The following is a 133307-nucleotide window of genomic DNA, read 5'->3' on the forward strand; positions in this document are numbered from 1 at the left end:
ATCAGTCTGAGAGGAGAGGCCATGTCCTGGTCACGCGCCTGGCACACTTCACTGCACATGTCCCTTCACACTTCCTGTAACTGCGAAAATAATGGTCATGTGATAGAACAGAAAGTGTTAGTCAAACATCAAAGCCATCACTCAAATTCACATTTTTAAGTGACACAAGGTGTAATGGAGTAACTCTCTCATCAAGTCTTAAAACAATAAAACTGAAAAATAGAATAAAAAATAAAGAAAGAATAAAACAAAAATATCCCTCCAGATCTTTACACCCAACACCAACAAATTCATCCTTGAATGGCCTACTGCAAATTAATGGGCAAAATAAAGTAAAAATAAAATAAACCCTCTCAATATAGCAAATAATTGCAAAACTAAAAAGGGTTAGTATAGTAGTTAAAAAAAATCACCATGTCTTTTTAAATTCTTAAACTAATTTGCAGAACAACAGATTTTGTCTTGTTTTAAGCTTGTTTGTTTTGCAAGGAACTGAACTCTGTTTGCAAGTGCATAGCTCCACTCTCCTCAAGCCACTTCATGACAACAGTCTCCTACTTTCCTAAAAACTTGAGATTTATCCATATCCATGTTATTTGTTTTAGACTTCTCATGGGCCAAGATAACCAAATTCCTCTTTCTTTTATGTAACGAAAGTGAAAGAATTTTACTAAAATTATTGTGATAGCGTCAGTATGTGAAACGAGGAACCTGGTGACGGCAGAGTTGAAAAATGGGGCGGGTCTGAATGACGCAGAGAGAAACATTTCTCTACCAAACTGAAACTGTGAGAAGAACAATGTATTAGTCTCCCACTGACTGTACACATATAGATGTATTTTTGAGTCGTTATCTCACAAGTCGCTGTGATTTTGATGACAGAGATTTGAAGTTTCATTTTGCTCTGCACTGCCTACTAGGAAACCTGACACTGGTTCTCTGCTGAGTGCTGCCACAAACAGAGCACAAAGGGAAAGAGAAGCTTCTAAAGGTTATCGCTGCTCATACTATTTTATTTTCTAAAAGAGAGGATTCAAGACTTCAACAACAAAGTCAAGCAGGTGAGACTCGAACTGGTGCCGGTTGTCTTAAATTGGGGTCTAGGTTGGTGCATAGTCAGCTAAACTGGCAAAATCATAAATTACAGTAGTCTGTGTTTAAGAAGTAAGAAAGGCTATTATTTAAAAATGTTGAGTGACTTAAAAGTCACCCACTCAGATTGGAGGGGGGCGTGTCTGGTAGCCATGTGAAGACGTGTTGTACAGGGCTCCTCAATGGACTAACTTTTTTCATAATTCCATTGCTCCAAAACTAACGAACTTTTAACAACAGCACGATAACACGCCCGTGTGCTGCTCTGAGGCACTTTTTACATCTTCAAGGCTACGGTGTACGAAATATGAGCAAAACTAGATCGGGGAAAGAGCAGGCCGCAAAAGCCTCGGACCTGTCATGGTTGTTAAAGAGTGGACTCAGGCGCGGAGCTCAGAAATAATGACAGTGCATTTATTTACAGTGCAGCAAGGTGACAACAGTTCAAATGTGCAACAATGGTGATAGTGCGTCCCTCCTTCCGTGTAAGCCTGTGCGTGGTAGTGAGTGCCCGTCTCTCCTCCAAGTGCTTCCTTAGTGTCCGTAAATCCTCCGTCAATCTCTGGGTGAACACACACACACGCACACAGATATACACACACACTGGCAGGTCGACCGGTCAGGGCGCCGTCAGATCCTGACAGGACCATGCTGAGGACAGACCGGAGGCACCACCCCATGACATGAGTGAGATTATGAGAGCTATTGCTAGCTCTGAAAAGAGGATATTGGACCGTATCGATTCAAGCACGAAAGATTTAAATGATAAAATAGACACAATCAAAGAAGATCTGGAGAAGCAAGAGACCCGTTTGGAAAGTGTTGAGTTTGCTTTGAATACTTCTTCAGACCGGACAGTGGAGTTGGAAAACGAGGTTAGCAAGCTGAAATCGGACGTTGCTAAGTTGACCAGCAAGTTGGACAACATCGAGGGGCGACAACGCCGGTGCAATGCACGTATTGTAGGGGTGAAGGAGGGCTTTGAAAACACCGGGAAACCTACGGCAGTTATTGCTACAATGCTGATAATAGTTTAATAGTAATATAGATAATATAAGATAATAGTTTAGATAATAGAATTCTTCCCAAGGTTTTAGATTGCCAATACAACTCTATTGTTATCTCAGACCATAGTCGAGTACAATTAGATGTAAATTTTTATGAACGCTCAAGTCAAAAACTGGCCTGCTTGATCCTTTACTCCTAACTAAAGACTCATTTAAAAAAAATGGTCTCTGAGCAAGTACAGAGACAAATCAAACCCAAGGGATGAAAATGACTGTTGTATGGGAGGCATCAAAGGCCTATCTTAGAGGCCAGATAATTTCATATGTATCATTTCAAAAAAGAAATACTTACAACAAATGAACAACCTAGCCAACAGTATAAAAGAGTGCTTAAAAACTGCTTATATGCAGAAAATCCAACACCAGACCTCTATAAGAGAAAATTATTACTAAATTCAGAATACAAAATTCGGTCCATTCAGCAAACAGAACGTTAATTTTTCAAATCAAGGTGTTACGTTTCGGTGTTGTCAGTGTTTTGTTTTTCCGTGACTGTCATGTATTTCCTGTTTTACTTTGAAAGTCTGTGTTATCTTAGTGTGTTCAGTTTACATTTCCTTGTCTCGTCAGGTCTAATTTGCCCCATCTGTGTTCCCTCCTGTGGTCCATTCCCTGATTGCTCCTTCTATGTATTTAAGCCTTGTGTTTCAGTGTGTCATGGTCGCGATCTTCCCCGTGTTGTAAATAGTTTGGTGTTTTGTTGTAAATAAATAGTTTGTTGTAAATAGCTGTAAATGGGTTTTGTCACTACTTTCGTTTTGAGACACTTTCGTTTTGGGATTTTGGTGGAGAGCCTTAGTGTTTTTCCTCGTGGTTTTATTTTCCTTATCTTTGTTTTTCTACGTTGCACCCCGGTTGCCTAGTCCAGGGTGTAACAAAGGCAAAAGTTCTATGAACATGGAGAAAGAGCCGGAAAACTTTTGGCACATCAAACTAAGCAATCCATATCAGCTAACATGATTTCTGAAATCTGTAAAACCTCTGGAGAAAAGACGTCCGATCCGAAAACCATTAATAACCAGTTTAAAATGTTCTGTTCCAGTCTTTATACTTCAGATCCGGTTGATGAAAAAAAGATTGCTGAAACGCTTGATAGATTACCGATTCCACAAATATCTGTAAATGACAGAACAGAAATTGATAGAGAGATAACCATTAGTGAAATTGTCAAAGTGTCATGATGAAATGGAATTAAAGGACTCAGGTGCGAGACTCCTTGCAGAGTGACAGTGAATTTATTCACAGTGAAAAGGTGAGTCAATAGTTCGAGTCTGTAATTCAGAAAGAGCAGTGCAGTTATACGATGACTTCTCCCCGCAGTGACAGTGCTGTAATAATCCAAAACCGCTCCTTGTGCCGGCTCCTCCTCCGATCTCTGAATCCTGAGGGCAGATGAGAAAAGCACACGCACTGTAATACAACCGTCTCTCTTTCACAAGCTGAGTATACTAGCCACGATTACGCTACCCGGTTTAGTTCAACGTTCCAGCGTTGGTTGTGACTCGACTGCACCGTTAAATAGGGCTGCTTCAGATCAGTTGTAGCCGGCGAAGTAATTACAGTGGGGCAAAAAAGTATTTAGTCAGCCACCGATTGTGCAAGTTCCCCCACCTAAAATGATGACAGAGGTCAGTAATTCGCACCAGAGGTACACTTCAACTGTGAGAGACAGAATGTGAAAAAAAAATCCATGAATTCACATGGTAGGATTTGTAAAGAATTTATTGGTAAATCAGGGTGGAAAATAAGTATTTGGTCAATAACAAAAATACAACTCAATACTTTGTAACATAACCTTTGTTGGCAATAACAGAGGTCAAACGTTTACTATAGGTCTTTACCAGGTTTGCACACACAGTAGCTGGTATTTTGGCCCATTCCTCCATGCAGATCTTCTCGAGAGCAGTGATGTTTTGGGGCTGTCGCCGAGCAACACGGACTTTCAACTCCCGCCACAGATTTTCTATGGGGTTGAGGTCTGGAGACTGGCTAGGCCACTCCAGGACTTTCAAATGCTTCTTACGGAGCCACTCCTTTGTTGCCCGGGCGGTGTGTTTTGGATCATTGTCATGTTGGAAGACCCAGCCTCGTTTCATCTTCAAAGTTCTCACTGATGGAAGGAGGTTTTGGCTCAAAATCTCACGATACATGGCCCCATTCATTCTGTCCTTAACACGGATCAGTCGTCCTGTCCCCTTGGCAGAAAAACAGCCCCATAGCATGATGTTTCCACCCCCATGCTTCACAGTAGGTATGGTGTTCTTGGGATGCAACTCAGTATTCTTCTTCCTCCAAACACGACGAGTTGAGTTTATACCAAAAAGTTCTACTTTGGTTTCATCTGACCACATGACATTCTCCCAATCCTCTGCTGTATCATCCATGTGCTCTCTGGCAAACTTCAGACGGGCCTGGACATGCACTGGCTTCAGCAGCGGAACACGTCTGGCACTGCGGGATTTGATTCCCTGCCGTTGTAGTGTGTTACTGATGGTGACCTTTGTTACTTTGGTCCCAGCTCTCTGCAGGTCATTCACCAGGTCCCCCCGTGTGGTTCTGGGATCTTTGCTCACCGTTCTCATGATCATTTTGACCCCACGGGATGAGATCTTGCGTGGAGCCCCAGATCGAGGGAGATTATCAGTGGTCTTGTATGTCTTCCATTTTCTGATGATTGCTCCCACAGTTGATTTTTTTCACACCAAGCTGCTTGCCTATTGTAGATTCACTCTTCCCAGTCTGGTGCAGGTCTACAATACTTTTCCTGGTGTCCTTCGAAAGCTCTTTGGTCTTGGCCATGGCGGAGTTTGGAGTCTGACTGTTTGAGGCTGTGGACAGGTGTCTTTTATACAGATGATGAGTTCAAACAGGTGCCATTCATACAGGTAACGAGTGGGGGACAGAAAAGCGTCTTACAGAAGACGTTACAGGTCTGTGAGAGCCAGAGATTTTCCATGTTTGAGGTGACCAAATACTTATTTTCCACCCTGATTTACGAATAAATTCTTTACAAATCCTACCATGTGGATTCATGGATTTTTTTTTTCACATTCTGTCTCTCACAGTTGAAGTGTACCTCTGGTGCAAATTACTGACCTCTGTCATCATTTTAAGTGGGGGAACTTGCACAATCGGTGGCTGACTAAATACTTTTTTGCCCCACTGTACATACAGGTGCGACGCTTCCAGCTCCGGACCCACCCCTCGGGTCAGCTGCCGTGCCGTGCCACGGCTTCCAGAGGTACATGTCTCCGCAGCAAAACACATGCACAAGATGGAGAGGAGACACGACACAGTACACACAAACACCCCCAAAAAGTGGCAAGGTAATCGGTGAGGACCACCTAACCGTGACACAAAGTAATTAAATCAATGCAAAGTAACAAGGCACCAGGACCTGATGGTTTCCCTATTGAACTATATAAAATATTTATAGACAAACTAGCACCAATACTCAAAGATGTATACCAGGAAATATTCTTTCAAGAGAAATTACCAGATACTATGAAACAAGCCATAATTTCTGTGCTGTACAAAAAGGGTAAGGATCCCTCACAATGCAGCTCCTACAGACCGGTGAGCCTCTTAAATTGTGATTACAATATTCTCACAAAAATCTTAGCTAATAGAATCGATCTTACACTGCCAAAAATTATTAATCCTGATCAAACCGGCTTTATACCAGGGCGACAGTCATTTTATAATATGCACCGCCTATTTAATATTTTATATGCATAAGAACCAAAAGAAAAGTCAGAAATAATAATTTCTCTTGATGCAGAAAAGGCCTTCGACCGTATAGAATGGCCATATGTTCATGGGGTCCTAAATAAATTTGAATTTGGCCCATTGTTTCGAAAATGGATTAAAATACTGTATTCCTCTCCAGTTGCAGCAGTGAGGACAAATAATGTAACCTCTGACATTTTTCAGCTTGGTAGAGGCTGCAGGCAAGGCTGTAGTTTATCTCCCTATCTTTTCAAGTTAGTAATTGAACCTTTAGCTATCGCTCTTAGGGAGGACGGTCAGGTTGCTGGAATCTCTAGGGACGGGACAGTGCACAAAGTATCATTGTGTGCAGATGACCTATTGCTGTATATATCTAATCCAACGGGATCAATCCCTAAACTGCTCAAGGTATTAGACCACTTCGGACGCATATCTGGATGCAAATTGAACTATTCAAAAAGCCTACTGTTCCCTATTAATAACATAGAGCAAGATTTCTCTGCCTTCCCTTTTAAATTAGAAAAAGAAACGTTTAAATATTTGGGAATAAATATAACCCGTACAATGAACGAGTTGCGGATTCATAATTTTGACACTTTGTTAGAACAAACATCACAAGATTTTAAAAAATGGGCAACACTTCCGATCTCATTAGCAGGCAGAATAAATATAGTTAAAATGACGGTCTTACCAAAATTTCTCTATGTTTTCCAAATGGTTCCTGTTTTTATAACCAAATCAAGTTTCAAAGATTTAAACAGATTAATAGCAACATTTATTTGGAAAAATTCAAATCCCAGAATAGAAAAAACATATTTGGAAGTACCAAAAGAGGCTGGTGGGCTAGGGTTGCCAAATTTTATCTTTTACTACTGGGCGGCTAATATCACCAAATTATTGCACTGGAAATATGTTTATGAGAACAGCGAGGGTGAGGCTTGGGTAAAAATGGAACTGATGTCAAATCCACTTCCCCTCCTAACCTCATCCCTAGCTCTAAATCAAAAACAGAAAATAACAAATCCAGTTGTAAGAACATCTATTAAAATATGGCTTCAATTCAGAAGGCACTTCTGTTTGCAACAGGTTAGTAATTTTTTTCCTGTTGCTTTTAACCCTTTTTTTTTTTTTTTTTTGCCATCCATTTCAGATAAAGCATTCCAAATTTGGCATAATAATGGTTTGAAGTTTTTTTACAATTTATTTTCAGGAGAAACTTTTAACACCTTTGACGCTCTGCTGAGAGATTACAATATACCAACCTCACATATGTTTAGATATCTGCAAATACGAAGTTTTGCAAAAACATTGTTTCCTTCTTTCCCCTACCTACCTCCCAAAAATCAAGTGGATACCATTTTGGAAATGGATCCTTTTGGCAAAAGGAGAATCTCCGTCATATACAAACTGATACAGAGGTTAAGGCCTATTACTTGGGAAAAAACTAAAAATAATTGGGAAAAAGACATTGGGGTGGATTGATCTGATGATGAGTGGAGATCTTGTTTGAATCGTATACATACTTCCTCCCTTTGCATGCGCCATGGTTTAATTCAGTTTAAAATTCTTCATCGTCTTCATTATACAAGAGAGAGGCTTTCAAAATTTTTCCCAGAAGCCGATCCTGCCTGTCCCAGGTGTGGATATAATCCAGCAAATGAGGGTCACATGATGTGGTCTTGTCCGAACCTGGATAATTACTGGGGAAATATATTTAAAGTATTATCTCACATCAGTGCACAGAATTTAGTGCTTGATTTCCGCTTTGGCATTTTTGGAGTTATGCCATTTCAATACAAAATTAGTAAATCTCAGGAAAATGCCATAGCGTTTGCTACGTTGCTTGCCCGTAGACTTATTCTATTCCACTGGAAGTCTGATAAGGCTCCTTCATACATACAATGGTTAAAGGAGGTGCTTTTCTTTTTACCACTGGAAAAACTTAGATACAGAGTTCTCTCATCACAACAAAAATTCTCTGCGACTTGGAACCCATTTATTGACTATATAGAAACGTGTTTTCCAGACGTGTGACATACGTTTTTTGTTTGTTTTTGTTTTGTTTCTGTTTACATGAGCCTCGGGTGGGGAGGGAGGGGGGGATGTTTCTCTTTTTTTTTTTTTTTTTTTTTTGTATAATGGCAACGTTTTCATTATGTATTGTGACCATGATTTGTGAAAAAAAATTAAAATATTAGTTAAAAAAAAAAGTCATTCACTCAGTCAAACATTTTATTTTTACAAATTGCAACAAACGTTGCACAGTTTTGTCAATATATTTTAAGTTGCTAAAAGAACACTGGACTGATTCTACTCTAGGTACAATAACACAGTCATAAAATATTTATAGTATTTATTCTCTAAGACCAACTTCAAATCTGCCATGGTTCTGGGACTCACCAAATCACATCTGTACCATTGGCTTTTTGAACTTGGGAGGCTTAGTCCACTTATTGATCTCAAGGCCACATTGATTTATGTTGTATTTCTTTTATACATTTCTCCTTGTAGATTGGAGAGGAAACAAACAAAGATGAAGCTGTTGTGGGTTGTGATTCTGTTAGTCGGCACAGTGTTTGGCGCCGCCGATGATGAAAGGAACACTGGGACTGTGATTGGGATTGATCTGGGGACCACATACTCTTGGTAAGTCACTTCAGACTCTTTAAATAATGACACGATACCACTGTTGGAAAAAAAAAAGTGAGATTCAGACTGAATTCAAGCTGTTATCTTGCAGTGTTGGAGTGTTCAAAAATGGGCGTGTGGAGATTATTGCCAATGACCAGGGAAACCGAATCACCCCCTCCTACGTGGCCTTCACCAGTGAAGGTGAGCGTCTGATTGGTGATGCTGCCAAGAATCAGCTGACCTCTAACCCTGAGAACACCATTTTTGATGCCAAGAGGCTGATTGGTCGGACATGGGATGACTGGTCTGTGCAGCAGGACATCAAGTACCTGCCCTTCAAGGTGAGCTTCTAAACTGAAAATAAAACTTGTTGGTTCTTTGGGTCATGTTTGAGCTAAATTCTTGTTAAATTAATATTGATGTATATTACTGTGAAGGTTATTGAGAAGAAGAGCAAGCCCCATATCCAGGTTGACATTGGTGGTGGCCAGGTTAAGACCTTTGCTCCTGAGGAGGTCTGTGCGATGGTGCTGACTAAGATGAAGGAGACAGCTGAGGCTTACCTGGGAAAGAAGGTACAAAAATGCTAATCTTAATTAATTGGTGTATCGTCAAATCTAACTTTATCCTTTTTCCTCAGGTCACACATGCTGTGATCACTGTCCCAACCTACTTCAATGATGCCCAGCGCCTGGCCACTAAGGATGCTGGTACCATTGCTGGTCTGAATGTTAAGCAAATCATCAATGAGGCGTAAGCATCCAATCAAAATGAATTTGATCATCTGCTATTTGAAACTGTAAAAAATGTCCCTGCCCTCCCTTCTAACAATAAGTTCTCACTGTATTCTTTAGAACTGCTGCTGGTATTGCTTATGGCCTGGACAAGAAGGATGGAGTGAAGAACATTCTTGTCTTCGATCTGGGCGGTGGCAGCTTTGATGTTTCTATTCTGACCATTGACAATGGTGTATTCGAAGTGGTGGCCACCAATGGTGACACTCATCTGGGGGGTGAGGACTTTGACCAGCGTGTCATGGAGCACTTCATGGAGCTGTACAAGAAGAAAACTGGCAAAGATGTGCGCAAAGACAACCGTGCTGTGCAGAAGCTGCGTCGCGAGGTCGAGAAGGCCAAGAGGGAGCTATCTGTCTGGCACCAAACCCACATTGAGATCGAGTCATTCTTTAAGGGGGAAGACTTCACTGAGACCCTGACTCGTGCCAAGTTTGAAGAGCTGAACATGGTAAGATATTAATCTGGTTTTGAAAATAATGCATATCAAATCCTAATGAAGAAGCGGTAAGACAACTTGTGTGTTCTTTAAAACCCAGGACCTGTTCCGGTCCACCCTGAAGCCTGTACAGAAAGTGCTGGAAGATGCTGAATTGAAGAAGTCTGACATTGATGAGATTGTCCTGGTTGGAGGCTCCACTCGTATCCCCAAAATCCAGCAGTTGGTGAAGGAGTTCTTCAATGGCAAAGAGCCATGTAGAGGCATTAACCATGATGAGGCTGTTGCATATGGAGCTGCTGTGCAGGCTGGTGTGCTTTCTGGAGAGGTGGACACTGGTGAGTCATGACTCTTAGAAAAATTTTATTTAATAGGCTTGAGCTTTCAAATGTGATCCTGTTTACTAAACCTTTTCCTTCACTTGCAGGTGATGTGGTTCTTATGGATGTATGCCCCATGACCCTTGGTGTTGAGACTGTTGGAGGAGTAATGACCAAGCTGATCCCCAGGAACACAGTGGTGCCCACCAAAAAAGCCCAGATGTTTACTACAACCTCTGATAACCAGCCTATTGTCACCATCAAAGTTTATGAAGGTAAGAGTTTGGATATTGTTTTTTCAAGTTCCAATATAGTGCTTTATAAAAAGAATCCAATGACAAGAAACACGTGACAGTTAAATTATATGTTCCACAAGTCTAATTGTCACCTTTTTTTTTTTTTTTTAGGTGAGCATCCTTTGACCAAAGACAACCATTTCCTGGCTACCTTTGACCTGACTGGCATCCCCCCTGCTCCTCGTGGTGTACCGCAGATTGAAGTCACCTTTGAGATTAACTTCAGTGGCATTCTGCGTGTCACTGCTGAGGACAAGGCCACAGGCAAAAAGAACAAGATCACAACTAACCAGAACTGGCTAATGCCTGAGGACATCAAACGCATGGTGAACGACGCCAAGCACTTTGCTGAGGAAGACAAGAAGGTGAAAGACAGGATCAATGCTCACAATGAGCTGGAGGGCTACGCATATTCCCTGAAGAACCAGATTGAATCCATTGAGAAGGCAGTGGAGGAGAAGATTGAATGGTTGGACTCCCACCAAGATGCTGACCTGGACGACTTCCAGGCCAAGAAGAAGGAACTTGAGGAGGTGGTTCAGTCCACTATCAGTACGACCTGTGGTAGTGCAGGTGTTCCACCAGCAGTTAGCAGTAAGCAAAATGAGAAGGATGAGTTGTAGGCAGGTCTGAAGTCTTATCACTCCTTGGCCCTCTGGCATGTTGGTGTACATATTGGACTGATGGGACTCAAATTGTGAGAGGAGTGGTGGCAAAGGGGCTGACCATAATAAATTGAGTATGGGCTGACCATACTGAGAGACTTTAAAATACGTTTCAGTGTGTGGCTGTACTCAGGTGGTAGAGCAGCTCATCTACCAACCAGAAGGTTGGTGGTTCGCAGTCTGCTCCAGTCTGCATGCCAAATATTCTTGGGCAAGATACTAACCCCATATTGGTGATGATGCATCTATGTGTAAATGCTAGATAGTAAGAACTTAGCTACAGCTTAGAAAAAAAAGTGCTTGGGTAAAAGTACAAGTTGTGTAAAGCGCTTTGAGTGCTCACATAGAGTAGAAAAGCGCTATATAAGAACCAGTCCATTTACCAATACAAATAACAGGCCCTCTGACCACCACTAGTAGGCAACGGGTGAAGTGTCTTGGCCAAGGACACAACGACCAAGACTGTCCAAGCCGGGGCTTGAACCGGCAACCTTCCGATTAAAAGGCAAACTGCCTACTCTTGAGCCACAAGTAGGGATGGGTATTGATAAGATTTTCAACATTCCAATTCTATTTTCGATTCTGTTTAACGATTCGATTCTTTATCGATTCTTTTTAAAAAAGGAGAACACTAAGGTCGATTAGCTTAGAACTTGGTTTTATATCTTCTCTTTGAACAAGATAGAAATTTAGGAGTAACATGGCCTTACAAACCCAGCAGTGAGATCTTAAGAGATCCAGCCTACGGCTCTTCAATGGGATGTCACAGGGTCCCCAGGAAAAAAAATTGTAAATGTAAAATAATAAAATAAATATTTTTCTGTAGCAATAACAAAGTATAACATAAATTATTCTGTAGCAATTACACAAGAATATCCAGTAATGTCCCTGCCTACAATTAAACACATTCACTTACCAACAATCGGGGGCATCTGCTGTGGCAAACGGGTGCAAGCCTTTGACCACAAACTTAGTCACTGCTCGGTGACATTCGTCTATCCTGGCCTGAAAGGAGACGCTACCGGTAGACTGCAGCGAGAACTGCTGCACCTGAGCCAGACTCTGTCTCTCTCATCATGGTCACTAAATGCACAGTAATGGCAGGTCTTGTAATAAGGCAGATCGCGCTAACATAATATGCTCTGTTAGTTGATTATTTACCTGCCGCATTAACGGGAGAGGACGTGCAAACGTTACCGCTGCTGCTGGGTTGAGAGTCCGGAGCGGAATTAAAAACATGACATTCATTTAAGGTCATCGCGTGTTTTGTGAACAAATGCTTTTGCATATTCATAGTGTTTCCTCCCTTAAATGAAATATCTACTTTGCAAGTATTGCAAGTTCATTGCAAGTTTCCCTGTTGTCATCTGTTCTCATAAAGTATAATCAACCTTTTGAGTGTTTGAGCCGCTTACGCGCCGTGTTTCCTGCCAGGTAAATGACGCTCCGCAACGTGGTGACGTCATTTGGGGCGACTGGAATCAATAAGGGAATCGTTTGCAAAAATGGCAAACAATTCCAAGGAACTGAAACAGTGGGAGCCGGTTCTCAACAAGAACCGGTTGTCATCAGAGCTGAACTGGTGATGGAGAAACAGGTTTACCTTTTAGGTGACATGAATGAGTTGAAGGGAAGTTATGAACTGTTTCTGAGAGACAAATAACACCAGGATCCTTTTTTTTATGTAGCTGACGGCTGGTAACTGTGCAGGGGCGGATCTAGCAAAGTTTTGCCAGGGGGCCATGTGGGGCATTAACAGCGAAAGGGGGGCACAAAGAAATACTTTCTTATTCTCATTTAAAATGTCTGGCTGTTAAATAATTATCTGAAGCTTACAACCAAAGTTTTTATCTGATGTAAAATGTATAAAAATCATGCATATACCAACAAGACTGTACATCACTGTCACAACAGCGTTTGTTTTAATCAGAATCGTGTTTATTGGCCAAGTATATGTGCAGACACATACAGGGAATTTGGTTCCGGTAGATGGTGGCTCTCAATCTCTCTCACACACACACACACACACACACACACACACACACACACACACACACACACACACACACACACACACACGTGTCTATATATACACATTACACATACATACACAAAGCTGTGTAAACCAACTATAAATAACGAATCTAAACTTATATACATAAATACAGAAATGAATGAGGTGGAATGAATACTACAAAATGTACATAAGGTGCAGTTGCAGTCTGGCAGTGGGAGCAGTGTGACAGGTCAACTGTTAAGGAGGGAGATGGCGAGGGGAAAGAAACTGTTCCTGTGTCGGGTGGTCCTGGTCTGCAGGCTTCTGTACCGTCTGCCAGAGGGCAGCAGATCAAAAAGTCTGTGTGCAGGGTGTGAGGGGTCTGTGATGATTTTCCCTGCCCGTTTCCTGGTTCTTGAGAGGTACAGATCCTGGATGGAGGGCAGGGGAGCGCTGATGATCCTTTCTGCTGCCCGTACAGTCCGCTGCAGTCTGCTCCTGTCCTGTTTAGTGGCTGCTCCATACCAAACTGTGATGGAGGAGCACAGGACAGACTCAATGACCACAGTGTAGAACTGGATCAGCAGCTCCTGTGGAAGACTGTACTTCCCCAGTTGTCTCAGGAAGTACATCCTCTGCTGGGTCTCCCTGAGGATGGAGTTGATGTTGGTCTCCCACTTCAGGTCCTGGAAGATGGTGGTACCCAGGAACTTGAAGATCTTCACAGTCGACACAGGGCTGTCTGATATGGTGAGGGGGAGCAGAGTTGAGGGATGTCTCCTGAAGTCCACTGTCATCTCTACAGTCTTAAGAGTGTTCAGCTCCAGATTGTGCTGACTGCACCAGAGTACCAGCCGCTCAACTTCCTGCCGGTATGCAGACTCATCACCATAACAGTTTGTCTTTAGGAACTTTCCTGTTTGTTCAGCTCATGTTTGAGTTCTTCACACAACAAACTGTGTGTGTTTGTATTTCCGGTCTCTCCATTGAAGTCAGTGTGTAAAGTTGTCCTGCCTAACATCAGCTGTGTGCAGCTGAAATCTGCTGCTCTATAGTTCTGTTAGTGTGATCAGAGTCTGGGAAAAAGTTGATTCTGATCACCGGGACATAGTGAAGTACAATACAATACAATAGAGTTTTATTTATTTTGCTCATTTAAAAACCCAAGTGCTTCACGATAATACAGAGGAACAACATAAAACAATTAACTAAGTATAGATGGGGCACCAGCACAGACAGAAGGCAGGCACTAACAGACCGAAGAGTAAAGAGTAAAATCGGTATCGAACTGCAATTCAGGATGAAGGTCAGCTTGTAATACAAATATTTACTATTCCGAGTGACTTCTTCAGTCTCAGCTGACTGCAGGTTTCCTAACCTTATCAACAGAACATTTGCATAATGACTGAAACCAACATCACTGAAGGAACAATGGGCTGGGAGTTCAGTTCGTTGATCATAATATGCAAATTCAAATGACCATTGATCAACAACCACTGATCAAAGCCCACTGACCAATGTCCATGAGTCCCATTCACAGAGAGTTGGGGAATGGCTGCAATCACAGCATGTAAGATGGTGACAGATGTACCCTTAGGCCCCTCCTCGATGAGAGATGGTCTTTCCCCTTTCATGTAAATGGCCTCCTTGACTCCTTGACTGTAAAGTCTCTGTCTGACACTGGCTTCCGACCCTCCTCGATGAAACTCACCTGGAAAGGCTTTCAAATATCTCTGAATATATTTGAATACAGAAAATATTTGATATATACTTTCGATGTACTTATGCGTTAGATGTTGTAGTTTGTCACTTGTAAATACAGTCTGTGAGCAGCTATGAGGTGAAATATCTCTGTAGAAAGACTACACGTTTTCACATTTATGTTGGTTTTTCATATATTCACAGAACATTAATATATTTTGTTTGACAGTTTATTGTCATTACCAGTGTTTTGGTAAGTGGAAAATATCCCAGATACATAAATGACTTTGTGGATGTGGTGAACATAGGAAGTTGAACAGGATCTAGACTGTAAACAGAGAAACTCCCTGGCTTTCAATATTTGCATCGGTCATATTCCAAAGAAAGCAAACAGTGAGTGTGAGAGCTGAGCAGGGATCAGTGTGTTCACACTGGCAGCTACAACAAGGTTTCATTTCAACAGTGAACTTTACTATGACCAGTCTGACCAGTTTGAAGGCAAATATACACAGTGATGGACTGCAGGAAGCTGCAGTTAGATAAACAGTAAAGAGCAAGCACAAAGACAGTAAAATGATCAGATCCATTAAAAAATGATGGACTAATTTGATTTGTCTTTATTAAAGTTTTTTCTTGTTTATCTTTTGATAAAATTGCTGTCATTGGAGGAAGTCTGATTATGAATTAATAAATTAATCAATTGGTTGATGTTTGTTACATCTGAACACAGAAACACACACAGAGAAATCAAATGCAAATTCTATGCAATAAAATAGGGAAAAAAGGCGAGAATTTTTCCAGTGTAGAGTTAAATGAACTTCACTGCCCTGCCTCAGTCCCGCCTCCTTCCAGGAAGCAGTTCATCTGCTCCAGGTGTTGAGGGGCACTTGTTGTTAGTGTGTGTGTGTGTGTGTGTGTGTGTGTGTGTGTGTGTGTGTGTGTGTGTGTGTGTGTGTGTGTGTGTGTGTGTGTGTGTGTGTGAAGAAACTGTAAATTTGGTTTGTTTCCTCCTTTAATCAGAATCAGAATCGTGTTTATTGGCCAAGTATATGTGCAGACACATACAGGGAATTTGGTTCCGGTAGATGGTGGCTCTCAAGCACAGCAATGTAAATCTCTCTCACACACACACACACACACACACACACACACACACACACACACACACACACACACACACACACAAAGCTGTGTAAACCAACTATAAATAACGAATCTAAACTTATATACATAAATACAGAAATGAATGAGGTGGAGTGAATACTACAGAATGTACATAAGGTGCAGCTGCAGTCTGGCAGTGGGAGCAGTGTGACAGGTCAACTGTTAAGAAGGGAGATGGCGAGGGGAAAGAAACTGTTCCTGTGTCGGGTGGTCCTGGTCTGCAGGCTTCTGTACCGTCTGCCAGAGGGCAGCAGATCAAAAAGTCTGTGTGCAGGGTGTGAGGGGTCTGTGATGATTTTCCCTGCCCGTTTCCTGGTTCTTGAGAGGTACAGATCCTGGATGGAGGGCAGGGGGGCGCCGATGATCCTTTCTGCTGCCCGTACAGTCCGCTGCAGTCTGCTCCTGTCCTGTTTAGTGGCTGCTCCATACCAGACTGTGATGGAGGAGCACAGGACAGACTCAATGACCGCAGTGTAGAACTGGATCAGCAGCTCCTGTGGAAGACTGTACTTCCCCAGTTGTCTCAGGAAGTACATCCTCTGCTGGGTCTCCCTGAGGATGGAGTTGATGTTGGTCTCCCACTTCAGGTCCTGGGAGATGGTTGTACCCAGGAACTTGAAGGTCTTCACAGTTGACACAGGGCTGTCTGATATGGTGAGGGGGAGCAGAGTTGAGGGATGTCTCCTGAAGTCCACTGTCATCTCTACAGTCTTAAGAGTGTTCAGCTCCAGATTGTGCTGACTGCACCAGAGTACCAGCCGCTCAACTTCCAAACTCAAATTCAAAGGCTTTATGGCTTTTCCTATACCTGGGGGGCCGGTCTCTAGTCAAAATGCCTGGGCCCATTTTTTGTCCCAGTCCAGCCCTGAGCACGACACGCAGTGAATTAATCTGAGAAGGTGCATCAAAAAATAAATGGCTGGGCCAGCGGTGCACATCGCAAATAGAGACTTTCAGGTGTTTGGACCAATGTTTTATTTTCTTATCAAACCAGAAATCTTTAATGAACTGCTGGATTTGTCTCGCATTAACTGGGTGCGTTAATGCCAGTTAATGCAACATCGAAGCAGCTGGAATCCACAGCTGTGCGTGTTCATGGAGCTGCATGTTCACCTGCTGGACATCACTACCTGACAAGTTTAACTGTCTTCAGAACATTGCAGAGGCCTTATTAGCAGTATTTGGCTCTACATGTCTGTGTGAGCAGATTTTCCCTCACATGAGTCCTCAGGCAGCCTCTGAATGCTGGACAATGGGAGACCTTTGTCTCTGAGTGGGAGACCAGAGATCACATTAACATGTGTGTCTCTGTATTAACAAACATGCCATATTGGCCCAGTTTATTTTTCTTATCATTGTTGTGAGGAGACCATAAAAAGCATTTGTATTTTCCGTTGTACAGTTATGGAGTTCTTGTTATGGTAAATGGCCTGTATTTATATAGCACTTTACTAGTCCCTAAGGACCCCAAAGCGCTTTACCTATCCAGTCATCCACCCATTCACACACTGGTGATGGCAGCTACATTGTAGCCACAGCCACCCTGGTCAGAGGGCCCACTAGGTTTATATCTGGGACTCTCCACCATTTGACCTTAGAACTGAAGAAGCTTCTCGGATGAGAGGTGAAACGTCTTCAAGTAACTTAAAGAAGTCCAGACGCTTTTCTTTTCAAGCTCCTTTGACTTTGAGTGAAAATGTAAAATTTTTGCACTCTCTGGTCAACTGACTCAGTGAATCAAATGACTCAAAAAACCAGATTCACTTTGGTGAGTGACTCATTCAGTTCAGTTCAGTTCATTTTTATTTCAAACATTTCAAACATGTGCCTTCACAATCATTACAAAATATCATTCCAGTATTTGTTTGAAAAGGAGTAGGCTGAAGTATTTACTTATTTGTCCCTACCCCTTCAAGTTTTACCTCTCATTCATTAAAATTTTTTTTTTGTCTTAAATTAAACAAACAACATATGAAACATATGAAGTAAAACAAAACATAACATACATAAATCAAAAACAAGAAATTAGCAAGCCCCACCACAGTATAGTTTCTTTCATATGAAAAATACAGAATGTGTATATTTGCAGATACACAAGTTATGGAAAACAAACAAACCAAAACAAAACAAAAAAAGAACCACAACACCATTACCAGCTACATTACCGTCCTGGGTTAACCCCGTTTTCTTCATTCTTATACTTATTTAAAATTAGGTTTTTATATTTTACTTTAAACTGTTTTATGTTTTGACTGTCTTTTATTTCTTCTGTTAGACTGTTCCATAATTTAACTCCTGCAATTGACATAGTTCTTAAAGTTGTTCTAGCACTTTGTATTTTTAAATTCCATTTCCCTCTTAAGTTATACCCACCTTCTCTTTCTATGAACAATTTACAGATTTCTTTGGGAAGCAATTTATTTCTGACTTTATACATTATTTGCGCTGTTTTAAGCTTCACCAAGTCTTGGAATTTAATAGCTTGCATTTTGACAAAGAGTGCATTTGTATGGTCCCTGTACCCTACATTATTTATTAATCTAATGGCCCTTTTCTGTATTATAGTTATTGTTTGTGTGTTACTTTTGTATGTGTTTCCCCAGACCTCTACACAGTAGCTCATATATGGCAGTAGTAAAGCACAGTATAAAATGTGCAGTGCTTTCTGATCCAACATATGCTTTGCTTTTCCCAGGACGGCAATGCCCCGTGCCAATTTCCCCCGAACATAAGTAATGTGTGGCTTCCAACAGAGCTCGTGGTCAATGATCACCCCAAGAAATTTTATTAAGTGTGCCTATGCGAAGGCACACTTATTACTATTGCTCGGATTTATTATTGTGTGGATGCTTTAAGCATCCACACTATTGAGTTCCTGTTTCTCTTTATTCTTTATTATTATTATTGTGTGGATGCTTTAAGCATCCACACTATTGAGTTCCTGTTTCTCTTTATTCTTTATTATTATTATTATTATTATTATTATTATTCTAGTTGCTTCCGTACACTTTTTGGCACTTAACTACTTCCACAATTTTCAGCCGATTTTCACCGTTCAAATTTTAAACTATTCTGCTATTTTTGCTCTTTCTTGCTACGATTTTTGCTATTTTTAACTATTATACTTTTTAAAATATTCCACTTTTTTCCTTTAATTTGTCCCATTGAAATGAATGGGAAACTTCTGCAATTCTGCTAAAATTTGCTTGTTTTTGAAACTTAACTACTTCCTCATATTTTCACCTAGAACAACCATTCAAACTTTAAAATGTTCATAAATTATTGGGCTACTCAGGTATGATTCAGCTTTTTGAAATCTTTTACTGTTTTACTTTTATGCCTCTTAAAGTTTTGAGTTGCAAAATTGTGATTTTTCACAAAATACATGCGTTGTTATGGTTGCTATGCTCTTGGCTTCCAGTGTGCCACTGAAGGTTTTGCAATTTTCACTTCATGTCCGAACAACTTCTTGCTACTTGCTCAATTTTCACTCAACTTCCACAAATTATACATCAAAACGTAGGTATTTTTGCTGGCTTTCAGAAAATGTCACTATCATTGTTGTGGGATTTATAGAATTTTTGCAAATCTCCTCAGACCAACACAAGGTCTCAAAACTTTCCATATAAAGTCAATGGAGAGCTTGTTCAAAATCATCGCTGGATTTCTGTAATGAGAGGCATATTCGAATCGTCATATCTCCTTAACGAAGCGACTTTAAGACATGAGGCTTGTCCCCGAATATCTTCAGACACCCCTGACGCTCACAATTCAAGAATTTCTTTCTCACCTATTACCGTTCTGAAATGAGTTGGACTTGTTTGAGGGTAGGAAATTCGTCCTTCGCTCAGATTTCTTCAGATTTAAAACTCTGGAAATGAACCACTTTTTTCTCTCGTCATAACTTTTTTTTGGATTTCCACAGAGACCTGAAAATTTCCATGACTGTTCACCAAAGCCTGCTGTCTCTTACGGTGAAAGAATGATATCGATACTCCAAATAGATTTCGAGTTACAAAGCGTTGTTTGAGGGCAAGTCAAGGCAGTTTTTGCTTCGCTCTACTCAGTTATGGTGCATTAGAAGTCAAATATCTTTAATAATTCATATTTTAATGATAAATTGTAAACACTGGAAGATTCCCCCATCTCTTCTGAACAAAACGGTGTAAGAATGACCGCTCTAGCCCCTACGGTTTGGAAATTATGGTCATTTGTTTGAGGGGAGTCCTCACTATGAGAAATAGGCTGCAATAATCCTGTGCCTCTCTCTGCTGCGTGTGTAAAAAGATGCACCTGTTTTGGCGGGAAAAAGTACACAGGCTCTCTGATTGGTGGATTCAAATTCAGCAGCTCCCAGGCTGACCTAGAAACTTACTTCTCTCTCCCTGTGCATTTTTATGCTGATTTTTTCATTTAACAAGTATATTTGAGGGACCCTCAGCATGTTCAGCATTTTTTCAGCTGTCCATTTTGCTTTTCCAATTTTTCTGTTTAACTTATTACTATTGTGCTAAATCATACTGCTATTTTATAAGATTTGTGCCTAATATAGTATTTCTGCTAAATTACAGTATTTCTGCTTTTTATACTATTTGTGCTAAAACATAGTATTTCTACTAAATGTAGTATTTATGCTTAATCATACTATTTCTGCTTTTTATGGGATTTGTGCCTAATATAGTATTTCTGCTTTTTATAGGATTTTTGCTCAAACATAATATTTCTACTAAATGTAGTGTTTATGCTTAATCATCCTATTTCTGCTTTTTATAGGATTTGTGCTTAATATAGTATTTCTGCTAAATTATAGTATTTCTGCTTTTTATAGTATTTGTGCTAAAACATAGTATTTCTACTAAATGTAGTATTTATGCTTAATCATAGTATTTCTATATATTTCTGCCAGGTCCCCAGGCAGCCAATCCTCTGTGAGGACTTAGACATTCAAATTTTCAAATCAGGGCCTGCACGGTTTCCCAGCCAATCATATATGTGTCCTGAGGCATTCAAATTTGCATATTGGGGCCTTCATGGCTTCTAAGCCAGCCAATCATATCTGAGGGCTGAGGAATTCAAATCCACAAATCAGGGCCTGCACGGCTTCCCAGGCAGCCAATCATATATGTGGCCTCAGGCATTCAAATTTGCATATTGGGGAATTTGTGGCTTCTAAGTCAACAAGTCATCCATGTCGTATATCTCTAAAAATTCACATTTTAATGATAAATTGTTAACACTGGAAGATTCCCCCATCTCTTCTGAACAAAACGGTTTAAGAATGACCGTTCTAGCCCCTACGGTTAGGAAATTATGGTCATTTGTTTGTGGGGAGTCCTCACTATGAGAAATAGGCTGCAATAATCCTGTGCCTCTCTGTGCTGCGTGTGTAAAAAGATGCACCTGTTTTGGCGGGAAAACGTAAACAGCCACTCTGATTGGTGGATTTAAATTCGGCAGCTCTCTCCCTCTGTGTCTGTGTGTGTGTGTGTGTGTGTGTGTGTGTGTGTGTGTGTGTTTAGTGGGAGAGAGAGGACCCTGCCCTTATTTGGCAGCATGTCATTGTAGGATTTAAATTGAATATAGTTAGACTGGTTGACTGGATTAGAGCCTGTGTTTGTGTGTCCCTCTGTGCATTTCTGTTTCAATATGCCTCCATATTTGTAATTTTGTAAGTTATTACTATTCTGCTAAATCATAGTATTTCTGGTACTTTTCGGTACTTGTGCTAAATACAGTATTTCTGCTAAATCATACTATTTCTGCTTTTCATAAGATTTGTGCCTAATATAGTATTTCTGCTAAATTATAGTATTTGTTCTTTTTATAGGATTTGTGCCTAACATAGTATTTCTGCTAAATTATAGTATTTCTGCTTTTTATACTATTTGTGCCTAATATAGTATTTCTGCTTTTTATAGGATTTGTGCCTAATATAGTATTTCTGCTTTTTGTACGATTTGTGCCTAATATAGTATTTCTGCTTTTTATAGGATTTGTACCTAATATAGTATTTCTGCTTTTTATACTATTTGTGCCTAATATAGTATTTCTGCTAAATTATAGTATTTCTGCTTTTTATAGTATTTGTGCGAAAACATAGTATTTCTACTAAATGTAGTATTTATGCTTAATCATAGTATTTCTATATATATATCTGCCAGGTCCCCAGGCAGCCAATCCTCTCTGAGGACTGAGACATTCAAATTTTCAAATCAGGGCCTGCACGGCTTCCCAGCCAATCATATATGTGTCCTGAGGCATTCAAATTTGCATATTGGGGCCTTCATGGCTTCTAAGCCAGCCAATCATATCTGAGGGCTGAGGAATTCAAATCCACAAATCAGGGCCTGCATGGCTTCCCAGCCAGCCAATCATATATGTGGCCTCAGCCATTCAAATTTGCATATTGGGGAATTCGTGGCTTCTAAGTCAATAAGTCATCCATGTCATATATCTCTAAAAATTCATATTTGAATGATAAATTGTCAACACTTGAAGATTCCCCAATCACTTCTGAACAAAACGGTGTAAGAATGACCGCTCTAGCCCCTACAGTTAGGAAATTATGGTCATTTGTTTGAGGGGAGTCCTCACTATGAGAAATAGACTGCAATAATCCTGTGCCTCTCTGTGCTGCGTGTGTAAAAAGATGCACCTGTTTTGGCGGGAAAACGTAAACAGCCACTCTGATTGGTGGATTTAAATTCGGCAGCTCTCTCCCTCTGTGTGTGTGTGTGTGTGTGTGTGTGTGTGTGTGTGTGTGTGTGTGTGTGTGTGTGTGTTTAGTGGGAGAGAGAGGACCCTGCCCTTATTTGGCAGCATGTCATTGTAGGATTTAAATTTAATATAGTTAGACTGGTTGACTGAATTGGATCTTGTGTGTGTGTCTCTCTGTGCATGTGTGTTTCCTCATGTGTACATATTTGTAATTGTGTGGCTGTCATAAATTTTTTTTCAGATTTTTGTCATTTAACAAGTATATTTGAGGGACCCTCAGCATGTTCAGCATTTTTTCAGCTGTCCATTTTGCTTTTCCAATTTTTCTGTTTAACTTATTACTATTGTGCTAAATCATACTATTTCTGCTATTTTATAAGATTTGTGCTTAATATACTATTTCTGCTTTTATAGGATTTGTGCTTAATATAGTATTTCTGCTTTTTATAAGATTTGTGCTTAATATAGTATTTCTGCTAAATGTAGTATTTCTGATTAATTATAGTTTTTCTACTAAATCATAGTACAGTATTTCTGCTTTTTATGGGATTTGTGCTAAAACAAAGTATTTCTACTAAATGTAGTATTTATGCTTAATCATACCATTTCTGCTTTTTATAGGATTTGTGCTTAATATAGTATTTCTGCTAAATTATAGTATTTCTGCCAAATTATAATATTTGTGCTAAAACATAGTCTTAATTTAAAATTACAATATTCATAGTTCATCACAGTGTCTCTGGTAAATCACAATATTTCTGCTCTGTTGTACTATTTTTCTAAATCATAGTGTTTCTGTAATGTTTAAGTATTTTTGGCTAAATATATTCTTTCTGTTATCTTATACTATTTCTCCTAAATTCTTGTATTTTTGAGAAGTTATCATGTTTCTGGTAAGTTACAATATTTCTGCTAAATTCTGCTATGCTATTGTATCTCTGCCAAGTATTATGTTTCCTCTAAGATATTGCAGTTCTGCTAAGTTATTCCATTTTAGCAAACTTCTTTTGCTTCTGCAAAGTTTTTACAATTTCTGCAACTTTTCAGCTTTTTCAGCTACTTTTTGCATACAGCTTCAGCTTTAAAGCATCCACACTGCATTTTCGCAGGAAATGCAAATTTTTCTAGTTATTATTATTATTCTAGTTGCTTCCGTACACTTTTTGGCACTTAACTACTTCCACAATTTTCAGCCGATTTTCACCGTTCAAATTTTAAACTATTCTGCTATTTCTGCTAATTTACGCTATGATTTTTGCTATTTTTAACTATTATACTTTTTAAAATATTCCACTTTTTTCCTTTAATTTGTCCCATTGAAATGAATGGGAAACTTCAGCAATTCTGCTAAAATTTGCTTGTTTTTGAAACTTAACTACTTCCTCATATTTTCACCTAGAACAACCATTCAAACTTTAAAATGTTCACAAATTATTGGGCTATTCAGGTATGATTCAGCTTTTTCAAATCTTTTACTGTTTTACTTTTATGCCTCTTAAAGTTTTGAGTTGCAAAATTGTGATTTTTCACAAAATACATGTGTTGTTATGGTTGCTATGCTCTTGGCTTCCAGTGTTCCACTGAAGGTTTTGCAATTTTCACTTCATGTCCGAACAACTTCCTGCTACTTGCTCAATTTTCACTCAACTTCCACAAATTATACATCAAAACGTAGGTATTTTTGCTGGCTTTCAGAAAATGTCACCATCATTGTTGTGGGATTTATAGAATTTTTGCAAATCTCCTCAGACTAACACAAGGTCAGAAAACTCTCCATATAAAGTGAATGGAGAGCTTGTTCAAAATCACCGCTGGATTTCTGTAATGAGAGGCATATTCGAATCGTCATATCTCCTTAACGAAGCAAAGTTAAGACATGAGGCTTGTCCCCGAATATCTTCAGACACCCCTGACGCTCACAATTCAAGAATTTCTTTCTCACCTATTACCGTTCTGAAATGAGTTGGACTTGTTTGAGGGTAGGAAATTCGTCCTTCGCTCAGATTTCTTCAGATTTCAAACTGTGGAAATGAACCACTTTTTTCTCTCGTCATAACTTTTTGTTGGATTTCCACAGAGACCTGAAAATTTCCATGACTGTTCACCAAAGCCTGCTGTCTCTTACGGTGAAAGAATGATATCGATACTCCAAATAGATTTCAAGTTACAAAGCGTTGTTTGAGGGCAAGTCAAGGCAGTTTTTGCTTCGCTCTACTCAGTTATGGTGCATTAGAAGTCAAATATCTTTAATAATTCATATTTTAATGATAAATTGTAAACACTGGAAGATTCCCCCATCTCTTCTGAACAAAACGGTGTAAGAATGACCGCTCTAGCCCCTACGGTTTGGAAATTATGGTCATTTGTTTGAGGGGAGTCCTCACTATGAGAAATAGGCTGCAATAATCCTGTGCCTCTCTGTGCTGCGTGTGTAAAAAGAGGCACATGTTTTGGCGGGAAAAAGTACACAGGCTCTCTGATTGGTGGATTCAAATTCAGCAGCTCCCAGGCTGACCTAGAAACGTACTTCTCTCTCCCTGTGCATTTTTTTGCTGATTTTTTTCATTTAACAAGTATATTTGAGGGACCCTCAGCATGTTCAGCATTTTTTCAGCTGTCCATTTTGCTTTTCCAATTTTTCTGTTTAACTTATTACTATTGTGCTAAATAATACTATTTCTGCTATTTTATAAGATTTGTGCCTAATATAGTATTTCTGCTAAATTACAATATTTCTGCTTTTTATACTATTTGTGCTCAAACATAGTATTTCTGCTAAATGTAATGTTTATGCTTAATCATCCTATTTCTGCTTTTTATGGGATTTGTGCTTAATATAGTATTTCTGCTAAATTATAGTATTTCTGCTTTTTATAGTATTTGTGCTAAAACATAGTATTTCTACTAAATGTAGTATTTATGCTTAATCATACTATTTCTGCTTTTTATGGGATTTGTGCCTAATATAGTATTTCTGCTTTTTATAGGATTTTTGCTCAAACATAGTATTTCTACTAAATGTAGTGTTTATGCTTAATCATCCTATTTCTGCTTTTTATAGGATTTGTGCTTAATATAGTATTTCTGCTAAATTATAGTATTTCTGCTTTTTATAGTATTTGTGCTAAAACATAGTATTTCTACTAAATGTAGTATTTATGCTTAATCATAGTATTTCTATATATTTCTGCCAGGTCCCCAGGCAGCCAATCCTCTGTGAGGACTGAGAAATTCAAATTTTCAAATCAGGGCCTGCACGGCTTCCCAGCCAATCATATATGTGTCCTGAGGCATTCAAATTTGCATATTGGGGCCTTCATGGCTTCTAAGCCAGCCAATCATATCTGAGGGCTGAGGAATTCAAATCCACAAATCAGGGCCTGCACAGCTTCCCAGCCAGCCAATCATGTATGTGGGCTCCAGGTATTCAAATTTGCATATTGGGGAATTCGTGGCTTCTAAGTCAACAAGTCATCCATGTCATATATCTCTAAAAATTCATATTTTAATGATAAATTGTCAATACTTGAAGATTCCCCCATCTCTTCTGAACAAAACGGTGTAAGAATGACCGCTCTAGCCCCTATGGTTAGGAAATTATGGTCATTTGTTTGAGGGGAATCCTCACTATGTGAAATAAACTGAAAGAAGCAGGTCTATGTCTCTGTGCTGCGTGTGTAAAACAGATGCACCTGTTTTGGCGGGAAAACGTAAACAGCCTCTCTGATTGGTGGATTCAAATTCAGCAGCTCCCAGGCTGACCTAGAAACTTAGTCCTCTCTCCCTGTGTGTGTGTGTGTGTGTGTGTGTGTGTGTGTGTGTGTGTGTGTGTGTGTGTGTGTGTGTGTGTGTGTTTAGTGGGAGAGAGAGGACCCTGCCCTTATTTGACAGCATGTCATTGTAGGATTTAAATTGAACATAGTTAGACTGGTTGACTGGATTAGAGCCTGTGTTTGTGTGTCCCTCTGTGCATTTGTGTTTCAATAAGTTATTACTATTCTGCTAAATCATAGTATTTCTGGTACTTTTCGGTACTTGTGCTAAATGCAGTATTTCTGCTAAATCATAGTATTTCTGGTACTTTTCGGTACTTGTGCTAAATACAGTATTTCTGCTTTTCATAGGATTTATGCCTAATATAGTATTTCTGCTAAATTATAGTATTTCTGCTTTTTATAGGATTTGTGCCTAACATAGTATTTCTGCTAAATTATAGTATTTCTGCTTTTTATACTATTTGTTCTAAATTATAGTATTTCTGCTTTTTATAGGATTTGTGCTTAATATAGTATTTCTGCTAAATTATAGTTTTTCTTCTTTTTATAGTATTTGTGCTAAAACATAGTATTTCTACTAAATGTAGTATTTATGCTTAATAATAGTATTTCTATATATTTCTGCCAGGTCCCCAGGCAGCCAATCCTCTGTGAGGACTGAGACATTCAAATTTTCAAATCAGGGCCTGCACAGTTTCCCAGCCAATCAAATAAGTGTCCTGAGGCATTCAAATTTGCATATTGGGGCCTTCGTGGCTTCTAAGCCAGCCAATCATATCTGAGGGCTGAGGAATTCAAATCCACAAATCAGGGCCTGCACGGCTTCCCAGCCAGCCAATCACATATGTGGTCTCAGGCATTCAAATTTGCATATTGGGGAATTCGTGGCTTCTAAGTCAACAAGTCATCCATGTCATATATCTCTAAAAATTCATATTTTAATATTAAATTGTCAACGCTTGAAGATTCCCCCATCTCTTCTGAACAAAACGGTGTAAGAATGACCGTTCTAGCCCCTACGGTTAGGAAATTACGGTCATTTGTTTGAGGGGAGTTGTCACTATGAGAAATAGACTGCAAAAATCCTGTGTCTCTCTGTGCTGCTGCGTGTGTAAACAGATGCACCTGTTTTGGTGGGGAAAAGTGCACAGCCTCTCTGATTGGTGGATTCAAATTCACCAGCTCCCAGGCTGACCTAGAAACTTACTTCTCTCTCCCTGTGTGTGTGTGTGTGTGTGTGTGTGTGTGTGTGTGTGTGTGTGTGTGTGTGTGTGTGTGTGTGTGTTTGTGTGTGTGTGTGACAGAGAGAGAGAGAGAGAGAAAGCCTTTTAATGGGATGATCCCATTGTAAGATTCAAATTCAATATATTTAGACTGGTTGACTGAATTGGATCTTGTGTGTGTGTCTCTCTGTGCATGTGTGTTTCCTCATGTGTACATATTTGTAATTGTGTGGCAGTCATAAATTTTTTTGCTGATTTTTGTCATTTAACAAGTATATTTGAGGGAACCTCAGCATGTTCAGCATTTTTTCAGCTGTCCATTTTGCTTTTCCAATTTTTCTGTTTAACTTATTACTATTGTGCTAAATCACACTATTTCTGCTATTTTATAAGATTTGTGCTTAATATACTATTTCTGCTTTTATAGGATTTGTGCTTAATATAGTATTTCTGCTTTTTATAAGATTTGTGCTTAATATAGTATTTCTGCTAAATGTAGTATTTATGCTTAATCATACTATTTCTGCTTTTCATAGGATTTGTGCTTAATATAGTATTTCTGCTAAATTTAGTATTTCTGATTAATTATAGTCTTTCTACTAAATCATAGTACAGTATTTCTGCTTTTTATGGGATTTGTGCTAAAACAAAGTATTTCTACTAAATGTAGTATTTATGCTTAATCATACTATTTCTGCTTTTCATAGGATTTGTGCTTAATATAGTATTTCTGCTAAATTTAGTATTTCTGATTAATTATAGTCTTTCTACTAAATCATAGTACAGTATTTCTGCTTTTTATGGGATTTGTGCTAAAACAAAGTATTTCTACTAAATGTAGTATTTATGCTTAATCATACGATTTCTGCTTTTTATAGGATTTGTGCTTAATATACTATTTCTGCTAAATTATAGTATTTCTGCCAAATTATAATATTTGTGCTAAAACATAGTCTTAATTTAAAATTACAATATTCATAGTTCATCACAGTGTCTCTGGTAAATCACAATATTTCTGCTCTGTTGTACTATTTTTCTAAATCATAGTGTTTCTGTAATGTTTAAGTATTTTTGGCTAAATATATTCTTTCTGTTATCTTATACTATTTCTCCTAAATTCTTGTATTTTTGAGAAGTTATCATGTTTCTGGTAAGTTACAATATTTCTGCTAAATTCTGCTATGCTATTGTATTTCTGCCAAGTATTATGTTTCCTCTAAGATATTGCAGTTCTGCTAAGTTATTACATTTTAGCAAACTTCTTTTGCTTCTGCAAAGTTTTTACAATTTCTGCAACTTTTCAGCTTTTTCAGCTACTTTTTGCATACAGCTTCAGCTTTAAGCATCCACACTGCATTTTCGCAGGAAATGCAAATTTTTCTAGTTATTATTAAGTGTGCCTATGCGAAGGCACACTTATTACTATTGCTCGGATTTATTATTATTATTATTATTCTTTTTCCGCCTGAAATTTTGGACCGTAACTCATCCCACAGTTTTGACACAAGCTTCATATATGTTATATCATTTTGTGCGGCTGGATCAGGAATGAGTTGCTATGCCTTTTGGTGTTTATTACTTCTATAGTTTTTTAAATATGAATATTTTAATGCAAGTTTTTGCCCATTGGAATGAATGGGAACGAACGAAAGTGAAACTTAACTTACTTTGTGGTGTGTTTGCTCACTCACTTAATTTGTGGTGTGTTGGCTCACTCTAGTGGTATGTCCCCGTATTTGGATTACCATAATGACGACAATATCAACGGCGCGCACAGCGTCGGTGCTTTCAGGAACCATTGGAATTCTTAAGGTTGCACGAAGCATTGAATAGTTACGGTAACGGCAAGGGTGTATGCTTGGTGGAAAACTGCATATCCCACAATTCAAAGCACGCCTCTACCAGTCAAACAATGGCGGCTGCCACTTGGTTTAATATATTCCTCTTATTTGTGTTTCTAGGTCACAAAGTAAACTTTTAAGATATTTTCAGGTGAGAATGTGGGTGTGTAAACGTCAAATATCTGCTCGTTTTGTCAAAACATCCCATATTGGCAACAGATTTTTCACGATGTTGCGCCGCTTCACTCAAAAGCACCCAGGCTTGGCTTTCAGTGAGGCGTCTCTAACTCCTTTCATCCCCGATAGCTCCGCAAACAGTCTTTGTCTTAGCTGGACTTATTTTTCGTTTATATGGGCCGATGATGCTGGTCGATGAGGAAAAACTAACTGAGTTGTTTGGTAGTGGCTAACGCGGAGCTAGCTAGCCACCGGTATGTGTCTCTTTCCCCTCATATGTGGGGAAAGAAACATGTGAGGCGGCCGCCGATCGACCGGTTTTCAGGTGAGAATGTAGGTGTGTAAACGTCAAATATCTGCTCGTTTTGTCAAAACATCCCATATTAGCAACAGATTTCTCACGATGTTGCTGCTAGCCGGCTAGCTAGTTCGGCTAGCCGGCTAGCTAGCTCGGCTAGCTAGCGCCGCTTCGCTCAAAAGCACCCAGGCTTGGCTTTCAGTGAGGCGTCTCTAACTCCTTTCACCCCCGATCGCTCCGCAAACAGTCTTTGTCTTAGCTGGACTTATTTTTCGTTTATATGGGCCGATGATGCTGGTCGATGTGGAAAAAATAACTGAGTTGTTCATATACCGGTGGCTAGCTAGCTCCGCGTTAGCCACCGGTATATGTCTCTTCCCCTCGTATGCGGGGAAAGAAACACCGATCGACCGGTGGTGGCTAACGCGGAGCTCAATCGTGGATAAGGGAAACCCAATGCAGGAGAAGCAGGCGGCTGGTGAACTGAATTTCAGGTAAGACGTTATTAACTGCACTCTATTTGGGTCAGATATAAACCGAGTTTAGGTGTAGTTTATTTTCGTTGTGCTGACAGTTACAATAACTGTACTGTGTGCTAGCACGACGGAGTTTCTATACAGCTGTGCGCGCTAAGTTACTGATGTTGAACTTTATGACAGCCTCCCCTATTTTCAGGCGAGAATGTAGGGGTGTAAACTTCAAATATCTGCTCGTTTTATCAAGAAGTCCCATATTTTATCAAGAAGTCCCATATCTCTCACGATGTTACTGCTAGCGCCGCATGGCAGCTAGCTGGCTAGGGCGGGTTGGCTGACACCTAGGCCGGGCTGACTGATACCCAGGCCGGCTCACGCTCACGTTTCACCGCCGCATGGCAGCTAGCCGGCTAGCTGGCTAGCGCGGCTTGGCTGCCACCCAGGTCGGGCTGGCTGACACCCAGGCTGGGCTGGCTGACACCCAGGCCCGCTCACGCTGTCGTGTTATTTTTCATTTATATGGGCTGGTGATTCAGTATGAGTGTCTGGTGAACTGAATGTCAGGTAAGACGTTATGTATATGTAAGGTAGTGACTGGAATAAGTCACAAGGTGTCGCTGTTGAGCTGCATATATGTTGTAAATTTTAGCAATTTTGACCATTTGTCCTCTGCAGGACACCGTAGTTCAGATTTCTCGTTCGCGTGGGCGCCATCTTGGTTCAGTGTTTACTGTGATGTGCAAAGGTAAGCACTGTCAGTGGCGAACTGCATTGGTTTTGTTTAAAAATAAGTGTTCCACTGTGTAAAATAGCGGTTTGTCATTTAAGCCGAGCAAATATTTTGTTTATTGAGAGGTTCATGTATTGTCTGATGAGAGTATGAGACAAAGATATACTTTTCTTTCTTACTCTCATATAAAATATTTAGCTTTTATTAAATAGTTATCTGAATCTTACAACCAAAGTTTGTATAATAATACACAAGATTGGCTGTAGACCATTGTTAATCATTCAGAACACTGTGTAAAAATAACAAAAAGTGAATGAAAAGTGCATAAATATTTATTTTACGTGTTTGATGTGTGTGGCAGGGCGTGGTCTGCAGTGCCGCTGCAGGGGAGGTGGACCCACCTCAGCGGCATCTGCAATCACGCCTCTCAGGTGTAAAGTCTGTGCTCTCTCTGCTTTTTTTTTTTTTTTTTTTTTTTTTTGTGTATGTGTCGGGCTATGAGATGAAAAGCTACAGCCGGCTGTGTGGGTACAGCAACTATGTGTGAAAAGTGGTCCATAACGTAATGCTTCAAAGTGTGTTCATGCAAACATTGTCAGGTCTGCTTATGAACCTCTGCGCACAGCGTCTACAAATTGGGGCTGTACGAAGTCACCTCATCTTTACACAAAACTGTAAGCTGTCATCTGTGAGGCGCGAGCGGTGTTTGGTTTTACCATAGTCATGGTGGAGAATGGCTGCTCCGGTGAGTTTTGCTCTCTGTAGCCGTTTGAATGGCAAACTATACTGATTAGCGGCGGCATAGGCACACTTAAAATTTCTTCAGAAATTTTCGCTTTCTAGTTATTATTATTATTCTTTTTCCGCCTGAAATTTTGGACCTTAACTCGCCCCACAGTTTTGAGACAAGGTTCACATATGATATATCATTGTGTGCGGCTGGAGCTGGAATGAGTTGCTATGACTTTTGGTGTTTATTACTTCTATAGTTTTTTAAATATGAATATTTTAATGCAAGTTTTTTCCCATTGAAATGAATGGAGAACTAGAAAAAATTGCATTTCCTGCGAAAATGCTGTGTGGATGCCTTACGCTGAAGATTTCTGCTGAAAAAAGCAGAAAAAGTTGAAAAAACAAAAAACATTGCCCTGAGCGAGATTCGAACCTGGCCTTTCTGATCTATAGGCGGCGTCTCACCTTACTGGACCAAACTGATTCTTACAAAGAAGAGGTGGAGAGACTGACAATTCTGGTGAAATTAGCAGAAGCTGCTTAGTATTGTGCTAATAAGAGGTGAAAAGGCTAAACATTTAGCAGAAAAGAGGTGAATCAGAAGAAGTTCTGCTGAAAAGAGGTAAAGAAGCAAAAAGATGAGTTGAAAAGAGGTGTAGAAGTGCTTGCTGAAGATGGCTGTATGTGTAATGACACACTGGAGAGTGTCAAGAAAGCAGAGCGCATGCAAGCAGGGAACATGTGTAGCAACTGTCACAGGTAGGATTCGAAACTCTGCCCCCAGGTCTCACGGCAGCTGCCCTACCCTCTGAGCCAAATGAGTTCTGGTCTCAAGCAAATATATGATGAGAGAGAAAATGTGCACTGTGGAGCAGAAGCTCAAATTAGCAGAAAAGAGGTGAAGAGGAAGAACTTTGTTGTGAAATGAGGTAAAGAAACTGAAATTTGTGCTTAAAACAAGTGAAAAAGCTGAACTCTGAAATCCTGCTAAAACAGTAGTAGAGGCTGATATTTTTCAGCTACTCACTGAGCCAAACTGGTTCTCACGTAACTGAAAAAAGGTGGAAAAGCTTAAAATTCTAATGAAAACAGCAGAAGAGGCTAAGTGCACTGTGGAGCAGGAGCTCTAATTAGCAGAAAAGAGGTGAAGAGGAATAATTTCTGCTGAAAAGAGGTAAAGAAGCAAAAAGCCGAGTTGAAAAGAAGTGTAGAAGCAGAAGTGCTTGCTGAAGATGGCTGTATGTGTAATGACACACTGGAGAGTGTCAAGAAAGCAGAGCGCATGCAAGCAGTGAACATGTGTAGCAGCTGTCACAGGTAGGATTCGAACCTCTGCCACCGGGTCTCACGACAGATGCCCTACCCTCTGAGCCAAATGAGTTCTGGTCACAAGCAAAGATATGATGAGAGGGAAAATGTGCACTGTGGAGCAGCAGCTCAAATTAGCAGAAAAGAGGTGAAGAGGAAGAACTTTGTTGTGAAATGAGGTAAAGAAACTGAAATTTGTGCTTAAAACAAGTGAAAAAGCTGAACTCTGAAATCCTGCTAAAACAGCAGAAGAGGCTGATATTTTTCAGCTACTCATTGAGCCAAACTGGTTCTCACGTAACTGAAAAAAGGTGGAAAAGCTTAAAATTCTAATGAAAACAGCAGAAGAGGCTGAGTGCACTGTGGAACAGAAGCTCAAATTAGCAGAAAAGAGGTGAAAACAGCAGAAGAGGGTGAGATTTGTGCTGATAAGAGGTGAAACTGCGGAACCAATCAGAGGTACTGCTTCTGTCTGCTTCATCAGGCTGTGTACTTGTATGTATTTCTGCCATAGACTGTTAACCAGAATCTGAGGTCCATATTAGAAAAGCTGCTAAAATCATTAAACTTTGCAGAATTGTAATAAATTATCAATATGAATTACCGGTCTGTGATAGTGTATAAATTTGTAGTTAAAAAAAAAACATGTGGGCCAAGGTGGAATCGAACCCACGACCTCTGGTCTGAAGAGCGGTGTCATTACCAATCGCGCCACCTCTAAGGGGGCGGGCGCTTTGAAAAAAAGGGTGATGAGGAGTCAGAATTAGATCGCGGTGAGACGCGAAAAACGCCGTTTTTTGGAGTTACAAAACGTCGTGTAACTCAAAAACTAGGTGGGATAGAAGCATAATTCTTGCACTGGGTGAATCAGCGGACTTTGGTGTACTTTGACTGCGATTTACATAGCTCTTTGTATCTCCGTCGCGGAGATATGACGAGAGAAGAAACGGCTTCATTTTCGGAATTTGAAAAATGAGAGGAGGACAGATTTCCACCCCTCAAACAAGTCTAACTCATCTCAGAACGGTAATAGGTGAGAAAATAATTCTTGAATTGTGAGTGTCAGGAGTGTCTGAAGATATACAGGGACAAGCCTCATGTCTTAACTTTGCTTCGTTAAGGAGATATGACGATTTGAAAATGCCTTCAGTTTCAGTATTTCAGCTCTGAGTTTCACAACCTCCCCATAGACTTTGAATGGGGAGTTTTTAGACCATGTGTCACTTCGAGGCAAATTGTGAAAAAAACGTAACTCTCACAATAATTATAGTGACACTGTCTTAAAGCCAGCAAAAATACCTACGTTTTGATGTATAATTTGTGGAAGTTGAGTGGAAATTGAGCGAGTAGCAAGGAGTTGTTCAGACATGAAGAGAAAATTCAGAACGGACGAGTGTGCAGTGGGAGTTAATTGCATAGCAACCATAGCAACACATGTATTTTCTGAAAAATCACAAAGTTGTAACTGAAAACTTAAAGAGTCATTACATGAAAACGGTAACAGATATGAAAAAGCTGAATCACACAGGAATAGCCCAATCATCTGAGAACGTTTTAAAGTTTGAATGGAGTTTCTAGGTGAAAGTATGAGGAAGTAGTTAAGTTTCAAAGACAAGCAAGTTTTAGCAGAATTGTAGAAGTTTCCCATTCATTTCAATGGGACAAATTAAAGGAAAAAAGTGTAATATTTTAAAAAGTATAATAGTAATAAGTACCAAAAGATATAGCAGTCGAAAGCAGAAATAGCAGAACAGTTTAGAGTTTGAATGGTAAAAATCGGCTGAAAACTGAGGGAGTAGTTAAGCGGCAAAGAAACGGAGCAACTAGAATAATAAAGGATAAAGAATAAAGAGAAACAGGATCTCAATAGTGTGGATGCCTACGGCATCCACCCAACAAGAAAACTTCATTTGTGGTGTGCTGGCTCACTCTAGTGGTATGTCGGGAGTAATGCGAGGCGGCCGCTGTGTCCCTGTGGACGCTTTTATTTTGTATAACTACCGGAAGTAGTTCCTGTGTACTGACGCTAGCTGGGTAGCTAGCGCCGCGTCGCTTAAAAAGCAGCCGGGCTTGTCTTAAACTTAAGAGGCTGACACTCGCTAAACCACCCGATCGCTCGCCAAGCGACTGTTTCACACTGGACTTATTTTTCGTTTATATGGGCCGATGATGCTGGTCGATGAGGAAAAACTAACTGAGTTGTTTGGTGGTGGCTAACGCGGAGCTAGCTAGCCACCGGTATGTGTCTCTTTCCCCTCATATGTGGGGAAAGAAACATGTGAGGCGGCCGCCGATCGACCGGTTTTCAGGTGAGAATGTAGGTGTGTAAACGTCAAATATCTGCTCGTTTTGTCAAAACATCCCATATTAGCAACAGATTTCTCACGATGTTGCTGCTAGCCGGCTAGCTAGTTTGGCCGGCCGGCTAGCTAGCTCGGCTAGCTAGCGCCGCTTCGCTCAAAAGCACCCAGGCTTGGCTTTCAGTGAGGCGTCTCTAACTCCTTTCACCCCCGATCGCTCCGCAAACAGTCTTTGTCTTAGCTGGACTTATTTTTCGTTTATATGGGCCGATGATGCTGGTCGATGTGGAAAAAATAACTGAGTTGTTCATATACCGGTGGCTAGCTAGCTCCGCGTTAGCCACCGGTATATGTCTCTTCCCCTCGTATGCGGGGAAAGAAACACCGATCGACCGGTGGTGGCTAACGCGGAGCTCAATCGTGGATAAGGGAAACCCAATGCAGGAGATGCAGGCGGCTGGTGAACTGAATTTCAGGTAAGACGTTATTAACTGCACTCTATTTGGGTCAGATATAAACCGAGTTTAGGTGTAGTTTATTTTCGTTGTGCTGACAGTTACAATAACTGTACTGCGTGCTAGCTAGCACGACGGAGTTTCTATACAGCTGTGCGCGCTAAGTTACTGATTTTGAACTTTATGACAGCCTCCCCTATTTTCAGGCGAGAATGTAGGGGTGTAAACTTCAAATATCTGCTCGTTTTATCAAGAAGTCCCATATTTTATCAAGAAGTCCCATATCTCTCACGATGTTACTGCTAGCGCCGCATGGCAGCTAGCTGGCTAGGGCGGCTTGGCTGACACCTAGGCCGGGCTGACTGATACCCAGGCCGGCTCACGCTCACGTTTCACCGCCGCATGGCAGCTAGCCGGCTAGCTGGCTAGCGCGGCTTGGCTGCCACCCAGGCTGGGCTGGCTGACACCCAGGCCCGCTCACGCTGTCGTGTTATTTTTCATTTATATGGGCTGGTGATTCAGTATGAGTGTCCGGTGAACTGAATGTCAGGTAAGACGTTATGTATATGTAAGGTAGTGACTGGAATAAGTCACAAGGTGTCGCTGTTGAGCTGCATATATGTTGTAAATTTTAGCAATTTTGACCATTTGTCCTCTGCAGGACACCGTAGTTCAGATTTCTCGTTCGCGTGGGCGCCATCTTGGTTCAGTGTTTACTGTGATGTGCAAAGGTAAGCACTGTCAGTGGCGAACTGCATTGGTTTTGTTTAAAAATAAGTGTTCCACTGTGTAAAATAGCGGTTTGTCATTTAAGCTGAGCATATATTTTGTTTATTGAGAGGTTCATGTATTGTCTGATGAGAGTATGAGACAAAGATATACTTTTCTTTCTTACTCTCATATAAAATATTTAGCTTTTATTAAATAGTTATCTGAATCTTACAACCAAAGTTTGTATAATAATACACAAGATTGGCTGTAGACCATTGTTAATCATTCAGAACACTGTGTAAAAATAACAAAAAACAAAAAGTGAATGAAAAGTGCATAAATATTTATTTTACGTGTTTGATGTGTGTGGCAGGGCGTGGTCTGCAGGGGAGGTGGACCCACCTCAGCGGCATCTGCAATCACGCCTCTCAGGTGTAAAGTCTGTGCTCTCTCTGCTTTTTTTTTTTTTTTTTTTTTTTTTGTGTATGTGTCGGGCTATGAGATGAAAAGCTACAGCCGGCTGTGTAGGTACAGCAACTATGTGTGAAAAGTGGTCCATAACGTAATGCTTCAAAGTGTGTTCATGCAAACATTGTTGGGTCTGCTTATGAACCTCTGCGCACAGCGTCTACAAATTGGGGCTGTACGAAGTCACCTCATCTTTACACAAAACTGTAAGCTGTCATCTGTGAGGCGCGAGCGGTGTTTGGTTTTACCATAGTTCATGGTGGAGAATGGCTGCTCTGCTGAGTTTTGCTCTCTGTAGCTGTTTGAATGGCAAACTATACTGATTAGCGGCGGCATAGGCACACTTAAAATTTCTTCAGAAATTTTCGCTTTCTAGTTTCATTTACTCTTTCTAAATATACATTGTCAACACATATTTCTACTTCGATGTTTTTCTTTTGGTTTCCAAACAACATAAATTTGGTTTTATCTAGATTCAATGATAATTTATTTATATCAAACCACTTCTTTAATATCGTTAATTCCTGTGTGATCATCTCCAAAACCTGTGGCAACTCCACACCTGAACACAGTATATTTGTGTCATCTGCAAATATTACAAACTTTAAAATCTCCGATACTCTGCAGATATCATTTAAGTACATAATAAACATTTTTGGACCCAGTACTGAACCTTGAGGTACTCCACAAGCTATATCCATCAAATTAGATTTATATTCATTTATTTGTACATATTGTTGCCTATTCCCTACATAGCTTTTTAACCATTCCAAAACCACTCCCCTAAACCCGTACTTTTCCAGTTTTTTTTAATAGAATTTCATGATTCACAGTATCAAACGCCTTCTTTAGATCTAAGAAAACTCCGAGCGCATACCTCTTATTATCCATACATTCCGTTATCTTTTCCATTAAATCTATCAGTGCCAAAGCTGTTGATCTGTTGTTTCTGAACCCATACTGACTATCTGTCATTAATTCATATTTTTCCACAAAACTGTCAAATCTTTTTATGAAGAGTTTTTCCAGTATCTTAGAGAACTGGGAGAGTATTGACACTGGTCTATAGTTTGTAAAATGATGTCTTTCACCAGTTTTGTAAATGGGAATAACTTTAGCAACTTTCATTTTTTGTGGAAAAACTCCTTTTTGAAACGACAAGTTGAATATATATTTTAATGGTTTTACGATACCATCAATAACTGTCTTTACCGTTACCATATCAATATCATTCCAGTCTGTACTGGTTTTGTTCTTAAGTCCTCTAACTATGTCATAAATCTCTTTCTCTTCCACTGCTCTTAAAAACATTGAGCTACTATTCCTTTCAATATTTTCACCAGTGTCCCTTTCTATTCCATCAACCTTTATTTCTTCTGCCAGTTTTGGCCCTATGTTTACGAAGAATTCATTAAAGCCATTTACTATCTCCTCCATGTTATTAATACTTCTTGTCCCTTCTATAAAGTACCCAGGGTAATCATTATTCCTTGTTTCATTTTTGATTATTCTGTTTAATACATTCCATATATCTCTTGTGTTATCTTTATTGTGTTCTAACCTTTTAATGTAATACTCTCTTTTACAGGATCTCATTATATTAGTTAATTTATTTTTGTAAGTTTTATACTTCATTTCAGTTTCTATTGTTCTCTCTTTTATGAATTCTCGATATAGGGTATTCTTTTTTTTGCTGGCATTTTGTAGTCCTTTTGTCATCCATGGTCTTCCTGCATAGTTGTGTTTCCTATTGATTTCAATTACTGGGCAGTTTTTATCAAGTAATGTGTTAAATGTTCTTAAAAATCCTTCGTAAGCTTTATTAACTTCTGTTTGTTCATATACAATATTCCAATCTTGCTTTAAAAGTTCATTTCTAAGACAATTTAAGGTCTTCTCTGTTCTTATTCTTTTGTAAATAATCTTATGTCCATCGTTGTTCACTTTATAATGGCAATTATACGATGCAAAGATCACTTATATCATAGATTAACAGCCCACTTTTTATCTTTCCTTCTATTATATTTGTAAATATATTATCTAATAGAGTTGCACAATGAGATGTTATTCTGGTCGGTCTTGTTATCAGTGGAAATAAACCGATGCTGTACATGGAATCAATAAATTCTTCTGTACTCTTATTATGATTTGGATTCAATAAGTCAATATTAAAGTCCCCACAAATAAACATTCTTTTCTGATTTATATTTGTAAATAAGTCCTCCATATTATCCTTAAATATCTCAATCTTAGATCCTGGTGTTCTATATATACAACTGACTCATTAACACTCGATTCAGTAAAAAGAATCAAATTTACCATCACTACCCAACATCAGAGGAGCTACAGGGAGTGCAGCCTGATGTGCTTCACAGAGTCGTGGCTAACTGCGCTAACTCCGGACTCACACGTAAACATGGATGGTGTCACTACCCGATCCGTACCGGAAACCCGATCGGTACCCCGCATGCGCGAAAGGTTTCTACTTCCAGTCGTAGCGTTTTACGATAGTTATGGGTCAGAGTATCTGTTAAGATGTTAAGAATAACAAGTATATCTTAAAATGTTTGCAATAATGAAGCATTTCAGTACAATGTAGACAAAAACGAAAAATAAAAAGATAGTGACGGATCAGGACTCCCGATCCTTACTGCGCATGTGTAAAGTCTGACCGTACAAATCGAGTCTACCCGATCCGTAACGCGCATGTGCAGATGTTTTCTTCTTCTTCTGTTCGTTTAATGGCAGTGTACTCCCCAGTGTACGAGGATACCGCCACCTGCTGACCGAGCGAATAAACCCTATTATAAACTGAATTAGCGTCATTACAAACGTGTGTTAATTTTGATTTAATGATAGTCGAGTGTGTTTATGCTTGTCTGTGAGGAGAGGATTGTTGGAATAGTGATGATGATGTGCGCTATCACTGTCAATTGTCAGTAAACACTTCATCTGGCTGATGAATCTACACGTGAGATATTACAAAGTCTGCATTATTAACTCTGTCATTAGGTGCCATTCTCCTTATTTTACGGCGCTGTTGCTCAATCGGGGGACACTCTCTGTTGAGGAGAAAAGCATGAATTTCTTTGTATACGGATTATCCATTGTTTAAATGTCCCGGGCAGTCGAAAAGGAGGCAGAGCTGTTGAGAAATGCTAGGAGCTAACTGTATCATTCAAATATATTGAATGTCGCAATGTTGGCAAAGAGAGGAAGTGACGTAAGATTCGCGCATGCGGGGTACCGATCGGGTTTCCGGTACGGATCGGGTAGTGACAGATGGTTTTCATCTGATCCAGGCCGACAGAACAGCGGAGAGTGGTAAGAAGAGAGGAGGGGGTCTGGCTGTGTTTGTGAACGATAGATGGTTTAACTCTGGGCATTTATCTATCAAAGAGACGCTATGCTGTAAGGACATTGAGCTGCTAGCAGTTAGCATGAGACCGTACTATCTACCACGAGAGTTTACACATGTGATTATGATAGCTGTGTATGTCCCGCCCTCTGCTAGTGCTGCAGCAGCCTGTGAGGTCCTGCACACTGTAACCAGCAGACTCCAAACACAGCACCCTCAGGCCCTTTTCCTGATCTCTGGGGACTTTAATCACATCTCCCTGTCCTCCACTCTCCCCACCTTCACCCAGTATGTCAGCTGCTACACCAGAGACAATAAAACATACAGCTCATCACCTCTCCCTCCCCTGGGGGGCTCAGATCACAATCTGGTTCATCTCCAGCATGTGTATAAACCTCTAGTACACAGAGAACCAGTTGTGAAACACACAGTAAGGAAATGTTCAGCACAGACTGAAGAGGCCCAGAGGGACTGTTTCCATTCTACTGTGTGGGACAGCCTCTGCAGCCCCCTGGAGGATGACCTCAACAGCATCACAGACTGCATTACAGATTACATGAACTTCTGTGTGGACAACACCGTACCCATCAAAAAGGTACGGTGTTTTTCTAACAACAAGACATGGATAAATCCTGAAATTAAGGCTCTTCTCAAGGAGAAGAAGAGTCTTTAGATCTGCAGACAAACAGGAGCTGAGAGTTGTTCAGAAGAAGCTGAATTAGAAGATAAGGCAAGGAAAGGGAAACTACAGGAGGAAGATGGAAGAGCAGCTGCAACAGGACAACATCAGAGGGGTTTGGAACAGCCTGAAGACAATCTCAGGACAAAAACCGACCCCCCAGGCTGCAGGAGACCTGGGGTGGGTGAATGACCTAAATAAATATTTGAATAGGTTTGATCAAACACCCACCCCTCCCACAGCATCGTCCCCCCTGCTGCAATCTCCTTCATCTTCAGGGACTGCCTGTCCTTCATCTCAGGACTTCACACCTCTCAGCTTCACACCTCCCAGCTCCCAGTCGTTACACCCACCCCCACACACCCCATGAGCTTCGCAAGATCAAGGTGTGGAAGGCTGCAGGTCCAGATGGCGTCAGCTCCAGGCTCCTGAGATGCTGCGCAGATGAACTGTGTGGCATCCTAGGATATCTGTTCAACCTGAGCCTGTCACTGGGGAAAGTACCACAGCTGTGGAAGACCTCCTGTGTGGTACCGGTACCAAAGACCTCCCATCCCAAGGACCTCAGCAGCTACAGGCTGGTAGCCCTGACATCGCATCTGATGAAGACCCTCGAGAGGTTGGTTCTAAACCATCTGCGCCCCCTGGTGAGGTCTTCATTGGATCCGCTGCAGTTTGCTTACCAGCCTGGCACTGGGGTGGAGGACGCCATAATCTACCTCCTGCACCGAGCTCTGACTCACCTGGAGAAGCCTGGAAGCACTGTGAGGATCATGTTCTTTGATTTCTCCAGTGCTTTCAACACCATCCAGCCACGACTTCTGAGAGACAAGCTGGAGCTATCAGGAGTGGACCACCACATGTCCCAGTGGATACTGGACTACCTCACAGAACGCCCACAGTATGTGAGGACACAGAGCTGTGTCTCTGATACGCTGGTCTGCAGTACGGGGGCCCCACAGGGAACTGTGCTGGCACCGTTCCTCTTCACCCTCTACTCTGAGACCTCTCCATCAACTCCCCACGCTGCCACCTACAGAAGTTCTCTGACGACTCTGCCATAGTCGCCTCATCACAGGTGAGGACGACTCAGAGTACAGACAGTGGACTCTGGACTTTGTAGACTGGTGTCAGCAGAACCACCTGCTGATCAACACCGGGAAAACCAAGGAGTTGGTGGTGGACTTCCGGAGACGCAGACCCACCACACTGACACCGGTGAACATCCAGGGAGTGGACATTGAGATAGTGGACTCTTATAGGTACCTGGGTGTTCACCTGAATAATAAACTGGACTGCAGCCACAACACCGATGCTCTTTACAGGAAGGGTCAGAGCAGACGCTACCTGCTGAGGCGGCTGAGGTCATTTGGAGTCCAGGGAGCGCTTTTAAAGACCTTCTATGACTCTGTGGTGGCATCTGTCATTCTTTACAGTGTTGTATGTTGGCGCAGCAGTTTATTGGCAGCTGAGAGGAAGAGGCTGGATAAACTCATTAGGAAGGCCAGCTCTGTTCTGGGATGCACCCTGGACCCAGTGCAGGTGGTGGAGACTAGGGATGGGTATCGTTTAGGTTTGATCCGATACCGGTGCCAAATCGGTACTTTTGAAACGGTGCCGGTGCTTAAACGGTGCTCAAACCGGTGCTTAAAGAATGGAGAACACAAAATTGGTCCAAAAACCTCCCATGTTCAGCTGTTTTTTTGTAAAAAGATAACCGTGTTAGCCTTTTCTGCAGCTATGGGGCATATATGGTATCACTCTTGGCTGGAAGCAGTGCTTAAACAATGGAAAAAACACAAACTTTGTCCAAAAACCTCTCATGTTTAGCTGTTTCCCTCTTTTTCTTTGGTCATTTTAGCCTTTTTGGCCAGGGTGAAGGGAGCATCTGCCATCAAACAAGAAGACAGCCGCATGTAGCTATGATGATGTTTGCTAGTTCACCTTACATGCATTAATGTAATAACGTGGTTAGCCTACTCAACGTAAATTACACACGAACAACATTAAGCTACTCACGCAGAGAAGAACGGCTGCTGCTGCATCATCATCCTCATCATTTCTGCTACACTGGCAGGGCTAGGGGCCAGGACTCTCCTCTTCGGGTTCTTGGGGGATGTTGCTAACTCTGGGTCTGATAACAGGCAACCCACCCGCAGTAGATGTGCTTGGTGTGAGGTCTCGCAGCAAGCTATCAAATACGGCGCATTTCTCGGCTTTTAAAAAAACAAAACGCTATGCGTCGCCAGGTGTTTCATCGGATTCGAGGTGTTACCTCCTTTGACAGTATCACAGTATCAGCTTAAAGCACTTGTTGCAGGCTGCTGAGTTTGCATCTTTTGCTGTGAAGTACAGCCAGACTTTGACCGCTTCGCCTTGGACTTTTTTAATCTGTAGCTCTGCTCTAAAAGAACGTACGTACCTAGCCCCGCCTACTATCCTTGGAAACGTAAAATGATTGGCTAGAAGTGTATCACAGCTCAGGAAAATAAAGCACCGAAATGTGCGCTGCTTTTCAGTCTGGTTACTACCGTTTATGTCAGAACCGGTGCCATCATGGCACCGGACACCGGTACCCATCCCTTGTGGAGACAGAAGGACTCTGGCCAAAATAACATCTCTGATGGACAGAGTCTCCCAGCCCATGCATGTACATGTTGCTGAACTGCAGAGGTCCTTCAGTGACAGAGTGCTGCATCCTCGATGCATGAAGGAGCGTTTCTACAGGTCCTTCCTCCCTGCAGCTGTCAGACTGTGCAATCAGAACTGCTCCCAACAAACACAGATGTTTACATCTGCGCTATAACTGCAATAATTTAATCAACCGATCCACACTACAACCTGGTTTGCCTCTTATCTGTAGTTATTTTTATTTAATTTAATAACTGTACAGTATTTTTCGCAGAGAGCTGGGGAAGCCTCCCTCGAAACATCAGAGCAAGGATTAAAAACTGAGTTAAAGATTTTAAACAGAACTCGAGGATTGTGACTATTAGTTGCAGTTTGGCAGCCTGCCATAAACCAAAGACTTTTTCTCATGGGATGTACCACTTTCAGATGGGTGATATAAAACAGTCCAACTGATAATAGGTTTAATTTCATAAATCCATAACTTTTCAATATCTTTGATGTCGCCTGGTCAACTGTAAGTATGTAACCTTCTGGTTTCTGCTTTTTGTTGTGTATCTCTTTGGGCTGTGGCTGTACTTCAGTCTACAGTTTATCTCAAACATGCTTTTCCATAATAAATACCAACAGGACAGTGTGCAATCAACTTTTACTTTGACTCCTCAATGCACATGGCACAAGGACCACCATACCATAAACACTCTCTCTGTAAACAGCAAACAAGGTTACTGTAAAAATAATTTAAATGTTGGGCATAAAATTACAAAGTGAGGCAAGTAACCATAACGTTATTACATATATATTGAACATAATTGTGTATAAAATCACCAAAATAATATTGCATCATACGTTTATATTATGAACTACGCAATTTAAGCGTGGCCAAAAAAATAAATACCCCTGCCATAAACAGGTCATCAGTTATTAGAGAACAACTGTCAGGCTTCATCAGTATTTTAACATTGATTTAACATTTATTTAACACTTAGATTTCAGTCTTGAACCTTAATGAAGATTTGGATGAAAAATCAACATGAATTCAATTTCAGCTTTTCCCAAAAGTCTCTGGGATTTTTAAAGTTATCTCAGGGTTCAGTAGATTGTAGTTTAGAGACAGAGCAGGACTGGAGCTGATTCAGCCTCTCAGAGACTGATTATGGTCCATCTAAGCTCACAGCAGAAGGATGAGGCCATCACGGCTGCTCCACCCTTCACAGGAGGAACCCCGACTCCTCCTGGACTAAAGGTTTGAGCAGATCACCTCTGCAGTTCTTCATCCGTCCACCAGGTGTCCTCAGTGCACCTGCATTCGCAGATCACCTGACCATCTGAGTCACCTGACCACCTGCTCCGTTTGTTTTGTTTTTATTTAATCTTTCTTTTCCATCCATGTGATCTTCATCGGGCTCTGATCAAAATGAGTTTATTATAATGTCATTATTAATTTCTGTTTTCTATGTGTCTGTGTGTGTTTGTGGGCCTGGTGCCTCTGTCTGCCTGGACACCGATGACATCATGTGGTCCCTGTTCTGTGATTGGCTGATGTTTGTGTACGAGCTCGTAGACATTCAGAGAGAGTCACAGAGCTCCTGCTGATGATGATAAAGATGAAGGTGTGGGTGCTGCTCCTCGTCCTCTCTTCCGTCCTCTGTGTCTCTGCTGATGGTGAGTCTCTAAATCACTCATTAACTCTGTTTTAATGAACTTATTAAAAATACTAGTGAGTAAATGAACTCTGTCAGAAGTCCGAAACAGAAAAGACGAGCACGCGCACACATTTATCACGTGATCGTTAAACTTCACCAGCTGATTACTGGGACACAGTTTGTCTAAATATGAGCTTGTTCACAACACAAACACTGAATAACAGACACTGAATAAGCTCTCTGTTCTCCTCAGGTCTCTACGAGATGAACTCCATCAGCGGCTGTTCAGACACTGTTGGAGAGGATGTGCTGATACTGGATGATGAGGTGGTCTGGTACGCAGACTTCAACAAACAGAAAGGTGTTGATTCTCTGCCAGCCTTTGCAGATCATCCACACTGGCAGGAAGGAATGTATGAAGAAGCTGTGGCTAATCAACAGATCTGCAGACAAAACCTGAAGGTGGCTCGTTCAGCTATGAAGGACTTCCCCAAAGAACTCGGTAAACACAACTCATCAACCACACAGTCCACATGTTAAGAACAGAAGTACATTTCCAGCTTGGGAGTAAATCCTGTAAATATTTCACTCTTGTTGTTGGTTTTTATCACTTTAACAGAGCTTTATGGCAGATAAATCGCGGAGATCCAGTTGTCACAGGCTACAGGTTAGATCAGCTTTGCTGTCATTATCCTGACACTCAGGTGTACAGTATGTAGTTGGCTCACTCTAGTTTTAAATAACATATGATGCAAGCAACAGAATAATGGTGTTATCCTGAGGTTAATCCAAGCTCACAAAGTGTCTGTATTCACCAGATTACAGATATAAACTAGAACAAAAACACACAAAGATAATCCAAATTTGGTGAGTTAGTGTTATCTTAAAAAAAACAGCAACGTGTGTGAAATGATTGTTGAGAAATCTCCAAGTATTGTGAAGAAACAGAAAATATTTTCTAAGTTAATCTTTCTGAGTTAACTTCAGTAATTAGTTCCTGCAAACTATTAATGCGTTTTTTTGAGAAAGACATGAACAAACCTGAGTGGCCTTGCAAGTCGGTTCCTATCAATCACGTATGTTATGACAGCCCCGTCTAGATCGTGGGACTTGTTAACCAGGGATGAAGCCCAGACTGCAGGTTTCAGGGGAAGATTTTACTTGCTAGAGCAACCAGTTAGATCTATTTGGACTTAAATAGATTTATACTCAAATTCACACCTTTATTGTTTCACAAAAAGTTAGAAAGGGAAGTTTAGACACAGTTTAGACTTTAACAGCACATTAAAAAAATAATAATCGATTCTAATTACTTAATTAACCCACTCTGAACTAATGGTGATGTTGTTCCTAGCTTTGGAGGAGAGAGGTTGGTGGTGAGAGAGGCCCTTCCAGTAGTGTAGGTATGTTCCACCTCAGTGCTCTGTGTTATTGAAAATAATAAGGAAGCTACGATTCACAGGGAGAACCTTAAAAGGCTTAAGAATCTGCAGTCCGCCTGGTAAATGATGGACGCCCAAATCCTTCTCAGAATCATAATCCAACACAGCGATGATGATGAGCAGAAATAGACGACATCATTCTGCTAAGATGTTGATCAGACTCATGTCTTTGATTAAGAACAAAGATGATCTACTTACTAGCAGCTCTCTTTAGCACTCTTATGTTTATGACAAAAGAATTTCTCTCTGCCTCGGTAAAGTTCTTCTTCTCTTGTCCTATCTTATCTTAGTTTATATTATCTTATCTTATGCTATGGAAATATAATGCTTCCTATGAAATGAAATAGGGAACCTACAGTATGTATTTCCACTTTATCACATGACATGAAACCAACAAAAAAAATCTGTTCTTGCACATTTGTGTTTTTTCCATTTTCACTAGAAACTGGAGTTCAGCAGCAGAAGCTTCTGTTTCTTTCAGTTTTTTGTTTTCTCGTGTTATTGAGTGCAGCCTGTCGCGCGGTGTTGTGAGTAAACTGTATGTGTTTGTGCACAGATGCTCCTGACAGTGTGGAAATCTACACTATAGTAAATGTGGAGATTGGAGTCCAGAACACTCTGATCTGTCATGTGACTGGTTTCTATCCTGCTCCCGTTAACGTCACCTGGAGCAAGAACACGAAGAAAGTGGTTGAAGGAACCAGCATCACTGTTCCCTTATCCAACAAGGATGGTTCCTTCAGCCAGACGTCCAAACTGGACTTTGTTCCAAAGGGAGGAGATTTGTACGCCTGCACAGTGGAACATGTGGCCCTGACCCAACCAATTACCAAAATCTATGGTGAGTATATCAGGTTCAGTTTATTATAAAATGTACCAACAACAGTAATCACAAGGTGAGTTATATTCTAAGGCAAAGGCTCCATGTGTGCAAAGCAATGGAAGTGTGTTCAATGATCTCTAATAATATGATCTGAAATAAAAAAACAAGCAGAAAGTGTTGGTCCCAGCACAAAGACTGACTGTTTACAGATGTGAAGGTCCACGTCTCTCTCTGTCTCTGCAGAGGTGGAGGACGTTGAATCCATTCTGGGACCTGCAATATTTTGTGGAGTGGGTCTGACTGTCGGTGTCCTCGGCGTGGCAGCAGGAATCTATCTCTTCATCCGAGGAAGAAAGTGATGCCGATCGGTTGATGCTAATGTTTTAATAAATTCTGAGGTAGACACCATCCTCTGATGAACTGATTTTTATATGATTCATTACAAATGAAACATCTGGAGGAAAACTGTGGCAGCTGGTCCGAATGATCTCAGACCCTCCTCATCCTCACTGGGACTGATTATTGATGTGAAACGGAGAGTTTCACGTCATTGAAGATTTACTGAGGAAACGTTGATTTCAGTGTGTTTCTGAATGTTTCTGTTGTGGAACGGTCTCATGCTGTATTTGGTGAGCTGATTTTTCTTGTGTGCAGAATGAAGATGAAGCTCGTGACTTTTTGAATTAAAATAACTGAATGTTTCTTTTTGATATTAAATTCATTCTTTTTATGGAGCAGCAAAACTGAAAAACAAATAAAAATCTGGTTAAAAGAAAGGCTAAAAAAACTCAGGCCTTATCAGACTTCTATTTCCATTAATTGTTTCAAAGGTCTTGCACGGGAACTTGAACAAATTAAACCTGATTACATTTTAAGAAAAGACTCAAACAGGTCACTGACTGAGTTGAACCACATGGTGAGGGCGTTCTGAGGCAAACTTCCACAGAAAGGATGAATTCAACACAAGTTAACCTTAAATCCCACTTTGATTAACAAACAGCGTGACAATAAACAGTGGGGACATTTTTCTTTAATTTTGTATTATAAATTCCGTCTTTGTCTCTTCTTAGCATGTTGTGATGTACTCAGCGTTAGCATTAATGCTGAGATGTATTTTAGAAAAAATGCAGAACAAAAGCAAATTAAGATCAACAACAAAAAGGAACAAAGTCGGCGATGTTAGCTTACAGACTAAAAGCTGAGTAGCTACCAGTGTGGGTGTTAATAACTCAAACATTTATTTTAATATATTGATAACATGTGATTGCACAGGCGTTAGTGTAAGATGTTCTCAGCTTCCACAACCACCAGTCAGGCTGCAAAGACTCCCTGATTTGGTCGGTCAGATACTGAACAGTCCTATTGTTGACTTCACTTAGGGCTCAGAATGAAGCCTCCAGACTCCAAACTACTGGCTTCTTTCAGTCACCTTCAGGCCACGACACACTTAATATTGTTTTTTTTAAATCCATCAAAGTCTTGTGTCACTTCCTTCTAAAAGAAACTGCTTGCTGATCATCTTCTCTGCTCTTACTCCTCCGTCCTCTCTTTCTTACATCTTTGTCACATTATTACTAGTTTCTCTCCCTGGAAATAAAGTAAGTGTACCTTTAGCCAACAGGACGAACTGAAACTGCATAAACACTGTGTGTGTATTTATTGATCTGTTAAAAAGTTTCATCTGAAACTACATGCCATAAAAATGTTTACGCTCTCTACACTTGTTTGGAGCAAGTTAGATGCTGAGTATTGTCTCCACAACTTTAATATGTGCACCATGAACACATGACTAAGATGAGAAGTGAAAGAATGTGCTGAGGGTGTAAACTGTGAGCTGCGGGATGTTTGGGCGCTCTCTGACTGACGCACACAAAAGGAAAGAAAAAAGGTTTTATTTTTTAAATTTTTAAATTTTTTTTATCTAGACTTCATAATATGTTTGAAGTCAGTCATTCCATTATTTATAAGTTAAATAAATGATCAGATTTTGGTCTTTTTTGGTATTTCAGAGGAAGTCTGTTCGAGTTAGAGCATTTCCAGCTGAATAAATTAAAGCTCATTTCCTGGTTTCCTGTCACAGATTTCTTCCTGGCAACAGATGATGCTGCAGATCATGTGACGTGCCCTCTGGTTTTTAGCACTGTGTTCAGTCAGACTGTCAGAGTTTGTCAGGAGAACTCAACATGGATTCATATTTTCTCTGCGTCAGCCTCTTCATCATCATCCTCTGCAGAGCAGGTATTACACATACACTCATCAACATTCAATCAATACACTCACATGTATGTTCAAAGAGTCTAAATGCATCAGAGATGTTTTATTGATTAAATGAACGTGACATATGAGCTGGGATGAGCTTTTTGTCCTTAACCTGTGATGATCCTCCTCTTCCTCTCAGAGCTGGTTCCATTTCTTCAGTGATTGTTTAGATCACTTGTTTTCATCAGCTGACAGAGTCAAATAAGATCAAACACAAACATCATTTGGCTACTTTGTTTACCTTTTTCACTTCTTCACATTAACCTCCTGGGACCTGTTCTATCAAAATTTTAAATGAATATCCTCATAGTTGGCTCTGATTTTCCATAAAAACAAAAATAAAGTAAAATCAAAATCTGGTAATTCTTTGTTTTTACAGTCATCGGGCCCCAATCAGCCCAAATATAAATTAAAAATGCATGTTGTGGAAGAGTTCGGGTCTGAGGAGGTTAATAATGAATACACCAATCATCAGTCACTGAAAGTAACTGTTGGCCTCAGTGTTCGCACAGTTTACTGGACATAAACTTTATCATTTGTTATGATATAATATTTGTTTTGCACAGTTTTTCAATATATCACTTATAATTTCTATTTTGTTTTTAGTGGATGACGTCAATTATGAAATGTATGAAGTGATATGTGTAATATTGTGATGCACTGATTTGCAACCTTTTACACTGGATGTTCTTCCTGACAGAGAGCTGTGTGTCCTCCTGGTCTCAAACCAGACACAGCCTGTACAAATGTGCAAACCTCAGCAATATTATATCATATCATGTGTTTATACAGCACAGCTGTACTAAATCATTAGCAGTCCCCATAGGGGGTCATGTGATTGTTGGAGTTTGCTGTCTAACGTTTAACATTGTTTAACATTGAGTGTTTACAATGTAAAGCACCTTAGCAGACTGCTGTTGTGAGATGGCACTATATAAATAAAAGTGACATATTGTATTTCAAGTGATGTGACAGTGATGATGTTGCTGTTGTGGTGCTCCAACAGTAGCTGTGTGTAACTCCTGACAGTAGAGATGTATGTGTGGGGGGACCAGCTCAGCCTGAGTGACTCTCTGATCTTTGTGTTTCAGATGGATACGAGTATTACACTTCATCCCGCTGCCTGTTTAACTCCACTGAGCTGCGGGACATAGAGTACATCAGATCTTACTATTACAACAGGATAGAGTATGTCAGGTTTGACAGCAGTGTGGGGAAGTTTGTTGGATACACCGAGTACGGTGTCAGGGAGGCAGAGTACTTTAACAAGGATCCTGGACAGCTCGCCTCAATGAGAGCTCAGAAGGAGACGTACTGCACACCAAACATTGACCTCTGGTACCGAAGTGTTCTGACAAAATCAGGTGAGTCAGTGTTTCTGTGGCATCATCGGATCATCATATAAACATCATCACACTGATGCATATTCAACACAACTCCTGCCTGGACCTTCTGCACAGTTTACAGTAACACTGCTGAAGGTTTAATGTGGCACGTTCAATAAAGCTACACCATCTCTGCAGACACCGGAGTGTCTGTGGTTTGCGGCGTCCTGCTTTAGTTTGTTGCAAAATTTACCAAAGTCATTTTCATTTTCCAGCGAAACCATTCGTCAGACTTCACTGGACAAAGCCTCCCATTGATCATCATCCTGCCATATTGGCTTGCAGCGTCTACGACTTCTACCCCAAATATATCAAAGTGAGCTGGTTGAGAAACGGACAGGAAGTAACCTCTAACACCACAACAACTGATGAGCTTCCAGATGCTGATTGGTTCTACCAGACCCACTCCTACTTGGAGTACACACCCAGGTGAGTCTAGTTTGGGCCTGCTAACAGGACTTGCTGATTCTAATTTATTCTTGTAAGTTTTTAATGTTTTCTGTCACCTGCTTATTTTTTCCCTGATGCTGTGGAGCTTCTTCAGTCTCATGTCTACTTTCTCCAGGATAGTTCCAGCGTCAGCACAGATCACCTTCCATATTCATTTTTTCAATAAAACAGCTCTGGTCTGATCCTTGGGCGCCCTCGACTTATTTAGCTCAGTCTGGTCTGTGTCTCCAGCTCACTGACTTTCGTTTGAATAACATGAAAATGATCCACAGATGCAGATGTTCACAGCTCAGCCTGTGAAACCTCTTCCCTCTTTTCCTTCCTCATTCCTGCTACAACTAAATTCACCCAAAGTTCCCATTTCTTCTGAGCCAAGTGGTTTCAGCAGGAACTGTCTGAATTCAGCAGAGCAAAAAATAGGAAGTCCCCCAGATTGTTTTTAACAAAGCAATAAACATGTGATGACAATTTCTTTGTTTTCACTTAGTGAATATGAACATTTCCCTACATTACCGTTGCATGTGTTGATGTGTCATGTAATAAATTTCAGAGAATTCCTCAAACTGAGCCTGTGATGGACTTGAGCTAAAACATCATGAAGCTCCTGTTCTAAAGGACCAGTGCTAAAGACTAAGCCTTTACACCTGGATGACGGAGATAGTCGCGTGCTTGGAACACATTTCTACAAGATGTGAAATGATCAAATGAACAAATCTTATGATTCCATCAAAAGCATTGAGTCTCCAGGTTCAAAATAATTGTGCAGCCATGCCAACTAAACCTTCCTTTTGTTACTTCGGAGTGCTACAGCAGGAAATAGAATTAGGCTGGATAACGAAAAGTCACGAATTGTAGTTCAGTGTGAGAGTCAGTGATGTTGGTTTGTGTTGTAGGTCTGGAGAGAAGATCTCCTGTATGGTGGAGCACGCCAGCCTGGAGAGACCTCTGGTTACTGACTGGGGTAAATACCTGTCTGTATCTACACACCTGTACACACCTGTGTGTCTGTCCACCTGTGTGACTCTCACCTGTGTGTCCTCAGTCCCGTCCATGTCCGAATCCAAGAAATTGATGATCGTTGGAGCCTTTGGGCTGATCCTGGGTCTGCTCTTTTTCCTGGCTGGAGTCATCTACACAAGGATGTGCAGCAGAGGTCAGAGCAGCACTCACACCAAACTGAAGCCAGTTCGTACCACAACATATGAGTTTGAAACCAGTGTGGATTCTAGGCCTTCTATACAGTTTCATGTACATGTCACATACATTTTTTCTTCACAGCACTTTAAAGGACACGTGTAAGTTGGATGTTCATCAGCAGGATGATTTAAATCACAAACAAAGCATGAAAATTAGAATTATTAAGGGTCAGAGTTCAGAATCTCTCCTCTCTCTCTGATGTCCTTTGAGATTGTAGTAATAGTGGGGCCCCACAGGGCCCTGTAAGAGGACCTTTGTTTTTAAATCTGATATGTGAGAAATTTCCACATGAATCAGGCTAAAGGTCAGTTAAATATTAAAGATACTTACATTTATGTCTTATTCTGCCAGGAGACACTGATTAATAACTCAATATAACCACAGATAAATCTGTGGTTCTCTCCGCTGTGTCACACCACAAACACGTCAGCAAAGAATTTCCAAGTTTGCAATGTTTGAAATCTCACAAACCCGTGGAAAATATTGCCTGCAGAAAAGGAAAGAGGATCCATGACTTCCAGAAGCTGATGGCCCTTCTAAAGGGTTTGTTCAGAGTCAGGATAACTTGAGCTAAGGGATGGTTGGATTGCTTGGATCAGTTAGATCGTTGAGTTTCTTTCTCTTTTTTTTTTTTTTTTTTTTTTTTCTAAATGACATCAGAAACAGCAGTATGCGACATTACGTGATGGCAGAGCTTCAGTTCATCCTTTGTCATTTTTTTTTTTTTTTTTTTTAATAAATAGGACAGGGGGAATGAATGAGAGAGAGAGGGGGAGAGAAAGAAAGAAAACCAAAGGGGAGAAGAGACGGTGAGAAGGGGGGGGAAGAGAGACAAAAAAAAAAAAAAAAAAAAAAAAAAAAAAAAACTCCTGGGTCACCTGTATGGAGAAAAAACAAACAAACAAACAAACAAACAAACAAACAAACAAACAAACAGAGGAGACAGCAAACAACAAAGAGCAACATAATAATAGAGAAAACAAAGCACCATCACAATAAACTAGCTAGTCATAGATATCAGTATTTACTCAGTAATAAACGATATTGTGCAGCACGCAAGATAGACAGCGCACAGTGTGCTTTGAGGCAGCAGCCAAGAAAGCTTTAGTCCGCGTCTGTGAATACCCATGTGTGCATACCTGTGTGGATCAGCATGCTTGCATTCCAAAGGTTTCTCCATGTAATGATCTGCTAGGGAGTGTGGGGGGGCCTCAGCCCCGTCCTCCAGGGTGTGAAGCGGGTATGGAGGAGATCAAAACTCCAGACATCCAGAGGCCCCCAGAACACAAGAGACCATGGAAAACCAACAGAGGGGCAGCCGCGCCACTGTTCCAGTAAGAGCTGAGGAGAGTCCCAGATGAGGGCTCGCCCAGCAGCCGCGGAGCAGAAGCCAGGGGGGGTTGCAGTGACGCGCCCGTGAGCTCCGCCGGCCCCCAGCTGCGCCTGAGTGACCGAGCCCTAGGCCGAGAGGCCGGGGGCACCCCACCTCCAAAGGGGCCCGAGCGAGCCCCAGGCCCCAGGCCCCGACAAGCGGCCGCCAAGGAGTGAGCCGGTGTGTACCCGGACGCCCACCCCCAGACACAAAGAACCACCAACACACCGACACCTGAGGGAGTCCGCCACCGGCAGGGGAAGTGGTGGTGGGTGGAGATAGGCCTCCAAACCTTGGAGGGCCTGAGGTGTCCCCAGAGAGGTGGCGTCTGATACCCAACCTGACATATAGACACAGACATACAGGCACACACAGACACAAACATCCATTCCCACCCTCATGCTCTCATATGCACTCACTCCACACTCAACCAACGTGGAGACAGACATAAAGAGACGCTGTACACACAATCACACTCCCCAAGCGTACTCTACAAACCGGGTCTAGGTACCCTTGCCCCTGGAGGGGGGAATTGCACCCAGACCCAGGTGGTGTTACCCTTTTCCCTGCGGTGGGGAGTTTCTTTCTCTAATGACAGTTTCTACCTCTCGGTCATGAAAGAAGTATGGCGTCTCCCCACCAGGCTAGCAGGGTGCAAATCCAAGTTTGTAAATGTGGTAACTCGAGAAGGAGGCGAAATACGAGTTTATAGTAAAAACCTCGGCCCAGTTTGAATCCAAGCGTTTCCCTGATCACTTAGGATCTTCAAATTTGTACCATAGGTGCATATACCAGGAAGGTGAGGAGTAGCTGTGGTGCCTGCCAGTATTACTTTACCAAAGCCAAAGTCTGAGCAGCATGAAACATTAGAACTGTGGCGTGTATCAGTTCAGCCTGAGTCGTCACTCTTTGACCTTTGACCCTTGCTCTCACTGTTACAGATGGATATACACCTTTGGCTCACAAGTTCAGTGAGAAGCAGCCAGAGGACTGGAACAAAGATGCTGCAGCTCTGAGCTTGTGGAGACCTCAGAAGGAGATGTTCTTCAAACCCGACTCTGAGCTCTGCTTCACAAATGTTCTGCCTAAGTCAGGTGACTCACTGTTTCTGTGACATCATCAGATCATCACATGACAGCTCAGGTCCTCACTGATTAATCAGCTCCTGAATGAACACCTGCACACTGTGACGGTTTCATCTTTGTGTTGCAGTAAAGCAGAGCCTGCTGGTTAGCTTTGCCACATGGGAAAATATTAGAGAAGTCATTACGTCATTTAGCACCAGACGGGGAGCAACAGCTGACAGCAGCTAGCAGCAGCTTTGGGTACAGCCAACAGTGTGGGTTGAGGGTGCCAGGCGTCTCTGGATTTGGTGCATTTCTTACTGTATTATGATTGCTGTTGAGACCCGTGCTATCAGCTATACTTGTTACTGTAGTTATTTGTTTACCAGAACATTTTAAAGTGCTTAATAATCATGTTTTGTTCTTTTTCTCTGGTGTTAACGCTAGGCCCTGGCTGTGTGTGATATACCAACTGCCTGGTTTCCACATCCTTCATATAAACGCTCTTAGCTCGCTGCCTAAGATGGATATACTTAGAGTCTGGGCCTGTTCAAGTAGTGCTGACATAACTGTCGTATCTGAAAGTCAGTTATCTAATTTTATAGTGATTAAAGACGTGGCAGTTGGTGGATTTAACGTTCATCACTCTGCTGTCCGAGAAAAGGCGGTGGTGTGGGGGTTAATGTAAAAGTCTGTGTTCAGGTCTTGTAGTGTAGTTGGGCTTCTTCTTGTTGCTACCACACCATCCAGCTCTCCTGGATTTCAGTGATATAATTATTGTCTCTGCTCATTCTCTCCATCTGTTGGAGTCTGTTTATCACACAGCGCAGATCTAGCACACCACTGTACTTTATACTCTCTGGTTGACTGGTCCTCATGGGCCTTATGCAGGATTCAGTTCATACAGAACTGCATAGAGCGTAATGCACGACTTGCAGGTCTCTTAGTTAACTTTACTTACAGACTTTAAAAGACGTATAAATGACTCATCAGTGGAAACATTAGACCATTTTAGTTATAAGACTATTTTTTTATTGTAGTCACTTTAATATGTTTGTCTGAAGCAGGTCTCTTTATAAATGAGACATCATGTATCAGTGGGACAACCTGTGTAAATAAAGCTTAAATAAGATAAATTATAATTCCAGATTAAGAGTGAAACATTGAAAAGCTGTGTGAGGGAGCCACACAGCGAGGGAGGGATGCAGGAAACTGTGATGGTTTAAATTGTCATTATTATGTTTCAGTGATGCCGCTGATTGGTGTTCATGCCATGACGCCCCCTGGTGGTCATCATCCTGCCACGCTGCTCTACAAAGTCTACGACTTCTACCCCAAAAAGGTCGCTTCTGCTAAAGCGATAAAAGCAGCTGATTTGCTTGAGAAGACTTTACCAGATGAGCTGGAGCCCAGGTGAGTCCACAGCTCTGAGTGCAGGAACAAAGGATGAGGAGCAGATAGTTTATAAAGACACACTCAGGCTGCAGGGTGGCTTTATTTAAACCAGAAGATGAAACTGCCAGAAACATTGAGGGCTGGATCTCTGTGTGTAACCACACGTGTACCTGCATGGTGAGCTCCTGTATGAATGAAACACCAGTTTACATCAGGCTCAGTGTCAGGATTGTGATGTGGATGAGTCATTCTGGGCTTTTAATTGCAACAGTTTGTTTTTAATACAACTGCTTCTACATATTAGCTTTGGGCACATTCACAGTTTATAAAAGTGCACTGAGATTTTTATAAACTGTGATAACTGTGAAAGAGAGCAGACAGGACTAAGAGACGGAAACAGGACCACACCTATTTATCTACAAATTAATGACACAAGATGAGAGCTGGGGCCCCTCAGCCCCCCCAAACCATATATGATTTGAATCTGATGCTACAAACACAGCAGATAAAGCCAGCACCTGCTCCTGCTGGCGCACACCAGCGTTGGTTAAAGCAGTACAGGTTTGTACAGCTCCTGGTTCAAAGCAGTCAAACCTGGTCTAACAATGTTTCCTCTGTCTGTGCCCCAGGACTGATGCTGGTTCCCAGTAGCTGATCCTGATTGTGGATTCTGCTTCTGTCTGTCAGCTGGAAGTAAAGCTGCAGCTGCTGGAAGCTCTGTGTTTGATCCAGGCTCTTTGAGTCAGGCTGAATGTGGACTGTGGTGGATCTGCTGGAGTCTCAATGTGTTTAGAGATTTCATCATGTGTGTGTGTGTGTGCAGAGTATTCTTAGAGTCTTTACACCTGTCTGACAGCAGGAGCCAACCAGGTGAGCTTCTTCCTGATGGACCTGAGCTGGAGGAAAGCCAGGTGTGTGCTGGGAAACTGAATCTTTTATTGCTTTGTTTGGCTGTCAGGCTGGAGGGGGCGGAGCTCTGTGGGTGTTTGTGTGTGTGGGACCTTCCAGTGTTAACAAACGCACACGCACATAGAGATGAACCCAGACTCAGACACTGTCAGCTGGATTTTACTTCCTCATTCTTTTCTCAATAAATCTGTTTCCACAGTCATGTGATCAGTTTCTTCTTTCAAACCCTGTAATGACAGAGAGCCGTTTAGGCTCTGCAGTGTGGGCGTGTGTTTACTTTGCTGTTAATAAAGTTAAGCAGATCAAACAGACAGCACACGCTGACCTCTCACCTCTGTGAGCAGCCAATCACAGCAGGCCGAGGACTAAAAAAAAACAACCTTATCTCATCCTGACCCTGTCAGTGGATCCACAATGAAGCTCTGGATCCTGAACTGAGAGCAGCCGGAGTCAAACAGAGAGTCGGAGGTGAAGCTGAGAATCTCCTGAGTGTGTCCATCAGGTTCAGATCCTGTGGTGCCATCACTCACTGCTGTCTTTCTACAGATGTTTCTCAGCTTATAGCATCAGAAAAAATCAGTGTGGTGTGTTTTTGACTGCTGTGTTGCAGTTTGATGGTCAGTTTTCTCAGTTTGTGACTTCTTAAAGTCTCTGTGGCCACAATCACAGCTGGAGAATCTTCTAAAACCAAGGAAGGGAGCTCTGGCTCTTCCTTTATTACCTCCTTTAGGAGGACACACTGGACCGCCCTTTATAAAATAGGAGCGTATAATGCTGTCCCATAATTCACAGCAACACACTCAGACACAGATCGTCATGTATGTGATGGCTGTGGTATCCATGTTTAGCGTGCTGATGTGTTTGAAATAGCTTTTGTTGTGTTGCTCTTTACTCACCTGCTGACATCCTGCAGCTCAGCAGGTGCATGCTGAATATGATGAATAAGACAATGAAGCTTCACCTGCCTTCAGCAGGTGCACATAGTAACTCTCTGTACTGAAACTTCTATCTCTGGAGGCTTCCTCGATGTCCGCCGACCAGTCAGTGTCTGATGTTGATGAAAAAGAGGAGGAGGCTCAAAGGGTGGAGCTGGCGATATCAGAGCATGAGGAAGAGGTTGTTTGGGTTTCCAATGAACAACTGTATTCCAATTTCACAGTTGGTCTAAAGCAATGTTCCCTCTAATGGTTCATGTGTCTGAACACACAAACTCCCTGAGCAGCCCCTTGGACCACTGTGAGCAACAGCAGACGTGTGCACTGTGGTCACGCCAGCATCCAAGTTACATGTTTATTAAAGTAATCAAATTACAGCATTTACATTTATGTTAGACGACTTTTAATTAACTGCTTTAGCCCACTAACAATGTTCATGAGCTGTGTAGGATGTTAACACTATTGGAAGTTAAAATAAGAGAGTCCTGTAACTCTCTGTCTGCAAAATACAGTAAATAATGATCAACGTTGGGCACAATTGTGTAAATATAAACAACGATAGTATTCAGGAAGAAAACCAAACATTAGCTGTGTCCCAAAATGTCGGCTGCATCCTTCAGAGAACCCAGCCTTCGTGGTCTACGATCGAGAAGGCCGGAAGTGTGGTACAGTCTAGCCTTCTGATTAGCATCACCGCTGTCTCGGAGTTTAATAAACTCGGCCGTCTGTTCCTTGCTATCTAAAATATAACAGGACACTGGCGTAAATTCTCGACCGTCTCACACTTCTGTTTTAATCAGTTTTTTTGTTTATCGTTTATTCATTATGTGTGAAAATCCCAAGGAACCCTTTCTCGCCTCATTTTAAAACTTAGTAGCACCCGCCATTGTTGGCAGCTGAAATTTGGCTGGGCCGCGCTATGAATTCTGGGATATGGTGGGCTACAAAGGACACGTCGATACCCAATCTGTACCGGAAACCCAATCGGTACCCCGCATGCGCAAATCTTACGTCACTTCCTCTCTTTGCCAACATTGCGACATTCAATATATTTGAATGACACGGTTAGCGCCCAGTTAGCTCCTAGCATTTCTCAACAGCTCTGCCTCCTTTTCGACTACCAGGACATTTAAACTATGGATAATCCGTATACAAACAAATTCACGCTTTTCTCCTCAACAGAGAGCGTTCCCCAAAGAACAGCGCCGTAAAATAAGAAGAATGGCGCCTAATTACAGAGTTAATAATACAGACTTTGTAATATGTAACGTGAACATTCATCAGCCAGATGAAGTGTTTACTGACAATTGACAGTGAGAGCAGACATCATCATCACTGTTCCAATCAATCCTCTCCACACAAACAAGCATAAACACACTCGATTATCATTAAATCAAAATCAACACACGTTTGTAATGACGCTAATTCAGTTTACAATAGGGTTCCTTCGCTCGGTCAGCAGGTGGCAGTATCCTCGTACACTGGGGAGTAAACTGCCATTAAACGAACAGAAGAAGAAGAAAACCCCTGCACATGCGCCGTACGGATCGGGTAGACCCGATTTGTACGGTCCGACTTTGCACATACGCAGTAAGGATCGGTGAGTCCTGATCCGTAACTATCTTTTTATTTTTTTGTTTTTGTCTGCATTATATTAAATGTTTCATTATCGGAAACATTTTACTTGTTATTCTTAACATCTTATCAGATACTCTGACCCGTAACTATCGTAAAATACTTCGACCGGAAGTAGACACCTTTCGCGCATGCGGGGTACCGATCGGGTTTTCGGTACGGATCGGGTAGTGACAGGACACACCCAACCCATCCTTCAAATTCGTGGAAATGAAGGACGCATTTATCGGCCGCATTTGAAGGAGTCGACCTTCGACGCCTGGCTGTGACGTAATCGGCCTTCACATGCGGCCTCCGGACGATGCAGCCGGCGTTTTGGGGCACAGCTATTGTGTCAGGATCTAACACAATGTTTGGTTTCACTACCACGCACAGGCTTACACAGAAGGAAGGACTCACTATCACCATTGTTGCACATTTGAACTGTTGTTACCTTGCTGCACTGTAAATAAACGCACTGTCTTTATTTCTGAGCTCTGTGTCCACTCTTTAACAACCGTGACACATTGCGTATTTTTATCATAACTGGTTTTACGTGGCCGATCAACACAATTTAAAAACTGGTATAAAGTCCACAGTTTTTCCGGCAGTTGTTCCGTCTGTCCTGCTCACATCTCCAATGGTTGTACACGTTGTCATTAACGTGGCTTCACTCCACATCAGCCGCTTTGCTAAAACACCGGTGTCGGCACATAAGGACGCTGTCATAGCCTGTCAACCACGTTGATTAGCTGCATATATACGAATGTGAATCGTGTGATTGGACTATAATAATGATAATGGATTGGATTTATATAGCGCTTTTCAAGGCACCCAAAGCGCTTTACAATGCCACTATTCATTCACTCCCACATTCACACACTGGTGGAGGCAGCTACAGTTGTAGCCACAGCTGCCCTGGGGCAGACTGACAGAAGCGAGACTGCCATATCGCACCATCGGCCCCTCTGGCCAACAGTAGGTGGTAGGGTAAAGTGTCTTGCCGAAGGACACAACGACCAGGACAGACAGCCCGACCTTCCGATTACAGATGCGCTTCCCATCCCCCTGAGCCACGGTCGCCCACATCAGCTGCCATCAGCAGGTAGACCGTTTGTCTTGAGCTTGAGTGGAGTGAAGGAATGTATTTACAGCAAAACTGTGCACAAGGTAAAGTCAGAGTTTGATACCCTTTGCACTTGAAAACAGACGGTAACAAACAGGTATAACCATTTATTATTATTGTTGTTGTTGTTATTATTATATGTATGTACTGTTTGTTTGTGCTTCATTAACAGTAGTACAGCAGTATTGGCTTAAAACCTTGCATCTGGTATTCAACATTCTAATTTTCTTATGCTTATTTTTAGCATGAGGTGCTAATAGAGCCTCATTTGGTTGTCTCATAAATGACTGTGTGATTGATTTAAATTCAGTACCATGTGTGGATACTTTAAAGGTACATTTTGGATACGGTTGAGATTTCCAGTCTGCTGTGCACCCCCAAACACCCACAGGCTCTTGGGGCAGCTCTCTGGTAATAATCTGCAGTGTTCATGCATTGCCCCTAAACGACTCAGCCATGTCCCATTCATGATTATCTGGTCAATACAAAAAGAGAAATGCAAAGAAAGTTATAAAATATCAGTCTGACAGCTCATGATAACTTCTTGTCATAATTTTAAAAAGATGTCCCATTAAAGCCTGTAAACTACAGTGAAAACAATATTATAGAATACAGAGTTATACTGAGGACATAATACTGTAAAACTGTCTGTGGATATTTTCGTTTACCTACATTTATGAGTCATCTACACCTGGAGATCTCAAAGATAGCCTACTGGCAACAGAACAATTTTAACAGGAGGCTACGTCCAATGTTATAATCTTATTATAATCAAATCAAATCACAAGCGCACTTAAAGGACAACTCACTAACCATATTCCTTCTTCGAGTTTATGTTGAGGATCAAGGAGTGGGTCAAACTCTATGTTTGTCAGAGATACATTAATATAAAAGTTCTTCTTATTTGTCTCCTCAGAGATGATGCTACACTTTCACTTATAAGATCTGAGTGATACACTACGAGCTAGGGTCAGAAATTAATGACTAACACTGACTGTACTATGAGTGTCTCTGAAGAAAACACAAATTGTATGAATTTTACATGATTCCTCCTTGGTCCCACTTTCTAGCCCACATACTTGAATTATAGTATTAAAGTTCAAGAAAAACATTCAGTAAAAGGACTAGACGTTACAATCCCTGATAATGCATTGCATTAAATGGAGGAAATCTTGAAGGATGGCTGTTTTGAGGACGGGCAGCCCAGAAACTTTACCAGCAGCACACATCATTGTGTGCCGTAACTTTCAGTCTTTTACCCAAGCTGCCATTTTTCCTTGGTTAGGTTTAGGGATTAGAGATCTGGGCCCTATTTCAGGAAGCCGGTTTAGAAAACTCAGAGTGAAAAACGATACTCAGGGTTGAGTAACCCCGAACTGTCCAACTCGGAATATTCGGTTTCAGAAAGGCTGATAACAAGTAGTTCAGTCAACGCGGAGTTGCTTTAACCCCAAGTGAAGCGCGCGCACGAGGATACATAAAGCCCTGATAAGCGGAGCACAGATTAAGCGAGTCACCATGGAGACGGAGGGAAAGAAGGCGCGGTCAATGTATTTCACAGCGCTTGAGGCCGAAATTCTGATGGCAGCATATGCCGATAACATGCAAATTTTGCGGAAAAAAAGTAACACAGCCTCAGCTGCAAAAGAAAGGGAGCATGCATGGCAAAACATAGCCGATAGAGTCAATGCGTGAGTGTTAATTTAAACATTGATCTAGGGATTTCCACCCATTTAACACGTTATTTTATCATATGTTATTTTATTTGTTATTTTATACATTTTATTTTGTGATGTGATGTGAGCGCAGGTGCAACCCAACAGGCCCCAAACGTTCCTGGCAGCAAGTAAAAATGAAATATAAAAATATAGTCCAAACAGGTAAGGTGTAATTGTATTATGAGCCATAGTGCTTGGTCTGTTTGTCCCATGTAAATCAATTGCAGTTAGAGGCTACATTAATTTCCCCTCTGTAAGCACTTATTGAAATTATCTGAGCACATTACAAGTACATATTTGCTTACTCTGTATGCTCAAATGTGACCCGTTATAGCCAACAGAAAAAAAGCGGAGGCCCGAAAAACAGGTGGGGGTCCTCCACCACCACCACTCACAGAGGCTGAGCAGTTGGCCCTCAGCCAAAACAGTGGGCGCCCTGTGACTGAAGGCATCTCTGCGGGGACATCCTCTGAGTCAGTAACCCCGCAAGACACAAGTGCCTACATAGGGGGTAAATTCAAAATAATACATGATGTGCATACATCCTTTCTTCACAGTCACCTTTGCAGTGCTACTCATTCATCTGATAAACTCTTTACCATAATGGATTATTTTGTAGTGAAGTTATTTTCCTACTGATTTTGCCTTCCCTCAGTCTTTGTTGTCTTTGAGAGCATAATGACAATGAAGTGTAAGGTGATTGGTATGTTTGTTAATTGCCATTTGGTCCCTTGTAAGTTATAAGTGACCTGTATAAACCTCATATTCTATCAGTTGATGGTGGTGGTGTACTGCATCTGGTGCAGCCTCCTGTTGAGCCAGACCAACATGCAGTTGTGAGTAATACTCCACAGATTATATGAGTTTACAGTAGAACAGCAAGGTTGTTAATTTCTTTACTACAGGAAAATAATGAAGAAACATTGACAGCTGTTACAGAGGAGGAAGCAACAGAGACACTTTATGAGGTTTACATCTTACAATGGAAAATATAACAATTGAATAAAATGTGGTACTTTAATAAAACCATGGACTTTCTATGTCTCTAACAGAGTGATGATGGAAATGAAGAGGAAGAGGGTCCAGCCACTTCTCCAACAAACCTTTCCTCAGTAAGATGTTCAGCACTGATTTACAACCAACCTAAGTAGGCATGTACTATGAATGTCAATGCTATTTTCTGTGTTTCAATAGCTCCCTGTAAAGCAGCTGTACAAGACCTATTTGATCAAGAAAATAAATAAATGCGACTTGGATTTGGAACACTTCAAGCAGCAGGTCCAAAAGACCAAGATTGAGATTTTACTGCTGGAACATCAGTTAAGGGTGGGTGAAGTGGTCAGAGATGGATGAATTATTTCAGTGTTTGAACAACATAATAATATACTTATTAATACTTTGTGTACAGGAAATACAGGCGACCAATAAAGCCAGTTGAACAAAAAATCTGTTTATTCTTCTTTCAACATGTTGAGGTGATGGGTCAAAAGAAATGATTGTGACATATGGTGTCTCTGACTGCGCTTCCATCTTGTATGTCCGTGGGAGGGTCAGGATGTTCATGGTTTGGATCACTGCTGATGTTTGGTTCAGAAGGACAGTGTTCTCCTCTAATTGTGGCAATGTTGTGAAGAATCACACATGCCACAATAATGTCACATGCCCTTTCTGGGGTGACCCTGAGTCTTTGCAGGCACTGGAACCGGGCCTTAAGCATTCCGATAGTCATTTCAATTCTGGCTCTTGTCCTGCAATTAGCCAGATTATATCGCTGCTGTGGGCCCGGTTCAGGGTCAGAGTAAGGGGTAAGCAAATAGGGTAAACATGGATACCCCCTATCACCAAGCAAGTAGCCAGTGAACTCTCCTAAGACAGAAGGATACACTTCAGTTCAAATGTCCCTGAAGCAATTGGTCTTTATATATTTTAAAGTATTCTCAACTCACCATGTCCAAATTTTGTGCTCAGTGTACATTCACGGAATATTTGTGAGTCATGGACAGAGCCTGGCCACTTGGCTTCCACATTTGTGATAATGTTGGCAGCATCACATATGATCTTCACAGTGCAGAGAACACAAATTAGCATCCATTACTATAATGAAATAATTTGTTAGTTTGACATGCTACAGGGAACTATGTACCTGTACATTAATGCTGTGGAAAGACTTCCTGTTCACATAGTCTCCTTCATTTACTGAAGGAGCAATGATTGGAATGTGAGTGCCATCTGTACAGCCAATCACGCCTGGGAACTTTTATACACTGAAAATAAATGTAAAATTTAAGTAGTAGTTCAAGTAGTAGTTCAAGTATCACCACATCATGAATTGAGTTTTGTTCATCCTGATACCTGCAATTTTGTGGAATCCCTCTTTGATAAATCTTGTGGGTCTGTGACCGGGGAACACCACAAACGAGTACAGGAGACGTTTCAGTGCAACTGTAACATTCCTGACTGCCCGACAGACGGTAGCCTTGGAAACGTGCTCAGCGTCACCAATATTATACAGAAAGCTCCCGTTTGCAAAAAACCGAAGTGCAATACAAATAATATGTAATGAACTGAGAGCATGTCCGCGATGTGTCACATGCGTAATATATGGCCTGAGGATGTTATCCAAATAACTTATTGATTGTGCTGAAAAACGGTAACGTTCGCACAGAAAATCATCAGGAAATGATAAAATGTCCAAACGCGCTCTAATCACTCTCTCCCGGCGGAGAGCTCTGCGGAGAATTTGGGCTTCAACATCTACTGGCTCTTCAAGGAAGGGGCACGCCATGTCTGACACTTCCTACAGTCAGGTTTCCGACAAAGAGGCGGAGAACATCAGGGTTAGTTGAAGTAAACCTGCTAGGGGGCAGGTTAGCTTCACGGAGTGTGCCGTCATAGTAACTCACTCAGAATTAATCTAAACTCGCTTTGTGAAACCGAAAACCCGGAGTTTTCGTTAACTCAGGGTGTACTTACTCAGTTTTTCCACTAAACCGGCTTCCTGAAATAGGGCCCAGTGCTATTTGTACCCACCTTGTAAATAAATATTCACCTGCACCAGAGCTGCCGCCTTTCGGGTCCTTTCTACAACTCCACACGGCTCGCCCCGGCAAACCGTGACAGTTTATTTTTATATGGTTCTCATTGTGAGTTTTAACCACGGGTTAATGTGCTGCGCCACAAAGCTCAGATCATTTCTAACTGCTTCCTTGATAATGACAAAGAAGTTTTTTGCACTCAAATGGCCTCCACAGTCACCAGATGTTACTCCAATAAAGTAGCTTTTGAATGTGGTAGAATGGGAGATTTGCCTTATGGACGTGGAGCTGACAAATCTACAGCAACTGTGTGATGAAGTTATGTCAGTTTGGATCAGCATGCGTGAATATTTCCACGTGTTGAATCTCAAAAGAGATATGAAGAATGAAGGTAGGTCTACACTAGCAAGGTGTACCTTATGAACTGGCCAGTAAATTTATATTACAGTATCTGAATTAAGCAAATAATTCAGATAAAATGGGTGTATTTTAAATATGGTAATATTTCACTTTTTAAAAATAAATTCCTCTTTTTCCATCAGTGATTTTTTTTCTAGTTTGTTCATAAAGAGCAAAATATCGAGAGTGCATTTCATCATTTGCTCAGTAGGTTGTGTTATTGCTTTTTGGTTGCTCTAATGTTGCCTGGATTTAGGGGGAACGTCATGAAAAGGAACAAAAATTCTTGTTATTCCTCACATACCGTTGGACAAACTTTCTAAACAGTTTAGAATAGATCAGGATAAATACAGTAAGAGTATTAAAGAAACATTTTAATATGCCTATATTTGCTTTCTTTCAGTTACAATGAATTTGAATGAATTCTATGACTCAGTTTGTAGTGTTTGTGGAGATTAGGAAATTATTTTACTGTTACTATTCATAATCATTATCATTACTATTGCATTAATTATCATTTCATCCAAGCATTTATTGAAGCTGTTGATGCTACATTAAAGTCTGTATTTCAGGGGTTAGCATAATCACATAATAATCTTTCATTGCAGGTGCAACTGTAATCATGTTATACACATTGCATTTTGGTGCTTAATAAAGAGTTGATGCTCGGTCAGATAACTGATGGTCAGAAGCTTCGGTCGACGCGACGTCCGGCCGATCTATTGAGTAAAGTGGCTTAGAGCTATGGAAAGAACACGCTTACAATGCATATACACCACATATAATCTAGAGACAGGCCTGAATAGAGGCCTGTGTGTATTCAGCAACCTGCTGCATTGGAGTTTGCATGGTAACAGATGACTCAGAATACGTCAGGAGGCGAGGCGAGGCAAGGCAAGGCAATTTGTATAGCACAATTCAACAACAAGGTGATTCAAAGTGCTTTACAGAGACATTAGAAACAGAAACAAATAAAAAGCATGATTTAAAATTGATTAAAACAAGCAAACAAACAAACTAATTAACAAACAAACAAACAAAACAGTATATAAAATCAAAACAGATAAAATCAGTAGTTAAAATGTAAGTTTTGAAATTTAAGCTTAACAGTGTGGATTTGGTGCTTTATTCAAATGCAGCTGAGAACAGGTGAGTCTTCAACCTGGATTTAAATAAACTGAGTGTTTCAGCTGATCTGAGGCTTTCTGGGAGTTTGTTCCAGATATAAGGAGCATAAAAGCTGAATGCAGCTTCTCCGTGTCTGGTTCTGACTCTGGGAACTGATAAAAGACCGGATCCAGATGACCTGAGGGATCTGGAAGGTTCATACTGGGTCAGGAGGTCACTGATGTATTTTGGTCCTAAACCATTCAGAGCTTTATAGACCAGCATCAGAACTTTAAAGTCTATCCTCTGACGGACAGGCAGCCAGTGTAAGGACCTCAGAGCTGGACTGATGTGGTCCACTTTTTTGGTCTTAGTGAGGACTCGAGCAGCAGAGTTCTGAATGAGCTGTAGTTGTCTGACTGATTTTTTAGGTAGACCTGTAAAGATGCTGTTACAGTAATCAAGCCTACTAAAGATGAATGCATGGACTAGTTTTTCCAGGTCCTGTTGAGACATCAGATCTTTTATCCTTGAAATATTCTTGAGGTGATAGTAAGCTGACTTTGTTATTGTCTTAATGTGTTTTTCTAAGTTTAGGTCTGCATCCATCACTACACCCAAATTTCTCGCCTGGTTTGTGGTTTTTAGATGTATAGATTGAAGTTCTCTGGTGACCTGTAATCGTTTTTCTTTGGCGCCAAAGACTATTACCTCAGTTTTGTTTTTGTTTAGCTGGAGAAAATTGTGGCATAACCAGTCATTAATTTCCTCAATGCATTTACCAAGAGCCTGTACAGGGCCTTGGTCTCCTGGTGACATTGTGATATATATTTGTGTGTCATCTGCATAGCTGTGATAGTTTATTTTGTTGTTGTTTATAATCTGTGCCAGTGGGAGCATGTAAATGTTAAACAGAAGGGGTCCCAAGATGGAACCTTGGGGAACTCCACATGTGATACTTGTCTGCTCAGATGTGAAGTTACCTGTTGATACAAAGTATTTCCTGTTTTCTAAGTATGTTTTGAACCAGTTTAGTACACACATATACAGTATATAGACTTGTTCCTGGGTAAGAGTTCAGACATATGTTGCTTGTAACTGCATTTATTTTGGGCCTGCATAAGTGACAGTTTAGTTCCAGAAGTAAGCGAGAGTAAGAAGGTCAACAGGAAGCATCTGGCGAAGGAACAGAGGAAGGAACTGTTCTTTTTGAATGTGTCAAAGGTTGTGGTTACTGTAACTGATGCATGTTATCTATCTGCTTTGACGCACGAGGGGCGTCATAAACGATACCCTGATATTATAAAAACAACTGCTGGTGTATTGTTCGGGGGAGATCGACGCCGACTGTGTGACAGTGTTCATCTCCCCACACGTGTGTTTAATACGGGGGTTTTATGCTGAGGATTGTGATGGTGTATTTCCTCCACACGTGTTTAATAAAATCATTGTTTTGACGCATTTGGACCTGCGGTCGTTTGTCTCTCACCTCAATCACGAATCGGGACATGTTACAGATATAATAGAAGCCAAGTTAAGAAAAGATACCATGTCCACTGTTGATACTTTATTAACCTAATAACTGAATTAATTAATAAGCAAAAGTATGAAAGCAAGAACATTTAAAAACCTGAAAGTAGAGACTCAAATGCTTGAAAGCTTTTGGATCTAAAACCTGTCAAACATATGTGTGCTTGCTTATTAGTAGCCCAGAGCTACTTGTACTCTTTGAAGCCCACTTTATTGGTTATTAATCATAATCTCAAAGAGATAAATTAGATAAATCCAGTTTATTAGCCTACCCTTTTACAAAGACACATAGTCGAACCTTTTTGAACATTTATCCCACACTTAGAAAGGATACAGTAGATATTGTCAGCATGTCCTTCTGTTAATTCACAGAAAAAGGAAGGAATTAATCAGATAAATCTTTTAAAAGGATTGCTTCTTTCAAGTTTAGGGACATAATGAAAGATTGATTATATAATATATAATATAATATATTATATATTATATCATTTTGCCTCAACTGTCTGTATTTTGAGTGGTTGCATAACCTGCCACTGTGTGCTGTTCTTTTGCAAAATATGAGCGTCATGGTATTGATGTATTCAAAGTCCATGCAAAGAACTTCTTTTCATACATGTGCAGTTGCTTGGGCTCTACGTATACTGGACAGCAGATTCTTCATGACTCTTTTCAAAACAGCAACATCCATACTCAAAGAATACTCACTCTTGAGCCCTGTACTCCTTTGTTTTTCTAAATTCGACACTTTCTGATATAGGTTTTGCAGCTTTTTCTTTTTGTATTTATAGCACTTTCGTGGAGTTACATAAAGCACCAATGGATAATTACCAAGGTAATAAGTAATATCAGAAGACTGAGAACGACTCTTAGAGCTCTGGTACACGAATGGCAGAGAAACCAGACAAACACAGTTGTGTGGCTTTAAAAGTGCTTCAGTGATGTTAAGCCTTGTAAAATAAATTTGTAAACAACACAGTATTTCAACAGGTTTTAACAGAATGTCAAGTATAAAAATTTCCCCCAAAGTAGCAAAAAAATTGAATAAAATAAAATTGTGCACAAGTAAAAGAATTAGTCTTTTTTAAGTCCAAGTGGTACCGGTGGGGCCCATGACAAACAGGTGTATTCCAATAGAATTCGTCCGACAAGGAGTGTGTGTGATTGTCTGTCCTACCGTACTACTTGTACAGTAGAGGATTTTAGTCCATCAATGTGCGCGTGAGTGTGCATGTATATGTATATCGTCTCCTAGGATCTTGAGTTGGCTCGCCATCCAGTGAACACTGAACACTCTGGGTCCTGGAATCGCTGACCTGGTCTTTGGATTCGTCCCATATAAAAACCTGACCTATAAACAATGGCCAAATATATGTCACGTGCCCTTTAAGGATAACTCTCACAAATTAAACTAAAGTAGTGTCACAGTGCAGTAACAACTATTCAGATAAGTTATCATCAATTCAATCATTATCAGTTCAGTCACGTTGTACAACATTAAAATATCAAGTTTCAAAGGTCAAAGTATCAATATCCAAAATTTCACAGTATCAAGGTTCAATACTTATTTGTAACCTGCAGTAACATTAAAGATTATCTACAAGGTTTTAAACATTCAGGAATTATAGCCACCATATAATTCACTTTCATTGTAAACATTGATTACATCCATCAAAATAACTCACTGTACATATATATCTAATCACAAATAAATAAGTATATTACCCCTTTTAAGAAATGGATTAATATGCAAATGCTTATCAGAAATTGAAGAAAGTGCAAATAATCAATTTCAATAACACGTAAACACAAGGACTCAGTCCACAAATAGGAGTATTAAAATAGACGTGCTAAATCCCGCTTGTACCATAGGCCTACTAGTACAAGTGGAAATACACTAAAAATTACCTCCAAGTATTCAATACTGAGTATTGTAAAACAACTGATTGACATCAAAATTTAAACAGTAAGCAGGATAAAGTCTGCTTACAATTATCTCTCATAAAGTTATTTTTAGCTGCTTTAACCATTTACAGCTTTTCACATGTTAATGACTTAGTTAATGATCTAACTAGCATAGCAACAGTGCGTTTCAGAGACATCCAATAACTGTACCCACACTCCGCCCATCACGTGTCTGATTAGCCACATTTAGCTTACCGCCGTCGAGTGGATGCTCAGCGTTTATGTGGAGCCACAGCTCTGTAAACCTTCCGGTTTCGCTCTGCCTTTGACAACAACAAGTGCAAATACATAATTTGTGAAAAATATCAGTTTAGATGGTATTTTTTTAACTCATTAAAAGGTTAATTTCTCCAGCTTACCGATAACAAAGTTTTAGTCCGTCTGCTCTGTTCGGCTGTAGGAGCAAGAGACTGAAAACTTGGGAGCTGGTACTAAGGAGGGACAAGAGCTGCCTAGAGCTTCACCGATTGGCTGACATGCGAGGAGTGGAGTAAAACAATAGGTTCTCATCAGAGCTCATCAACCCTCTGAGAAAACTTAACCCTTGTTTGACCAAAGCATATCATATATAATCTGCGTCCCTTCTATATTTAAATAAATATTTTGATCTTTCATTAACAGGGACAGTAAGAACAGAACAATGAACATTAAATGTTTTAATTTTTCCTCTCTTTTTTTGTTTGAGATGATTTCAGGAACTGGGTTACATATTTCCTTGTAACAACCCCCAGGATGCCATTTATTTAGGATGACATTGTTGTGGATTCTATTCTTTATGTTTTCTGCTTTTGGACTGAGGGTATCTAATACACACGTTGTCACTTTTTTTTGTACTAGCAGCTGTTAAATGAGCACACAGAGGCCTCTGCTTTTACTTTGGCAAGTCTGTTTTTATTATGTCTCAGGGTCCAGACTGTTGAACACTTTAACATCCTGCTGATGCTTCACATCACCGTCTTTATGATAAAAAACATGTTCTCTCATTAACAGATGTCTGAGCTGTCACTTGTTATGAAAATGGACCCAGTGTGTTTCTGCGTTGTGTCTGACAAAGAGTAAAAGTCAAAGTATGAATGACATCCAAGTAAATAACTTGCTCGCTCCAGCTCCTACAACCAAATACAAACAGTGGGGGAGAGGGTTAGCTCAACCCACCACAACTCCCAAGCTAGCCAGAATTATATATTCATGCTAGCATTAATGGCACCTAAAACACATTTGTGGCACACATATACTACACATTTATAGCATCTAATAAAAACTGGCACAATGATGACAATAACTGAACTAAAGACACACATTCAGAAATATCAGGGTGACTAAATATGCATTATATGTGTGTTTTACAGTGTCTGGAAAGAAATGACACCAACCTCTCCCACAGGGGAATTGTAGAAAAGGGGCAAGGCCAAAGGGGGCCGACCGTGCGGACAGCAACGGCGGCGGGAATGCAAGTCCGGAGGCCGGCCACACGGAAGGCAGTGGCAGCGTTTAGGAGGTCGTCCACGCGGAAGGCGGGGGTGGCAACAGAAGTCCGGAGGCCGGCCACGCTGGTGATGATGCCCAACAAGCGGCCTGACAAGTGACCGATGATGTTGAGGCGGCAGTTTGGAACCTGAAGGTGGCATGATCCCTGCAGCACCAGGCGAGGCGGAGGCTGGACCAGACAAGGCAGAAGCTAAAGCAGAGGCTGGACCAGACGAAGCAGAGGCTGGACCAGGCGAAAATAAACATGACAACCAAACCCCAAGAACTAATACAAAATCAGAATAAACTAGAAAATAATAATCATAAACTCAAAGCGCTGGGTCACCGACCCAGGACCATGACAGTACCCCCCCCCCCCCCCCCAAGGGCTGGCTCCCGACAGCCCCAAAACACACCACCAGATCCGGGTGGGCAGCGGGGGGCCCAGGAAGGAGGGCCCGGAACAGAGCAAAACAAGAGCCCCCCAGGAAGGCAAACCAAATGTCCAAAACGCGCACAGAGGAGCAGAGTCAGAAACATAGTTCAGGTCTATGTTTCGGCCTGGGGGCCGAGAGCACCGAAGGCCAGGGTGAGACAGTTCAGGGGGCCGGCCATGAGGAAGGCAACGGTGGCGCCGAGAAAGCAGTTCTGAGGGCCGGCCAATGAGGAAGGAGGAAGGCAATGGCGGCGGTGAGAAAGCAGTTCTGGAGGCCAACCGTGCAGACGGCAACGGCGGCGGCGAGGAAGCAGTTCTGGTGGCCGACCGTGCGGAAGTATGTAGTTGGTGGTATAGTGAAGGAATGTCTCATCCTAGGAGGTCTGTAACACTCCAGGGTGTTCTGGCTTCACCCCCACATCCTAGGAGCATGAGAGAGGTCGTACCTTGTCTTATTGTTTTACGGTAGGATTAACGTAGCTATGTCAGTTTTAGTTTAAGTGCTTTTTTACATATAGATGAACTGTTGGATTTTCCAGACCAGCAGGTTAAAAGAAGTCGTTTATGTGGCCACACACACACACACACACACACACACACACACACACACACACACACACACACTGAAGTATAAATAAAGACCGGGGCAGTTTCTCGGGGCGAGTCTCAGTTCTGGAGGCTGCCCTTGCTAGCAAGAAGTTCTGTGTGTTTCTCTTCTCTGAGTCTTTACTGAAGAAGTGTTTTAGAGTATATTTTTTTGACACTGTCACAGAGTGGAGACCTGTCCATGTCTACCTCTGCTGTCATATTTGGATATTAGAAACTTCCTCTTTCTGCTTGTTGGACAGTTCAGTGTTTCTTCTTTCCATAGAAATATGTAAATGAGTCTGTATATAACTCATATTAACAGTGTGTCTTTGAGTCAGGGCTAAAAACAGTTTGTTCATATTGAAATATTGAGTACAAAGAGAGAGTGTGTTAGTTTGTTTCCTCCAAATGACAGAAAAGTCATTTTCATGTGACAGAGCGACGATGCAGTGGAGTCTGTTTCTGCTTCTTCTGATGGGTGAGTGATCATTTTACCAGGGCTCCTGATTGTTTCCACCTGAAATCCTTTAGTTTGATCAGGACTCATTAAACAAATGAACTCTTACTGAGAAAATCAAGGATTGACCTGTAAACTGGACAGTTTGATGGGAACATGAGTTTCCTGCTTGTATCAGCAGATATTCAACAGTATTCCTTCTGTTTCAGGTCAGTGTGTCTTCATCACATGTCAGCTGTATGAGTACCACTTTATTAAAGAAGAGATGAGCTGGGATGAAGCACGGGCATACTGCAGAGAGAACTACACAGACCTGGCCAAAGTGTTTGACCTGACAGACATGAGAAGACTTCAAGACTCTGCACAGAATCAAACAGAAGCCTGGATTGGACTGTACAGCGAGCCAGGAAGAGACAACAGGAGGTGGCACTGGTCTCTGCCGGGGGAGGAATACACTGAAAATAAGACCTGTTGGGGAGATACAGAGCCAAATGATGGAGCATACCCTGAGAACTGTGTGATGACAGTAGACAAGTGGGCAGATTATCCATGTAGTGACACATTTCAGTTCATCTGCTATGACGGTGAGAATATGTGGACAGTAATATGATAATACAATATTTAATAATGTTATAATGTAGTTTATAATCCGAGTTATATCATATGGTCTTGAAAGAGACAGTTTGAAGAATGAGAGAAATTAGTTGATAAAGATGTTTTTGTGTTTTTCTGTTGACTCGACAGCAACAATGAAAAACAACAAAACCTTTCATTTGACTGAGACGTCTGTGACCTGGACTCAGGCTCAGAGCTACTGCAGACAGCATCACACCGACCTGGCCAGTGGACTCAATCAGATATACAGTGAAGAGTTTAAGAAGCTGAAGAACTCTAAAGCCCCTAAGGTGAACTCGTGGATCGGCCTGTTCAGAGACAGCTGGAGGTGGTCAGATGGGAGTAACTTCTCTTTCAGATACTGGGACATGGACTCATTTAATGATGGACTAAACAACAGGAAATGTGCTACGACTCTGTTAGAGAGATCAGGAAGATGGAGCTCTGCTGGATGTGACCAAAGAAAGCCTTTCTTCTGCTATGATGGTGAGTTTACACAGATTTATCTCAGCTGTTTCTCCAATAGATGAACTGCTGGAGTCACTGAGAGGATTTAGGTCAGTGTGTTTCTTCAGCCACTTATTTCTGCAGGTGAAGATGTTTAGCTGATGGTTGGAACAGAGATTTCTCTGTAGAGCTGCTGATTCGTCTGAAGAATCACTGAAGTGTTTTCTTTTGTTCTTCCAGTGAAACTGGACCAAACATCCAGAGACTTGAAGTCCAGATTCAACTGATTTCATGTTTTCTCTGATTTTATGGCAGATAAACTGATTCTGATCAGGGAAAACAAAACCTGGGAGGAAGCCTTGAATTACTGCAGACAGACACATCATGACCTGGTTTCAATCAGGAACCCTCATCAGCAGCGATGGGTCCAGGAAAGAGCCAAAAACGCCTCGACTCCTTTCGTGTGGCTGGGACTGCAGTACGGCTGTGCTGCACGTTTGTGGCTTTGGGTCACTGATTATGTAGTGTGCTATGAGAGGTGGGCTTCAGGGGGAAGGACTGAAGCCTGTGGCATGTCTGCAGCCATGACCACAGGAGGGCAGCACGAGTGGGTCAGTCAGAGGAAAAATGAGACATTTAATTTTATTTGTATAAAACACTAAAGTTTAAACCTAAAGTCACTTCTTAGCTGCACATGTAGATTTTCTGGGGTGAACTCTGTGTTTCTGCTCAGTGTTTACAGTCTCTGGGTTTGAAAATGACCAACAGATTATTACCTGCAGCTTAGACATTTGCAGAGAGCAGTCTGTGTTTCATGTCCTCTCCTTTACCAGAGTCAGGAGCATCTTGGTTTCTTCCTTCATTGTTGCTGGATTGGTTCATTATTAAACTGTAGCAGGATGTTTGTTGTATTTAGTTCAGATAAGGTGAAGATTTTAATGTTTCTGCTTCATGTGCTGTAAATCTTTGTATCGCACCATTGTATCCTCAGCTTGAATTACAAAGCCTGTCACTAAAAGCAGGTAAAACCATGTTTGTGTCATGACTCCATATGAGCTCCATAATCTGATCATGTGTTCATGAAGACAAATAAACCTTCATTTAACCAAGTCTGTCACTGTTACAGCTTTCACAGGAACAAATACAAACAGCGCCACCTAAAGGTAAAACCAGGAAACTAACATGTAGCTCCATGACATTTCCACAAATGAAGATATGCAGGAACTGGAAATGAGTCTTTCACATCACTGTGGAGGAGTTTTTGGTCGTGTTTATTTGGCAGAATTGTTTGAATTCAGACACATTAGAGGTTTTTCAAGTTCATCCCAAATAAACTTGATCTGATTCAATCTGATTCAGACTTGGACTCAGACACTCCAAAACGGTTGATCTAATTTCCTTGTGTTGGTGTCGTTCCCAGATCATCATACTAAATGTTGTTCCAGGATCAACATTGCAGTGACCAATCAGAATGTTGTGACGTCATACTTTTGCGACTTCGGGAAAAACCGCCGTAAAACAAAAAACTGTACTTAAGCTGCTTGAAACCGCCTCTGCCCGCCGATCAACGGACCCTGACCCTAACCGTAACCCTTTAAGAATTGATATTGTCCTTGCAACATTGGAATTTCATAAATGCACGAATGGCTTGGCGCGCAAAGGAATAACGTCACAACAATGTGATTGGTCACTTGCAATGTTGAACCTGGAACAACATTTTCATGATGGTCTGGGAACAACACCAACACGAGGAAATCAGATCATCCCTCCAAAACCTTCATTTTGGTTGAGCCATTCAGAGTTGGACTTGCTGGTCTCTCTGCGTAACCTCAGTGCTCTTGAGGACATAAACTGATGTTTGGACATCCTCCTTCAGGATTTCTGAGAGCAGAATTCATCCTGAGGCAGTGCAGCAGCCCAGACCATCACACCACGTCTGACTGCTGCTGTGAGGTGTTTTTTTATGAAATCCTGTTATTCTGATGTCTGATGTAGCGGGACTCAAACCTTCCATAAAGTTCAGCTTTTGTCTCTTCAATCCACAGAAGAGTTTCTGAGGAGGATCATCCAGATGTGAGATGAGCCTTTGTGTTGTTTTTGCTGAGCAGTGGTTTTCTCATTTTCTCCACTCAAAAATAAATCCTAACTTCCCAAATTTAAATAAATGGCTTTATTGCTGAATTTCTGGGTCAACCTAATTTCACTAGACGTTCCCAGTATTTTCAGTGGTGGACAGATGGGATGTACCACTTTCAGAGGGCTGTTATAGAACAGTCCAACTGATGATGGGTTTCACTTCATGGTCAGCTATAAATCCATGCCTTTTGAACATGTTTGATGTTTCAACTATAAGTGGTTGAAACATGGTCAACTATAAGTAGTGATGTGACGTTCTGTATCGAGGCTTCGGAGCGTGTGTCGAGTAATGGAGGGGGCGTTTCCGCGAAGCGCGTATCGAGGCTTGCTTCATTTATGGGAGGAGCTGAAAATGATGACGTCCGAAGCCTCGCTGCCCGGCTGTACCACGTGACTGGTTCATGAAGCGGTTCGAACTTTGCCGCAAATAATCATTTTCCATACTGCCAGCATAAATATACACAGTATACTGCCATCACTACACTATAGGTGTTTTACACACTCCTTTTGTTGTTGACATTTACAGGCTGTGTGCAAAATGCCACACTCTTCAAATTCATGCCAGCTATTATTTTTACGTCCAGTAGGTGTCCTGCTAGAGCAAATGAAGCTTCATGAAGCTTCGCGTTGGGGTGAACCAATTGGATGAAAAGCTTCAGTGCTTCATGGGGCTTCATCTGCCCATCACTAACTATAAGTATGTAACCTTGGTTTCTGGTTGTGGTGGTCTTACCTGGTTTCTTTTGGCTGTGGCTATACTTCAGACTACAGTTTATCTTAAAAATGCTTTTCCATATGTGATGGATGCATGCAACCACACAACTGAGATACTTAGTTACCTGACCTCCGCTCCAGTCCTTCCTGGTTTGGCTGAAAGAGGAGGCTGAGGGTGGAGCTGGTTTAAATGCAGAAGCCAATAAAGTGGAATGGACCATCTATTGTGATCATGCAGGGGGAATGGGGTTCTTCTTGAATGATGGTTATCTGTTATCTCTTTAGTTTTCACCTTTGGTGTATATAATGGTTTATTCATTTGCTATATAACTGGAGCTGTTTCTCATTTGGGCAGGTCAGTTTGTTGAGTTATGTTTTTGTTAAGTGATTTTTGAGTAGTGGTCTGTTAAGTTAACCTCTTTTATGGGCCCACTTGGTTCTTAAAGACTTTATTTTTTGTTATTTTGAATTTTTGTAATCATCTTGTCCTTTTGGGGGGTATAATAAAACCCATTTTTTGAAGTTTACATTCGTGCCTGTGTGTTCCTGGCTGCTTGGTTCATGACAATTGGTGGCAGCAGTGGGATACAGCCAGTTTAAAAAAAATACACACACACAAAAAAAGGCACTTTTTTTTTTTCCACTCCTTATCGAACCATGCAGAGAGGAGCAAGGAGTGCGAGAGTAGTCCGAGGAGATGTACCAAGCCAGCAAATGGGCTCAGAAGGACAAGTCGATGGAGAACAGGAGGAGAATGGAGCTTCTGGAGGGGTAGACAGCACTGAGGGCCAAGGTAGGGAGCCAACGATATCGGATCTGATCTCTCTTCTCCGTTCACATATGGGCCAGCAGGAGGCCAGAGAGGCTAAACAGAAGGAGGAGAGTGCAAAGCAAGAACAACGTTTTAAAGCACTTCAACACCAGTTTCAGTTGTTACAGGTAGAAGTACAAGCCCGCACTTCTCCAGTGCCTGAAGGTCAGGCAGCTGAATCACCTGATCCAGCATCTCTAGATGATGACATTCTTCCCCAAGCTGGTCCCAGTATATCAGTTACTGGTTCATCAGGTCAGTCCCATTTTCTGGAGCCTAAGTTGCAAAAACTCACCAACGAGGATGATATTGAACATTTTTTGATTACCTTCGAACGCATTGCAATGGCCTGTCGGTGGCAGAGACATGATTGGGTTTTTCACCTTGTACCGCTGCTTACGGGCAAAGCAAGAGGTGCATATGTACATATGGATGTTGATGATTTTTTGGATTATGACAAGGTTAAGGCAGCTATTCTTTATAAATATGATATCAATCCTGAGACCTATAGGCAGAGATTTCGATCTCTTGATGTAAACCCTGCAGAAAGCCCTAAAGAGTTGTATGCACGGCTGAAGGAGCTTTATGTAAAATGGGTCCACCCTGAAGATAAAACCATTCAGGACATTGGGGAAATCATCATTCTTGAGCAATATTTACGAATGCTATCTCCCGAGTTGCAGGTGTGGATAAAAGAGCATAATCCGCCTTCTGCTGCTGAGGCTGCAAAGCTGGCTGACGTTTTTGTGGCGGCACGGAAAAAGGGACAGCCTTGGAGCTTCATGGCTTGGAAAACGAAGGACAGCCGAAAATCACTCCCGCAAAGACCAGCTGCCAATGTGAGTAGGGCTTCATATAGCCACTCACCCAATGGGTCTTTGAAGTCCCCGGCCAAACCCTTGGTATGCTATCTTTGTGGAATGGAAGGTCATACAAAGCCCATGTGCCCTGAAAACTCAGCTAAATTAACCCAAATGTGCTTTGTGCCTCGAAACCATGATAACTCTGAGATAAAATTAGACAGAGGGTTAAAGATGACATCAGTTGAGATTAATGGTGATACATTAAAGGCACTAATTGATACAGGTAGCACACAGACTCTTGTACACAGACAGTTTGTCCCCTTAAATAGTATTAATATGACTGAAACGATTCCTGTTTGTTGTGTTCATGGAGATGAAAAGCCTTATCCAACAGCGGACCTATACATCAAGGTGCAAGGACAGGTTTATCTCCTGAATATTGGGGTTGCAGATAATTTACCATTCCCTGTTATATTAGGCCGTGATCTACCTGTGCTGTTTGACCTTTTGGATTATAGCCACACATGCAATGTTGCAGTAACTAGGGCTCAAGCTATGAAGCCAGCAGATGCCACTCAGACCCTTAGTGCTCTGCCATTTTATGAGGCAGAATTAGAGACGGCACCCGGGAAGTTGCGCAAGTCCCGCATGGAGAGGAGGCGAGAGAAATTTCATCATACTATTGTGAAAGCATCTCCTGTCTGTGAACCTGAAATGTCTTTGGACTTTAAAGTCCCAGCTAATATCACTGAGATGCAACACAATGATCCAGTATTAGCACCCTTTTTTCAGAAAGCCAAAAAACAAGGACATGAGATGGAACCAGATATTAACAGCAGTGAGGATTTTTTTCTGAAAGATGGCATTCTTTATCGCCGGCAAAGATCACAGGTACAGCTGATGGTTCCTAGTGGAGTCAGGGAGGTGGTACTGAATTTGGGGCACTCTGTGCTGTGGGCAGGACATTTAGGGAAGCATAAAACCATGGCTCGCATTAGGAAGCATTTCCACTGGCCGGGCCTGCGTGCTGATGTGGCCCAATTTTGTAAAAGCTGCCCTCAGTGCCAAAAGACTTCCATCAAAACCCCCTCCAGAGCTCCACTTCAGCCTTTGCCAGTTATTAGCACCCCATTTGAACGGTTGGGGATGGATGTTGTCGGACCTGTTGAGAAAAGCAGGGCAGGGAACCGTTACATGCTGGTAATAACTGATTATGCCACAAAGTACCCTGAAGTTTTTCCTCTTAAATCTGTAAAGGCCAAGTCTGTGGCTTTTTGTCTGGTGCAATTTTTCTCAAGGGTGGGATTCCCTCGTGAGATCCTGACAGACCGTGGGACTAATTTTATGTCAACTTTATTAAAACAGGTCTATCAGCTTCTTGGCATTAAAGGGCTAAGGACTACTCCATACCATCCTCAAACAGATGGCCTGACGAAGCGCTTTAACCAGACCCTGAAGCAGATGTTGCGCAAGTTTGTGAATGACACTGGTACTGACTGGGATCAGTGGCTGCCTTACCTGCTCTTTGCGTATAGAGAAGTACCCCAAGTTTCTACTGGCTTTTCACCTTTTGAACTGTTATATGGTCATGAAGTAAGGGGGCCCCTCTCTTTGCTGAAAGAAATGTGGGAGGGTGACCGGAGTGAGGCAGGGGCTACTAATGTCATCTCATATGTTATACAGATGAGGGAGCGACTTGAGAAGATGACTGAGCTAGCCCAAGCTCATATGGTAGCTGCCCAGCAACATCAGAAGGTCTGGTATGATCGGTCAGCTCGGGAGAGGTCATTTGAACCTGGACAAAAGGTACTTGTACTCCTTCCAAATGATGACCGTAAGCTGTTAGCTAAATGGCAAGGACCTTTTCAGATTCAGCAGAAACTGGGAGCTACCACCTATTGGCTGGCAACTCCAGGTCACTCTCGCTCCAGTAGAGTTTTGCATGTAAATCTCCTGAAGGAGTGGGTGGAGAGGCCGAAGAGAGCAGAAGTTCTTTTGATAAGGGAGATTCATGAGGAGGAAGAGGTAGAGGAGCAGTATCTTCCTTCAGGGGTGCTCCAGCATTTGGACCTTAATCACCTTTCAGAAGAAAAACAGCTTCAGGTGAAAGAGTTATGCAGCTCTGGGGTGTTTCAGGAGAATCCTGGGAGGACGGATGTTATTGAACATGACATTATATTAAAGGATGGAGCATCTGTGAGACGTATGAGTTATAGGATTCCAGAGCGGCTGTTAACATCATTGAGGAAGGAGGTGGATTTAATGTTGTCTCTAGGAATCATTGAACCATCTAAGAGCGAGTGGTGCAACCCAGTGGTTTTGGTCCCAAAGAAGGATAGTAGCCTGCGGTTTTGTATTGATTTCAGGTACTTGAATGCCATCTCAAAGTTCGATTCATACCCTACACCTAGGGTTGATGATCTGATTGAGCGACTTGGGAAAGCCCAGTACCTGACGACTCTGGATCTCTGCAAAGGCTATTGGCAGGTGCCACTTACTCAGCGCTCAAGGGAACTGACTGCCTTCCGGACACCATGGGGGCTATTCCAATTCACAGTCCTGCCTTTTGGTTTGCATGGAGCCCCTGCAACATTTCAGAGGCTGATGGATCGGGTACTGTGTGGTTTGTCAGAGTTCACGGCAGCATATCTGGATGATATTGTGATTTACAGCCAAACCTGGGAGGAACACCTCCAACATCTAGAAAAGGTACTAGAGCGTCTCAGAGAAGCTGGGCTGACTGCTAATTCGGCAAAATGTGTCTTTGCCAAGGCTGAAACTGAATATCTGGGATTTGTCATAGGTAATGGGGTGATAAAACCACAAGTGAGCAAAATCAGTGCAATTGAATCCTGCAGTTTGCCACAGACAAGGAAACAACTTAGATCATTTCTTGGCATGGCAGGGTTCTACCACAGATTTATCCCTCATTTCTCTGCCAGGGCGTCTCCCCTCACTGATCTAACAGGTTCTAGGTGCCCTAACCAGATTCAGTGGACGGAGGAGGCTGAGGCAGCTTTCCAGGACATCAGGGAATCCCTCAGTAAGACTCCAGTCTTGTATACCCCAGATTTTGAGAAACCTTTTATTCTTCAAACTGATGCTTCTGACAGGGGTCTGGGGGCTGTTCTTCTACAGGGACCACCCAATGAGCGACACCCAGTGGCTTTCATTAGCCGTAAAATGTTCCCAAGAGAGATGAGATACTCAACGGTGGAAAAAGAGGCTTTAGCAATCAAGTGGGCACTTGATTCCCTCAAGTATTACCTCCTAGGCCGGGAATTTACACTGGAAACTGACCACAAGGCGCTCCAGTGGTTGGAGAAAATGAAGGATACGAATGGACGAATCACCAGATGGTACCTTGCGATGCAGCCATTCCGTTTTACCATTCAGCATATCGCAGGCAAGAACAACTGCACAGCGGACTATCTCTCTCGCTGTTCCAGCTCACTGCTGAAGGGGGGGAGTGTGTGATGGATGCATGCAACAACACAACTGAGATACTTAGTTACCTGACCTCCGCTCCAGTCCTTCCTGGTTTGGCTGAAAGAGGAGGCTGAGGGTGGAGCTGGTTTAAATGCAGAAGCCAATAAAGTGGAATGGACCATCTATTGTGATCATGCAGGGGGAATGGGGTTCTTCTTGAATGATGGTTATCTGTTATCTCTTTAGTTTTCACCTTTGGTGTATATAATGGTTTATTCATTTGCTATATAACTGGAGCTGTTTCTCATTTGGGCAGGTCAGTTTGTTGAGTTATGTTTTTGTTAAGTGATTTTTGAGTAGCGGTCTGTTAAGTTAACCTCTTTTATGGGCCCACTTGGTTCTTAAAGACTTTATTTTTTGTTATTTTGAATTTTTGTAATCATCTTGTCCTTTTGGGGGGTATAATAAAACCCATTTTTTGAAGTTTACATTCGTGCCTGTGTGTTCCTGGCTGCTTGGTTCATGACACCATAATAAACACCAACATGACAGGACAGTGTGCACTCAGCTTTTACTTTGTTGACTCCTCAATGCACATGGCACAGGGGCCGTCACACCATAAACACTCCCTCCATAAACACGATGTAGGAACCAAGGTTACTTTGCAAAAAAGTGAGGCAAGTAACAATAAAGTCGTTACATAAACATTAAACACAAATGTGTGTAACATTACAAAATAATGTTGCATCATACATGTTTAATACTTGGCCAAAACGTAAATACATGTGCCATAACTACAGTTATAAATAGATCGTCGGTTACAACAGAACAACTGTCAGGTTCCACCAGTATTTCACACATTTATTCAACATTTATTTAACACTTAGATTTCAATCTTGAAATTTAATGATGATTTGGATGAAAAATCAACATTAATTCAATCTCAGCTTTTCCCAAAAGTCTCTGGGATCATCAAGATGTTTTTGGCACATCTGAGATGAGCCTTTAGTTTAATCTTGGAATTCTGCCATCCAGGCCATGTTGTTTGCTGCTTCTCTTTCTTCTTCATCTCATTTTTTAATTAGTTTGATGATCTGAAACTTTTAAATGTGACAAAAATACAAAAAAGGGAAAATCAGGGACAAGCACTGTTTCACATCACTGCACCTGAACGTAGGTTTGAAGAACCTCAAAGTCTGTTAGAGAGCTGAATCTGAGTTTAACCTGTTTGTTGCTCCAACCACAAACTGTCATCGAAGCCTGTCAGACATCAACGCAGCAGCTTACTGACCTCTGCCCCATGATGAAGGATGAGTGAAGCAGGCCTGCAGTGTGACATTATTTACTTATCTTTCTTATCATATAGCAGAGGGAGTTTTATTTTGAAAGTCCTGTCAGGGTTCAGTAGTTTGTAGTTTGGAGACAGAGCAGGACTGGAGCTGGTTCAGCCTCCCAGAGTCTGATGATGGTCCCACTGAGCTCACAGCAGAAGGATGACACCTTCACAGCTGCTCCACCCTTCACAGGAGGAACCCCACCTTTATCCAACCCCAAACTCCTCCACTGAGGTTTCACCAGATCACCTCTGCAGTTCTTCATCCATCCACCAGGTGTCCGCACCAGCAGTCCCAGATCATCTGACCATCTGTTCGGTGTTTCTTTATCAGATCTTTCTTTTCCATCCATGTGATCTTCATCAGGCTCTGATCAAAATGAGTTTTATATAATATGCTATTATTATTATTATTATCTCAGTTTGCTCTGTGTGTGTGTGTGTGTGTGTGTGTGTGTGTGTGTGTGTGTGTGTGTGTGTGTGTGTGTGTGTGTGTGTGTGTGTGTGTGTGTGTGTGTGTGTACGTACACGTTTTTACACCTGTCTGTCACCAGGAACCGCTCAGGCCCAACCAGGTGAGCTGCTTCCTGATGTCCTGAGCCTCTCATTGCTTTGTTTGGCTGTCAGGCTGGAGGGGGCGGAGCTCTGTGGGTGTTTGTGTTCTTTTCTCAATAAATCTGTGTCCACGGTCATGTGATCGGTTTCTTCTTTCAAACCCTGTAATGACAGAGAGCTGTTTTGGCTCTGCAGTGTGGGCGTGTGTTTACTTTGCTGTTAATAAAGTTAAGCAGATCAAACAGACAGCACACGCTGACCTCTGACCCCTGTGAGCAGCCAATCACAGCGGGCTGAGGAGTAAAAAAAAAAACAAAACCCGAGCTCATCCTGACCCATGATGAAGCTCTGGATCCTGAACTGAGAGCAGCCGGAGTCCAAACAGAGAGTCGGAGGTGAAGGTGAGAATCTCCTGTGTGTGTGTGCTGCCGACCCCATCAGGTTCAGATCCTGTGGTGCCGTCACTCACTGCTGGTGAGGGGCTTAGGTCAGATGAATAAGGTTATGAAGCTGCCTTAGCATGGTGCACAGAGAGCTCTGTAAGAGAGGAGAGAGAGGGTCAAATAGCTGAGTGGACAGCAAGCGTTATTTTCTGTGTTGCCAAGTTAAAGGCTTGGGGGGGAGCAGGTGAGTACAGTCTCCACACTGCTGAGGGGATCTGCAGAGAACGGTGCTGCCACTCGAACCAGGCGTGTGAAGGACGGCTGAGCCCAGCAATCTCACCTGAGAGCACTTACAAGCAGAGAGAAAACTCAAACCTGCCGAGTCGTAGCAAAGCTACACATACAGAGACATTTTGGACTGGTGAAAATCTTCAGTTCTGTAAACTGAACTTTGTAAAAACTGTTAGAACAAAAGCAAAAATTAACACATAACCTCACATCCTCCAGACGCTTTTATTTCCAATCTCCTGAGACAATGAAGGTATATATTTTCCTGTTGTTGAGATTGTCCCTGTGTTTTGTGCCTGCAGAGCTGCATTGTTACCATGACTACCCACCTGACACAGGTGAGACACACGTGAAACACAGGTGAGACAAGCTCCGCCTCCTTTCGCCTGTTACCATGGTTATATCTTTCTCTCTGGAGGCTTCCTTGATGTCCGTCCACCACTCAGTGTCTGATGATGATGAAGAAGAGGAGGTGGGAGGTGCTCAGCGGGCGGCGCTGCGGCTGGCGATATCAGAAGACGAGGAGGAGGCGGGACCTTTCAGTGACCTCACAGCTCTGGTGATGAGGTATCGTCATGGAGACCGGCGATGCTGTGTGCTGTTGTGTGTGGGCGGAGTCATCGTGTTCACCGCTGGTAAACAGATGCCAATCATTTTAACCGATTAGTCTCATCATGTGACTAAAGCCGGCATTGCTTCTCCCTTCCAGCGTTCCTATTGGCTTATGGGATCTTCAGTGGGCGGTACCACTGCTCACAAGCAGAGCAGGGGCATGAGCAGCAGCTGGGTGGGGCTAAAGCTCCTTCAGAAGGAGGGGCGGGGCTTTACTTGGGAGAGCTAAGATTGATGATGAGGAAGCTGCTACAGGATGAAGACATCCACAACACAGTCAGGTAATGTTCGCCACCATGGACCATAAAGGCACCAGATTATAAGGCAAAACAAGAACAGATCAATGAAGTATTCTGATTCTGAAACTAGCGAGCTAACTTCCTGCTAACTTCTAACTCTGTTAAACTTAATAAATTCCATTTTCATGGATGCCTGGATGTTAAACTTGATTGTTACACCTGGTAGAGCAGCAACGTTATTATTTTATTAACGATGAAAGAATTTAGTCGGGTCCTATTTAATAACTTCTGTGTGTATGTGTGATCAGTCGCGTGAGCCGGGCAGCTCATCCTCCAGGCTCCTCGGAGGGTACCTCTCTGGCCTCAGAGATCCTGCAGCGCTTCAGGGAGCTGCAGATGGACCACACCTGGACTGAGTCGCTATACGCCACGCTGCAGTTCCCCGACAGGTAAGAGTCAGAGAAGCTCCCCCACTTTCAGGACAGACCAGCAACAAAATAACCTATCATACACTTAACATGTCACATCAGGACACTTTTGGGTCTTAAATGGATGCAGCTGGTTGAAGCTCAGCGCGAGTAAAGTCCCAGCACATCCTGGTTCTTTCACTTATTGAAAGAACCATTGCTTTGAACATGTGGTCAGGCTCTGGAGCTGATTTGGAACCAGCTGATCCAGGACCAGCTGAATTAAAACTTTAACAAAAAAAGCTTTATTTTTCCTGCACCGTAGTTACTGGGTGACGGTCAGGCCCCATCTTATCTTAATGAGCTTTTATAAAAAGCTCATTAAGATAAGATGGGGCCTGATTATTTAAGACCTTGTATGTGAGGAGCAGGATTTTGAATTCAATTCTGGATTTAACAGGAAGCCAATGAAGGGAAGCCAAAACAGGAGAAATCTGCTCTCTCTTTCTAGTCCCTGTCAGGACTCTTGCTGCAGCATTTTGGATCAGCTGAAGGCTTTTCAGGACTTTTTAGGACATCCTGATAATAATGAATCACAATAGTCCAGCTTGGAAGTAATAAATGCATGAACTAGCTTTTCAGTATCACTCTGAGACAGGATCCTCATATGTTTTTAATGAAATCACTTCTGAAATGTTTCCAAAGCAGTGACTTGATCAGAACAAATGAGAATGACTCTGTAATAACAGTGAGAACAGCAGAAAAGGACTAACGGCTGGATTTAAAGACAGAAACCAAACCCACATTTACACACAGCTCATTATAAAGAGCTATTTAACATTTCAGCAGTGCTCTAATTTGACCACCAGAGGGTGCTACATTCATTTATTTGTGTGCAGGTCTCAGAGGAGCTCTCTGAGCTTGGTGGACTCTGCAGGTCGGGTCTCAGAAGAGATTCCTCTCAACCCTTCTGACTACTGCCCGTACAGCTCCACAGGAAATGCCACAGTGAGCCAACCAGAAAGGAAGTATCTGTCACCATGGTAACCAAAGTCCCAGTTACTGATGTATGTCTCTTTGCAGGGGGGTGTGGTCTATGCCAACTATGGCCGACCGGAGGATTTTAAATGGCTGAAACGTGAGGACGTGTCTGTGGCTGGCTGTGTGGTGGTGATGCGTGTTGGGGGCGGGGTCAGTTTTGCGGAGAAGGTCTGGTTGGCTGAGAAGAACGGGGCGAGTGGAGCTTTGATCTACCCTGACCCTGCTGATGTGCCGCAGGACCCTCGCCGCCTTGGCCTGAACACACACACTGCTGTGTCTGAACATGTAACACGCACACAAACAAACATTATCCACGTCTCCTGGCCAATAAGCATCCTCATCTCCCTTCTGTTGTCCAATCACAGGTCCACCTAGGGTCAGGGGACCCCTTCACCCCTGGCTTTCCCTCCTTCAATCACACTCAGTTCCCGCCCATTCAGTCCTCCGGTCTGCCACTCATTCCAGCCCTGCCAATTACTGCCACTGTGGCCTCCAAGCTGCTTAGGTAAGCCCCACCCCTCAGGTAACCTGCCCAGGTGTGAGTGTGACTCACAGTGCTGTTCTGTGTCTCAGCCAGCTGACAGGTCCGTCCTGTCCTCGGCCCTGGCAGGGTCGGCTGCCGTACGTGCGCTGCGTTGTCGGTCCCGAGTTCAGTAACGGACGCAGAGTCCAGATGTCGGTTCAGAACGTGATGAAGCCGATCCTGCTCAACAACATCTTCTCATCACTGGAAGGCAGAGTGGAGCCAGGTACGCTCTGCTGACTACAAACACAGACAGGTGAATGTGCCACAGTGGTAAACCTCAGTATCTCCCTCCCTGTCAGATCAGTACATCATACTGGGAGCTCAGAGGGACTGTCTGGGTCCGGGAGCCGTGAAGTCCGGAGTTGGAACTGCGATCCTGCTGGAGCTGGCTCGAACCTTTTCAGCCATGGTGAAGAAGGGTAAGACTCACCTGGATGCATGTGTGCTTACTGTGGTGGTGGGAGCTGAAATGATGCTGGCATTACTTTGGTGTGTTGATTCCTCTGATTTGTCTGAACTGATGGATTCGTTTACAGGTTTCAGTCCAAGACGCAGCTTGTTGTTTGTCAGCTGGGATGCTGGAGACTTTGGGAATGTTGGAGCAACCGAATGGCTTGAGGTTCAGTCACAGAAAATACAAACCAAACCAAATTTAACAGTTTATCAAAATAACTGCCTGACCTTGGACCTTTGACAGGGTTATCTGTCCATGCTTCACCTGAAGGCTGTGGCCTACTTCAGTCTGGACCAGGCAGTCATGGGTAACAGAGCTTGAAGCCAATCAGAAAGCATTTTCTTTGCTAACCAAACACGGTGTCTTATGTTGTCCTTCTCATCAGGTGATGAGGTCCTGTCAGCTTACACCAGTCCTCTCCTGGTTGACCTGCTGGACGCTGCCATCAGACAGGTGTGTGTGATACATCTGTGATGCATTAATACTGTGGTCACACAGCTGGATGGAGCTCATCGCCCTCACACATTTATTAAAAAAAAAATAATGTTGACCCGGAGTCCCTCAGGGATCTATACATGGACAACAGCTGACCTTTGTGTGCATGCTATGGCGATGACACACTCATTTGCAATAAACACTTTAAAAATACCAAGGTTTTAATATAATATATGAATTGAACCCCAAGATTTAGTTCTTCTGTCCATTTTGTGTGGCTGAAGTATAATTGTTGGATCATCTATGTATGCACGGTTGAGATTATTGTTTTTGAGTTGGGAACGATCCCAGACAAGCCCCAATCATGTAACAGTAAAAGCATGAATCTATGACCACACTACAGTTAAATGTATCTACAAATAGCTTTTATTCACAAAGGTGAGTCTGTCTGTGAGACCACAGTCTGTGCCATTGCCTTTGAAAGACTAAATTACTGGACAGACAAAGGCCTTATTTTCCAGCCTCTCTTAACCATTTATCAACCAAGAATCATGCAAGCCTGGGATGATTTTCTAACGTTGGCTGTTAAATGAAAAATAAATCATCCTCATGTTTCAGAAAACGTTTTAATTTTTTCTCTAGCCCATAATGGTTGAAGAGTAGGGTCAAGTGACGTGTACATTAGGCCTTGTGCTACCATGATACACTGAATATTCCCATAAACCCCATCTTCTCAAACAGAAACAGCGTCACACTCATTTAAAGACTGCTTGGGCCCATCAGTTGAATAGAACAGAATAGAATAGAATTTACCTTTATTGTCATTGCACATGTCACAAGTACAAGGCAACGAAATGCTGTTTGCATCCATCCAGAAGTGCTTTGGCAATAATATAGATATATTACATTATATGGATCTATTACAGGTATGTTAGAATGTACATGGTATGAAGATGTTATGAATATGCTATTAATATAAGTATGTACAGGCTGTGGTAAATAAAGGGTTAACCGGAACTATCAATTGATTACCAAACCACATGATGCTGTGCATGAGTGGGCCTTCATGTGTTCCAGGTGGAGCATCCCAAACATGCAGGTCAGAGCATCTACAGCCAGGCGGAGAGAGATGGAGGTAGCTGGAGGATGTGAGGACACACACACACACACACACACACACACACACACACACACACACACACACACACACACACACACACACACACACACACACACACACACACACACACACGTTACTGTGATGACGCCTGACTGAGCTGCTGCTGTCTCCTCAGTACGAAGCCACTGTATCTGAACAGCGGCGCTTTCAGCTTCACGGCGTTTGCAGGAGTTCCAGCCATGGAGCTCAGATTCACAGAGGTACACGTTACACGCCAACATCATACATACTCACTGTCATGGTACATGATGTCATGTTATCCGTGTCACATGTTCAGGAGCGAGCATATCCATTCATCAACACGCCATTGGACAGTGTCTCACGCCTGCAGGAGGTGCTGGGGGGTCGTCTGGGGGTCACGGGGCGGAGCTTAGGGGAGCTGGTGGGGGAAATGGTGCTGCGATTGGCCCACGACCACATCCTGCCGCTGCGCATCACTTCCTACGCCCAGACAGTGCTGCAGTTCAGTGCTCAGCTCAACAAACACTCTGCTGAGCTGCAGGTAGCTCACCTGTGTGAGTGTTTCTACACATGTTTGAACCTGTCGCTGTCATGTGACCTCTGTGTGTGTGTCCAGTCCAGAGGTTTGTCTCCTCAGTGGGTCTTCAGCGCTCGAGGAGATTACAGCCGAGCGGCAGAGACGCTGCAGAGAGCCATCGACTACAGCGACCTGCACGAGCCCACCATAACACGCTTCTACAACACTCGCATCATGAAGGTACGAGTGCTGCAAACAGTACTGGAACAGCTGAATCGTGGAGACACGAGCCCTGCACGTCTTCTCATGTGTGTCCTGCAGGTGGAGTACTACTTCCTGTCTCAGTACGTGTCTGCAGTTGAGACGCCATTCCGTCATGTGATCCACGGCCGCGGCAACCATACTCTGAGTGCGCTCACTGAGCACTTGGGCCTGCTCACCTCTGACCCCGGACGCTTCGACGAGAGCAGCTTCAGACGGCAGCTGGCGCTGTTCACGTGGACGCTGCAGGGCGCCGCCAACGCTCTGAATGGAGACGTGTGGAGCATCCACAACATGCACCGCTTCACCCACTGAGGCCTGCTCCAGAGTGATTGATTATTAATTATCGATCAGTATCTATTTATGTGCAGATATGAGTTTGCAGTGCAGACATTCAGGTCAATGATTGTTCATCAATCCTTTCACTGATTTCACTTCCATTAAAGTGTTTTACAGACGATGAGATTCTTTATCTTTCCTTTCACCTCCCAAACAGGAAGTTAACATCAGTGACATCATCATTATCATCATCACCAGCTGTCTAGCTCATATCAGTGGTATTCTTCGTGCCCATTGGTTGATGCATGTGGCTCAGAGACTGGCAGCTGCTGTTTTATAAGTTCAGACCAACTTTAACAGGTACCATGATAGTAAATCCACAGCAGTTATGGCGCCCTCTGGTGGTAGCTTTCAGCATGGTCACTGCTGGCTACACAGACAGTGCTACGAATGAAAGAAATCAAAGTGGCAGCAGTTCAGCTGGACACAAATCAGTCTCCATCTATTGATTCTAGTGATGTTCTATCAGGTTTTAAAGCACGCTGATATCCTGCTGCTGTTGAGTGCACGTAACAGCGGTGGGTGACGTAATGAAGGCGAGGAAGTTAAATCAGATAACTGAAGTGTGACACACAGAGCTGAAATATGTTGAACTATGAATCTGGTAGAGATCAAAACTGCTACACAACTGTTGTTACTTCAATATATAAGTGAACACAGTTTATGGTCTGTTGAGTGGAACAGAGACAGCTGATAACCTCTGCAGTGATGACTCCCAGCAGGATCTCTGACTGCAGTTTCAGGTTTATGATGCTCAGGTTCATTTTATTTTATATTATGCTGGTTACAAATTAGACAACATCACAGCTTCATTAATGGATCAAACCACAGAGCTCATCAGAGTCTGGCTCCCACCAGAGCTCTGAACAAACACCATGCTAACATGTGTTACAGGTACAGTGAGGCTTATCTCCACCCTTCCTATGGTAAAGAGCGTGTATGCCCTCCACCTCTCTGCCCCTGTGCAGCATGTTCAGCGGTGCTTTGTGTCAGACTGGACCAAGTCGTGCTGTGCAGTTCATCCCTTTCACTATTCTGGGGTTCACTGTAATATGGGTGGTGGTCCATGCTTCCCTGCATTCCACTTCCTGTCCTGCCTCTCTGAATGATGAGACCAGGAAACTGGGAGGAGGATCAGCTGGGTCACACAAACACTCTTTAACTGGACTCTGAGAATGAAGCTGAGGCTGCTGTTTGTGGTCCTCCTGCATGGTAGGAACACACACACACACACACACACACACACACACACACAGTGGTGTCAAGACTTATTATTCTGCAATGACTATGTTCAGAGTTTGTTGAAATTTTCTTCTTTCGTGTGTGCACATGTTTGCATGTCTGTGTGCTTTTGCATGTTTATGTTTTGTGTAGGTGCATGTGTGTGTGCAAATGTGTGTTTGTGCATGTTAGAAGAAGAGGTCTGCTGAGTGTAATGGCTGCAGATCTGAGCGGTCGGTCTGGAATCAGTTTAGAGTGGAGAACTTTATGTTTTTATTCTACTTATTTTTGATGTTATTATTGTTCGTCGCTCTTGAGGATGAACTTAACTTTGGGACAGTCATCTGAGGACAGACTGAGGTCACATGACACGTGTTAGATGGCAAGATGATCTGTGGGAGTCGATTCTTGTGTAGGCAATTATGGTCATCATCATCTGTGTGCACACATGTTGAGACACATGATTAAGTCCCGCCCACCTGTGCTGATGGTTGGGCGCGTGTCAGTGAGCGCCTGTTCTGCTGTGAATGGAGACATTTCTCTCTATGAACACAACAATGAGTGCAGTTTGTGTGGAGCTTTGTTCTGTCCTGCTGGATGAATGTGTGCTCTGTGAGGCCTCCACCCTCTGGAGCTCTGCTCTCCACCCACTGCTGACTCGCACAGAGCTTCTTTGTCCTGCATCTGTGGGAAAGACAGGTCTATGAGTCTCACTGATGATACCAATCAGATCAACAGCCACTGATCAATGGCCATGAGTCCCATTCACAGAGAGTTGGGGAATGGCTGCAATCACAGCATGTAAGATGGTGACAGATGGACCCTTAGGCCCCTCCTCCATTCAGAGATGGTCTTTCCCTTTTCACGTAAATGGCCTCCTTGACTCCGCCCTCAAACCAGCGTCCCTCCCTGTCCAGGATGTTACATCCTCATCATTGAAAGTGTCCACTGGCCTGTAGGTGTGAACAGACTGCAGAGTCCTGGCCTGACGAGGCAGCTCTGCTGTGTTGTGTCATTGGCTTCGCCAGAGGTTGTTTGGTTCCCCCGATGTATAAATCCTGCCAATCCTCCTGCACTTAACAGCGTACAATATGTTACTCTGTTTGTGTCGGGGACCCGATCCTTGGGCTGGACCAGTTTTTGTCCAGCGTGTTTTGGGGTTTAAAAGCCACAGAGACCTGGTGTTAGAAAAAATGCGTCTCAACTTCTCCAATACTCCTGACACATATGGGATCACTACAGGTTTTCTTTTAGGCAGCGGTTGTCCTTCTCTCCTGGATCAGCTGGAGCTTTCTTTAGGTGCCTTTCCAGCTTTGACAAAAGTCCAGCTGGGATAACCACATTTACTCAGGGTCCTCCTGACGTGATGTTCTTGTCCTTCCCTGGCCGTTGTGTCTGTGGGGATGGTGTTCGCTCTGTGTGTTAGCATGCTGATGAGGACCCTGATGAAGGCCACAAGCCGAAAAGCGTTGGTCTTACCTTCAAGTGTTGCTGGAGTTTCTGTATTGTGATCTTTTTCACCCTCTTCATGCACCTTGGAAGTAGGTGAAGTTGTGCCAGAAATTTTTGCTTGTAGCATCCTGATGACACCCAGTTTGTGCTCCAGTGGATGATGAGAGTCAAACCTTAAATACTGATCTGTATGTGTAGGTTTACGGTACACGTCAGCTTTTAGATGTCCCCCATTACTGATGGAAATCTCACAGTCTAAGAAGGCTAACCTGCCTCTTTTCATATCCTCCCTGGTGAATTTGATGTGTCGGTCCACCGAGTTAATGTGATCCGTGAAATGCGGTACGTCTTGAGATTTGATTTTCACCCAGGTGTCATCCACATATCTGAACCAATGGCTTGGTGGTGTTCCAGGGTAGATTAGCTAAGCCCTCTTTTCCACTTCTTCCATGTACAAATTGCCCACAGTGCGTGAACTGGGGAACCCATGGCACACCCAATGGTTATCTGATCAGTGGTCATGACAATATGCATTTTAATGATGAAGGAACTGACCTCCCTGCCTATTGTTCATTCAGTGGGCAGGTTTCAGTTATTGTGCAAATGTACTGTTTATAAGGTTTGAGAAACCTGCAGTCAGCTGAGACTGAAGAAGTCTCCCACTGAAGAACAGATTCAACTTTGTGGAATCACCCGTTTCATGTTTCTCTCCTCAGTTTCTCAGCATGCCTCAGGTGTGGAGGTGTATGAGGGGGTGGATTCTGTCCTGCTGCCCTGTCAGGTAGCAAAGGATGTTTCCAGCGACACCACAGCAGCAGTGTGGGACCGTGATGAGTTCAAGAAGCCAACAGTCCACGTGCGTCTGCAGAGCGGAGATGAGCTGAAAGAACAAAACCATCGTTACTCCAACCGAACATCAATGAGAGCCGACGCTCTGCAGACTGGAGACCTCAGCCTCACTCTGAGGAACCCTACAGTCTCTGACAGTGGAACCTACACCTGCACCACCCGGAAGTATGGACGAGATCTGAGGCGGACAGAAGTATACCTGAGGGTCAAAGGTCAGTGCTGTGAACAGTCAGAGCAGAAGTGAACTCTGATTTGAATCATGTTCGATGATGGTGTGGTTGTTTGTGTTGATTACAGAACCTCCACTCTGGCCCTGGGTCCTCGCAGGTGCCCTGCTTCTCCTGGTTGTCCTGATTGTTGCCTTTGGCGTCATCCTGTATTGTGAACATAAAAGGCTTAAAACTGTAGAAGGTACGTCAGTGTGTTATAAAGTGTGCACGGTTTACAGTGAGCTGAGATTCAGTGGCTTCACCCTCCTGTTTGGTGCAGTAAAGAAATTCTGCTGAACTTAATCGGTGATGTTTTAGTTCCTTCTTCCTTCACGTTTCTTCCAAGCATTACCTCTGAAGGTAGTGAGATCTGCTTGTCATCACCCACCTGTGTTAATCACTGACACAATCAACGGAGACATGAAACTGTAAATCTGCTGCTTCTGTAATCGGGCCTGATGTAGCTGAGAGGGAAATTCATTAGAAAGAACTTCCACAGGTAAATACATAAAAAGAAGAAGGTGGAAAAGCATGTGAAGAGTTACACCAAGTAACATTAGAACAACTTTTTCGGGCGGAGCTGCTCATTTCTGCTCCACAGGTAACGACACCTGCTGAAGCAGTGGACAGCACTGCGCCCCAGTATGATCCATACCTACAGGTTAAAGAAGCTGACCGCACTCCATGATTGTCTGGCAGGACAAATGAACCAGCCGCTAATGGATGAGACACACCTGGAATAACTGACTGAAGGCTGGACAGTCCTGATCCCCAAGGATCCCCTGAAGGGACCGGTCCCACCCAACTACAAGATGATAACCTGCCTCAGTACCACATGGAAGCTCCTGTCAGACATCATAGAGGCTAAGATTGTCATGTGAGGTTATGCAGCCTGCATGTGGACCCAAATCCAGACACTCGTGCACAAAAAAAACTTAGAATGGCAGCTTTATTTGCTGGAAAAACATCCATCATAACATAAACTCACAGAAAAACAAACCAAAACCTTGAGTATGAAACACAGAACTAAAACTGAAACCAGAAACAAAGAGATGCTTACAGCACATAAGGAGGTACGACGTGACAAAGGAAAACACAGGGCTAATATACACAAGGGAGTAACGAGTGAATGGCAAACAGAAAGAACCCAAACAGGGATCCTAGAGTACTTAGAGCTGTATCAACAGGGACCTTAGAGCCTTCATCAGGCGTCACAAGCACATGTTGCATTTACCAGGGACAGCTGCATATATCTACTGAGGTACAATAATCCAGGGTTAGTTCATTCGTAATATTGGACAGTGTGTGAGACACAGTGGAATTTGTGCTGTCACTAGTATTAGATATTGCTCTGAATAATCGTAAAGTTTGAAGCTGGTAGCTGATGGCTCTTAAAGACTTTCTTCTTCATCTCTCTCTCTGATGACATCTCTAATCTTTAAATCATGTGACATGTGTGACTGGGTCATGTGACGTTATGTGTTTGTCTTCATCAGCTCAACTCGTCAGTAACCCAAGGCAGACAGGGCTTCGCTGGCCATTTGGACAAAGATGACTCCTTTCCTTCGGTGAGAAATCGAAGAGTTTGAGGGGTCTGTTAGTCCGAATGAAGAACGAGGAGCTGATGAGTGAGGAGAAGACGTGAAGCTCACACCTCCACTCTGACAAGATCATGTATGTTTCTGCTGCTCAGTGAAGCTCAGTGATGCTCTGAGAACACGAGCTTGAAGATGTTTGTTCTTCCTTTACTAACAGCTAACGAATAAGCCTCAGTGAGATGTTCTACCTGGAACATGTTTCCACATGGAAGGTTCCCTGTAATGTTATGTCTGCAGAATGAGATGAAGCACAGAGTACAGAGTGTGAGAGGAAGCTTGTTCACCAGTCTGACAGTTAAGATTCATTCAAACATTCACACCAGGCTGACACTGTGTGGACACTTCACAAGGAAAATATGTGCTCTGTTTTTAGTGTGATACAAGAATACAGCTGTTTACTAAATCATGTCACAGGATCTGTTATTGATGCTCATCAGAAAGTTTAGGCCTGGGTCATCTCACTGAGGTCTAAGTGATAGTCTGGGAATGTTGATGCCATTTTCCAAAGAAATGATTGTTCAGGAGGAGGTGACTGTGAGATAGAAAGCTCAGAGTTATTGCACCTGCTGTCTGGAACAGGACCCAGATGTTTCTCTAACATTATAACCTCATAATGACGACGATGCAGAGTGTGTTGTTCCTCAGACAAAAGCTGCAGACTGTCAGGAACCATCAGCGCTTCAGACCAGATCAGCTTTTTGATTTTTAACAAACCACAGAAAAGAAGAATATGCTTTCATGATTAAAAAGGAAGTGGTCCCAAGGATGTATGTATGCAGCAGCAAATCCACAACAAAGGTTTGAAAACTGAATATCAAAAATCCAAACTACAGCAGACAACCTGACAAAGAATTGAGAGGAAAATGAGACACAGGTCAACAGGATCAAACTAATAAGTCACAGGGGAACTAAACAATGCACAAACTACACATGAAATCAAAAACATTAGTGTAACAGGAGATGTAACCTCATTGTATTTTAGTCACAGTGCATTCAGAACATTTGTTTATCTATCTGTGAGGGTTTACTGACAGAAAGTAGACGTTGACTCTGTGTGTGGACCGCTCACTTTACTGTCTGATTTCATGTAAAGATGAAGCAATGTGCTCATGAATTCTGCTTTTCAATTCGTCCATTGGACGTATTTGAGGAAAATGATGGTGTCTGAGCTGTTTCTCATCTTCAGCTTCATAATAACAGATTCTCTGTGGGGTTCAGGTCAGGAGAGCTGACCAATCAACCACTGTAATAAGCATTTGGTTTAGTGTGTCTGTGAGCAGCTTTTTAATAAAGACTTTGAATGAAAAGCAGAGTCAGTTTGATTTGTGCACACAAACATCACAGACACCCGTCTGTGCTCAGAACCTCCAATCAGAGCAGGAGAAACTTTCATTCACAATTAAGTTTTATTAAATATTATTTACACACATTTCTGCAGTTTGTTTTCAGGGCTCCATAATATTTGGGACACAGCAGTGATGTGTTTCACAGGCTAAAAACGCACAGGAATAGTTCTCTCAACCAGAATAAACTGGTTTCCAACTTTAATCCGTGAAAACTTTCCAGTCTGTCAGTTCAGGCATGAAATGAATGCTAAGGCAGAACACAAGCAAACATGTGGAGTGGAGAGAGTAGACTGTTACTGTGAGCACAGTGAGACTTTCTTAGTCACACTATGGCTGGACTGAAGGCTTCTACAACAGCCAGCATCAGGAGGGCAGAGATACAGTGAAGACACATGGGCACTAGGGGGCAGCAGAGTGTCAGCATGCTCAGTGTGGTAACAGGGAGGGCGGAGTTTAAAAATGCAGCAGTGTGAATTAATTTCCTTGGTTAGTGTAGTCGGCTGCACTTTTCAACCATCATCAGTTCTGTATCAGAAAACAGCTGAATTACTCTCCAAAAACAATGTAATATATATATGTTGTACAAACCCCAGAGCACTGTAATTAGGGCACACACAAACATTAGTGAAGGAACATCTAACTTGTGTATAAAAAGTACAAAAAGTGAAACAGATTTTAAAAAAAAAAAGAAACACAAAACCCTGTGCTCTGATTTGGTGTCACAAGTTTGAGAACAGTTTACCAGCAAATACAATGCTGAACTCTGAATGATTACAGTGTTGTTCAGGCCCTTGGTAACAATTATATTAGTAAGCGTGGTTCATAGGTCACTCCAACTATCACCAAGGAATCGATCAGCAGTGCTTGGAGACCTCCACAGTCATTCTGAAGGACTTTCACTGGCTGGTAATCTTCATCAACAAGTGGTTTATAGCTGTGACCCAGAAGATTCTGAAAAACATATCACCTTCATGTCTTTAAGTGTTACCCCGTGTGTCAGAAATATGTTTGAAACTGATTATTATCATTGTAGTCACAACTTTGTGTTTTTGTAGTTGTTTCGAGAACAAACTACATGTGGGCAGGTAAAAACGGACGATCCAGGTTCTAGATACCAATCAGTTCTGAGGCCACCAAACCAAAGTGACACTGGAAGAGGTCAATCAATCAAAGCTTTATTCGCCACATGCAGGTTGCCCTGCAGTGAAATGCCCCCCCCGACCTTACACACACACAACACAGACATTACATGGGGATACAAGTCGGAGATCAGTAGCGTTACCGAAAAACACTGAAATGTACACTACAGTGGGAAAGCACAAGAGGAAAAAAAGAGACCTCTACTCATGCTGTGCTTCCATGGTAGGACAGCACAAAAAGCACATAAATGTCCACAGCACAACTTTGTGAAAGACATGACAAGCCACAAGATTGGGTGGGGGCTGAGGAGTAATCCGAAGCGAACACAGCAGCCGCCCTGCACAGCGCTACCATTCAAACAAGCATCGAAGGCGTTTGGAAAGGGAGGGGTATGAGTGTGTGCTTATCAGTGTAAGTGTATGTGTGTCCGTGTCCAGAGTTCAGCTGGACAGTGTCCTTCGCCCCGCCAGGCTAAGTAAACAGTCTACCAGCCAACCCAGGTGGCCTTGTAGGGAATGGGAAGGAACAGACTCAACACAGTCGTTATCAGGGAGTTGTTGTTCGGCTCCAGCCTTGAGCCCACAGCTGGCACCGAAGGGGTAGCCGCATTATGATGGTGATTTTTCTTTTACAAACAACTCATGAGAATTTCAAGCTGTTTTTAACACTCCGACACTCGTCTCTCAGTCTCCCGTTAATAGCTGCGAGCTTCTCCGTGATGTTATCAGCCGTCGATTCTGTGGTCTTGTCACTCTTTTTTGCTCACATAGCAGATTCTGAGACCTCACGACCGCAGCCAACTGATCCGAGGTGTAATCCAGCTCCGCCCAGAGATGTTGTTCTGAGTTGATTCTTTCCTGATGTAATCCAACATACATACGCTCAAAGGTGTTATTCTGAGCATTCACTGCAGTCGTAAGCGCCTCCAAGCTCTTAACCATGCTGCCTTCAGTGAGCCCTTTCTGAGAAGTCGCACTTGTCGTTCCAATCCCAGCGGGCAGCCTGGTGGGGGTTTGAACAGCCGGTTCCTCTCTCTTAATTCTCCGATAACCGAGGGCCAAGCCAGCTCCGATCAGCTATCATAGTTCCGAATAGGTAGATATCTTCAGCGTCCTCGATCAACAGTCCCGCCAGGCACACGATCCTCTGCCACCCGTCCATCGTGTATCCGGTAGGGAAAGTTCCTCGGGTTCTCCTGAGCCCAGACTTCTCATTGAGAAAAGGGTGTCAATAGCATTCAGAGACCAGTTGATCAAATCCATAATTCTCTTTTAGGTTTTAGACACAGACTGTGAGAGACTGTTCCAGGGAGAGTAATAAAAAAAAAAAAAAAAAAAAAAAACACACACGAGACAAGATTAGGACATGAGGAGCTAAGCAGGGAAGAAAAAGTGCGACCACCTTCGCTGAGAGCCAAAGAGAAAGCGTGAAGCTGAGATGGTGTATATATGTGCAGAGCAGAGAGAGTGGATGTAGTGAGCGAAGAATGATGAAGACTAAACTTAAAGGACAGAAGAGGAAATAATGTGAGTGAAGTTGCCCCCCCACCTTCTTCAAATCCATCATGGCACACCCACGTTTCTGCCTGTACTCACCCTTATGCAAAATAGGTGGAATTAAGACAGTTCCAAAAGCAAACACAGTTGATCAGTGCTGAGAGTGGTCCTGTTCCTGAGCTTGGGGTGATCCTGTAATCTCTTATTGTTAGGATGCCTGGGTCGTCGACCCAGGGTTTTTGAGTTTATGATATTATTTATACTTTCTAGTCTTTGGTTTCTTTGAGTTCTGTCTTATGGCTTATGTCTCTGTCTTCTTTAGTTGCTCTGTCTCCCCTATCACCTGCATCCCCTTGTCTAGTTCGAGTCTGTATCCTTAGTTGCTATATCCCCGTGTTCAGTCAGTGTTTGTGTCTGCCCTGTTCCCACGTCTCTGTTCCCTCTGTTACAGTGCGTGCGAGTCTGTGTCTTTGTTCAGTCTGTGTTATGTGTTTTCTGTTTTACTTTGAAGGTTTCTGTCTTATCTCAGTGTGTTCAATTTACGCTTCTTTGGTCTCGTCAGTTCTGATTTGCCCCAGCTGTGTTTCCCTCCTGTTACTCATTCCCTGATTGCTCCCTCTGTGTATTTAAGCCCAGTGTTTCTCTGTGTCTGTGTCGCGATCTACCGTTTTCTTAGCTGTGTGTTCTGTCATTTCTCCAGTTTAAGTTTGTTTTGAGTTTTTTCAGTTACGTTATATTTTTTGAGTACCTAATTAAAGCCTTTTTGAGTTCACGTCCATCTCAGGAGTCTGCACCTTGGGTCCTATTCCTGCCTGCACACAGCCACACCCAACACTTATGAACTACCTCCAACGCTCCTGTGACTGGGATGCAAGTAAAGACAGATGTAACATCTCTCTTCTCTGTACATGTCCTGTTTATAAGGTTGGGGAAACCTGCAGTCAGCTGAGACTGAAGAAGTCACCTGGATGAGTGACGAAATGTTTCTCCCACTGAAAATGTCCAGATGAACAGAATCAACCTTTTGGGATTTACTTACCTTACGTGATTAAGCACGCATCAAGGCATAATTTTATTAATATCTTTAAAATGATACCAGCACCAACGTAGCACAAATGTTTGATACCACTTTTGTTGCATTTGAAGAAGGGGGGGGGGGGGGGGGGTGTAACTTCACTCACATGAAGAAATACAAATACAGTAAGCTAATGCCAGAATTATTATTATTATTATTATTATTATTATTATTATTATTATTATACGTATGTTGCAGTTTGTGTTTCATTAACAGTAGTACACTAGTATTGGCTTAAAACTCAACATTTCTTTATTTTCTTATGCTTATTTTTAGCATGAGGTGTTAATGGAGCCTTTAGTTGTCTCATATATGACAGTGATTTAAATTCAGTACCATGCATGCATTACTTGTCTGCACAGGGATAGGCAAGTGGGAAGAAAGTTGCTCAGAGAGTGATGAGGCAGCTTCCACTCTCAACCTCGTCACTGTTTGTTGCAATGGCAATCACATTCATGTCCTCTGCAAAATATGCCTTTCCCTCACTTCACCTGCTGCCTTGTAACAGTAAAACAGTAATAGTTATGTTGTACTTAAATGCAAAATACAACATGACTATTAAATGTTTGTTTGTTTTTAGCTTTTTATTTTACTCTTACATCACAACAAAAATATGACAAACTTTTAATTAGAACAAATTGGGGCACTTTTCAAAAAATCTTACAAATATAAAGATATTGTCATGGTTCTGGGTAAAATGCTTGCAGAAAAATAGCTTTAAGTGCAGCAGGTAAAACAGGGAAAGCGAAGCGGAGGAAGGAATTGCAGTTAGCAGTTGCTAAGCTGTGGCTGGAGCAGGCTCAAAGGAGAAAAGAAGCACACAATGTTAAAAGCAATATTACAAGCAGTAGTTGTGAAGCCTGAGGATGAAACCACAGCTCAATCCACTGCAACTACTCTAGAACAACACTGTAGAAAAGCATTAGAAAGAGTAAGAATGTTAGCAGAAATGAAAGCCAGAGAAGAGCGTGAGAGAGGCAGAAGAGGAGGAGAGACTAAATGGAGAGGCATTAGGAGCAGCATTGAGTCCAAGACAGACTGGGCAGGTGAGGAGACAAAGGACAGAAAGTGAACACAAAGGTTGCAACCACATATCCATCCCTGACACAGCACAAAAAACAAACAAAAAAAACACTACATGGTGTTTCAGCCCCAGTGTGTGCAGATGAAGAACGTTTTTCTCCTGAACCTGATCCATTCCATGAGGTGAGCACTTACCCTATGGTAGAGGTTGCTAACCCACATTTTGGAGTGGACGGGGATAACAGCCGCACCATTCGTGTTTACCGGCCATGGACCGAGTCTGAATGTGCTGATGCTTGCAAGAGCCTTGCAGGACCATTGACTAATGTTGAGTTCATAGCTCGACACCGACATCTTTGTTCCTCGTACCGTTTAAATGGACAGGAAACTGAGATTACTTTTAGGAGGAGATGTCTCTCTTATAATTGGACCCGTGTCAGAGGAGGGTACACAGGCAAAGGGCCAGGTGATAACACCCTGCCCTATGGAGATGCAGGTTGTCCAAATTAATGGAGTGTATCAGAGATACTTTTAGAACAACTGCAGACTACACCAAAATTTCACAACGCACACAGAAGGAAGGAGAAGATGTTCATGAGTATCGAGGTAGATTGGAGGAAGTGTTTAAGAGGCATAGTGGACTTGAAGAGAATGCAGACCCAGCAGGCCCCTATCAACAGCAGCTGAAACATGCCTTAATGAGTGGGTTCCATCCATCCATTGCAGATTTTATCAGAAAGCAAAATGATGATGGAGTGACTCAATGTATGAACTGGGCAAGGCATGCACAGGATGTGATCAAGAGTAAAAGGGGAAAAAAAATTGCAAAATACATTAAATGCTGCCACATTTCATGTTGACGAAGAATCTCAGATATTTTTTCCAGGGCAGACTCGATGTGGCAGAGGCAGAGGAGGAGTCAGGGGGGGCAGAAGTAATAGGCCACCCCGGAGAGGACAAAGGAACAGGGTGAGTGTTACAGGTGTGGAAAAATAGGTCATCATGCTAAAGAGTGCCCTGAGGAACTATGAGGAGTATAGACGACCAGATCCACATAACCCCTCATATAATAAATGACTAGAATCTGCTGCCACTGCCAATACACATGCATGTTTAAACACCCCATCACACTGCCACAAACAACAACCAGTGCCCCAAACCATAGATTTGACTGAGGTTTTGTTGAATTTATCAGGAAAAGAAGTAAAACCCGTTCGCACATTAACAGTGCAGGGGAAAACTATACAGTTTTTATGTGATTCAGGGGCAGATAAAACTGTCCAGAGGGACCATGTGTCAGGAATAGACCCCTCGAACTGTGTCATTTATGTAAAATCTGCAAACGGACAGTTAAATCAACACAGAATCTCTAAGCCAGTATGGATCAGAGATCCATCCACAGGAGAGGCAGCTCAGGGTTCAGTAGTAATGTGTCCAACATGTCCTGTGAACCTTTTGGGTAGAGATATGATGGTAAAACTTGGAATCTCAATCATTCCCATGGCTGTTGGAATGATAACTGCAGGAAAAGGAGAAACTGCTGAAATAATGGTTCACCAGGGCAGTAGCGATGTACATTACTACTGGACACTTGACCTGTCAACCTCTAGGCCAGATCAGATAAAATGTAAGATGTTGACCACAGAGATGAATTAGAATAGAATTTACCTTTATTGTCATTGCACATGCACAGGGCAACGAAATGCAGTTTGCATCCATCCAGAAGTGCTTTAGCCATGATATAGATATATTACAATATATATTAGCAATAATATAGATATGCAAGTATATTACAGAAATGGGTCTATTATGGTATGTTACACGGTGTGAAGTATGTTATGAATATTCTATAACTATAAGTATGTACAGGCTGTAGTGAGTACAAGCTATGTACAGGCTATGTACAGGATATAAATATGAAAAAAAAAACTGCAGAAATCTGAGATATACAGCTATACAGAAATGGGAACTATGCAGGTTATAAACAGTTTGTAGGATTAAAAATTATCGTATGTACAGAATGATTATTTACACAGAGCTATACAGTAGTGCAGTTAAGATAAGTGAGATATGTGGATGATTTCTAAAGAGGCTATATAAAGTGCTGGTGGTTGTGAGTGGTGGTTCAGTCCATGTTATTGTGTCTTTGAGGGTACAGTTGTCCATTGTGTGTGTAGGTGGTTGTGGGTGTGTGTGTATGTTCAGTCCATGAGTTTAACATGGGTCAGATGTGCACGATCTGATATCCTCGTGTTGGTGTTGTTCCCACATCATCATGAAAATGTTGTTCCAGGATCAACATTGCAAGTGACCAATCAGAATGTTGTGACATCATACTTTTGCGACTTCGGGAAAAACCGCCGTAAAACAAAAAACTGTACTTGAGCTGCGAGAAACCGCCTCTGTCCGCTGATCAACGGACCCTGACCCTAATCCTAACCTTAACCAGGAGTCCATTATAATAGATACGAAAGTTGATGTCTCTCCTCCTCCCTCTCTCTCCCCCTCCCTTCCCTCTCTTTTGCTTTTTTTCCAGAATGATTTATGAATGGAACCCACTTCACCAGAAACACCTAAATCCAGTCGGGGTTTAATAGACTATAACCTTTTCATCTTATGTATTGTTCTTATTTGCTAGTTTGTTTTTTGTTTTTAATTTGTTCTCCAATCACGTTCCTGCTCCGGATGTTACCCAGTGTCGGGTTCTCCCCGTTGGCCCGCGACAGCCTCTAGACTCCCTCACGGGCCCCACTTCCCTAGTAACTAATCAGTCTTTGTTTTGGGTTCTTTTGCTTTTTTATCCCTTTTCCATTGATTTTTTTTTTTCACTTTCATTCAGGCAGATGGGTCACCTAAGTAACACCCAGAGTGGTACAAACCAATGAGCTCCTGGGGGGGGGGGGGGGAGGAACTTAGCTCCCACCTCCGGGATCTTCATTAACACACCTGTCCATTCTCTGCTGTGACTCCCTCTGATGAAGCAGCAGCAGGCTGCGAAACGTAAGGGAAAGAGGTTGTATTGGGCCCAAACGGAGCCTTTTTATTGATCAAATTATTGGTCTCAAAGGGTGGAATGTTAATTCTAACCCTCTGGACTTTTAGGAATTGATTTTATTGGACTTCTTTTTGTCTGAAATTTGCTTTTTAAGCTTTTTAAATTTGTTAATAAACATTTGGTTTTTTAGTATGTCAGTGAGGCCTTACCTTTTAGAGAAGTCTGCTTGAGCCCCACTTTTGTTGGTTGGAGGCCAGAAGCTGTGGGCTGGAGCCCCCCTTTTTTGTCCTCCTTTTGATAAGGGACAGGACTCCACCTGCAGACAGAGCGTTTTGGACCTCTTTCACCCAGACAATACACGGATACAGCACCTGGAGTAAAAGAACTGCTGGAGACCCAGGGTGGAGTGAACTTGAGGCCCAAACACAGGAAAGCCTCGGTAACTGACTATGGATTTTTCCAACAGGTTCCAGCGGGCCCAATTCAGCCTTCCAGCGGAGGTTAGAGGGAACCCATCTGCCAAAAAACACTAACAACATTCAGAGAGGGAGGGGGGACAAACAGGTCCACAGCGTGACCGTTATTCTGGATACCAACCATTAAATATAAATATTAGACGGGTAGCAAAATGCTATTTCAAATTAATGCAGGCCATACATCATAAAATTATTATTGATAGAGCTATTTTGACCAAAACTCACAGCGTTCATCAGACCTTCCTCCCCCACCGAGGAACTTAGGGAGGCAGTGAGCAGGAACACACAGACATGGCTACAAAATAGCCTTCTCATATTGCAGGAACATTACGCTAAGATTGTTGTAGATTATCATTATACAACATGGGACGATACAGCTTTTCAGGTCGCGGCCAATTGGATGACAAAGCGCTATAAAGCCAGGTTAGCTGCAGGCACGTTGGAGGCAGCTAGATCTTTACTTACTGAACACTTGGAAGACTCAGACATCTGCTCCCTCAGTCTGTAGAATCTTTTGAAGAGACGGCAGAGGAATTAGACTTAGAGCGAGGAGGAATTCCCACCTCTGAGCCAAGTAAATAGATTAAATCAAACATCCCTGTACCCTGAAGTTCAGGTCACGAGGAATCCTACCGTTCGGGACTCTCAATCGACCCCTCTAATAGATGACCCTGCGCCATTACCACAGTTTAATAACACCAGGAACGTCTCGCCAAACCGGGTTCTCTCCTGTCGTTCCTGATAACAACCAACAGGTGACTGGATCCATTCAGGGTCCAGAACCGACAGGTGCAAGGCTTCCTGTGCTATCGCGCCCTCCTCACGAGCCTCTTTGTCCCCTCTCGACTTCACGCCCAGTGTTGGGACCAGGGGAGGGGGAGAGACCTGGGGGATTTAAGGTCAGGCCTGTGATCCCTCAAATAGATGAGGATTTTGTTCAGTCTACAACAAATTGGAAAAAACCCATGAATAAAGCAAACAGGAGCGAGGTACAAATCAGACCTGAGTCACAGAAAAAACTGATTGCAACCAAATCCCACTCATTCCATCTGACTAAAAATGTGCACTCTAATGTCTCAGTGTTCCAGGCTAGCCCAGAGATGCAAATCTGCAGTGAGGGGTCTCAAGTGACCAACAAGACCTATCCTTCTGCTGCCAGGGCCATAGCTGATGATGCAGGGGCGCCCCCTGGGGGAGCACAAAGCATGGAATTAAACTCCATAAGTGAAAGGAGTGTAAGCGGCCGAACAAACCTGGTGGGAAATAACTCTAACATGATGATGAGTGGGTCTGTCAACCACAGTGTGGCTAAACACAAAGGTATAGAGACCTCATCTGAGCCCAAAAATGACCACCTGGCCACTCCTCCAACTAACCTGGCTCCTCCCAGGGTCTCGCTCCTGTAATAACAAAGAACGGACAAGAGAGACAAGTAGTCACAGAGGATCAACAGGTTGTTAATCAGTGTCGTCCGACTTACCACAAAGCTCGTAAGGGCAGAAAAATCACAGACTGGGCGTTCTGTGGGACTCGACCAATCTGGCTCTTAGGGGACTCTAATTTGAACCACATACCGGTTTACAATAATGACAACATACAAATCGACAGTTATCCAGGGGCCTCGTTCTACCATTTTCTTCAGATTTTGGAAAAGACGCCGGTCCATCCAAATACCAAACTACTAGTCTTATCAATAGGAATTAATAATAGGGACCAGGATGTGGATAAAACCTCCATTAAACAATTAAGAATGCTTTACAAAAAGGCACAATCTGTCTTCCCGAATGCCGATGTGTTCTTTCCCCTCATTAATTTCTTGTTTTTGCTCCCGAAAGAACAGCAGCAGAATTTGACCAGCATTAACAACTTTGAACTGTAGATAATATTACTGCAATGTTGATTTGCTATCCGTTACTTCTAGTGTGAGAATAAAATTATTCTTACTGCAGGAGTGGTAATAGGAGGTCTTTAGGAGAACATGGTGTTCTCCTAAAGCTGAGAACACCATGAGAACATCATGTTCCTAGCAGACGTTGTAATAGGCAACGTCTGCTAGGCAACACCAGCAGATGTTGCCTATTACACGAGATGTATTGGCAGACATGCAGGCCCACTCACCTACTGCAGAAAAGCAGTTGTGGCTTACAAGAGGAGCGAGCTTGCAGGATGGTGTTTGTCTGTGTGATAAACCAATACTGCCTAGGAATTTGTATAAGACTGCTGCTATTTTGAGACATGGGCTGTGCCGTGTCTCCACAGGAGGGATGATGGAAGCAGTGGAGCAACATTTTTATACTCTAGGATTTAATACCTTTTCAAAAAAAAAATGTAGGTCGTGTATGATATGTTGCAAACACAATTCTCAAGGTAATTTGAGAATTAAGAGGGAAATTCCCCAGACCCAGTCACCCATTACAAGTTATTCACATGGACTTTATAGAGCTGTCCAACTGTAATAACTATAAGTACTGTTTAGTGATAGTGTGCCCTTTATCAAAGTGGGTAGAAATTTTCCCAACTAGGAAAGCCAATGCCATTTCAGTCGCCAAAGCAATATGTAAGAATATCATCCCGGAACATGGGATTCCAGAGACCATTTATAGTGATAAGGGTCCACACTTTGAAAATGAAGTGATTGGATTAATAGCACAGCATCTAGGATAACACTAAAACATTGTTCATATCACCCACAAGTGCAGGGTTGGTAGAGAGAACTAATGCCACAGTAAAGCTAAGACTTAGGAAGTCAATGGAAAAGACAGGCAGGACATGGTTAGACTGTATAGAATTAGTTAAGATGCACATGAGGATTACTCCAACAGAGAACGGTCTGACTCTTTGAGATTATATATGGTAGACCATTTAGAGTTCCAGTTTTCTGTAGTGATGACAGAAAAGCAGAAGAGGAGAACACATTAGCAGATTAGATGCTTAAAAGTAAAGTCATGAGAACAAATGATCTGCCAGATAATTCTGTTTCTCCACAGGAACAGAGCCTGAAGCCTGGGTGCTGATAAAGGCCATAAAGAGGAAGTGCTGGTCCAGTCCACAGTGGGAAGGTCCTTATCAGGTGCTGCTGACAACGCCCACAGCAGTGAAGATTGCTGAAAGAAACACTACATCAAGCGCACTGCAAGAAGACAGAGCAAACCACACCCAGTACCCGCATGGGTTTTCAACCAACTACTGGTGGCAGTTTATGAACACAACCGCTCACATAAACAAGACCAATTGTTATGCTTGTGATGCCACTGTCTACACATTCTTCTGGACTGTGGCCATATAGCATCACTGAGCGAGACAGTTTGTTTGGTTGCTTTAGCAACACACTGAGTAAAACACACTTGGAACACTGCCAACTTTTCAACTCCCCTGAACGGGAAGATTGATTCACCAGTAGCTGGGAAGGTGAATTGCTCTGGTAAGACAGATCTGCTGACCTGGCTCCAAGTATCTGATCCACTGCCGGACATACTGCTAAACAAACTGGAAGCAGGCCAGTTACCCATGTGTATCAAGGGCAATGGGTCAGCCCAAGTTGGGGATTTTCCATGGCATTTATGCAACGTCACCTATTCTTTTTGCCCTCGTTTGAACAGAATTAAGTGCCTGACGTGTTTGATGAATGCCAGGTGTGCGAGTGATGAAATTCAACGAGTAGCAGACTGCATTTGACCCCTCGTACCAAATGACACTTACTGACGGATGACAGAATGTGACCAAATGCTCAACGATCGCCTAAAGGTACGAGGGTGTTAGCAGATTGGTACTTATGTGGACATAACGCTTACCCATCTTTACCAGCAAAATGGGGTGGTCTATGTGCACTCGTGAAATTGTCTGATCATGTTTTCTTCATGGAGAGAATTGAACATCATCCAGGATCAAAAACAAAGAGAGACGTACAGGGCTCACGGATTTAAGTGAGGTCCCCTGGAAGTTTTGAATCTGGGGACCCGGAGCCAAGTTCTTACAAGGATTGTTCCCATGGATTAGGATTGGGAAAGCTGGAACTTATGTAGAAATCAACAGATATGCACTACTGAGACACATAAATTGGAACCAGACCCTTGGAACAGCCTTAGCAGAGGAGCAAAAGGCCATAAGGACAATGGTATTGCAAAATAGACTGACTTTGGACTTGATAACTGCATCGCAAGGAGGAGTATGCAAATTGATAGGAAACAGGTTGTACCACAAGGCTGGATGGCTTGGTTAATGTCTGGTCCTTGGTGGCATCTAATTTTGAAAAATATTAACTCCCGTTTTTGGACTGTTGACATTGATTTGTTTTTGTATAGGATGCATTTTACCGTGTATAAGATCAATGCTAACTAAAATGATTCCTAATACATTTATTGATTTGATCTGTTATTGTATATTTTACACATGTTTGTATGGGATATTGTATTTGTTTTAAATGTTATATACCTATGTGGTATGTGACTTTTGTTGCTATGATGCCAGGTCTCTCTTGGAAATGAGATTTGTTTACCATGATGATACTACTGATACTACTACATAAAATGACAGAAGCCTCTGTATAAATGACACCTGCACTGAAAATGGTACGCAAGAGGCGCATGGCTAAGGATATACTACACAGGAATAATTTTGAGCATAAAAACAAAGGAGGGAAATGTTAAAGTGAATTGTTAAATGTTGTCATTTTTATGCTCACCATCTCTACATTGTTTTAACTCTGACGAAAGGAATTCCTTTGTCCCCCTCCACAGCCTCTCGAGGTTCGGGGGGGGGGGGGGGGCTGTAATGTTTTATCACAAGCACATCTTTGTGACTGTTTGTTTGGTAAGCTTCCTGCCCTTTTTATGGCTTCACTGTGTTATCCAGGGTGAACCATACATTGGGTGTGAGGGAGGTTACCCTCTTTAACACACACACACACACACACACACACACACACACACACACACACACACACACACACACACACACACACACACACACACACACACACACACACACACAGGAGGTACTTTGTATTGTTTATTGTGAACGTTTTCAATAAAAGGCAGCGAGAGGATGCCGTCGTCGGGGTCATTCGTAATGAGATTCAAAGTGCGTTTCTGAGATACCGATGAGGCCTCCCTTGCAAGTAAAACGATTGCCCGCTGTTGCCTTGTTTTTCTTTCACGGGAAGATGGACTGAGGACGGAGAATTGATGCATAGAGAAAACCCTATACCAGGAAGTCATATGCTCGACTTGATGAAGTTTTTAGCAAGCTCTAGGACAAGCGTGAAGCCAACAGGCTTGAGTTCACTTGCACGAACTTTGGCGGACCTAAAAATACCCCTGTCCACTATTGGAAACTTGTCGGTCAGAAGGGAAATAGCAGCGCTAAAAGATTCAAGAGAAACAGGAGAATCGAATCATAAAAACCTGGACCTCCATCTAATGAAATCGCCAGCCAATGAGTTCCAGGTTTGTTCCTTGGATCTGTATTTATGATCATATATGTAGGCCGTTTAAACGAGCATTTGAGTAATGTTAATAATTCATCTTCTGCATATACTCTGAAAAAACTGTCACCAACTAGCAGCCTCATGATACTCTACAATTGATTTTTTTTTTTTTTTTTTTTTTTTAAATTGAAGCTTGAACAAAGCTGAAACCTGTCAGTAATAATCAACGAAAACTTATTTTGGAATTGATCTCGAGAATTGAATCATCACATGCATAAACGATCAGTGTCGTGGTGTGAGGCAGCAGCACTGTGAAGCGCATTTCAAGTCTCAACTTGCCATTTATCATCGGTGACAACGCTTGGCTGTCATTTGAAGGATTCATATTGAACACAAACAGTGTATATCCTTGTTCAAACTCCTGTCTGTCAATGCACAAGGACAGATCTTTCAGGTTTCTCCCGGTAGCAGTGTACAGGCTGTAAAACTCTTACGGAGTGATTCTCAGCAAAATTGGGTTGAAACGCTTTGGCTGGTATTTGCTTACTCTCATGACACAAAGCCAAAAACTCTAAATTGTTATGCTGGAAATAAATGGGGGAATAAATCATATCGAACTGTAAAAGCCTTATGGTTAACCCTGCCTATGACTATATAGCGGGGCAGTGAACCCAGAAACAGATTCTCATGATGTGATATCCGCGAATTCTCGGGTATTGAAAATGTTTTTACATTAATCCGGGAAATGGGACACAATGCCTTGGCTTGCATGAGAACGGATGCGGAAGCAGAGGACACTGACTTTTCTTATGAACAATAACGTGCCCAGAATATTGAGATGGTAATTGGCATTTTGAGGCGCCATGAGGCTAAAAGCATCGCTGGCTCTCGTGAGCTTAACCCTCAAATCCACATTGAGCAGTAATCTTTCACAGAAGAGAAAAAAAAAATAATGTCAGAGTGTAACGGGTGTTGTGGGATTTCTCTTTAATGTATTGTCCTTTAATGTATTGTCTTGATGAAATGCTTTCATGTTACTTAGTTTAGTACGTCTGGTTCACACCTCATTCATGCCGGAAAACAGACGGTGAGAAACTGGTGAATGTCTCCCAGGAGACCGAAGCCAGGAGACCGAAGCTCACACAGGAAGACTTGACCCCAGAGTGGGGGAGATTCACACAGGTGATTCTTCTTGTTTAGAGCCAAGGTGTGAACTGCAACTGTAAAAGCCTTTTGTTCTGCGACTGTGTTTAAAAAGGACTTGAGTGGTTCATTGTCAGAGACGACTTTCAGTGTCCCCTGACTGACGTCCCTCCTTATGCATGAGATAGCTGAAATAAAGGTGTTGTTACAACTCATCGTGTCTGCAGGCTTTGGTAATTAAAATTTCCACAACACAGGCCCAACACATGAAACTCGTGAACGCTTGCCAGCTCTCCGGACTAATCCTCTGTTAGGGCCGTTATTGACAACATGGGAGTCATGGGCACCAGCAGTATCTTTGCAAAACAGACCTGCGCTAAATTGAGTTTTCAGATTTTCCTCAGAGTTATTTAAATATGTCTAATTATAACCCTATACGGGTGAGTTGAGCTGGCTTGTGAAATCAGTCTGTCGCCCAATGTCACGTCACATTGGGAGAAAATGGTGTTTAAAGGGTAATTTATAATTCCAACATTAATGTCTGCATCAATATCCCTACCGTCTGGGTTTGTTATTTTCAGCCTTAAACTCAGCAGTGTGTCATTTAAATCCAGGTAATGCAACCCGTTTCCAGGCACATAAGATTCCAGAGGTCCCCGATCAGTGAGCGCTGTTACTGGTAACATTTCTGAACAACAATTGTCTCGATTTAAAACTCAAAGAGTCAGCGGTGCTGTAAACGGATCCAATTGCAATCGCTTGGTCATTCATGAAGTAAAGACATTCTTGTTCTTAGTTTTTTTTTTAGTTTTTTTTTTTTTTTTTTTTTTTAAGAAAATCTTGCTTACGCTTGTGTCCTGTACGTCTGATGGTTTTACCCCGGAAATGTAGCTTCACTATCGTTTTACCGTAGGTAAAGTTTACAGGCTCATTCTGATCGGTTTTCATTTCGTTATGATATTTTAGATGTGTTTGCAAGCAACAGGAATGTAGTCTGGTTTCGTAAAACAGTGTGATAATATCTCCATAACTGCCCTCTATTTTGACAGTACGCAGCAGGGGTGAGTAGCTTTCACCGACGAGCTGTAGCGCTGCTATATCAGAATAACAGAACAGGTGATAACACCCAGCCTCTATATCTGCAGGATGAGAGGCAAATTTGCGCTGGAATCGCTGCAGGACACCAAGCATGCATAGATAGATGTGAATTCAAACTTTAACAATTGGTGATATTTTAGATAAATATCCGAGTTGATACGCCTAAGGCAGGCTTCAACCTCTAATCTCAGCGTGTTAGCGTCCTCATAAAAACCGGCGCGCATTTTCGTCTTAACCACATCATCAGGCCTCTGCTCATCATCTCTTTTTCCTCCATTCAAAATAAGCCTTATCATTCGGGAGACTAAGCCATGTATAGGGATATGAAATTTCAGTGAGAGCCATTGAGATGGTGGGCCAAATCAACATGGAAGCAGCTACTGGTATTATTTTTTAAATGCATTCAAACTTGCGTTTGATGGTAGTGTGACATAAAAGCCTTGCGATCTGACAGTCATGCTGACCCCGTTACCAAGGTGAGAGTGAGGTCCGGAGTTTGTTATGTGAGGTTTTTAAGCTCACAGGCTTTAACACAGCTATTAAACTTTTCAGGCCAGTTCCTACATTTCACCAGGAAATAAACCCGTCCACTCTGTTTACGTTTTAAGAGAATTGTGTCTGTGATAGAGCTTATCCTTGACAAGACCGATTTTCTGCAGCTCATGCTCGTAAAAACTACAGATAATTTCTTCCCCATCGTAAGCTTTGATTTTATAAACAGGAGGTTCTCTAGGTATGCATTGGTCAATAGTAAATATCTCACCCGTGAAGGTTTGCTCATACCGCTTATCAAACACCTCTAACTTTGGACAGCCTCACGTGATCTCCCTTTTTAAATTTCATGGCCTTTTTTCTACAAGGAATAGAAGAAGTGCCATATAGGTTTTGGAAATACTAGCGTTGCGTTGTCTGAATTAACTTCATTCGGGGCCTAACAGCTTTTTGCTGTTGTAGTAGAATTGTCTCGTTCCAGCAGTGGGTCTGTGCTCGACAGACCCAACAACTGCAATAGTTACACTCTTTCACACCAACTCTGTAATGTTGCTGTCTATTGTCGTGAAATTTATAATTACGTCTGTCAACCCTGGATATTTATTATTTGGTAAATTGTATATATTGTGCTATTCCATATCTTAACATATTGTAATATTAATAGTGTAGTCTGCTTTTGTTAATGTTATTCTGCTGGAGCAACTGTAACCCACATAATCTCCCTAGGGAATAAAGTATTCTGATATTAGAGATGCATAATTGAAATGAAAAGCATATGGAGCAATGTGTCATGCCTTGAAGCTGGTAGGAAGTGACTCCATGTGAGAATATTGGACAAACATCTCCGTTGGGGGGGGGGGGGGGGGGGGCATACCCTGTGAAAATGTTTTTAGTCATTTAAAATAAAATAAAAAATAAATAAATTTAAAAAAAAAAAAAAAAAAAAGGGGGAAATCTCAAAGTGAGACAGATTTGTGCCAACGCTGCGTGAGCTGATTGTTCAGAGCGAATGACAGAAACTTGCAAATCGATGTAGCTCTACCCTTCATTGGGCTAAAGTGTCCTCATTGGTAAGACCACAAGTAATGAAATAAAATAACTTCACATACATTTTTAGTCTGTGTATATGGTCCTTCCCCTGGCTTTGTTAGCCTTTGTCAGTTATGCAGATGGTGGTTTTTAAAATGTCTATCAAACAAGAACCACTTTAGACGAGTTTTGTGTGGTTCTGCTGCAGCCGTTACCACCAGACCCTGGAGTGATGACAGCAGTGTCACTGGCAGGTGTACATCATCTGTGATCCAGGTCGCATGTGGGGCGATTAGGAACCAGTGACACCTGCAAGATGAGGCCTGACACTCCTTAGATTTGCCACATGCTCAACTGCCACCTTAACATGCAGTCAAGGTCTAGAGTCTGGCTTATGAGCTACTAAATTTTAGATTCAGGTGTGTTGCAGCTGGGACACGTAAAGGTTTCGGGACACCCGCCCTCTGGCTTTAAAATGCTTGTATTAGAGAGGAAAGCACCAGAGCTTGTGGCCCTGCATGGAGCACAGATGCCAAGTTAGTATTAACCCCAATTCTTTTGTCCCCATGATAGAACAGAAACCCCACTCAGTGTGTTAAAATATTGATATTTCTTTTTATTCAGTCTTCTGGAAGAAAGAGACCCCTGCACAGCCCAAACGCCAGTTGCAGGATCTCTAACATTAGAATCTCAACATAGGTCTTATTTCTGTACTTTACACGTCACACAGTTTCAAACATTGCTTATATGGAAAGTTCCTCTTTTCTGTGTCTTATCTATTAATATGCCTGTGCACCAAAACTTCCTGTTTTTCAGTCTGGCTGAGCACTTAACAGTTTAATGAGCAGATACACATTAAAAAAACTATTTCTTTTGTCCTTAACATTAGTAGTGTTTGATGGGAAGAGCTGGAGTAGATGCCATCCGCTTTAAATGTTATCAAAAATGGGAATCACTAGTAAAACAAGCAGCTTGTTTTAATGTTGTATAGTGGCAGCGTTAGTGTTGAGATTATGTTTTTATCTTTAAGGCTAATGGCTCACTACGTCACATTTGTGTCTTGTCTTTTATGGCATAGCGTATTGTAAAATAGTCCTGATTCACTCTGATGCTGGCAGACAAACTTTAGGAAGCCGTGTGAGTCTTTACACCCTTGCTAATTATGGACAGGCAGATTATTTTTTTTCCTTCTGGGAAAAAGTCAGCTATCAGTTTGCAGATGGGGAGGGCGTAAGCCTAAAGACCCAAAGCAACAGCAAGACCCAGCAGGCACAACAACCTACTGAAGGCTGAGAGAGAGAGAAGCCACACTAAATACACCGGCTCCAGGAGGCGGGATAACAATGAACAGGTGAATCCAACCAAGACAATAACGAGGGCCTCCCTGCAAAAGAGGGAAATAAAAATCACAGAAAGCCACACGAGAAACTCACCTTGGAAAAAAAACAACAAAACTAAACAGAAAGGAAATCTAAAAGAAACAAACAAAGACTGGTTACCTGGTGTAGATACATCACAGCAAGTTACAACATAGATGCAAAACATCCACAAGTCTTTATCCTTGCTCTCATAATCTAATGTTTTTGACTCACACTGAGGATAACAAGGCTCAGGTGGGTCCAAAAGGGAAAAGGAACAAAGGAGGGAAAGTCCAAAAAGCCACTTCAGGATAAAAAAAGAAAAAAGAGGGAAAACATGCAGGGTTAAGAATAGATTAATAAAAAAATGTATTAATAAATGACTTCCGCTGCTCTTTCACTGTGTGTACATGAAAACTGAGTGGTGTTTGTTTCTCTTCACATCTTTAATTAGTGGGTCCAAATCTGAAAGGCTGAAGTGAGCGGTGGGCAGATTTTCAGGTCTGGAGATTCAATGCTTTAGTTCCTGCTGAATATTCTTAATGCGCTGCTGGACAATAAAATGTCCTTTTAATATGTAGGTATCTAGTTTTCTTTGTTTTTGTTTCTTCTTTAGTTTTTTCTATTGTAGCTACTTCACATCTTATTTTGAAGGCTAGTGCTTGCCCCGCCCTCATTAGCATCACATGTGTGATTGCCTTCACCTGTTCGCGGTTGGTTCACTGATGGTTTATAGGTCTGTGCTTTGGGAGTGCTTCAGTTTGTCCTTCTCATGCTCATGGTTATGTCTGACTCCACTCTAGGGCCTTGTCACTGCCTCCTTTTGATGCTCAGTCTTTGTCTCCCATCACAAGTCTAGCTACAGGGGAATATTGTGAACTATCTTGGGGCTGTGCATGCTGCAGTGTTTTGCATGGTAACCTGCTTTTCCTGATCAGTCAAGATGGGTTTACTAGAACTTGAAACATTACAGGAAAACTATCAAGGCTGCAGCAAAACCATGCAATGAGCTCTTGATCTTGTTGAATAATCTCTCTAAAGACAAAATACTGCAATTAGTTTGCAACTGAATTGGTTTAGTTTGCAATTCTAGGCAATTTGTCTAATAAAATAAACTGATAAATAAGTGAAAGACAATTTGTGCATGTAGATGGGGGGGGCACTTCAAACTAGCTTACATTCAGAGTTTGGTTAGAACCTTAAATCAAATTTATGATCTGACATGCTGGCTGATTAATGCTTCCTGTTGCACATTTAGAGGAAATGTGAAAATGAAATCTTAATGCTGAGGAAGCAGATCATGTTCCTCAGAGCTAAAGAAAATTCTGCTCAAACTCTGCAGTTACTTTGCTCCCATAAAGGGACCTTATTTTGTCCCATGGCGTCTACCAGTGGAAGATGGTCATGTCAGAATCAGAGTATGTTCCTGTGCACATGGCTCTAAACAGTGCTTTAGGTTCCCCCCACCCACCTTTGAGCTGGTGTCAGAACATTCATAAAAACTAATAATAGATCTGCTGCTCTAACCTTCAGTTTGAGTTGGTCAAAATCTTGAAGGAAGTGGAGCTCAAACATTTTAAACTATCAAACATGCAAACCTGCTCTGAAGCCAAAGCACAAATGGAGAGACAGAGAAACGAGTCCAAAATGAGGAATTGGATCACTTTGGTCTAATACCTGGAGAAGCTATATTTAAGCAAGGCAGGGGTAAACTTAGTTACATGTCTGCTTGTTTCCTTAACTGGTGTAATTCTTATCTCGGCTCCTGATGTAAGGACAGAACAACCGAACCAGACAAATGAGAAATCCTTGCCCCTGTTGTCAGTCAAGATTATATTGATGGGGACTCCTGACAGACATGTCCACAGAGCTGCTGCTTTTCAGCTCATCTTCATTTTAGGAATGAGTGAATTTCAGGAAGGACGATGAACGGAGCCATCAAACCCCAACCTGACTCTAATTCGAGTTGAATCATTTAGTTTCTGTTAATGGTGTTTTTGTGATTATACTAAAAGTTTTAAAGAGTACAGGATTAAAACAACGACTTGTTCCGCCGTGGGAGGTGGCCCTGAGAAACGTAACCCACGTGGTTTCCTCTGGAATCTGTTTGCAGGTTTTCCCTCTAGCTGTTACACAGCACAAAGCATCAGGGAGGGTGAGACGGATGTTTTGAGATCACAGATTTGATTTGAATCAGCAGAGGGCCACAGCTGGAGAGGTTTCTTCCAATTGATCCCAATATTCTTCATTCTTAGTGATCATCAGTCATGAGCAGGCTGGGGACACTGAGCCTGAAAGCAGGTCTGATGGTCAGAAAGGTCCTGGTATTAATATTTAGCGCAAAGAACCAGTAAGTGTCCACCAGATTAGTGAATGATAAAAATTAACAATGAGAACTGTCCATAGAAGCATTACACCAACATTCCTATGGAGCCTAAGAGTCCAGGTATATGCTTCTGCTTCTATTTATTTCTTTGAATAGTTCAGTCATAAACTGACATGAGTGAAGAAGCAGAAACGTCTCACACTGTTCCATGAGTTCAGCTCAGGTGTCTGAGCTGTTTATACTGCAAAGCTCCGCTAAAGATTATTTGCTCATTCTTTAGTCATTCGACTAAAAGTCTGTCAAAGTTAATTTTATCTGAGATGACCAATAAAACACGTTAAATTTCATGGTTTTCCCATACGTATGAAAGGAAACTAATATAAACACGACTGGTAACTTACCATTCTTCTTATATTCTGATGCTTTTATCACTGGTGAGAAATAATCCAAATGTGTTTGAGTCTTGCAGTTTTTATTAAATAGTAACCGCCTTCAGCCAGCCTTTCCTTTTACACTGGGACTTCATCCATGCAGTGGAATGTTGTAAGTCTGTAGCACGATTCCCAATAACTACCATTGTGTCATTTAATCCATTGCTGGTCAATTATATAAAGTAACAGATCTGACACGGCATGATTTACAACACATCTTTTTGAACATTTCCAGAAATGAAGTAACCAAGGACCAAAATAATCAAAATATCAGGACCAGGATGAAACTAAAATGTCAGTATTAGTCTTCTGGTCTTTTTAGGAGTTTTGATCTTGATACTTTTTATTGAAGGACTACTTCTCTTGGCACAGCAGTAGAAGTGTTTGTGAAAAGTACTACATTTGTGTTGTATGAGCTGATTTTGTTTATTGGCAAAAATAAAGAAGTTTGTTACATCAGTATCCACTGCTGCTTTTCTGGCTCTTTCACGCGTCTTCCCACAGCCTGAAGTGAATATGACAGCTGAAGTTGGGTCAAATATTTCAATATTCAAAATGACCTTTGAGCAGCCGCCTCTTATCATACACCACCCTGAACCTCTTCTGGAATTAGTAATTCAAAAGAAAGCATTTTTATGTCACACAGGAAGAGTAGTACTGAGTAGAGATGGCACGATACCACTTTTTTTTTTTTTTTTTCTTTTTTTTTTTTTTTTTTTTTTTTGTCCGATACGATATCATAAATTTGGATATCGATATGAATTCGATAGTTTTTTTTTTTTTATTCAATAAAACTGTTTTTCAATATCTTGCTGCATTTTGTATAAGTCCATACTCAAGTTTAAATAAACAACGACACTAAAGCTATTGTTATACCTGTATGTGGAAAGAAAAAAAATGCACCCAAAATATTTCATAGTTCAGCAACACTGATCAATGTAATACACTTAAACCTGCTCCACCCTTCCTATTCTGCTATTTTAAAGAGTACTTAGGTTGCTTAATATTTCTGCTAACTAATAGCAAGCAAAAAATAGGGAACCACCCTCCACCTCATGATTCTTAATCGACGTAATCAACTTTAATTTGATGCAGGTTGGCAAAAAAATGCACAGAAATAAATTATTTTTCAAGAATAATTAAATAGATTCAACATCTTTCTTCAACAGAATCAGTCCTTTTTTTCCATGTGGAGTCAGCATTTGCACTGGAATTTGCCTTTGGTGGCTTTTTTGGACAAATGTGACATTCAGCAGTATAACTGACACACAATACAAAATAATAGCTACACAACAAACTAACTATAGCCTCCAATAACGGTAAACGTCACTAATGTCTCACATATGAAAACTCGCTCTCTCTCGCTCGCCCGCTTTCTGTCCCTGGTGTCACTCCTAAAACTTTTCTTTTCTGCCTGTCCCGTTTGGCTCTTTTGCATCAGAATTATTGTCTAAAGGCAAAGAAAGATGCCCAACGGATTTACTTTACCAAACTGACCATCCCAGCCTTGCCGTAATGGTCCATTTGATTCACCTTTTATTGTTTATTTTATTTTCACTTGCTGAATATGGGACAGACTTGACTGGGGGAAAGAAGGGGAGAAAGAGAGAGCTGAGAAGAGGGACGGGGGAGAGGGGCAAAAAACAAAAACCAACAGAACGGGCAGGGGAAAAAAAAAAAGAAAATGCATATATCGATCACCTGGATCACCTGTTGAGAAAGAAAAAAGAAAACAAGCTGAAGAGAACAAGAGTAATAGAATAAACAACATCACAATGATATATGGGAATATGACAGTAAATACTAAATATTAAACATTATTGTGCAGCACATAAGATCAACAGAACACAGTGTGCTTTGAGGTAGGAGCCAAAAAGGGTGTAGTTTGTGGGTGTGATCACCCGTGTGTACACCTGTGAGCATGGACGCGCTTGTTTTTAAAAGGTTCCTTCATGTAATGATCTGCTAGAGGGTGTGGGGGGGCCACAGCCCCGTCCTCCAGGGCATGAAGCAGGTATGGAGGAGATCAAAACTCCAGACATCCAGAGGCCCTCAAAACACAAGAGACCAAGGAAGACCACCAGAGGGGCAGCTGCGCCACTGTCCCAGTAAGAGCTGAGGAGAGTCCCAGATGAGGGCTCACTCAGCAGCCGCGGAGCAGAAGCCAGGGGGAGTTGCAGTGACGCGCCCGTGAGCTCCGCCGGCAGCCAGCTGTGCCTGAGTGACCGAGCCCCAGGCCGAGAGGCCGGGGGCACCCCACCTCCGAAGTGGCCCGAGCGAGCTCCAGGCCCCGACAAGCGGCCGCCAAGGAGTGAGCCGGTGTGTACCTGGACGCCCATCCCCGGACACAAAGAACCACCAACGCACCGATGTCTGAGGGAGTCCGCCACTGGCAGGGGAAGTGGTGGTGGGTGGAGATAGGTCTCCAAACCTTGGAGGGCCTGAGATGTCCCCAGAGAGGTGGTGTCTGATACCCAACCTGACATATAGACACAGACATACAGGCACACACAGATACAAACATCCATTCCCACCCTCATGCTCTCATGTGCACTTACTCCACACTCAACCAACGTGGAGACAGACATAAAGAGACGCTGTACACACGATCACACTCCCCAAGCGTACTTCCCCTTCTAACCAACCAAGTGCAACATGTTGCCATATCACTTTTTTTTTTTTTTTTTTTTTTTTTTTTTTAAATGTGGCTGACATGGTAAACTCTAACACCAACAGGGAAGGGGTTGGGGTTTTTTTTGGTTTTTTTTTTTTTAAATCTCAAGCGGAGAGTACTTGTTAGCGCTGACCATAGAAACGCTGTTTTTAACGTCCTTCCCGCTGTAAACACCACTGTTTTGTTCAGAAAAAACGTTGTGTATTTTGTATCATAACTCTGGTTTCACGTGTCAATGGGCCACGTAAAACCAAATTCAGAAGCTGGTATATAGTTTGAAGTCCGCACTTTCGACCCTTTCCACTTTCGCTGCATCTTGTAGCAGTGTCATCTTAAGTTGGTCATGTGATTTTGATGCGCCAGCGCGTCAGACGACCCTAGAGGGTTGAAGTCCCCCGGGCCAAAGACTGGCAGAGTAAAAAAAAAAAGTGGCAGAAGGAGACAAGCAGGTAAAACAGTTACACATACAGGACGCAAGTGTGAGCAAGATATTTTCTAAGAACAAGCAAGAATGTCTTTACTTAGGAACAATCGAGTGGGGTGTACCTTGAGTGAATTGGTTCTTTTTACAGCACCACTGACTCAGTTTTCAATCAAACAAATGGAAAAAAAAAATGTTACCAGTAACCGCGCTCATTGATAGGGGCCCTCTGGAATTATGTGCCTGGAAATGGGTTGCATTACCTGGATTTAAATGACACATTGCTGAGTTTAAGGCTGGAAAATAACAAACACCGATGGCAGTAATATTGCTGCAGACGCTAATGTTGGAATTATAAATTACCCTTTAAATACCATTTTCTCACAATGTGACATGACTCTGGGTGACAGGTTGATTTCTCAAGCCAGTTCAACTGACAGATATAGGGCCATAATCGAGACATATTTAAATAACAAAGACAGTCTTAAAAATGATTTAATGTAGGTCTTTTTTACAAAGATGCTGCAGGCGCCCATGACTCATGTCGTCAATAACGGCCCTGTGAAAGATTATTGCTCAATGTGGATTTGAGGGTTAAGCTCACGAGAGCCAGCGACGCTTTTAGCCTTATGGTGCGTCAAAGTTTTACAGCCTGTACACTGCTACCGGGAGAAACCTGAAACATCTGTCCTTGTGCACTGACAAGAATTTGAACAAGGATATACTCTGCTTGTGTTCAATATGAATCCTTCAGATGACAGCCAAGCGTTATCACCGATAGTAAATGGCATCTTGAGACTTGAAATGCGCTTCAAAGTCCCGCTGCCTCACACAACGACGCTGATCGTTTATGCAAATTATGATTCAATTCTCAAGATCAATTCAAAAAGACAAGTTTTGCTTGATTATTACTGAGGGTTTTTTTTTTTTTCCATAACTTGTAAATCTGCAAATTTACACATTCTGTCTTTTTTATATGAAAGAAACTAAACTGGGGTGGGGCTTGCTTATTTCTTGGTTTGCTTTGCTTTACTTTTCCAAGAAAGCGCAAAGCTGTTGTCCTGGTAATATCCCTGGACAGGTCGGGAGAAAATAAGATGGGGGGCACCAATGCGCAGGCCATCCTTGCTCCTGGCTCAAGGAACCATGTCCCTCACTTGGTGCCCTGAAAAAGGGATTATTTTAGCATCCTGAGTATGAGGCTTCCGGATGGGGGAGGGAGGGAGAGAGGGGGGGGGGGTTGAGTTTGGGGTCTAGGGTCATCCCAGCACGGGGTTAAAACTGGTTAGTTTTAGGATAAACCTCAGGGTCAGGACGCTACATCAAATATATACAGACAGGCAGAATCAAGGCAACAACAATCAAAGCAACAATAAAAACTTCAAAAACTTTATTTCATTTAGCCCCTTAGGGTGTACAGTGTCTAATTTGGCAATCCAGACTCTCTCAGCCTTCCTCCTCTGCTGAGCTGTCCATCTGGGATTAGCCTCTGTCACTGTGGCCCTGACAGATTCCCAGCCGCGTGTGTGTGTGTGTGTGTGTGTGTGTGTGTGTGTGTGTGTGTGTGTGTTTTCTTAACACATTGTATCTGTGCTGGATGAATCTGGTCAGGAGTGTGTTGCCTGTCTCACCAATATATTGGATGCCACATTTACTGCAAGTAATCAAATAGACAGTTTACACACCTTATAATCACCCAGCAATTGGGTTTTCTGGACAAGATCTTGAAAGTGGTTCTTAATCACTCTGATCAATTTGCACGTTGATGGGGCATATGTCACAACCACTGGCAAAAAAGGAGTTAAATCAATGGGTTTGGTCTGTAGGAATGATTTAAAGCAGGGCTGCCCAATCCCAGTCCTCGAGAGCTACTATCCTGCAGCTTTTAGATGCATCCCTACTCCAACACAGCTGAATCAAATGAATGGCTTGTTATCAGGCCTTTGCCAAACACGATGGCATGCTGAAGAGGTAATCAAACCATTTGATTCAGCTGTGTTGGAGTAGGGATGCATCTAAAAGCTGCAGGACGGTAGCTCTCGAGGACCGGGATTGGGCACCCCTGATTTAAAGCCTTTCCTAAGGAAAGAGCGACAGTACCCTCTAGTGGTGAGAGCTGAAAATAGGATTTTGGTCGCTGCTCTGAAGTCGGTCTGCTGGGTACAAATTCTATGGAATCTTAGCAACTGGGACTTAATTAAACCAGCAAACGTATGTTTCGGGTGGAAGCTTGTTTTAAACAACAGTGCATATGTGTCCGTGGGTTTGAAAAATACTTTAATGTACAATTTGTGGGTGTGTGAAAAATTTGTGCCTTTAAAGGTGGTTGTGTCCAAAAAGTGAGTTGTGGTTTTGCTAATTGTGGATTTGAGTTTAATTGAGTCATTGTGATCATTCAGAGTGCTTAGAAACGTTTCAAAATCTTGTTGAGAACGAGGCCATACTCCCCAGATGTCATCAAGAAACCTGTAGTAATACAGTGGTTTAACACATTTTGCTGCAGTCTCCCATTCAGCCATGAATATGTTGGCATATGCTGGGGCAAACTTCTTGCCCATGGCCGTCCCTTTTATTTGCAAAAAGGAGTCCCCGTTGAACTCAAAGTCATTTCTCGTGAGATTAATTTCAAATAATTGTAGTAATTCTTTTTCTGGCCTTTTCTTGTCCTGATATTTATGGAAAATATTCCTAATGGAGTTAATTCCCTCCTTAATATCAATATTGGTGTACAGGCTGTAAATGTCAGTAGAGAAGAGAAATGATTCAGCGGGTACTTCTATTCGTTTCACCTTTTCAACAAAGTCATAGGTATCTTTAATGTAGCTGTCATGCTTTGTGGACAAGGGATTTAAGAAAAAGTCCAAATATTCTGCTGTGCGGTAAGTTTCACTTTCACAGTCAGACACCCGGGGGGGGGGGCACCTGGAATGGTACGGACCCTTTGCCGGGTCTTTGTGGTCTTTGTGGATTTTGGGCAGCAGATAAAACAGCCTTCCTCTTGGCTCAGAGGAGCCTAATAAATTGTTTTTGTTTCATATTAATTTCTTTTGATATAAGTTATTGATTATTTCCTCCACAATAGGCAGTGTGTCCAAATAAATGGGTTTATTTAATTTTGAATAATACGTTGTGTCATTTAGTTGTCTGTAGCCCTCCTGTAAATACTGATCTCTGTCCAGGATGACCAGAGCACTCCCTTAATATGCCGGTTTTATGACTATTTGTTTGTTTTCTCTTAGTTCTTTTAGAGCTTTGGTTTCTTCTCCCTTCAAATTGGGTTTGATGCGGTCAATGTGGAAATGATTTTGAAAATATTCATAATCAGCTTTCACCAAGGTGGATACCTCAGGTGGAAGCTGACCTATGGGAGGAGACCAGTCAGATTTGGGAGTGAAAGGCTGGGGTTCTGTGTCAGACTTGTCCCCATAATGCATGGCCAATTTGACTCTTCTGTGGTATTGTTGGATATCATATTTGCATTTCAACAGGAAGTTTTTATTATAACTCTTTGTGGGAATAAAATCTAGGCCCCTGTTCAAAAGGGTCCGCTGAGCAGTGGAAGGCTGAAAGTTTAGACAGATTAATAACACCACTACTCACCCCCTCCCTTTTCGCTGGGCTTATGGGGACGCCACATTTACAGTCACTCCAGTGCTCCAACACACACTTTGCTGTCTTATCAGTCCAGTGGATATTGTCCTTCTCTGTGTTGAACATTGAGGCAGGAAGAACAGGGATGTGATTGTCCAGACCTGCAATAAAAGTGTTCAAGTGCAGCAGTGTTTCCTGCTCCTTCTGGGGCAGAGCTAAGGAAAAGTTAACAACTGGGATGTAGATGTCAGCCTCAGGACATTTTTCCTGGCTGTCTTCAACACCTTTGTCAGCTCTGACTGGTGTGTTCTTGTCCCTTTGTGACCTGTTGTTCAGGTCGAAAGATAACACCAGTGTTTCCACGTCTTCATCGCAGGTTGCTTTTCCCAGCAGGGCCTGTGCATGGCACCATTTTGCCCCGGGAAAACTGTTTGTATGTGTTGCATTGAAAAGGATGGGAGTGTGGCCACATTTGAATCACCAATGATAAGTGATGTCTTTTTTTTTCTTTTTTTTTTTTGTGTCCCGTTTGGATCTATAGCCATCAGAATTGTTGTCTTAAGGCCAAGAAAGATGCCAAGCGGATTTATTTTACCAAGTGGATCATCGTGGCCTTGCCATATTGGTCCATTTGATTGACCTTTATTATAATTATGAATTTATTTTATTTTCAGTTGCTACAAACGGGACAGACATGACTGGGGGATAGGACAGGGAGAGAGAATGAAAGAGAGGGAGAGAAAGAAAACCAAAGGGGAGAAGAGACAGTGAGAAGGGGGGGAAGAGAGAAAGAAAAACAAACAAACAAACTGAAGGAAAAAAATGTCCATCCCGGTTTTCCCTCCAAGGCACGAGCGATAAGCAGAGTTCTGTCCTTTCCTTCTAAGATTCCTAATTATTTAAAGTAACACTCAGGTATGCCATTCAGCGTGTTAGTACGAGCTCGGGAGCAGCTTGGGAGAACAAGGAAACACAGACTGCTTCAGGTTGTCTTCCCAATCGACTCAAAGGTTTATTTAGTACATAACAGCTTATATAGAGGAAAAAAAGGTTCGTGTGTCAGCAAGTTCCGGTACAGACCAAATAAGGAAACGTCTTCCTGCCTTGTGAGCAAAGAAGTATCCTGTGTGTAGTTTATCTCTTCAGTTACAATTTATGATCATCCCAGCAAAATACACTCCTAGACATAGAATACAGAGTTCTTTCATTAGTGAATTCTGAAACAAACCACCTGGCCTTTAACGAGCCTTTTTCTAAGAGATAAAGAAGGGAGGATGGGAGTAAGGAAGTGGTCTCGTCTCTGTGGTGTTTTCGACCTTGGGGTACCAGCCTGTGAGTCTTACACATCAATTCTTGGGTCAGAGAGAAAGAGAAAAACAACTAGTAAATGGGCCTTATTGAGTAACAGTTTCATGTATGATATCACTATAAAACAATATCCTGTAAATGCTACCGTGGTATCAAAATATCACAACAGTTCTCTCCTTTTATCATGTAATGATAACATAGTATAAAGACAGAATGTAATAACATAATATAAAGACAAATCATAAACATAAAACAAATCATAAATGTAACTAGTCCTTCGAGTAAGCTTAATATCAAATATTCTGAGAGTGTATACATGGTATCACACAACAGACAATAATTATCAACAACAAATAATACATGCTACAACGGTTACAAAGGCTACAATTAGTTTCTTCCATTTTCCAAACGTGTCCTGTAGCCACTGACCGTGGCCTGTATTGGCAATTAGTTCTATCTTCAATGCTTCAAGTCTATTCATAGCTTGTGTGAATGGACCGTTAGGGGCGGTATTATTGGGAATGAAAGTACAGCATACATCAACGGTCACTAGACCACAGGTACCGGTCCAATTAACAGGTAAAGCTAATCTAAGGGTATTATTGCACATCCAATAAGCATGTGGGATTGGTCTAGTTAGGCGCGTGACCATATGTGATTTAACTAACTCCCCCCAGTCAGTATCATTTAATACACCCTCTGGGGGAACAATGATCGATTCGCCGCTCGAACTTGAACTGTGTGTGTGTTCCTCCAGATATGATACAACTTCAGCCACAGAGACAGCTAGCCATGTCTCATTGCAGCGTGCACCTGGGGAGTCAGAGAAGAATGTGTAGTTATCCTTTGTATAATCTATGTGTGTGTCTGGGCCAGTTAACTTTAGTCTGCGCAGACATATCATACTAGTATTAAAATGGAGAGGGATCTGTCCTAGGGGCAGTGAGGTTTTTAACTTCTTCTTAGGGCGTTTCATTGGGGCGCAGGTCCCTGCGGTGTTATTAGATAACTTCAATAATTCGCCTAATGGAGTCTCAGGGTTAGTTCGTGTGTGTGTGTGTGTCTAAGTAGGCAGTCGAGAGGGCTCAGAGTCAACTGTAAAGCGTCTTTAAAGAGAGCATTATCTCCGCCGATTTCCTCTAGTCCCTCAGTGAGGGGGAAACCGGATATGGGGTATCCTACTATTACCTGTTCTGGATTAGCCTTTGAACAGACATAACAGTTACTGTTTCCTAAATCACGAGCGGCTGTTCTGGCATTTTCATACCAGGAGTTGACTCCTGTTCTAGAGGGCGCATAAGATGGTTTATTAGTGGCGTCTATGTTGCTATTTACTGATTTTAGGGAACGTAATGAGTGCATTAAGTAGGTGTCTTGCAAAATAGAGCATGAGGTATAGTCAGCAAAATATGACCTGCAGAAATGTGAACATGGTTGCAGTTTACAATACAAAATAGCAAAGAGAAATCCTAAGGTTAATGCGATAGATATGATAAATAACCTAAATATATAAGAAAAACAGTTCTTCAGTCGTCTCCTGGCCTGGTCCCAGGTTCGAGAGACACAGAATAAGCGTCGTATGATGACAATGGGCATTTCATTTTCTCCATTATCAGGATGAAATGAGTCTGGCTTTATCAGGTTAGACATCATGTGGTACTTTTGGCTTTCTGTTCCTGCTGGATGTTTGAGTACCTTGTTGTTGTTCAGGTGAAGCATCAAAGAGCTCTCTGAGTCTTGGCTCTTTCAGGCGTTGTGTGTTAATCAGTGATTGTGTGTGTATGTGGATTGAATTGGATCCTGGCGCTGGCCCGCCGGAGATGTCATCTGCTTGATCGACGCCTGAGATGGTCCGATTGGGCTGGTCTTAACCCTGCTGGCATGAATCCACTGAGGTTGTCCGTCTGTGAGGATGCTGGTTCTTCGTCACTGCCAGTACAGTCTGGGGCTGGAACACGTGCGGCCTCCCAAAGTGTCCTTGGTTTTAGCGACTTCACCAACACGCATCTCCTTGTCTCCACTGGTGGAACTGTGGAGGGGAAAGGCTGAGAGAGACAAACTTTCTGATAGTTATTATTCAGTTTTTCTACCAGGTTGTGAACATCAGTGGACAATGCAATATACATCACCTTCTACTAGCGGTGCCCCTCTGGAAGCTGACCATGGTGTTGGAAATAGTCTTATTTCAAATGGAAATAATTTGGTTACTGCAGATGGAGTCATAATGTATGAAATGGAAAATCTGGTTGTGGTAAATGCTGATGTTTTGCTTTTGATTTTCCTACATTAGTTCGCGCACATGTTAGACAGGTTGCTAATATGCTTTTTACTGCATGTGATGTTTTTTCAATTACAAATCTTGATTTTATTGCCCCTATTACCCCTCTTTGTCCGACATGACTCACACAGTGAAAATGTCGGGCAAGGACTGGCATCAGGGAATATGGGAGGGCAATCAAACGCTTAAGATTTTGTATAAGCCATCTCTGTCATCTAAGGTACAGTCATTATTCTCCCAATAGGTGTAATCACATGCAGAGGCTTGCTCATGTATGAATTTTAAATCAACATTTGTGTCTAAATAGTCTGGGAGTGTAACAAGTGGCAGCTGTAGGGGCACAGATAATACTTCCTGCGGAGGTGGGAGCTGTGATGCAGCTGCAGCCTTGGCTGTCACGTCTGCTAAGGCATTACCTGTTGCTTCGTCTGTGTCAGCTGTACTGTGTCCTTTCGTTTTTACAACTGCAACGGCCGATGGCAGCTGTATAGCCTGAAAAAGTCTTTGAACAAAATCAGAATTTAGCAATTTATTTTCCATCAGCAGATCTAAATCCTCTTTGTCTCCACAATGTGCCAAAGTCATGCACAACGCCAAATGCATAGCGGCTGTCTGCGTAAATTGTCACATGCTTATCCAAATGTAGCTCACAGGCGCGTATTAAAGCCATGAGCTCTGCTTTTTGTGCTGAGTGAAATGGTAATGAGTGAGCCTCTAGTATGATGTCAGGCAATGTTACCACTGAATAGCCACAAAGAAATGAGTTGTCATTCGGCCTTGAACAGGACCCGTCCACATAAACCGTGGCTGAGTCTGGAATAGGTGTTTGCTCTAGATCTGGACGTGGTGCTGTGGATTCCTGTATACGTGTCATGCAGTCATGATCATCAAGCCTGTCTGAGCCATCCTGTCGGTCAGAAGAACACAGCATAGGATCAATAAATGTGCTGGCGAATTGGGTGTGCTGCTCGCTTTTATAGTGAGATTTGCATATGTTGTGTAGTTATGTTTGCTAGAATGGTCGTGACCTGGTGATTGGTGTGTAGAATAGTGTCATGTGAGAGTGTAAGCTTCTCGCAGTCCCTTATCATGATAGAGCAAGCTGCTACTGCCCTCAGGCAGGCCGGCATCCCCTGAACAATTCAGGCAGCACCTTTGAGTGGCGGAGGTCAGCACTCCCTTTAATGCATTGAAAGAGGCAGTCATTTCTGTGGATCACAGTATTCGAGGAGGCTTCTCTTTTTTACAACAGTCACGCAGAATGTGGTCATGAAAAGAACAGTCTGGTATCCACGGTCTGCAATAGTTCACCATGCCCAGGAAGGACAACATTTCCTTCTGTGTAGTGGGCCGAGGGACGGAGGTCACAGCTTTGACCCTGTCTGCAGTCATGGAACGTTTTCCGTGAGACAGTGTGAATCCCAAATATTGAACCGAAGTCTGACAGTACTGCATTTTCTTTGCTGATGCTTTGTGGCCAGTCTTTTGGAGGTGCTGGAGAAGCATGTGTGTAGCAGTTTGACACAGTTTTTCACTTTCAGCACAGAGGAGGAGGTCATCCAGTACAGCCCTGGAGGAGTGAAGCTGTCCAGGGTAGCACGGACCACCATTGAGAAAGCAGCAGGGCTGTCTACCAAGCCTTGGGGCAAACGAGTCCAAGTGTACTGCTTATTTCTATGTGTGAATGCAAATAACGGCTGTGTGTCTTCATGCACAGGTACTGAGAAAAAGGAGCGGAGCATAAATCCACCACGGTAAAATGTGTATGCAATGCATGTCAATATGCTGTGAACATCTGAAACAGAGTACCGGACAAAAAGGATGTTGAGTTCATTCTCTGCTGAGGGTCCAGCTGACACAGAGGATGTTCCTTCTCCATCATGTCGGTACATAGGGCAGAGAACACATAACTGTTATCAGTGTCAGCAATTATTTCACCCTTTATGTTAAATGAAATACACAAATTCATTTTTGCTCTGGGTGTCTGCGGCTGCTGGAAAACTGAGCCACAATAAAAACACATATCTCTACTTTTATCCTTCCGTCCTCTGAAACTTCCTTGCTGTGCTGGAGCGGGTAATCCTGCATACATTAGTTTCTCACTTTCCTCTGAGCCTTCTACATCAAAATTCAACTTTATCTTAACACTTTTAGCTTTCGTGGTAGTATCTGCACTGGCCTTCAGTTTTACTGACCTGTTTTCTGGCGATAATCGTTCGGGATAGGGCTCCGGAAATAAATTAGAATGCATTGAACTTACAGTCCATAAGTTGTAAACAAAGTCAGTCATATAAGCACTTCCGCATGTTCTGGATACGTGATCATGGACGTCTTCACCGATTCGTGGACGTGGGTTACACGTAACCGGAAATGGGAGTCGTACTGAGCCGTTATTTGAGACTTTATTTTGTATTTTATTAATTTTTGGTTTTACAGGTACTTTAGATTTTTTATCGGACCTGTCTGTGGTCTTTGAATAATTCTGACCCATGTTCAGTGATTTCCAGAGGGGTTTACACGCTAGGAGGATTTAGGTTAGTATTTTCGCTGCGGCACAGCTGAGGTCACTTTAAATTTATTGCTAGCAATTTTTGTTTGGGTGAGCAACTCTCACTTAACGAGCAACTTCTCGCAAAACAACAGGCAACTTCCTGTGTCTTTCTGCTTTTAATTTACTGCTTTTAACCCTTGAGACCCGTGTTTTTTTGGGGGGTTTTTTTTCAAAAGAAAAATTAAACAATTAATTATTATTATTTTTTTTTTTTACGTATAAATGTGTTGTGTCTTTCCACTCACTCCACTTGATTATAACTGATTTATTTATAACATTTTATATAAAAGAAAAACGAGAAGCACATTAATTCATAGTAATTTAACATAAAATTGTTTGATAGTGTTAATTTGGAAAGCCACAACTCTAGCGGGTCCACCAACACCACACAAGGGTTAATTTACTTTATTCGGGGACTGAGGAAGTCGTCAGTGTATCTCTCTGGATCACTAAGTGAAACTTCGTCAGCATATCCCGTTTTTTTTATGGATCGATCACTGAGAGAGGTATAATACGGTCTTTATATAAATATGAAAGACGCATATTTACCTTCTGTCAGTCAATCCCACTTCTGACGCCAAATTGAAGGAAAAAAATGTCCATCCCGGTTTTCCCTCCAAGGCACGAGCGATAAGCAGAGTTCTGTCCTTTCCTTCTAAGATTCCTAATTATTTAAAGTAACACTCAGGTATGCCATTCAGCGTGTTAGTACGAGCTCGGGAGCAGCTT

At 42.2% G+C, this 133307-nt stretch overlaps 6 protein-coding genes across 10 annotated transcripts; all 6 read left to right on the forward strand.

Annotated features, from left to right (window-relative positions):
- Positions 1 to 8421: 8421 nt before the first annotated feature.
- Positions 8422 to 11047, forward strand: LOC143416762 (endoplasmic reticulum chaperone BiP-like). The gene is made up of 8 exons (XM_076882309.1): positions 8422 to 8534; positions 8629 to 8860; positions 8957 to 9094; positions 9160 to 9272; positions 9374 to 9764; positions 9853 to 10090; positions 10180 to 10347; positions 10480 to 11047. Exons 1-8 carry the CDS (start codon positions 8422 to 8424, stop codon positions 10989 to 10991), a joined length of 1905 nt encoding a protein of 634 aa, XP_076738424.1. The 3' UTR covers positions 10992 to 11047.
- Positions 11048 to 45321: 34274 nt separating this feature from the next.
- LOC101482527 (H-2 class II histocompatibility antigen, A-U alpha chain) lies at positions 45322 to 48458 on the forward strand. The gene is made up of 4 exons (XM_004575736.3): positions 45322 to 45436; positions 45671 to 45919; positions 47416 to 47700; positions 47926 to 48458. The coding sequence occupies exons 1-4, from the start codon at positions 45367 to 45369 to the stop codon at positions 48039 to 48041; spliced, it is 720 nt and encodes a 239-aa protein (XP_004575793.3). The 5' UTR covers positions 45322 to 45366; the 3' UTR covers positions 48042 to 48458.
- Positions 48459 to 49626: 1168 nt separating this feature from the next.
- Positions 49627 to 64547, forward strand: LOC101485545 (H-2 class II histocompatibility antigen, E-S beta chain). 4 transcript variants are annotated; one of them, XR_003022564.2, is made up of 10 exons: positions 49627 to 49920; positions 51033 to 51305; positions 51542 to 51755; positions 52670 to 52737; positions 52819 to 52929; positions 55287 to 55439; positions 56657 to 56822; positions 64159 to 64218; positions 64301 to 64432; positions 64515 to 64547. XR_003022564.2 is itself a non-coding variant. In XM_024800173.2 (9 exons), exons 1-9 carry the CDS (start codon positions 49866 to 49868, stop codon positions 64308 to 64310), a joined length of 1110 nt encoding a protein of 369 aa, XP_024655941.2. In that variant the 5' UTR covers positions 49627 to 49865; the 3' UTR covers positions 64311 to 64518. The 4 variants fall into 4 exon arrangements, 3 of the variants coding, with proteins under 3 accessions (XP_024655941.2, XP_076738442.1, XP_014269147.2); XM_024800173.2 differs by having other exon boundaries at positions 64301 to 64518; XM_076882327.1 differs by lacking the exons at positions 64159 to 64218; positions 64301 to 64432; positions 64515 to 64547 and adding exons at positions 57434 to 57453; positions 57508 to 57911 and having other exon boundaries at positions 49631 to 49920.
- A 9290-nt stretch (positions 64548 to 73837) lies between these two features.
- LOC112429757 (putative C-type lectin domain family 20 member A) lies at positions 73838 to 76265 on the forward strand. Its single transcript, XM_024800175.2, has 4 exons — positions 73838 to 74108; positions 74297 to 74671; positions 74832 to 75188; positions 75465 to 76265. Exons 1-4 carry the CDS (start codon positions 74039 to 74041, stop codon positions 75809 to 75811), a joined length of 1149 nt encoding a protein of 382 aa, XP_024655943.2. The 5' UTR covers positions 73838 to 74038; the 3' UTR covers positions 75812 to 76265.
- Positions 76266 to 85205: 8940 nt separating this feature from the next.
- On the forward strand, positions 85206 to 91712 carry tfr2 (transferrin receptor 2). 2 transcript variants are annotated; one of them, XM_076882304.1, is made up of 18 exons: positions 85206 to 85331; positions 85904 to 85939; positions 86020 to 86236; positions 86311 to 86494; positions 86761 to 86901; positions 87759 to 87867; positions 87943 to 88185; positions 88266 to 88405; positions 88474 to 88649; positions 88726 to 88845; positions 88963 to 89045; positions 89124 to 89187; positions 89266 to 89333; positions 90393 to 90463; positions 90611 to 90695; positions 90773 to 90997; positions 91073 to 91213; positions 91295 to 91712. In XM_076882304.1, the coding sequence occupies exons 2-18, from the start codon at positions 85919 to 85921 to the stop codon at positions 91547 to 91549; spliced, it is 2343 nt and encodes a 780-aa protein (XP_076738419.1). In that variant the 5' UTR covers positions 85206 to 85331; positions 85904 to 85918; the 3' UTR covers positions 91550 to 91712. The 2 variants fall into 2 exon arrangements, with proteins under 2 accessions (XP_076738419.1, XP_076738420.1); XM_076882305.1 differs by lacking the exon at positions 85206 to 85331 and adding an exon at positions 85338 to 85404.
- A 919-nt stretch (positions 91713 to 92631) lies between these two features.
- Positions 92632 to 98202, forward strand: LOC143416769 (myelin-oligodendrocyte glycoprotein-like). Its single transcript, XM_076882340.1, has 4 exons — positions 92632 to 92785; positions 94963 to 95307; positions 95393 to 95506; positions 96801 to 98202. The coding sequence occupies exons 1-4, from the start codon at positions 92749 to 92751 to the stop codon at positions 96857 to 96859; spliced, it is 555 nt and encodes a 184-aa protein (XP_076738455.1). The 5' UTR covers positions 92632 to 92748; the 3' UTR covers positions 96860 to 98202.
- Positions 98203 to 133307: the final 35105 nt, after the last annotated feature.

The sequence above is a fragment of the Maylandia zebra genome, linkage group LG3, assembly GCF_041146795.1.
Source record: "Maylandia zebra isolate NMK-2024a linkage group LG3, Mzebra_GT3a, whole genome shotgun sequence".
NCBI lineage: Eukaryota > Metazoa > Chordata > Actinopteri > Cichliformes > Cichlidae > Maylandia > Maylandia zebra.

Excerpts from the sequence above, each read along its gene's own strand:
- LOC143416762 (XM_076882309.1), top strand. The coding sequence starts at position 8,422 with ATGAAGCTGTTGTGGGTTGTGATTCTGTTAGTCGGCACAGTGTTTGGC. Across the intron at positions 8,861-8,956 it reads TCAAGTACCTGCCCTTCAAG|GTTATTGAGAAGAAGAGCAA; the intron begins GTGAGCTTCTAA and ends ATTACTGTGAAG. Across the intron at positions 9,095-9,159 it reads AGGCTTACCTGGGAAAGAAG|GTCACACATGCTGTGATCAC; the intron begins GTACAAAAATGC and ends CTTTTTCCTCAG.
- LOC101482527 (XM_004575736.3), top strand. The coding sequence starts at position 45,367 with ATGATGATAAAGATGAAGGTGTGGGTGCTGCTCCTCGTCCTCTCTTCC. Across the intron at positions 45,437-45,670 it reads CCTCTGTGTCTCTGCTGATG|GTCTCTACGAGATGAACTCC; the intron begins GTGAGTCTCTAA and ends TGTTCTCCTCAG. Across the intron at positions 47,701-47,925 it reads ACCAATTACCAAAATCTATG|AGGTGGAGGACGTTGAATCC; the intron begins GTGAGTATATCA and ends CTGTCTCTGCAG.
- LOC101485545 (XM_024800173.2), top strand. The coding sequence starts at position 49,866 with ATGGATTCATATTTTCTCTGCGTCAGCCTCTTCATCATCATCCTCTGC. Across the intron at positions 49,921-51,032 it reads CATCATCCTCTGCAGAGCAG|ATGGATACGAGTATTACACT; the intron begins GTATTACACATA and ends TTTGTGTTTCAG. Across the intron at positions 52,930-55,286 it reads CACAAGGATGTGCAGCAGAG|ATGGATATACACCTTTGGCT; the intron begins GTCAGAGCAGCA and ends TCACTGTTACAG.
- LOC112429757 (XM_024800175.2), top strand. The coding sequence starts at position 74,039 with ATGACAGAAAAGTCATTTTCATGTGACAGAGCGACGATGCAGTGGAGT. Across the intron at positions 74,109-74,296 it reads GTTTCTGCTTCTTCTGATGG|GTCAGTGTGTCTTCATCACA; the intron begins GTGAGTGATCAT and ends CTTCTGTTTCAG. Across the intron at positions 75,189-75,464 it reads GCCTTTCTTCTGCTATGATG|ATAAACTGATTCTGATCAGG; the intron begins GTGAGTTTACAC and ends ATTTTATGGCAG.
- tfr2 (XM_076882304.1), top strand. The coding sequence starts at position 85,919 with ATGACTACCCACCTGACACAG. Across the intron at positions 89,046-89,123 it reads GAGCAACCGAATGGCTTGAG|GGTTATCTGTCCATGCTTCA; the intron begins GTTCAGTCACAG and ends GACCTTTGACAG. Across the intron at positions 90,998-91,072 it reads AACACTCTGCTGAGCTGCAG|TCCAGAGGTTTGTCTCCTCA; the intron begins GTAGCTCACCTG and ends GTGTGTGTCCAG.
- LOC143416769 (XM_076882340.1), top strand. The coding sequence starts at position 92,749 with ATGAAGCTGAGGCTGCTGTTTGTGGTCCTCCTGCATG. Across the intron at positions 92,786-94,962 it reads GTTTGTGGTCCTCCTGCATG|TTTCTCAGCATGCCTCAGGT; the intron begins GTAGGAACACAC and ends TTCTCTCCTCAG. Across the intron at positions 95,507-96,800 it reads AAGGCTTAAAACTGTAGAAG|CTCAACTCGTCAGTAACCCA; the intron begins GTACGTCAGTGT and ends TGTCTTCATCAG.